This window comes from Mangifera indica, chromosome 10 (assembly GCF_011075055.1).
Source record: "Mangifera indica cultivar Alphonso chromosome 10, CATAS_Mindica_2.1, whole genome shotgun sequence".
NCBI classification, from domain to species: domain Eukaryota; kingdom Viridiplantae; phylum Streptophyta; class Magnoliopsida; order Sapindales; family Anacardiaceae; genus Mangifera; species Mangifera indica.
The window spans coordinates 15,731,347-15,875,525 of NC_058146.1; the positions used below are offsets into that span (position 1 = coordinate 15,731,347).

Below are 144,179 nucleotides of genomic sequence, written 5' to 3' on the forward strand. Positions count from 1 at the left end.
ATGATGTTTCATGTGGTGGGTCCATTATTCTACCTGAGCAGTGTTTTAAAATATGATGCTTGCATGAACGCTTGAAACATGAATAAACACATTCTACCCCACCTTTATGACCTTTGATAGAGTATTAATTTATGGATACTTGAAACATAAATCGAAAAAAATATATGAATCCAATGTTTTCAAATTTAAACCTGATATTCACCCAGTGAAATGGATGGTTCAAGTCAATCAATGATTGGACTGGTTGAATCAATGGTCGGATTTAAATTAATATCAAAATAATATTTAAAATAATTTTATTTAATTAATCGTTAAAAATAAAATTCATACTAAATTTAATTAATATCTAATTTTGTCTGGTGATACACACCCACCATGTACATTGGTAAGGAGTTGGGTTTAAGTTGTGAGAGTTGTAAAATTTTACGATGACATTAGCATGATGTCATACCAATGCCATTGTAATGGTTTGATGCGATGATAAGTGCAACCAATATGGTCCACCCGATTGGACTACAATATTCTAAGAAATTAATTTAGTTTAGATCTTAATTGGGTTGTCATTAGATCCCAATTAAACTGATACTAATAACTTATATGTTATTATCAGATATAATATAAATAATGAAATCGATCAATCATATGATGATACGATAATATTAATATCTATTAAAATTGATTTTTTTAATATTTATAGTATTACTTTATAAAATTTAGAAAAATAATTTAGGGATTTGAGTTTTGGTGGATCCAATGTTTGTACGAAAAGTGTCCCATTTTTTGTGTTCCACAGCCTTGGAAGTATTTAATCGATTGGTTCTTCATGTGGTGCATGAATTTGGGGTTACATATCAAAACTGGTGTAAATGTATGGACAAGATAATAATTAAAATTGGGGAATATGCCAAAGAAGCATGACTAGTATTTCAGGACCCTAAAGCCAAAGCTAAATAACAAGAGAGAAAAGTAAAGTCTATTTGCACTCTTTGTCAGAAATTTAGACGCATAGATGATTACCCTTTTGAAAATACTCTTGTAAGTATTTTGCAAAAGCATTGGATATGAACAAGGGTCTTTTTTTTTTTTTTTGTTAGGAAGAATTCACTTTGCAGAGTTTGACCATCAAGCAAATAAACTTTAAGAAGACAAACTCAACAATTTACTATCCGGGTCTCCCACTTTAATGAGTATATCAAAAAATACTAATATATGTATTTAAATTTATTTATAAGAGTTTGGAGTCGGAATTTAACTCTATCTGTGATGGGTTATGAATGAGGATTTAGAAACACTGAGTTGTATTATATATGATAATTTATTGAGCAAATGGAGAAATTGAATCTTTCACCTTTAGCAATTACTAGTGGAAAATCAATTGTCAATTGTATGGAAATTAAAAATTGAGACTTCCTTTAATACAACTTTTTAAAGTGGGATCATGAAAATTAAGCATTTATATAAAAGTAGGATTTTTAAAGGGAAGAATATATAAATTCCAAGCTATGTAATGGCATCGCAGAGGTATCACATCAGCGATTTTCATGTGCCATAAAACATCAATTTATGTAAGCAATAATATCGCACCGACGTATTGAACTTGATTGGCCTTCAATTTCAGACTTTTCGTTTAAAGAGTTGAATTCTGATTCTACTGTTGAAAAGATTAACCTCCAAACCCATGGACAGAATAAGAATCGTAGTAAGGTTTTTCATATAAATAAGAATCCTGATCAAGTTTCTCTTAAAAGATTAACCCCCAAACCTATGAACAGAATAAGAATCGTGGTAAGGTTTTTCATATAAATAAAAATCTTGATAAGGTTTCTCTTAAAGATAGAATATATTATGCATACTTTCTTTTTATTGTTTTTATTGATTTAAATATATTTGTTTATTTTATTCATTTCACACACTCTTTAGTTCCTTCAATTTTTTTTGGAATGAAGACCGGTAAACTAATCCAAACTTAGATTCTTATGATAAATATATAAATGGGATGTGATAATGTGAAGGTCAACCAAAAACATAAAGAAATAAAAAGGCCTCAACCCTACAATTCAAGCATGGCCTTCCTCTTCTTCATCTTGTTCTTGCCTTGACTTCTAAGCTAACCAGCTGCCCCATCAACAATAATATTTAGCAACTTTTCAATTTACTATTTCTTTCTAATCCTCTTTAGAATATGTACTAATTAATTGTAATTAATAATAGTTGGTTTTTAATTAATTAGCTAACAAAAGCAAATGGTTTGGACCAATTAACCACCATAATCATATCAAGAGACAAAATCAATTCAAGTATGGGTGCCATGAATATCATGACTTCAACTCAAACATGCCCTTTAATTCTTTAATAAGTTATTATATTTATATATAAAAATAACTAATTGATATTATTGATGGGGTTTTGTAAATTAATGGAAGAGCAATGCTATATGTACTCAATTTTGAATACTTAATATAATATTCAAATATGTATTACAATGTGATTGAGTGTTATTTTAATTCTTAATTCAAAATCAATAAATTACATGATGATACATTATTTGAGTACCCAATTAAATACTCAAAATTACATACATATAATTTTATTGTTAATAGAAATAACATTTGAATTCATTGTTTTTCCCAACATCAACTAATGTATTTTCTCAACTCTCAAATTTGTTAGATAATGAGTAAAAGATATATTCGCAAGGCTAACCAGGAGTCACTGGGGGCATAACCCCTACAATTAAGGGTCAAGAGGGTTGAGCCACATTGCGGAGGTCTCGTTGTCCACCCTCTAACTAGGGGTTAAGAGGTCAATGTCATTGCAAGGCTGAGGGGTCGAACCCTATGCCTAAGTTTAATGCAGGATTTATTCGTAATTATATTGTACTAAATTCTTATATAAACATGTAGTTATCTCTCTTTTATCTTGTATCCCTAGAATTAATAAGAAAACTAGTACAATTATAGACATAAACATTATTTATAATATCTCTAATCCAATAACCTAGCGCACCATTTATTGTCCACTCTAGATATAGTCTAGCATGGTTGTGCTTCTGAGGTCACAAACCATTTAATCAGTCAAATATTCTTATCCTAAACGATGTGAAATGCATAGACAAAATACAAATAGACCTAATGTCTCTCTCGTGTTTTACCGTTATGAAGTTTGCCTAAGGATATTGCATTATTAGTCAAACCATGTAAACATACTTTGTTATATGTGCATGATTTTTTATTTTTCTTATTATTATTATTTTATTATTATTGTTTTTTCGCTTGATTCGTTCCCTAACAAATTAAAATCATTATTGTAATCATACCAAAAAGATGGATTTAAAATAAGTCCAACATATGATTAGTTGTAAATCATTTTGTTAGATTTTAATATATCTTTTACATGGTGGGGATTCTTTACAAGTCTTCTTCTACAATCCACATATATATCATTACGAAGACATCTTGATTTTTTTTTCTTTTCAAATCAAGAGTAAGTTAGTTAGGACCGTAATTAAAAGACAAAATTTTACTCAAATTCTCATGAAAAAAACTACCAAATTATATATATATAGAGTCAAGGCATCGTTATTAGGAGTATTATGCCCGACCCAAAGTCTAAGCATCGTTATTAGAAATATTATGATCAAAGATTTTATTTAAAGATTATTAACAGAATGAATAATGTTATTGATTAAATAAATAATATTATTTATTAAAAAATAGTATTATTAATAAAATAAATAATATCATCGAGAGAATAATTTCATCTTTTTGCTAATTCGTTTAAGATTTTAAGTCGGTAGAAAAGTACAAAATTTTGTATATAAACTCGTGATTGAAATTATAATGATCTTTCAATTTTATGAATGTCCTGAAAGCAACAAAAACCTTCCTGTAATTGTCAGAAAGAAAAATTGCATCTAGTTTAAAATAAGAAAAATCCCTTAAAAATATCAAACATATTAGACAAATAATAAAATTATATGCATATGGTTTTGAATATTAAATTAAATATTCAGATAACATGTCAGTATATAATTAGATAATTTTAAATTAAAAATAAGATAATATACAATTATAAAATAATGCATCATCTAAATATTGAATTGGGTAATCGAATTCAGATATACGTAATTTTTTTTTGGAAATAAATCTATTATAGATAGCAACATTAAAAACGATTTGAAAAGGACTGGGCATGGGCATGAGAAAAAAGCAAAATATTTCAGTAATTTAAAATGAAAACTTGTCCACTAATTTAGTAATGTGATTTAAAATTGACAAGAAAGCATGCATGGAGATTTGTGGGGCTGAGAATTAAGACGAAGGTGCAATTGTGAGATCAACAATATGGTCAACATTCTCCACTTGATTATTATTTAAATTCAATTCAGTAGAAACAACAAACAGTCGGCAGATCAAGAAAGCTCAACCCTCCTCCCTCTTAATTGTAAATTCAATAAAATATTTGTCACTCATTTGGGTGGTCCCCAAACAGGGAGAATTTTTATTTGAATCGGATTGTTTTTTCTCCAAATAGGTGAAATTTCGATTTAATAACCGACAATATAACTATTATACCATATAAGTCAATAATTACGACATTTATAAATTTTAAAAAAAAAAAGGACATTTATTTGAAAAGTCAAGTCTAATGTTATAATTATGTCATGAAATCAAAAGGGTTGAAAGCAAAGCTAGTTCTTAGAAAATTGTAAACATGTTATGTCTAGATCATGACCCATATCAAAACCTACTCTAATTTGATCAAGTTTCTTGTGTTTTAGATTCACCTTTCATATTGATGCCTCTTGGGGTGTGGGTTAGGCTCAAATTTAGTTTGAATTTAAATTTATTTAAGTTAAAATACAATGTCATAAGAAAACTGTTGACAGGAAGAATAGTATTATTGATAAAATAAATTGTGTCATTAAAGAGATGAACAATATTTTTCAAAGGCAAACAAGTCGAGCTTGTGCTCCAACTCAACTTTAACTTTTTCAAGCCAAATGGTGGATTTAAAGTAAGCTAGTTTTGCTCAAACCTACCCCTAATTAAGTTTCTCGTGTTTTAAATTACCTAATTACAAAATAACAAAATTAACGTTCAGTTGATTGCAAAAATTTTTTTGCTTGACATGAATACCTAGTTATCTTTTCGGTAAAATTAAAATTATGTATATTTATAATAAGTATCAATTTATATATTAATGATGTTATATCAATATGTAACAAGGTTATTTTGAATTAAAAATATTGTAGCATTTAATCATATAATTATATATTTTTATTGGAATCCAAATAGCACGTAACATCAGAAGAAAATTAAGGATATAAATCTGGTCCCAATGGCAAAACTAATTCACAGTGAGGTTTGTAGAAATCAGGAAATTATATCTTAGAGATAATGGAACCAGTTATTATAAATTCAGTCAATTATGGGGTCTACTTCTCTTCACCCCCCAAACCATACGTAATTTTAAAATAAAAAATAATATAAAAAATTTATGTAAAATAATTTTCTTGTCGTTTCAATCAATAAAATTCATTAATGAAAATATATGACGTGTGAAAATTTGGCTTTTAAAATTTAAAAGGAGAAAATCTGCCATTTCATAAAACCCTAGGTCAAAAAATGTAATTTATTCAACAAAAACCACATAATAGTTTAGTCATGTAGCAAAAGAGCAAAATGGAATCATAGAACTCTTTTTATAATTGTTCTTTAAAATTTCCACATGCAAGAGTATAACTTCATGATTCATCAAGATCACAATAAGTTAAGTGGGTAACTAGAACAACAACATTTCTTGCTGCCTAATAAGAAACCAACAAGAATTTCATAGGCAGGTAAATTAGGTTAATCAATCATTATAAACTTTCAATTAAAGGGAGTAAATCTCCAGTAATCCACAGTTTAAGACCAACTTATTAATTAGATGTTTATAGTAAAACCATGGAACTTTTATAACCATAGATTTCTCACATAGCTTTTCTGTGATGCAAGGAATCCACAACAAGAAGTTTCCCGTCATTTATACTCCGACGAAACTATGTAAACTAATAATAAATATTAATTTGTATATTATTTATTGTTATCAATATCCTAAGATGCATAATATGTATTGTATGATCGATACAATACAAGTGAAAAATAATATGTATTTAAAAATATACCAAAATCAATATAATACAATAAGTGTATTATACAATGAGATATTTATTATTGATACGGATTGATACACCTTTATAAAATAGTGATGACGTAATGGGTATTTATTTTGATACTCAAAACTAGATGCATATAACATTTTTCTATTACATATGACTTTTTTTTTTGGTAGCTGGAGAACAAAGAAAAAGAATCTCTTTCGGTTGGTAGTAAAAGAAAAGAAAAAGAGGGATGCAACAAGAATTCCAAATTACTTGAAGCAATACAAAAGGCATAAAATTTCAAACAAAGGGACCCAACAAGGTGGAATTTGTGCAACCTTTTGTCCCCCAAAACACCTTCCACTAACCCTAATTATGGACAAGAATTTGGTATTATGTTTAGACTCTAGAGAGCCTCCCCAAAATGGTAACATGGCTGAATATTTGAATAAAGAAAGTGCGAATTTCATAATTACAATATCTACTTAGATTCGATTTTAGAAGTGATATTGGAGTACAATTTTCCAATTTTTCGCTGGGGCAGTTGGTCATTGATAATATGAAAAGTCTCATATTGCCATGGAAAAAAACGTTATGACCAAAATTTTGGATTGTCCAAACAACACGAATGTTTATACTTTTGAGAAACCTAAAAGTAATTTTTTTTACAGTTGTTATGATGCCAAATGAGAAATATGGGATTTAGATCTTATATAAAAAAGTATAAGTTTTTAATATAAGATTTATATGACTTTAAACTCTTCGATTTTAATAGGTTAAAAGCCAAAATATTGAACTTCTATATTCAAAATCTTCGAATCTATGATGATTATTATACATACAAGTTGTAACCATGTTATATCTTCGCATGCACAATTTTAATATGTTTTCTCTTTTATTATGCTTTTATCTTTATAAGTCCTTTAGCTTTCAACAGAATTATCTAGTGTTATTATTATTATTTCAACTTGAATACTCAAGGAAATTCCTCGATTGAATCATTAATTTCTAATAAGCAAAACATGTGATATGTATTCTACAATTCAATTGTATTTACACATAGTATATAGAATATTGAATAATTAAATCTAGAATTAAAGTAGGGTTACATAAAAATCTGAATAAGTCATGCTTTTTATGAGCTTTTTATTGTGGCTTTCATATATTATTAATAAACCTATGTGTAGATACTTTGGAGTGAACAGATGATATGTTATCATATGATTGGGTGTTATTTTATCTTTTATTCTAAATCACTTAATTAACATATCATCTATGTACCCAATTATGTACTTAAATATATGTGTACATAACATTACTCATATTATTATGTTTGCTTGTTTTCAACTTCCGTTGTGTAATTTTACTTTCCTAAGAAAACATGGTTAGTGATAATAGAGGTGGATTCAATCAAAGCTGCTAAAGCTCGAATCATTATTCAGCTTGAACAACTTGAACTTGTGCCAAAGTAATTTCAATTTGTTGAGTTCGACTTGCGATCAACACAATGCCAAAGCTTGCCTGATGTAACACTCACAGGTAAGTCCAAGGGCATTTAAGTCTTTTTTCTTGCATTTAATTAAGTCAATGATGAATTTCCAGAGGGATGCATGCTCGTGTGTGTTGGTATACACAGTCATTGTTGTTCATCCTTAACAACTTGAACTCATGCTAAAGTAATTTCAATTTGTTGAGTTTGACTTGCAATCAATGTAGTGCCAAAGTTTGCCTGATGCAACATCCATAGGTAAGTCTAAAGGTATTTAAGTCTTTTTTATTTTTTTGCATTAATTTTGTTAATGATGAATTTCCAAAGGGATGCACACTCGTGTGTATTGGTATACACAATCGTGCATCGTTAGTAAAGTTTAAATTTGAGATAAGATAAGAATAGCGATAAAATCGGATAATACCTTAGTTGGACATTGCGACACATGCCTTTGTGCCATGTCTAAAAGGCAAAATAAAAATAGGTATTAACCTAATTTTCATTACTTTTTACGCACCCAACCACACCCTAAAAGAGAGAGTAGAGAGAAAGGAGATTTTTGGTCACCGAAGAAGAGTTTGGATTGCTAGAAAACCATTAGCCACGTGAAGAGTTTGCTTGATCTCTAGAAAACAAGTAGGGTCCCTTGGCATTTTTAGAATCAGTTAAAGCATGGACTTGTTTCTATAAATGTACTGTGATGTCTTTGAGATTATTAAGAGCATTTTTAATGATTAAATAAAGGTGATGTGTGTATGGTATTGGCAGAAAATGACATATTATTATTGTGATCATGCTAGATAGGCAAAAACCATGTTTGATGAGAATATTGATCATGATTTGATGCCTTGATTATGATTATATGTTTGTTAGTATTATAAACTATCCTAGGATGTTTAGATACATATTTTGGAACCTTTGTATGTGAATGGATTGTCGAAAGCTAGTTGGAATGCATGGAAACCAGTAAGGGATGAAGTATAGAATGCAATACATGGTCATGTAGTGTAACCCACACGCCCGTGTATCACTTTTTTAAAATAGGAATGCTTCATTTTTTGCACGTTTGTCGAAGGAGAGGCACACACAACCATGTGGTATGAGACACACGTTTGTGTGTGATTTGCCAAAGAAGGACACCATATTTAAGTAGAGGAACATGAGGCTACACTTTTGGTACACGCCCATATAGGCAGTGAAAATAAAAAATGATCATTCTACCCCTAAGCTAAGTGTAAGGCGGGGAAAGAAGAAAGAAAGAGAATAAAAGACCTTAGTAAGAAGATAAGGTGGTTAGAGATAAAAGAAGTGTCTGACTATGTGGAAGACAACACAAAATCTTGATTAGATCGAATTTAGGTTGAAAATAAAAAAAGTTAAGGAAAGTGGTACACACATAAATAGCCACCAACTATATGTGTAAATAGCGAGATATGTGAAAGCATTAGGGCTATATGAGAGATAGATATTTATGAGGTGCATCATACACTTTGTGCCAAGATGCATTAGCCAAATAATTCAACTCAATTCAAGTGTGCATGATAAGAGATTATGGTCTTTCAGTTAGTTTCTCACGTATTCAACGAGATGTATCACATATGTACCTGTGGTAAGGGTCATCCTTGGATGGTTTTCAAATAGCAACTTCATAGTTCAGCGTATATGGTAAGAGAGGGACTGCAAAGCTAACCCAATAAGTCGCATAGCATGTGCATAAGGCACGATAGTTAAACATGCAAGGCATCATATGCTTTCACCAAGGCATCAGATATGTCAAGGTCAACTTAGGTCTTAGTGACCTTTGTGGATGGCCTATGTCAAGGCACAAAAATGCCAAGTTATGACCACATTGAGGTTTTCAGTGGAACACCATGTTTACCAGTTTTATGTTTTATACATGGTGCTAAGAAGAGATCGACTTACTAAGTGTTTTTATTCATGCATTTCTTTTTTTATGATTTTGAGGGTAAAGGTGAGTAATGGGGCATACAGGGAAGCTAGCACTCAAACGAGTTGCTACATGAGGGTGAGGGACAAAAATGTCATTTTTCAAATTTTATGTATTTATCTTTCATTCATGCACATAATGGATTTATAATTTAATTTCAAACACTCGAGTTGTAATAATGAAGGATCTTTATGAAACTTCAGTATTTATTAAGTACACATTTTGCACACTTTAAGTAAGTATTAAATATCGTGTATTTAATTCCACTGATTTTAGTTAAGAAAGTAAGTCATGTACGTCTCTTCGGGTCATATCCCTTGTAGGGATATATGTCTCGAGAGGGGTGTTACACCTAATCACCAATTATTGTTTTTCTTATCTTTTACGATTCTTTTTCTTCTTATTTGGCAATTCTTCTCCTTCTTCGCTATCATTGTTCGCTAGCTCGAGCAAACCAAGCTGGTTGTTCTAAATTTGAGCAAAGCTTGAGCTGGCACTTGTTAAGATTCACTTCAACTTAAATTCACCCCTAATTCATAATAATAAATAATGTTACATGTTGATTATGCTTCTCATTGCAAGTTCGTGTCCTTCGTTGCAACATTATTATCTAATTCTATTGTTTTTATAACAATAAATGAAATCAGTATTACACTAACTAACTGAAATAATAAGAACAAATACTACACATGATGTATCATCTTTTGATATGCCTATTAATTTTTTTTAGGTTTGTCGATTCGATGGGCGGGTTGGTTTCGCCAATATATATATATATATATATATATATATATATATATATATATTTATTTATTTATTTATTTATTTATTTATTTATTTATTTATGTATTACACTAATTTGTTTGCAATTTAACCCAACCCAAAAAAGCAAATGAATTATGCAAATAAATTATTATACTCTGTTTTCCTTTTTGCTAGGTTGTTCAACCATATATCAAATGGAAGATTTTGGTAGTTATTTTTGCTCTACGTGTGTGGTTAAATTTTAAACTTTTATTGGTCAAATTTGTTAATTAATTTGTTTTTCTATTGGGTTGTCATGCAATGAAATTGACTTAATTTGTTATTAATCTAATGATTATTTAAATCCAAGCAAAGATCTACCAAAAGTTAATCAAATAAGATTAAAAAAAACATATAAGAGAGACATTAATTGGTCAATTTTATTGGTTGTGTCAATTTGGTGTATCAATACTAATGTCGGATATAGTGACTTGAATTCGAGAACATGCATCCCAAGTGAAAAGCAAAAGTTCTAGTAATACGAATAGACATTCCAAGTTACGGAACAAGGATTCTAGTATCAGAATAAGAATTCTAATATGATGAATAAATGTTCCACCTAAAATGTCAATTTTGGGCATAATAGGTAACAATTAGAAGGACAATCTCATTTTGTATGAAATGGGCATTTCATCGAATGGAATAATCATTTTGTCATGAATATAAATATGTATTTATTGTTCCGCATATTGCATCAAGTTTTGAGAAAGTTTTAAATGAGTGGTTAGGGTTTGCAATTTCTACACTTGATATTCACGAGAGTTATCAACCTTTTATGTTCTCCTTGTAATTAAACTTTAGTACAATGATTTCTCTATTTTTAGTTTGTGGTTCTTCTCGATTTTAAGTTTTCACATAAATTCTTTGTGTTTTTCTTTTGTATGGTTGTGGTTTGTTTTCTTTTATTATTTGTTTACATGTTTCCGCGTAACAACTAGAAAGATAGATTCACAGGCAAATGAAAAAGGATGAAAATGAAAAATAAAATCAAAAAGCAATCCAATGACAATTCCTTTATACTTTTCTTTGTTGACTATAAAAGCAATTGTCACCAAGATTTTCTCTTGATTTCATTTGTAAGATACTGCCTAGACCTTGACAATGACAAGAAAAAAAAATCAAAATTAATATATAAGTTATGGCAATGCATGTGTTGACAATGACTTCAATTATAACTTAATAAAGAGTTATTACCTTTTGCTCCCTTGAAGTTTCACAAAACATCCATAACACCCTTAAGATATAAGGTTTTATCAATAAACTCCCCTCAAATTAAATAAAATCATCGCTTGTCTTCCTTTAACTATGAATTCATGAAATGTAGGGGAGGTAAAAATGGTTTCTTATAGTTCTAGGGTTTTACAATATTTCCTTAAACTTCAAGGGACATAGAGATAATCGATAAAAAAAGATAAACTCATATTGTAAATGGTAATAAAACAAACAAACAAAGTGTTTATTTGATTGTTGGAAGTGCTTTTTTGTTTTTTAAAGGTTCTAAAACATCTATGTTTATGAATAAATTTTAGGCCAACTGACTATTTTCCACCCAAGGTTTGATGAAATAAAATTCTCGCCCTTTAAGTTTTAGAAAGTTAAATTCTCACTTATTAGTTACTTTTGTTAATGAATTTTGTTTAGTATTTCTAAAATTATTTTTTTGTTTTTTTATTGAAATTATAAAATTGTCATCAACACTTAATATAAATATCAAATTATCTATATATCTTTACCAATATAAAAATTTATCACTTACACCCCAAAAAATATCAAAACTCTAATCAATCTTAAATTATTATGTTTTGTTCTGTTTTTTAGTATAATTATCGTTTTTAAAGCTATCAAAGAGTATATTAAAATTTTAAAAATTCTTAAAATGCCCCAAACCTACATTGATTTTTTAAAGCTCCCTAAAAATTTCATTAACACCCCAAAATTTACAAAATTGTTAGTTCTCCTCCAATCATTCATCATTTTAAAAGAAAAAATCGAATAGAAACTTCTTCTCAAAATGACATTCTTTCCCTTTTCACTTTATGGAATTCACTAACAAAAGTAAATTATAGGTGGAAATATGTATTTTTGAAAGTTAAAGGGTAGAAATTGTCATGTCAACAAACCCCGGTAGGCAAAGTCTTTTGACCTAAATTTTATTGGAAGATAACATCACTTCATTGGAAATTAGTGACCAGAAAGTGCCTTGATACTTAAGCAAAATGTTTAGGTCTAATGTCCATTATCTACTAATTAAAAGTGATTTTGGGCAAAGGGCTTCATTATTTTATTATTTTAACCGACAATTTGCTATAAATCTTGATTAAGATACGATAAGATTCTCTTGCATGCTTTTGTAGACCTACCTTTTAACTCCCTGTCGACAAGCACTTGTTTTTGCCATCAAATAACATCAAATTCCTATAAAATAACCCATTTAATTTCTTCCAAAGACATTCTCATTGGGTCAATCTTGTTTTTTAATCTCTATTCACATAGAGTTACAATAAATAAAAAAAGATAATTTATGGGCGACATTAACAAGGGTTGAAGGGTCAATGTCGTGGATCGTATGACGCATTTGTAATGTTTAGAATATATGATGATGAAAGTGTTTTTGTTTCAAGTCTCTATTCTCGAGTTCTGCAAAACAAAAGTAATTCATTGATAATGTTTTCCAAGGTATGTGAAGAGAGAATAAATTTTAAAAAATGACATCTCTAAGTATATGTAACAAGAAAATTCATATGTAATTATGATAGTCGAATTGTATATCATATTGTGTATTTAAAACTTAATTTTTTGTATCGTATATTATATCGTATAATATATCTTTTAAAAAATACAATAATAAAATATTTATAAAATAAAAAAATATAATTGACATGTTATCATTTTAAAAAATATCATAAATATTCTTAAAATTTAAAAATTGTTTATATACAATTCTGCTAAATTATTATTTTATTTAAAAAAGTGTATAGATTTGTGTTAGTAATATATATTGTATCATAGGATATGTATCATATCGTATAATATGTTTATTGTATCATATTAATTTAATGCACTTTATCATATTATCATTTTTTACATATATCATATCATATTATATCATAAGATACTGATAAATATTTTCAAGGATATGAAAAAAGATTATTTTGTAGGTAAAATGGTCATCATCATGGATTGTGTAGTGCACAATATTAAGAATATGTGATGAAGAAAAAATTGTTGTTTCAAACATGGTTATGAAAACCAAATCAATTTCGATCGAGACCCAACAACTGAATAATCTAATGGACTTAATCAATGGATTGTTTTATATAGTGGTTCAATCAGGTTAAACATATTTGCAAAGGGCTCATACTTGAGTTTAACATTTGTTGGGGATAGTGCAATACCCTCGAACCACAATTGAAGTTATAATATAATATATATAATATTGTTTTTCTAGTCTAACGGTCGATCCAACTAATCTAACTAAAGAATCCTAGATCATGTCTGATTATTAAAGCATTGGTTTCAAGTCTCTATTCACAAACAATTTTAAAAAAAAAAATAATATGTGAAATTTACAAGGACAGAATGGTCAATTTAATGCACGTTCAATGCTAAGAATATGTGACGAAGAAAATATTTTAAAAAATTGAGGGTGAGATGAGAGGGGAACAAGGTGGAATATCTTTAATCATTCCTAAGGGGCCCTTAATGACTTTTTAAGGCATGGAGGGGACTAAATTGATTATTGCAAAAAGAGTTTGACTTTGGAGATATTTCTATTGCTTGGTGGACTTTGTCTTCCAAAAGAAATTCCACAAAGATTGATTCTCTCTCTTCCTTTATCTTAACTTTTAACTTCGTTAAGTAAAGTATAATCTTTTTATATAAAAAGATAAAGAAATATTTAATATATTAATATATATTATTATAAAATTAGATAATTTTAAATTAAAGTATTTATACATTTATATACAAAGTATTACTTATAGACAAATGGGGTTAACAAAAAATTATGTATATCAAAACCTAAGGGCTCAAAGTCACACAATCCTCTTAACAAGTATATTATGTTACAGAATAAATAATTAGATCAACCAATCATACGACGATATATTAATCATTAATACTTATTAGTATACATCTGTTTACATATGTAATATTACTCACAGATAAATGGGGTTAGCAACAAATTACGCATATCAAAACCTAAGTTCTCAAAACAATACAAAATCTTAAAAAGTATACGAGTAATGGTACATATATTAACAAAATATGTACTTACAAATACTAATAATGATGTATTATTACGTCATTAAATAATTTAATAAATAACAAAATATGGACAAACAAATGTTCTTAAAAATTAATAAAATGTGTAAAGTAAGGTGTGTTACAAGTTATGCTTCTCTCATCCATGACATGCTTGCAGAACATAAGGGCCCTCATGAAGCTTCATGCCATCAAATCGGTAGGTGAAAACAAACAAGGAAAAATATGGCCTAGGGAAAAAAATTCATGCCCTTGTCAAGTAGAGAAGAATGGTAGAGCGACTCTGAAACATCAAATCAAAGTCATTTATAGATGAAACCAAAATTTTAAATTATTCTATTTACGATACCAAACATTCAGATTTTTTTATTATTGTCACTAAACTTTCATTATTTACTATTAATTAACTTGTTTTTTAATCAAAACAAAATAAATATTTATAATTATATTTGTTTGATACTTTTAATAAAAAAATATTAAAAATTTCATCACTTATATAAAAAAATCTAAAAAATCTGTTGCTTAAATAAAAAAAAAAATTGACATTTCAGTCACTTCAATAAGTGAAAACAAACAAACATCAGTCCCTTTATTGGAAGAAAGTGATGATACGATACCTTCAGGTGTTGTAATCTGGTCATTGGGTTTCGTGACCACCACCTCAAGTTTTGTCCCCTAGAAGAATCCCATGGACCCATTATTGTATTTGTCGGTTCACCACGCCGTGAATGCGCCTCAGTAAAGTGGAGCACGTTTTGATGTCCTTAACATGAGAGAAACATCGAGTCTCTCTATAGTTTTGGACCATTTAAAGCCCATCTTCGGCAGGTTTACAGTGGGCATTTTCCAGTTTGCTCATAGATGGCATACATGGGCTGAAAAGATTGTTTCTCAGTAGTGCCATTCACCGAAAGTTCATCTTCTATCTGATATTTGGGTGCCTCTAATTTTGACTAATTTTTCTTCTATCTAAGAAACAAAATTTCAGGGATACAAAACATAAAATTTTAAACTTTTAAGGGTTTATTAATTTTATATCTAACCGAGCCTTGCAACAATGAGCTCGAGTTTGGCTTAAAAAAAACCGAGCTAAGCCCGACTCAACACAAGCCAGCTCATAAACAATTTAGCTCGTTTGCAAATTGTCATAGACTACCATATTCCCCAAAGATATTTATAAAATCATTGTCATCCAAATGACAAAAAAAAATCATTTTTTATTTGGAGATCTCAAAATTAAGGTTCAAGAAACAGCATCACCCTCTGATACTAGCAAATGCAAAGACATTATCAAAGAAATTGTTATCATACCGTAAAAAATGGCAAAATTACCTCATGAAATGATCAACTTTGCTTCTCTTATTTGACATTAGTTGCCTTGTTACTACAGAATCTATTAACCTCGCCAAAGAATTTATATTCACAAAAATTGCAAATTGTTGTGGAGGAAGTTGGGGGAACCTAAAGCTTTTAGAAGAACAAGCACTTTTGTATCCATCCAATCACAATAGCAAGCATGGTCTGCGCCCACTGAAGACTGTCCCTAGGAAAAAACCAGCAACTGGATATCAAATGACAATCAAGGCACAGACTGGAACTGGAGGCAAACTGTCCGTCCTGGCGAGTTAGAAAATGTCCTTCAATGTTTTACTTGACTTCTCAAGCTTCAATCTTCTGGTTCTAGTTTTCTGTCACCTTGTTTGCAATCTCTTTCAGCATTTCTGTTTCTTCCAGCTGGAAGCAGCAGCCTCTTCATATGATCTTTACAGTTAAACAAACAGACCATAAGGCTAAGGGTAATATTCACGATTCTCAAGCATATGTAAAATCACCAAATTATACAAAAATAAAGTAATATAAAATAAAATAACCATCCCATAACAAGAAATTAATGCTTCTGTGTAGTCAGATGATGCTGACAGGTGTTTTTGACAAGCAAGATACTATACTGTGATCTGGTTGGCCTATACACCATAAAATCAGATACAGTGATGAATACACTAAACTGGATTTACGGTTTCCGAAACTGATGATCAAAGCAAGAGAAACCAGATTCAGACAAGGGAAACATTGACAACATTGTTATTTTCTTATTGCAGCTGCAGAAGCAATCCAGTACACATCAGAAATGTGGGACTCAGCATTTCCAACTCTGGAGTAAACCATGCTTGTATTAAGTCCAATAGGTGAAAATTAAACAGCAGTTCTTTTAAGGATAATCAATTGGCTAAACCAGTGAGCCATATGATGAACAAAAATATTCAAAATTCTAGAATCAATTGAAAATAACAAGGTACCAGGTAGAAGATTTTGAAATCATGAGAGCAATATCTAAAAAACCTATCCAACAATAATTAAATCACAAACCCAAAAGAAAGTACTAATAGAGTGAGCCTTTGTTAAAACTAATGTATATGTTACACGTAGGAGAAGAAATGGCCAGCTTGGCAAGAAACAATTGGCACATGTGGCAATCAACTTAGAGCAGAATGCATCAAAAGAAAAGATGAAATGTGGCATGGATTTGGTAGCAATGGAAGGAGGAGAGCAGGATAGATGGGAGGCGGGAAAAGTATTCAGAGGAAAAGTAACGGAGAGCACAGGCCTCTCGGAAGCCATGAAGGATGGTTTTAGCTCTGTTTTGATGAACCTGTATTCATTGCATGTAATCTGGAATTAAGCACTGTAATGTAATGAAAAGTTTATCTGTAATCGAATCCATCGTATACATTGATTCTAATAAATGAATACAAAGTTCTATTAGTAATAGCTATGATGGTTCCAATCATTTACAATATTGTGTGTCATTATTGGTGTTGGAGTTGACTGGGCACTGCTGACTGTTGGTAGAATCTAGCACTGAAAGGAAACTGCAGACGAGAGGAGGAGCTGACTTCTGGAATCTTTAGTCTGCAGAATATAGGAGTGCAGGGTCAGGTACTCATCAGCCTTGCAGCTTCAACATACCTTTTTGGAGGTCTCCTTCTTGAATCGATGTTGATACATGACACTAACTCTTCTATGCTCAAGATATCCAAGGGATTAAATTTCAATAATTTGCAGCCATTGATTAATGATGAAGGCTCAGCTGAGCCAGGAATATGAGACAAATCCTTAAACTTCTGCTTAGAGTATTCCATTAAAATAAGCCCAACACAAAATAAAAAAGAGAGATTTATGATCAGTTAAATTGCAAACTGACAGTCAAACTCAACCACCCATGAAATAGGAGAAATTTTTGGCAATAGACCAAATTCCAGCTATGTGATTTTCTGAATCATAGACTAGATAGAACTAACTGCTTAGCAGAAATATGAAGTATCAACAAAACAAAATCCTAATTATGTGTTCTGCATTCAGTCAAACGTATAGCTCGGTTTTGTTAGCATATAAAGAGACTAGTGGGAAGAGAGGAAATGTGTTCTGCATTCAGTCAAACGTATAGCTCGGTTTTGTTAGCATATAAAGAGACTAGTGGGAAGAGAGGAAACACCATACTTAGAGCAATGATCCAATAGAGTATGACAGAGAGGCTGTGGAGGATAGTGCAAACGATCCTTTAAATGGAGCTTAGCACCATTTTTCACTTTTGATGCAATATATGGATTAAAATAGCTTAATTTGCAACAAGGTTTAGCTAATAAAGATTCTTATTGTTATAAGGAAAAACTCGTACTTAATTGTGAAACAATGATAGAATCTACTAACTACAAGAATAGCGACTGACAACCATACATATCAATATACAACTCTCGCCCTAAGAAAGCAACCGGCTGGTTTATTTTTCTTCAACATCTCACACACACGATTACTTCCAACCATCAAGAACCATGATCGTTATCTTATCCTCATGTAATATAATAAAAAATAATATGTTTGAATTCAAACTTGAAAGGTAACTAATAAGATTGTAACACTCCCCTCTATAGTATAAAGATAAAGGATCAATCAAAGAAGGGGAGACGAGAAAAAATATTTCTGTAACACAAATAGCTAGCATCCAATAATTAAGAAGGATAAACATACCAAGCGCCCGAAGCATCTTCAAATCAAATTTATCAGCCAACTCTTCATGGCCAACTATTTTCGCCCGTTGCAAAACCAACAGTTTCAAACAAATTAACATTTCTTGTCAAAACACATAAACAAATTTTGAAACTTGAGCAAGTTTGTGGAAGAACTCCAAAATACCCAGATTTAAATTACAATGAGATTGAAGCCTGATGATCTAGATGAAGCTTTCACGTTTCATCGTGTTATATAAATCGTAATGACAATTACCGGCATGAAGAAGACCCTTGTGAACATTAAAGTTATTTAAGAACCGAGAAGCTCGGATTCAGAAAGGGAACAAAGCCAAGAGGCATCTTCGATCCGATTCTTATTCAAAACTTCCTTTATATCGTTCAAGTCCATGCGTCTACTCTTCTCTGTCTCGGCTGCGCGCTCTGGCTTCAGGTCTGACTTTCAAATATAGGTTGCGGTGTTAAGGTTTCGAAAAAGTTTAATGACATAAAACCCCCTCATAGATTCAAAGAATCCCAATATTTTAAAAACTTGTTAATCTCCCTCTCAAGGGTTCTTTTGTTATTTCGTAAAAGAATGTTAAATAAAAGAGTGAATTATTTTCCCCTCCTAGGCTTGGGAAAAGCTTGTCCCACCCCTTGAATTTCCAAAACTACAAAATTTTGCCCAAAACCTAACTCCGTGACAAAGTGTTAGGAAACAAATTATTATATTACCTTTTACTATTTCATCTTCAAAAAATTATTGTATTACCCCTTACTATTTCATGTTCAGAAATTATCATATTAGTCTTGAAAGTGGCAACCGAGCCTTATGGTTGAATATAACAGCCAAATCACATAAAAAAAATGTGATCTTATCAAGAAGTAGGCGTGGATACGAACTACACATAACTTGAACATTGTTTAACTTAAGTTTAGTTTAAATTAAAATAGTTTGGTTCAAGTTCAACTTAAGTTAAAGATAGCTCAAGTTTCGATCAATCTCTAAGTTTGCAATTCAAAACTAGACTCGAATTTATTACTCGAGTTTGTGACTCATTAATAAACGACGTCGTTTAACTCATTATTTGACTATTACTTGACATGATTCGAATTAAGCTAGAAGTCAGACTCAAACCGAATTGACTCGCAGTTCAGCTCGCAAGTTAGACTAAACAAAACTTTCACTAGTTTGATTCTAACTCAATTTTAAAAATAAGCTAACTCTCTCGACTCAAGCTCAGCTCAAGTTCGATTTAAACGATTTTGAGTAAGACCAAATCAAGTCAAGTAAATTTTTTAGACTAAGCCAACTTGGTTCTAGTCCAACCTTACTGAGAAGGGAACTAATGGGTGATAGTTTGTTATTTAAGAATTTAGGTGGTGAGAAGTTGTTGCCCAAACCTAGGGTGGAAAACAGTTATTAAATCTAAATAAATTTTTTTTTACACAAAATTTTTTAAATTCCAGGTACTTTGTTTTTAATTAAAAATAATATTAGATTGAAGTTCACATACCATTATAGTACTCCTAATAAGTTTAGAGTAAACTTGGCAGGCTATATTCTGTTTAGGTCGAGTTCGAATAAAATCCAATTTAAATGATAAAATTTAATATATGTGATTTTATTCTTGAAAGTCAACAAGAAGAAAATATTTTATGATAGTTGATTTATATCTTACCTTTTTTATGGTTGAATTTGATCTAAATTGATTGAGTTCAAGTCAGCGAGCCAAGTTTATCAAGTTAAGTATTGCGCTCATTTTCATAAAATGAGGCAAGTTTGAAATGAACTAAACATTTGGATGAAATTTAAAATTAAATTATGGCCAAAAGACTTGTTCCCACCCAAGGTTTGATGTAATTTTAAACTCAGACTTATCAATTTTTAAAAACTCAAAATTTCATCCATTTGTTGACTTATGTTAAAATTTTTAATTATGAGTAAGGGTAATATCATCATTTTAACAAAAATATTAAAAATATATATAATTCATTATATTTTCCCCATAAATTTTAAAAACTAACAATTTCATATTTGTCTAAAGTTTTTCAACTTTGAAAAGTCACATTTTTTCGCTTAAACCTTGGGATTTTTTCTTTACCTCTTCGACTATCATCTTTATCTTTAGCGACTGTCAAATATACCTTTTTATCTTTAGCGACTGTCAAATATACCTTAAATCATTGTCGTTAAAGTCTTGGTGATGTGTAACTAAGTACCAAGTATTAATTAAATTAAAAGTAACTTTAATAAGTATAGATTTCACACAAATATGTAGTCAAGTTTGACCAACTCAAGATACAAGTGCATAAGTAATAAAGGATAATATAAGAAGATAAATGACCAATAAACAAACCAAGGCTTAAAGGACACACCACCAACCAAAGGATTCCACCACTAGTCTCCGATCAAAAGAGAAAAAAATAAAGGAGTTAAATGACTAAAAACACACCTAACGCTTAAAGAAGAACCACCGGCCAAGGGATTCCATCACCTAACTCTGGTCAAAAGAGAAAGGATAAAGACACTCATGGCTTAAAAGAGAACCACCGGCCAAGGGCAAAAGCAAATCCACCACCAATTTTCAACCAAGGGAGAAAGAATAAAGGAGAACTTGTGCTCAAAAACACAAAGCAAGCAATATCATTAATCAAGCTCTAGATATTACATGAAGAAGCTAGGTCTTTATATAGACCTCAAAATATTATTGAACCATTATATTTTCAAATTCAAAATTCAAGACAAATAATAGTTTAAAAGATCTTCCAAAGAGGTAAAGGACAAGGAGTCATCCTTGTCTTTACCAATTTGGGCAATTCTTGAGCTGCACCCTTGTCTCTTTGGCCTCTACCATTAATTGTTTCATTTGACTTGATTTTGAGCTTCCCCATGTTAAACTAATACAAAAATAATAGGGTTTACATAACAAAACACATGATTAGTCTATTACAAGATTAACTAAAGCATAATCAAATAAACAAGTAACTTCATTGAGCTTGGATTAAATTGGTGAAGCTTGAAGTATTGGAGCTTAATTATTGATCATGGGCCGAATCCACATCACTTGGATAAGATCTTCATCGAATCTTGTCTAAACAACGAAGGTGTTGTCCAGATGAATCTGTACGACGATATGCCTAAACAAAGAATTCTGTCTAGACACTTCTGTGTCCAAATAAGATTCACCCAAGACTAGATGCCAAGATTCGATGGGACATTGCCACTTACAGGATTTGAGAAGGTTCTGACACTCACTAGCTGTGGGAGAAGAAGGAGGGAGGGCCAATCAATAGTCAAGAAGGAATAAGTCACCAGAGAGAAAGAGAAACACCCTAGGCATAAAATGACTGCTTTTCAGATTTTGGGTAAGCAATGAAATTGTTATATTTTCAAACTGCGAAGATAAAATGTGATAAACCTTTATTTTTTAAATTTTTTTGTTAAATGACAGTTTACCGTTAACTTTAATTGAAAATTTTAATAAAATTTAACTCATGAGTGAAATTTTGGATGTTTAAAAGTTAATAAATGTGAGTTTAGAATTTTATCTAACCTTGGGTGGGAATAGGGCTTTTGGCTTTAAATTATTTATTAATCAAGTTTGAGTTTTAATTTGTAAATCTATAACTAACTTGTTTGAATTCACATTAATACCAAGTTAGATTTTTTTTTTAACTTGATTCGAATTGACTCCTATCTTAATTAACTTTAAAAGACTTGAAAACTCTTTTGATTGACATTAAAGTATATAAAAGAAATTAATTGATAAGATTTTACGACGAAAATAGCACTAAAATAATTTTTATGATATATATGAAACGTGGGAAAATGAAGCAGAAAAGAATATTTTTTTTATTATTGTTATATTTTTATTAAATTGAAAACATAAAATACCATGATAATAATGTAGGAGATGTAAATTGTTCAAAAGCCGTCTTAGCTCAGCGGTAGAGCGCGTGGCTTTTAACCACGTGGTCGTGGGTTCGATCCCCACAGACGGCGATTTACTTCAACTGCGATGTTTTTCATTTACCCCCCTACCCTCTAAAATTGGCCCAATGATATCAATTTTACCTGTTTTCCTTTCGTTCTCTAGCAACCTCTTTTGAGAATTTTTTAACCTGATCTTTTACCCCCTTCCATTTTCTACTAATTCAACAAATCTCACCAAAATTTTCATTGAGGATTGAATTTTCCAGCAAAATGATGACACAGATCATGGAGAAACATTGGAAACAGATTGCGTATAGACACCGTTAGGAGAAATCCTTAGAGATCATCGTTCCTTCTTAAATGGTAATTATGATTTTTTAATTTTTGTCATGGTATCAGAGCAAGTTTAATCTATAAAATTTTATCCAACATTTGAATCATTGTCATCTTGCAACAACATGTGGATAAAGAGTTTTAACATGGCAAGCAAGACAATAACGAATTAAAACATTAAATCGGCACATTACCAACTAAATGCTTCAAATCAACTTCAAAATTATCTGAGCTCAAATTTGACTTCAAATAGAATAAATCAAGTTCAAACCAAGTATTAAACTCACTTTAATAAAACAAATCGAGTTTGAATTGAGTTAAACATTCAACTTTGAGTGAACTCGAATCGAATCTAAAGTTATATTATTTTTTAATTGAGTTCAAACCTCAACTCATTGATCGTAAAATCAAACTGACTCTTTATTTATTCAAATCAATCTTGAATTGAGTTTTGTTTGAACTTAAACTTTTAGAGACCTATAAACTATTTTGCATGACATAAAAATCTGTGACAAAATCTCTTTTTCTTAATTTTAAGTTCTATAATAAGTTTTCTCTAATCATACAATTTGTAGATTGTCAAGAATCAACGAACTAGGGAGCATGCAAATCAATAAAATAATCATTCTGAAACCAATATAAACAATGAAAAAACATATGATTTATTCTAGTTACTAGAAATAGTATTACATATACAAAATTCAATATTATTTCAATATTTCTTCGTCTCACTAGTTAAAATGAATATATTTGTTAATAAATTGTTATATAATTCATACAAGAAGACATTATGCTGATATAGTATATTTCTCATCTGTGAGAAAAATCCAACTAAGATTTGTTACCTAAATAAAATTCTAAAGTGATTATTATGTGCAAAGCCCAAACTATTTACGAGCATAAGAACACTCTCTCCTATCCCCAGTCCACTAATCGAGTAATAAGAACTTGTGTGTTTCATGCCTTATAAAAGAAGTGATTATCGATTCGAATATAGAATTAGAATACTCTTGTAATTAAAAGTCTACTATTTTTTTTTTGGCAAGAAAAATCAATGTACTATCATGTTGATTTGATAAATATGGTTTATGAGTAATGAGTTTTTCTTTTTTTCAGTTTTTAATAATGCATTTTAGAGAGAAATGCAAATATGTGAACAGCCCTAATATTCTAGCATTTTCATTGATAAGAATATATGACAAAAATAGCCCTAATATTTATTTTTCTATAATAAATATGAAATATGGAAAAATAAAATATAAATGAAAATTTCATGTTTGGTACATTTTGCAAAATAAAAATTTAAAACATAAATAAATTATTTATTATTTAGCATAAAAACAACGATTAAGCAGCCGTCTTAGCTCAGCGGTAGAGCGCGTGGCTTTTAACCACGTGGTCGTGGGTTCGATCCCCACAGACGGCGGTTTTATATATTTTAATAGTTTCTCTTAACTTTCCCAAGTCTGCTATTTTTAATTTTCCTCATTGCCGTCTAAAACGGGCCGAATAATTTCTGTTTGCCTATTTTCCTTTAATTTTCCAGGAATTTCTATTTACTTTACCAAGTCTAATATTTTCGCTTACTCCCCCAACCCTTTAAAAATGTCCCTAATGATATCTATTTTTTGTTAGTATACATTATAATATAATATATATATATATAAAATAATATGTATTATATCAAAATTAATACAATATGATATACATATCATATAATATGATATATATTATTAATACGAATCGATAAATATTTTCAAATAAATGATAATATGACATAAATATTTTAAGAAATTTTAAAATGTTACCAAATATTTGTGATATTTTTATTTTTAAAATGATGATACAGTAATTAAAATTTTTTATTATTTTTATATTTATTAATTATAAAAAAGATATATTTTATAATATAATATATGATATAAAAATTAGATTTTAGATATACTATTCAATTACGACATCAATTTTAACTTGTTTTTATTTCATTTTCTAGTAAATGCAAAAATTATACAATACTTCGAGATGAACCAATGGCCTTTTAGAAGAAATTTTAATTTAATATAGGTAAAATATTAATATAATTCCTAAATTTTTATTAATTATTTTATCTTTTATTTAATATTTCTTTATATTATTTTTATTCAATCTGAACCTTTGTGAGTTTTATTTTGTCTTTTAAACTATTTTTAATATTTATTTAATTTATTACCGATAATTAGAGTAATCAAAACCCAAATTAACTTTTTAACAAGTTCATTGTCGGGTTTAGATTTGAAAACATTACACCTAACACTGATATTATTTAAACATTTTCATATACATATATATACATAGATGATATATTATCATATAATTAAATATTATTTTATTTTTAATTCAAAATTATCTAATTATATAATTATACATCATCTATATATCAAAATTATGTAAAAAATATATATATAAATATAATTTTATTAATAAAATTTAGCCATTGAGTAAACACATACAAATAATACCGTCTGAAAAAAGGGAAAAAAAAAAAAAAAAGAGCTCTTTATTGATCACGTAGGAGATGGATGATCATTTTGATTGAGTTGTCTTTGTTAACATGTCGACATCTGAATTCTTGAATCTATTTGGTGAAATATTGAGACGTCAAATTCTCAGGAAAGTGGAAATATGATGCATGCATTTCTTCTTTTCTTTCTAACCATTAAAGGCAAATCTAACAGTGACGTATATCTTCTTATAAAGGCAAATTTTACATCTAACACACGGGAGAGATTGTGAGGCCGGTTTGAGTGGAATCAAGCTTAAGGTAATTTGAATTATATTTAAATTTATAATATTTTATTTAAATTTATTTAAATTAATATATAATATTATTATAAGATTATTGATCAGATGAATAATACTGTTGGTTAGAGAACAGTATCTTTAGAGAGGTAAATTATTAGACTTGACAAAACTAACGAATCACCTGAAAGATTTATTTAAAAATAAATATAAGTTTTAGATTTTTAGATCTGTATCTGTTTTAAACCCAAATCTACACATAATAAATTTTTGTTGGTAGGACGAGAATATCTATAGGTACCCATAAATCACTGTTTTTTATTTTCTATTCTTCTTCTCCTTCTTCCTTCTTACAACATATTGAATACAAATTTAATATATTTTTTCTTTTCTTAACATAAAATGAATTTAAATCTACTCTAAAATTAATAAATTTATTGTGTTGAAAATAAATTTAAATAATATAAGCAATAAACATTTTATTATAAAATATTTATTTCGTGTTCAATGTTAAATTTGTCAAATTTATAGAGAATATTTTTATATTTTGAGTTAAATTTTTGTTTCTCCTTTAAATACTTATATATTTAAAAAAAAATATATTGAAAAGTATAAAGTGAATATATAAAAATAATAAAAACAAAAAAGAATTAGTGGGAAATTAATATTAATAAATAATCCGTGGATCGACTTATATCTATATAATCAAATATAGATTATAGAAATCATTATGTATATAACTTAACTCATTTTTAATTCATATTTATTTTCACTTATCCTGCACTTGACCTGATCTATCAGTTCACTAGATCTACAAACAATATTAACGACAAGATAAACCAGAGAGACAAGCGAGTCAAACTTAAACTTTACCTCCTTTTCAGTTTCATTTAGACCCAACAATGGAAATCACCCGACTGTCAGCCTAAAAATATCCAAGTTGAAGGGTAGAAATACGAAGCAAATTAATTAAATTTTGGTTCATGTGAAGGTGCGATGACAGCGTGAGGGGTGGGGGGCAAAGTGACACCAATCTCCATTTCCATCTTTGAGGCCTGAAATTTGTCACAATCATTGCATCATTTTGCTTCTACCAACTCAAAAGACAACCCATTTATTGTTAATTAATGATTAATGATCAGGCAGTCTAAATATTTTCTCAAAATAATAAAAAGGCCAAAGGAATATTTCCACACAAGTATTGGTGAAATAACAAACATATATCTAAAACCAAAAAAATTCAAACATCCAACCAAATTTTAGCTTGTCATAATACACTCATAAATTTTTAGTTAGAATTAGAAATAAAATTATTATTTTATTAGTAATATTAAAATAATTAAAATTATATCTAATTTTTTCTCCTTAGTTTAAAAAACTAATATTTTTCATCTGAATTAAATTTTAAAAAATTCACTTTTCTCTTCTAGGATACCAAACCTGAAATTTGACTACTTTCTTTGACTAACTACAAACCAACGACATAAAATCAAGACAAAGTTGTCCAGAGGATGACCTCTAGAGGATAACTGTTGTCTAAATCTGGACGACGAGTGTCGTCTATTCTAGAGATCGATTGATGCTTCGTCATCCAGGTTGGACAATAAGTATCATCCTCACTGGACGATGCTCTGCCGTCTAGGTCTAGACGATAAATGTCATCCAACAATAAGCCACACTGGTGGTCGGTGGCGGGAGGGAAGGGGGAAGAAAAAACTTAAGGATTTGGGGGTGGGAAAAGTCACTTTTCAAAGTTCAAACATGAGATAAAATATTAATTTTTAAAACCTAAGAGAAAAATGAGATAAAATTATATATTTTTTAATATTATTAAATGATGGTTTTAACGTCTATTTAGAAATGGATTGGTATTTGAATTTTTTATTTGTCATAGGTATATTTTTTAGATTGAGTCAAAACTTGGTGAAAATTAGTCATTTGCCCTAATAAAAATATATAATCCCGATTCTAATTTTTATGTATTTACTCTAAAACAAGTTGCCCTTCTCACTATTATTTTTGTGTGAATTGGAGGAATAGGACGAATAATCATTGAGACATCTCAACTTTAATACTGTTTTAAACTCGAGATTAAGACTAGATTCAAATTGAGTTTATTCGAGCTTATTTTCAAATTTTAGTTTTAACAAACCCAAAATGAGTTTGGTTCAGATGAATTTGAATCTAAGGATTTAATATTATTGGGTTTAAGTTTAAACTTGAGAGGTGTTCAGCTCACTAAAGTCGTGAGGAAATCCACTAAAATAATATTGTTTTAATCAATACATATTAAAATAACATTGTTTTAGTATTTTTTACTCAACTATAGTACCAAGTTGAGGTTAAACTTGGTTTGACTCAATATTGTAGCTGAACTTAAGTTTGGCTCCCCCTAAACGAGTCGAACTTGGACTAGTTTGAGGGGAGCTCGATTCCTTTCAAACTAAGCCGAACTCAAGTTGACCCAAACTTAAACTCGATTAAACTCAAATTCAGTCTTAGGTTCGATTATAAACTAGTGTTAAATATGGTCTAGGTTATGGTTAAAAATCATTTCAGGAATTGGATTAAAATGATCTAAGTAGAATAAGTGAATAATGTCGAACTGCAATTCAATTGTAGAACCAAATTGACTACCATGCTAATATCACATATCGAAAACCCATTTTAAAATTTTAATTATATTATATTGACATTATCGGCTTAACCAATCAATCTAAAAATTGAACCTTTGACCAAGTTAACACTTAGACAATTCTAAAAATATTGTTGTTTAGCAATAAATAAAAGAAAATAAACATCTAACAAAGTTATAACATTTTTATTTGAGAATTTTTGTATATATTATACTTATTTAAGGAGCAATATTATGTGTATATTTTTTATATATAATTTATGTATAAAGATGATATGTTATCATGTAACTAGATATCACTTTATCTTTAATTTAAAACATCTAATTACATAATTACATATTATTTATATATTTAAATTATATATAAAAAATATATTCGTATAGTTTAATTTTTATTCAAGTTAATAGAGCATTGTTGTAATATTTATAGTCAAAATATTGAAGTAAAAAAGTTATAAGATCAAAATATTCCCTCTAACTATTAAAGTTGGATTCAATCTGAGTTATCTGAATTTGAGTTTAGATTAAACGAATTGAATTTAAGCTACAGATTAGACACGATTTCATAAACAAGTTGAGTCGAATTGATTCAAACATTTGAATTTAAACTAACTCAGATCAGATCGAAAGATAATTTGTTTTCGAATTGATTTTGAACCTTAATTTATTAATCTCAAGTTAATCATGATGTGATTATTTTTATTTGAGATCAAACAAGTAGAATTTAAATCAAAGATTAGATTCATTTTCCTAAATAAATCGAATTTAAATCGATTTAAATATTTTAATTTATGTTAGATCGAACAAAATCTAAAGTCAAATAATATTAAAGTTGAGTTCAAACCTTAACTAATTGATTTTAAAATAATTCTTTGAACTTGGGATTACACAAACAAAATTCAAACTAATAATTAAATTTATTTTTATAAATAAATTAATTTCGAATCAACTTAGACATTTAAAATTGGACCATCTGTAAAAAAGTTAAAAGAAGTATGATCAAATCAAATCAACCCTACCAATAATTAAAAAATTACCATTTGGAGCTCGACAAAGTTGCTAGATTAAAATACTTTTCCAGGCCCCCCGTATCCTTTGTATTTTCTGCTCCAGATCGTGTTCTCTAGTCTGAAATGCTTCACTTTTCTTAATCTTCACTCAATTACACCTTCCTTTCATTTTCTTAAGCCGCTCTCTCTTCTTCAATAAACCTCGTTATACCTTCAAAAGGCTGTGGGAGATAGACATTTTTTAACCCAAAAACAAAAACCCAGATCTTAATTTTCTTTTACTTTGCCCTCCCAAAATGAGCCAGAAGTCGCTGATCTACGCCTTCGTCTCGCGGGGCACTGTGCTTCTTGCAGAGTACACCGAGTTCAGCGGCAACTTCAATTCCATTGCGTTTCAGTGCCTGCAGAAACTCCCGGCTTCCAACAATAAGTTTACTTACAACTGCGATGGTCACACGTTCAATTATCTTGTCGATAATGGTTTCAGTTAAGTTTCTGATTCGATTTTGGCTTTGATTTGTTTGATGGGTTTGATTTGCTTTTGTGTGTTTGAGGTTGTGTTTGGTTTTATGAGGCTGAAGATGTTCCAATATCAAATGGTTTGTTTTGAATTTTGTGTTTATATGTTTGTTTTGAGTTTAAATAGGTAGTTTTCAGAAGCTAAACTGGGATTAGATTTTGAGTTAAAGATTATGGTCAGATTATTGTGGCTTGAAATATCAATTATGAGGGCTAAGGGAATGAGCTCGTTAAGTTGATTTTATGATTAATGCTCGTTTAAAGTAATAGTAAAAAATAAACCTTTCATGTAGAAAGTTGGGTGAAAGAAGAGACGATATTGTTGAACTTTTCTGTAGATGGTTGAGAAGGATTTGTGAAAACTTGTTTTGTAGCCTATTCTGTGTGTATAGATATGAGTTATGCAGATGGTTGAGAAGGGTTTGGGAGAGATGTGGTTGTAGCAAAAGAGGAGGACTTGGATGAGATTATCTTCTGCATTAAATGAGCAGAAGTATGAAGTCCAAACAACAGATATCAAATGAGCAGCAAGTTAAAGTCTGAAACCTAGATCAGTGAGAGAGTGAGTTTGCAAACCAATAATTAGTTAGGAATATTTCATTGTCAATAAAGAGGGATGCTAGTGGTAGTGGCTAGCTTCAATTCCTTCAACTGTGCCAATCGCTAGTTACCATCATGTCATGCAAAGACACTAATTTTCTCAAATTTTATTGCATTCTTGCATTAGATTAAAATCCTTCTTTTAATTTTAATTACAGAATTGTCCATTTACTCTATAGGTTCTCTTAGCGAAGCAGCTAGAGCAAGAAATGTTACCCTTAGGCACCCGTATGTGCCTTAAAGCTTTTTATGTCTAATTTCAGAGAGAGAATTTTAAGCGTTTTTTTTAATTACTTTACTACCATAATGAGATTGGTTTACTCAATATTGAAATATATAGAAAGTTTTGAAATTGACACATTATTTTGGCATGTTTTGAGATCTTTTACTTTGATCAACTTCTCCAAAAACTGATAATCAGTTAATGGTTTCTTAGAATGCGGGTTTGGGTTCAGCACTTCTTTATGCCTAAGAAAGAAAATAGATTTTGTTATGTTTGGTAATAGTTAGGGCGAGATTCAAGTCGAATTCAAGCTTAGACCAACTGGAGTTTGGCTTGAGGGAGTCAAGCTCACGCTTGACCAACTCCCCTCAAACCCAGCTTGAGTTCAACTACATTATCAAGCTGAGCTCAAGGTTGGCTTGGCTTGGTACTGTAGACAGTCAAAACAACACCTTATTTATATGTATGAGTCAAAATAACATCGTTTTGACCGTTTCAAATCAAACTCCCCCAGGCTTAAGTTCAACAATACAACACCCCTTAAGCTTGAATTTGAACTCGCCAATGGGGAGCTCATTTTGAGCACAATCGAGCCTATCTAGCAATCAAGCTTTAGTCACCTTGACTCAAATCCAACTCCGGTCACGGTGGATAATGGTGTTCACAATAACAATTTTGCATATACCCATGCACACTTAATCATTGTTCTATCCTATTACATTTTTAGTGTGAAAGAGTCATACTTTGGTGAAGATATTAACTGAAGAGTCATCAATGAATTCAAACGATTCATTTAGTTGCCTTGTTATAATTTTTAGCTTATATATTAGTCTAAGTGTAAGATTTTGGGCCTAAGAAATTCAAGAAACAAGTCCAAAATAATACTACTTCCACAAATGGCTTTGAAGCCCAAACATTTGAAGAAAAAAATGATTAATAAGCTAATGCGCGAGGACCGTATGAAACTGCTCTAAATAAGCATAAACAACCAAAAGTATGTAGGTGGAACCTTTTTTTTGCATTCTCTCTCATGGTTTTCAAAGGCATCTCTTAGGCACGCCTAGGCAAGGTTTTACTCAAGGCAATGTGGCCATCTCCTTGAGTATGGTTAAGGCAACTAGTGGTTAAAAGGCAATTGCCTTTAGCACTTTTTTGATGTCTTTGGGAAGCTTTATACATTGGAAAAACGTCCTTTATTGACACCTAGGCTTTCTCTGACTAGATCTCATGTTTACTAGCAATTCCGAGATAGCGTAAAGCACTCTCTTAGGCTTTATGGCAGATTTTAGGCAATTTTTTTCTAGATACGAGGGTTATTGGACATTTTTGAGGTCTCTGGTGAGGTTTGAGGTCGTCAGAGAGATCACCAATGAGTTTTGAGGTCGCTAGCGAGTTTTAAGGTTGTTGACAAATTCTAAGGTTGCCAAAGAGGTCGCTAGAGAGATTTAGCATCCCCATATCAGTCACCAATCACTAATCACTTATAGATGCTCACCTAAGAGGTTTAGTATGATAACTAGTTGTCAATCTGATATGAGATTGCCAATGAAGTTGCCGGTTAATTTTTTACTACTGATGTAGTAAAAAATTATTTTAAATTTAATGGAATTGGAAAAGATTTAATGGAATTTTTAAATCACCTTAGGTAAAAATGCAATGGCTTCACCTCACTTTTTTGCCTATGCAATAAGAGCCCTCAACACCGTTTAATGCATTTAACCTTTAACAACAATGTTCTCTCTTTATTTGTTAATATATCCTCAGGAAAAATAAATAAATATGGATGATTTTTTACAAAATTTTCAATAATTCGCTGTTTTCTCTTGATGCACAAAAAGGCATCAATACTTTATATTTCTGATCTGGATGGTATTTATACAAAAACATAGGAAAACCGTTTACTTAATCACCACTTTGTTTTACAATTCACTTTTTTTTTTTTCGGGCATATACTGACTCGGAAATTATCATGTGGTACTCTGATGTGATTTTATCAATTATTCATTTATTCTAGTTTTTGGACATAAAATGCATATGTGGAAGACATTATTTTGGGCTAATTCTTTCTCAAATTTCTTGGGCCAAAATCTTGTGCTTACTATAATACTATTGAAAGTTCTTTGTTAGTGCTTCATCTATTGTTACACTTGTTTAACTTTTACTTAATGCTGAAACTTGGATGAAAATTTCTAGGCATTTTACTTTGTGATTTGTTGCCAATATGGTTGACTGTTCATATTCTATATTATGTAGTTTGCCTACTGTGTACTTTTTACTTTGGAAGTTTCATTCTCCTCTCTTGATGTAGAGTCTAAGTATAGGCGGACCTATCTCATTTGAAGAATAGTTAGACTTCTCTAGAGGAGATTTCTGATAAATTTTTAGGAACTTCATGAGTGTCTCTTGCAATTTAAAGGATGTTTTATATAAGGGTGATGGTAATATGTAAGAGTGGGGCTCTTATCAGTTGAACTTTAAGGGTGTTCCATGAAGTTTGCCTTCTTTTTTAATTTTCTTTTATGTTGATAAGTTGGTTGACTTTCAATGTTGCAGCATATTGTGTAGTTGCAGATGAATCAGTCGGAAGACAATTACCTATTGCATTCTTGGAGCGTGTCAAGGATGACTTTGTTTCCAAATATGGAGGTGGAAAAGCTGCCACGGCTCAAGCTAATAGCCTTAACAAGGAATTTGGGTATTCTATTCTGGTTAAATATGGTAAAAAAATATACTGGGAAGATTTATTGGCATAGTAGTTGACATAATATACTATTCATTGCAGTTCAAAATTGAAAGCTCATATGCAGTACTGTGTTGATCATCCGGAAGATATAAGCAAGCTTGCAAAGGTGAAAGCGCAGGTGTCTGAAGTAAAAGGTGTTATGATGGAGAATATTGAAAAGGTAGAGATGCTTTGTTTAGTCACAGTAGAGCTTTGCCTGGTTTTCTTTTGCTGGGAAATGTAGTTTTAACACTGTTTCCAATTACCTTGAGATGCAGTATTTTGCTTTTTACTTTTATAATTATTTTGTCAAAAAAATTTAAAATTTTCTTATTATGATGTATAAATAAGTACAATTTAGGTAGAGGGACGACTAAAAGAGGAAATTGAGAATGTATCAGGACCCTAAACAGGGTGAATTATAATTCAAGAAAAATAAGTGACATAATCAAATAGGAGTTGTAAGTAGTTGACGTGACAGTTACAGGACTCACTTTAGCTCGCCTATTTTTATATTTTTGGATTAATAAAATTATACGTATACACAAATGAGTACACACTTGATGTGTGTCATCATTTAATTAGGTGATTTTGAATTAAGGATAAAATAATAATAAATCACGTGATGACACATATAACTGTGTACTCAAAGTGGGTACATATAGTATTACTCTTTCTGAATTATGATTGGGACATGCATCAAATCATGGACCGAATAATAGCCTGCTTATGTTGTCTCTCAGATGATTGTGTGTGCATGCCACAATTTTTTATAACCCTGCATGTTTTGCAAGTTACATCCAGGGTTATGTATTGTGCACAAGTCATTGGGTCTTTGCACTTAGTTTGGATCCTCGATGCTTTGGTATTTTGTTTCTCCAGAGTTTTAAACAAACAACATCTATACGCATGACTGAATTGGATGGGGTGAGAGACTAATTACCATGTTTTTACCTGTGTGATGAAACATTAGGGCAAGTGTTATGACTTAAGGAATTTCATCTCTTTGACCACTATCTTGTAGTGTCACTGACTATTCATGTATATTCACTATATTGAGTAAAATGCTTTTATAATTGTATCCTGAAAAAAATTGAATTGATTATTTGATCTTCTTATAACTTTTCCAAACTCATTCCTGTAATATTTTTATTAGGCATACTTGTAGGTTTGTCATCTTCTCTTCAGTCATTTTGTCTAGTTTTAATAGGTGACATGGTTTTCAAACTTGCACTCAGTCACTGCAAAAGTCTTAGCTCTCAAGTACCTTATTGTGATTCATAATTACTAAAACGCACAATATCCTTTTGTTGAATTGCAAGAATGTGCTTTACTCTCTGAAGTTATAATAGATCGCTGCTCGTATTCCAATTTTTTCTCGCCATACATGGTTATTCCATGGATAAACCTCACAGAAATTAATTTTGGTTTGATGCAGGTTTTAGATAGAGGGGAAAAGATTGAGGTGCTCGTGGATAAGACCGAGAACCTTCATCATCAGGTTAGTCTCCCCTCCTTTGCACATGAATGTGTTTGTGTACACTTTAGATCCCCAATAACATCAACTGAGGAAATTTCTATCTAGTTTAGTGTTAAGGGAGTTTTTTTTCTCTTCTGCATCTTTTTGGTTTATCGAGATAACGGTTTATACAGTTTTCAAAATATAATTTCCTTTGAAACTGGAAAAATCACTTCTCTTACAGGCACAAGACTTTCGTAATTCTGGGACCCAAATCCGGAGGAACATGTGGCTGCAAAACATGAAGATCAAGCTGATAGTTCTTGGGATACTGATTGCCTTGATCCTCATCATAGTCCTTTCTGTTTGCCATGGTTTCAACTGTGGAAAATGAATGACGTTCTCGAAGATGCTTTGTTTGTTGCCGAAGCTTTTGCGATATGATATTGTGAGTTATAAAAACATTTATATGACAAAATTTATGATCCTGAAATTGTCTTAATGATAAAATTTGCATGTGAATGAGACCTCAATCCATTTTGCAAAGATGAGCTTGTTGTTTACATGAAGCTTTTTATGAAAATGTTATTGTTGTAGCCGGATAGCCTTTGATAAATAGTTTTAAATCTCTGAATTTATGGGACATTAATATTAATTTGTTTTTTGTCTTGCTTCTAACATTGTAAAGGAGCTTAATATTAGAATTGCCCTAATTCCTACTCTTCTGATTCAAACTACAAAGTATGTGCTCCAAAATATCAGATAACCTGGTAGCCTCAAACTTACATTGACCATCATGGCAAGGTTCATTTAGAGAACCAGAAATCATTTACAATTATATTTCTGTTTATGAAAGATCTTTTATACGATCAATCAATCATACAGAAAGGTTAGGCTCACTGCTTGCATTCCACGATTGCTAGCCGTTGAGATCAATGTTCTGAGTGTCAAGACGGCAACCCAGTGAAGAAGGCGGTTCTGTTGATTGCTTTGGTTGGTGAAATGTTTAAATAAATATTAAAAATAATATTTAAAACAAATTTTTCATAGTTTATCACTAAAGTTACCATCTAAATTATTTGAACATATAAATAAACTGAGTTTGATCGAGCAAAAAACACTAAATGAACGGTAGTGCTGAGTTTGAGTCTTTCATGTAAATCCTGCCTTATGCAAAGTAGTAACCCATCATAGGATTCAATTAACCAAAGACCTAGATTGATGATTGGATGGTGAAATATTTAAATAAATGTCCAAAACAAATTTTCATAATTTATCGTTAAAGATACAATTCAAATTACTTAAACATATAAATAAACTTAGTTTGATGGTAAAAAAACACCGGAAGAATGGTAGTGTTGAGTTTAAATCCTCCACGTAAATCCTAGCTTATGCAAAAACTTGAAAATTCAATCTCAGGATTCAGTACCAAGTCTTGAACTTGTGTCCTCTTAATTGAATAGGAGGTCATACCATTGCCACTCAAACAACATGACGGGTCAACGTATCCTTCACCTCTCATCTTCTATATCATTTCCATCACTACTATGACAAATTCCGTTGCTCACAACAATATTCCTTTTCATTCCAATTTTAAAACTCACCTTCTCTCTCTTCCACAGTAAATCACCCCCTAAATTTTGCTTTCTCACCCTCAACACCCCACGTCCTTCGCCTTCACCCTCCACCACCCCTGAATTCTCCCACAGACTTTTCCTCTTCTCACAAACTTCTCCACTCAAATCCGGCAAAGCCGGCAACCATTTAGGAATATGCAAATTCTTCTTCATCATCTTCTCCTTTTCACTATAAGCCACCAACCCTTTACTCAGAAGTTTGGATTTTTCCAATCTTCGGACAGGCTTAGCAAATGGGATTTCATCCCAGTACTTAACAAAACCCTCAAGCTCCTTTAAAACCCTAGAACTCAACAAGCAAGAGTGGCTTTCAATTTTCGAGCCACCCACAAAGCCCTGCATCAAATTGAGGTCATGGAGGGCGTTTACGACGTCAAAGGCGTTGGATTCAGTGCGGCAGCACGCATTGGAATAGGATCCAGCCAACTGGGCAAGCTCTTGCAGGTACTTTGTGATGACCAAAGTTAGGGTTTCGAGTGCTGAGCTCTGGGCGCCCTTGAATCCCACTGATTTGCAGATCTGTGATACTGCGATTCGAATTATGGAGACTGAGAACTCATCCGGTGTGGTTGTAATTTCTTCGTCTGGTTGATTTTGCTTCTGGGTTTCCTTAGTTTTGCGGGTATTTCTTGGTTTCATGGTCGTTCTGGGATGAACATCGTGTGATTGGTGAAAACCCTGAGCCCTAATGGTGGGTTTAACGAGGTTTTGATTAAAATATAGGGAGTTTGGGCTCTTTTAATTTATTGAAATATTATCCCTCATTCGTCCCTGGGGTTTGGGGAAATTGTTTTCTAAGTCCTGTAAAATAGAAGAGTAACTCCATAGTCCCTTAATTGAGGGGTGGATACAAATTGAATCGAGCCTAAATACCTTTTAACTCAAGTTTGACTCAAAGTAAAAATAGTTTGATTCAAGTTCGTCAAATCAAAATTAAGATAGTTCAAGTTCAGTTTAAATAAAAATTATCTAGTTCGAGTTCAATTAGAATTCATAGTTTGAATTCATAGTTTAGATTTATGATTCATTAACAAAACAGAGTTGTTTTATCTAATAACAAGTAATACGATGTCAATTTGACATAACCTAAATTGAACCGTAAGCCAATTTTAAACCAAGTTGAATTATATCATTACTTGTAAGTCAAATCAATCTGAATTTTCTCTAATTTGAGTTCAATTCGATTTGAAAAACAAATTGACCATTCATATTCAAACTCAACTCAAATTTGAGTTACAAAATTCGAGATGAACCAACTCAAGTTGAGTTGTTTTTTAAGTTGAACACTTGAAATGGAAAACATCAATGAGAAATAGTAATGGAGTAAAACTATGTACACTTGTAATTAGTATTAATTTAGGAACCAATAATACGATTATTTACCCTTGGAAGCAAATGTCGGGGTTGTCGATACCAAGTTTACAATAAGTATACTGTAAGACTTTCAAACAAGAAGTGTCTTTTCTAGGTCCTGTTGTTGCATCTCTATTGTATCGTATTAATTCATATTTATTTAAAAAATATATTTTTTTAATTTATATTATACCATATTATAAAATATAATAACTAATATGGCATCTGGTTGATCCTATTTTAGGACTTTATTACTGGTTTGATATGTTTCCCAGCAAAAGAATGTATGTTTTTCAATTTTATTCGGCATAGGCCCATTTAATTTTGTGATATAGACTTGGCATAGGCCCATATCAATCATTAATAAAATGCTTTTAGAAAGATACAAGAAAATTAAGGCTAGATTTGATCAGGCAGCCCAAATACACTCTAATTCGAGATTGATTCAAATCTCCAATAGTCTAAAATTGATAAGTTAAAACTTAAATTCAATTAAAAAACAATATTACTTTGGTTTTGATTTGAACAAATTCAAACTCAACAGTTTGAATCAATTCGAGTTAGATTACTTTATAAAAATGACTCTGAACTTTTGCTCGAACCCAATTTGTTTGGTTGAAAAATATATATATAGCACCAATTTCAGTTGTATGATCAGTCAATCAGATTAGTCAAAAACCAAATTGACCGTTGATTGAATCAAGGCTCATTCTGGATATAAAAAAATTAGTTTGAACAGAACAAAACGATTAAAATACAATAAATAGTATAATATTATATATCATGAGATTACGTTTGGAGAAGTGATTAATTAAGTTAATTAATCCAAGTTGATACGACAAAAAATAAATAAATAAGTTTCAAGAAAATGTAAATACATGTATTTAATAAATACATAAATAAATAAATAATTCAAATAGGAATAATTTCATATTACTAAAGATGGAAATTCAGAATCAATATTTATTTATTTATTTAAAAATTAATTTATGCATGTATCAACATCAAAAAACCTAATGGTTTTATTTTATTCAATATTTTATTTTAAATAATTAGATAAGCTTTTATTTGAAATTTTCAAGATTATTCCATCTTAATTTTGACCTTATAAAATGTTTCCCAATTGTGTCATTGTCATTGAAGAGCCAAATAATATTTCTTAATTTTGGTTTATTATTTTTTATATTCTTTTAAAAAAAGAATCTTGTTTGGCCAAATCTGACAATTTGATTAACATTACAAGACATTTATACCTTTTACATTAAAAAAATAATAATAAAACAAGTATATTTAGTTTTACGTATCTAATTCAGTATTCATATGATATGTCAATATATAAATAAATAATTTTAAATTAAAGATAAAATAATATTTGATGAAATAATGACATATTATTTGGGTATTTTGTTAAATATTCAAAATTGAGTGTATATATTATTATTGTAATCTATTATTATATGGTAGAATGATTTTGAATCAAAAATAAAATAAGAGTCAATCATATATAACATATCATTATTAATACATAAATTAATACTTTTTATTAGTTCATATAATTTTAAAAAAATACATATAATTATATGTTTTGATGTTTACGATTTACTGAAAACTTCATCAGCTTGAATATTGTATGCAACAATTTAAATTAAATTTCATAAATAATTGTAAATATTATAATTTTATATAGTGAAATTGTGAAGTAATAGTTTTACAGAAAAACTATGTATATTTAGTTTTAAGTAATTAATTAAATATTTAGATAATATATTATTATATGATTGAACGTATGATAATACATCATTTAGATACTCAATTGAATATTTAAAACTAGATGCATATATCATTACCCTTTTTCCGTATGATAAAAAATGCGTGATCCCGGCAATCTTATCCTATTTTTCTTGTTGCGAGCTTACCTAGAAGGCCAAATTTACAAGTTTGAACAACCTCTATTAAATTGGTTAAATTCACCTTGGATTGAGACTGTAGAACTCTTGCATATGAAAAGTCTTCGCATTCCAGATTGTAGGAGAGGAGAGTTTAAGAAAAGTCACACCAATAAAATATAAAAAAAAATATTGGGTTTTTATATGTATGTCATGTCACTTGAGAATATTAAGTTTAAACTGTTTAAATAGTCAGTGAATTCTTTAATCTATTAAAACGTATTTTAACTTAAATCAATATATTAATAATGGATCAAATTATGAAATCAGAGATGTTACAATATTAAACTATATAAACTCATTTTTTTTTTTTTAAACTTAGAAACCCATTTAGCGAAACCCAAGTTGGTAAACTTTAAGGAAATTAATTTAATAATCCATCGTTAGAACTTTCTATTTTAATACAGACATATAAAAATATGTTAGTGTATGCACTTAAGTTCACTTTTGGAAGTGCAGAGTCTAAACTTCAATCCTCTAACTTTACACTTGAAAGAAATTTCACACTTTAATCAGTTGTGTAATAAATTTGAACAATCACATACACCATCGATTGTGTAATTAGATAGCATGGAAAAGCTTTACTTTCGAAAGAAGGAAACGTTGTTGTTGGACACTTTAACAATGACAGGATATTAATTATATATTTTAATATCCATTTACTGATTTTGATCATTTAAATGAAGAAAGTGGCTCATGACAACACGATACTGTGTGAAAAGTTAGGCACAAAATTTTAATTTGGCTGTCGTGTATGCCAAGTCAAGTTAGCCTCCAAAAAAAAAATATCCTAAGGACAGTGACATTCCAATCCAATCCATTCCAATCCAAATCAATGAAGCTAAGTTTTGTTCTTATTGATTGTTTGAAGACTACAAGTTTTAAAATAATATTATATCGTATTTATTTTAAATATATATATATTCATATGTATTATCACATTATTGAGATGACGCATTAATCAATTAATGGGACAAATTTTTTTCATGTCTACCATAGAAAAAACTAAAAAAATAGGTAAAAATTTGAGCAAACCTAATTTTATTGATTTTAACCATTCATCCGATTTATTAGTTTCGATTAAGTTTGATCGAGTTTTAACCCAATTTATATACTTATGAGAATCAAATTAGACTGTGAACCAATTCTCAATTAAACTAGGTGAACCAACTTGTTCAATCTGGTTTTGAAAACATTACCAATTACAATAAATATATTTTTCTAATGTATTGATGTATCACTGGTAGAAGATAATATGTGTATATACTAAGATTTTCATTATCAAGAAAAACTCTATTAGAATTTTTATTTTTATAAGAAATCCTAAAACAATTCTTCATGGTTGAACGTAAACCACTTACAAGCTTGAGAGTGTTATTCTAGCCCACTAATAGAGTTCTTATTTTCATATAATTTTATTTCTTTTTTCTCCTAAATTTTAAAAATAAATAATTTCACCTTTATCTAAAATTTTTTATTTTAAAAAAATCACATTTATTATATAAAATATGAAATTAATAACAGTAATACTTTTAGGAGATTTGCACCTAATTTAACTATTCTTTAAAATTAATTTTTAATTTCATATAATAAAATTATAGTTCATACACTATCTTAAAGCCTCTTAAATCAATTTATTATTACTCTCTATTTGCACGAAAAATGATATAATGTCACTAGGGGTAGGTTCAATGTTTTCAAACTAGAGTCGAGTCTAGTGTGGATTTTTTCGATCCAATCGTTTGAATCGAGATGTAAACGTTGTTGAAAAATATGTCCTTATAATATATAACCAAACAAACTTGTAACCCATTACTATAGTGCCTTCGGAAATTTTGGGATTTGAGTTTGTCTTGACAGTTGCCAAAAAAAAACAAAGAATTAAAGGATTTTCATAACGTCGACAGGCCCATTGAACTGACTTTGAATCGTGGTTCAATAATGAAATTTTAAACTAATCATGTTCAGATTGAGTTGAACATCGAAACCTAATCGGATCGGGTTAACTTGACTGGTTCAATCTAGGGTTGATTCCAAAACCATGGGTAGGATTTGTTGGCAAAGCATTGATTAATTATTTTCTCTATTTTATTGAAGATTAGAGGGACAAATATCCCTCTTTGCCGCCGCCACAGATGAATTGATAAAATTATTAAAGTGGTGTCGAATCATTTGATCTTAACGTTCAACCTAATTTTGCACTTATTGGGTAAGTTTTATATTTGATTATTAGGCGGTGCATTAACCAAGATTGGCTTTGAATTGAGTTGTATCTGTCTTGAAAGTCAATTCAATTTCATTTATATTTGTTTATTTTAAATTTGAGTTAAATTTGAACTAAAAAAGTTAATTTATTTTTAAAATCAAATCAAATTTGGGTTAGAGAGAATTTATCTTGATCAAATTTGTAAGTAGATATGACTTCATTTGATTTAAGATTGACTCATAATTTGATTTAAATTATGTCAAACAATTGTCAGGATGAGGTCGTTTTCTCTATTATTAGAAAAAAATGACAACATTTTGTTAGTAAATTATGAATTCGAGTTACAAATTCGAGTCACAAATTTAAACAATGAACTTCAGCTGAGCTTCGAATTTCAGACTTAGGAATTGAACTAAATTCGAGTTACCATTAATTTTGTCTCAACAAATCCCAATCAAACTTAAATTGTTTTGAGTTGGATTCAAATTAAAAGAGTGTTTGACTTCATTCATATCCACCCCAAATGCGTATCACAACTTAATTGAGTGCAAGTCCAATATTTAAGCTATTTGGGGGGACCCTTTTTTGCATGCTTTTTCATTTTTCCTTTTAGTAGGGGGAAAAAAAAAAGCATAAGTACTTTTATGATAAAATGGCTTCCATTGAAGCATCATTTAGCTACCCACTTTAAAAAGCTTCCCCAAAGTTGTACTAAAGTATTTTGTTTCTTCTCATGCTTACAACATTGTATTGATTTCTTATAGGAATTGTTGCAAGAGTTGGAATATTAAAGATCCAAAATGTATTTTAAGTGTTCAAAACAATTTCCCCCTTTAAATTTTCTTGAATAAAATTTTCTCACTCAAGTATCTTAAATATGTCAATGTAACCCTTAAGAAGTTCTAGTATAGTCTTTACTAACCCCTATAATCCCCTGACATACTTTATCGATGGTCCATAAAATGAAACACTCAAATTCTTATATACTATTTAGAAAACTCGTAAAATTAAACACCAAAACTCTAACATTCTCTATACCATTGATCCATCAAATCAAATGAAATAACAACAAACCCTTAGTATGCCTAGATATACCCTTTACCGGTTTATAATAGGCTTTTAGCGAATGTCCGTCACAAAAATGTGTGTTTTATACTAGGCTTTTAGTGAATGTCCTTCACAAAAATGTGTGTTTTAAGTTTAGAGTACCCATAAACTACATTAGGCCTAAATTCGATCTAAATTAAGTCCAAAAAAGGTTAAACTCGAAATTAGTTTGAGTAATAAAGAGCCAGTTTGAGATAAATTTCAAATTCAATTGAAAAACAATTTTACGTTGGATTTAATCAAAGTTAGCTCATTTTATAAAAATAAGCCCAATTTTGACTCAAACTTTGCTCAGTCAATCCGAACTCAAGAAGCTAGCATCAAATTCAACCATAAATTGAATACAAGTTCCATTCATTTAGGGATGTGGGATTTGACATTAACACATTAAGGTAGGAATTTATTAGTCGAAAAAACCTTAGGGGGTAATTGATAATAAGCCCTACAAACAATAAAGAACCCAACCTAAAAGCAAAAGTGGATTTGGAAGCACTTTTTTTTTTCCTTCTCTTTTTTGGGTGCTTTTTTATGTATTTTTTTTCTTCCCTTTTCCTACTTTGAATTATCAAGGAATCTTTAGAGTGGTTGGCATATAAAACCAAGCTTTGAAGATAGAACAGGGAAAGTGAAGAGAAGTGGCTGGCTACCAAGTGGCCATTATTGCTAGAAATTATTTACTTTGAAAGTAAAGCTAGCATCTAGCATTTTCTTTTCAAGTGGAAGCTTCTCAGGAGTATTATTTGTGGAACGTGAAGATGAAGTTGCTATCTTACTAGACAAGTACTTAGATTTGTTGGATTCGGGTATAAAGTATTGAATACTTAAACACAAAATTTTATTAGGGTTATAGAAAAATTTGAATGAACCGTGCTTTTGAATCCGTAATAGCCATGAAATTCGCTTGGATTGTGGTGATTTATTTTCCTTTCCTAAAATCTTCTTGAATAACGACGGATAATTATTATAATAAGAGAGAAACCTAATCAATATATAGGATATCATTAAATTCTCTTATCAAAGGTCTTATAACTAAAAAACTAAAACTGAATTATCCATCAATTTCGTAATGTGAGTAAGGGTGTTTAAAATTATCCAACAACCAAATCAAACTAATATCTGAATCAAATATTCGTTATTTGGAAAATCAATTCAAATATGGATTCAAGAATATAAAAAAACTAATTTTCGGTTGGTTATCAGTTTATCTATTTTTTTAAAAAATTGGTTAATCAAACCGAATCAATTTTTAAAAAATTGAATAAAAACTAATAAGGTATTGAATCGGTTTTAAAAATTGAGCAAAAATAATAAAGTATGTTGACCATTTGAAGTTCGATGCAAAACCGATTAATCAAAAATTCGCTTTAATATTTTCAGTTCAATTCAAAATTGATTCTAGACTTGTTCGGTTTTTTTATTTTAAACACCCTTATTAGTGAGATATATTGGGTTATTCTTATTAATCACAATAAACTCATCTGTAAACTTATATTAAATTATTTGATTATCCAATTTTATTAAATCAAGTTATAATTAATGATAACTTAAATCACAATTTTTTCTACCAAGACATAACCTTAAATTGTTTTTCCTTTTCTATCAGGGTTTTTATAAATTGACTCATAATTTATTGATCTTATCAAGGAGGAAAATGGGGAGGATACAAATAAATAAATTGAGGGTGCTTTGCACTTGGACAGGGTGATAATAAAGTTGGAATTTGCTTTGTGGCTGTCCTGACTCTTGACACAAACAGATTTGTTGAAGTGTCACAGCACATTTGTATCTTTTTTTTTAATTTCTTTTTCTTTTTTATAATTAATTTAATAGTGGAACTCCAATAATTTAATGGTGAAAGCAATTACAAAATATGTAAAATTAGAAGTGTAATTTTTACATAACCAATAGGTGACAAACTGTGATTTTTAGAATGGATTAATTTATCGATTGAAAATCTATGTCTACGGTTAAGTTATTAAGTTTTTTGAAAACAATTTACCCGATGAGTATACAAAATTGTTAATAAAATAAAAGACACGAAACATTGAGCGATTACATAAATAGTTACGTCAATATACTATTACATTGTACCTAAATGTTTATGAAAATTTGTTAATCGTGCTATCTCGAAAAATTAGGTGGTCATATGGTTATATTGTACATTAATCGTGAGTTTCGAAAATTTTTCTTATATCTTAGTCAATCAAGAATTTACCCTAAATCTAACGACATTTTAATATAAATTATCATTGACAAATATTAAATTACGGTATTTTGATTTATTACCTATATATACTAATTCAATATTTGTTTTTATAGAAAAAAATTATGCAAGATTTATCGGTGGATTCGATTCAAATTAAGCCAAATTTAGGTTGAAGTCGTAATGTTTTACCTTAATTCGTTTGAGTTGATATATAATATGATCGAAGGATTATTAATAAAGTAAATAATGTCTTTAGAGAGTTGAATAGTATTTCTAACAGAACAAACAATTTTATTAATTAGACAAATGAGTTAGTCTAAAGCGGAAACCACCTGGCAAAATCATGGAAGCATACTTCTGGCAAAGTGAAAAAAGACAAAAATGTAAAGGGTTGAAAGCGTGAGCACACTTGGAATTGGGATGATGGAAGCAAGCAACAGCAAAAGGAATGGAAAAAATTATGAGGTAAAGGAATTAGAATTTGAGAATCAATCCATTTGTCCACATTAAATTTGCTATTCCTTTTATTTAAATTTTCTCTCCTTTCACATTTGGAAGAATTTTATCTATTACGATCATGTTAGATTGAGGTCGGAGCTTAACCAAACTAATTCTGTTCAACTTGATGTTTTACTTGATTTATGTTGAAGCGTCAGTTTATTAGCTTGACTTGAATTTGATTTAAATCTACTTATTATGATATTATTTATCTCGTTAATAATATTATTTATCTTTTCGATAATACTATTTATTTTGTTAATAACCCTTTTAGACCATTTATAGCCAATCAAACGAACTTAACCTTAAGTGGGATATTATAAATTTAAGTCAAACTTAAACTAATTTATATTTAGATTTGATTTGATTTAAATTCAATCCTGCGTTAGATATATAGTCACGGGGGCGTGGTGATGGTGGGGTGACCCTACATCTTCATTTAAATTTGGTCAATGGAACCAATGATAATGGTTGGAAGATATGCCCATTAATTCAACTTAATATGGGGGACCAAATCAATTTGATCGTTGAACAATTTATGAGTATCTATCTGTATTCATTTATTTCAAAATCAACTATTAATTATGGTACAAGCCCAAGCTCAATTGTTCAAAATTTTCAATATGCATATATTTATTGAATCTTCTCAAAAATTAAACACGTCATCTACACCTACGTTGACCTTGAATGATGATAGAAGATTATCTAATTAGAAACAGTAGAAAAAAATCGGTAGTTTCAGGTTTCAACCGTTCTTCGAACTCTCTTAAACATATTTTTATAATCTCTTAATATCACACATCACTATCCATCTCTATCCCTTATCATAACGAGATTACGTATTTATCTTCTATTTTGGTTAGATACGTGAGTGATTACGGTCATTTAGATATCTAAATTCCATATGTTAGGATTTATGCATGTCCATTTCTTTAGCTAACTCTCTTAATTACTTACAATCACTTTGTCAAACTTCCATCAAGTGCAAACAATAACACCAATTGTGAATATAGACTTTCGAGTTATGGATTAAACCATGTTAAAAAAGTTATTTTCTTTAATATTTCCTAACCTTTATTTAGTTCTAGCCCTCAATCTTGCGTTTTTTCGTTAGTACACAAATTTTCGAAATTAACAATTTTAATATTACACATAACAAAATTGTCTATGTAAATTGAAGTATATGTCATGCATGAATAATAAAAATGATACAAAAAAACAAAACAAAAAAATTTAAGGTATTTTTTATGATATTAAAATTATGTATATCAATATGAGTAAAAATTATTATTACCATATAATTGGGTTAAAAAAATATATCTCAATAAATTGATGATAACAAGTATAGTATATCGTTCATCTTCGTTGATTAACAAGATTTACGTAAAAAATTCAAACCTCCGCAAGAGAGATAAATTATAAAAAAGGGTAAAATGGTAAATTTGAAAAAAACATAGAAAACATCCTTCCCACTCATCCAACCACCATGTTTGATAAATAATTCAAATTTGATTTAAATCAAATTAAATTTAAATAAAAAATAATTCTAATTTAAAATAATAAATTTTATAAATCAATTCAATTTGAATCAACCCGTGCTTATGCCCTACTCTCGAGCCAAAAACAAAGTTGTCAACAAGAGCAACACACAATACGAAAGCTCATTTAAATTTCTTTGATTGAGGGGGACAAGACCGCAGAACCCCCGCATATGGGTCCCACCTAAGCCCCAAATGGACCCAACTCAAGCAAATATTTATTTATTTTATAAAAGAAACAAATTTAAAAAATAATTTAGAGAAAAAATTCTTTACTTTTCTTTCGCACGTGGGACACATGGGCCCCACTCACGCATCAATTTCATGCGGACTATTTTTGTTTTTGTTTTTTATATTTTATTTTTAAATTTTCGTGTCTATCCGCGTGTTGAAATGAAGCTTCTTCTGGCTGACGTGGCAAAATCCGATTGCATTTGACACGTGGGAGATAAACAAGGCGGCAGTTACCTGTTACCAAATCACTGCCCTGTAATATATTTTAATATAAATCTAATTATAATAAAGGTAAATTTATTATTATGCAATTTTGTGAATTTGCATGCTCGGGTAGGTTTGATATGGTCAGACTGGAAAATGTTAAACTAAACTAAAAATTTTTTTATTTTTAATTTAATTTTAAAATTTAAATTAATTTAAACTCGATTTATTTATAAAAATAAATCTAATTATAAATTTTAACTCTATTTATTTAATCAAAAATTAAATTTTCACTTAATCAATTTTGATAAAATTTTATTTTATCGGGTTATAACAAAACATACATTTCACACAATTTTTCGACATAAATCAAATGATTTGAATTTAACTTGTGATTAAATATGAGTTTTATTAATAGTTAAAAGTTTGAGATTTTATTTATTTGATCGAAACTTAAATTCAAAGTAAAAAGCTAAAATCGAATCCAATGGCATTGACACGATGGAAATGAGAGATTCCCTACCAAATTTGTCATTGTGGGCGAGAAAATGGAATCAAATCACTGAGAAAATAGAAACTTTTTTATTGTAAAAAATAATTTAAGACCAAATCCAATGTGCTTCCATGTTTTTTCCCAGAAAATTAGATGGCAATAAATTCAAAAAGAAATAATAAAATAAAAAATCTCTTCCTCTAGAAGTCTTTGACTTTCTTGCTGTTGTTAATTTTTAAAGGCTCCCCAGGCGCCACCTCTCTCTCTTTAAGCTCTCATCTCCTTCTTCTCTGTCACCGAAAATACAAAATCTTCATTTTCATGGCCGTTGAAGCTCGCCATATCGATCTCTTCCCTTCCCAGCTCATCTCCCACAGGTAAATCTTGTTCAAGATTGTTGATGGTTTCTCTTTTTTGTAGGTGGGTTCTCATTTTATGCAAATTTTTTCACTGTTTTCGCAGGGATTTCATCAAGTCTAATGATCATGTAAACAACAATTTTTGCAATACCCAGATGGATTTTTACCTTCCTTTTGCTGAATCAATGCCCTTTCCTGATCGAAACTATCATTTTCCTAGAAAAAGACTGAGAGAGGAATATAGCAATAATTGCAATTCCATCTATGATCTTGAAGGTTGTCGTTCTCAGAAACCAAAGCTTTCTTCTTTCTCATCGTTTCTCGACGAAGATATGGTCTTTCAGTTTCAGCAACAGCAAGAAGAAATCGAGCGCTACATTGCGCATCATGTAAGACAAGTTGTATGCTTAATTCTGTCAATTTCTTCGTTTTGAAGAAAGCGTTTTTTCTGATTTTGGGGGATGATTTTTAGGTGGAGAAAGTGAGATTGGAGCTTGAAGAACGAAGAAAGTGGCAATCGAGAACGATATTATCCGCCATTCAAGAAGCTGTTTTGAAGAAATTGAGAGAAAAAGATGAAGAGATTCAAAGATTGGGGAAGCTCAACTGGGTTCTTCAAGAACAAATGAAATCCCTCTCCGTCGAGAACCAAATATTGAGGGATTTGGCGCAAAGCAATGAGGCGACGGCGAACGCTCTCCGTTCAAATCTCGAGCAAGTACTACACCTGCAGGCAGCTCACATTTCCACAGAGGAACACCACCGCCACGCTGCCGTAGCCACCGAGGATGACGCTGAGTCAAGCCACGGAAGCAGCGATTCCGCAGCGGTGGGGTCCACAAACGGGAGGTGGATGATGACGACAATCATGTGCAGGAGGTGTGGGGAGAAGGAGTCGAGTGTATTGGTTTTACCATGCAGGCATTTGTGCTTGTGTTCGGCTTGCGGGTCAAGCCTTCACGGGTCCTGCCCCGTTTGTCACTCCATTATGGATGCTAGTCTCCATGTTAACATGTCTCCGTAAAAGAAAAAAAAAATTTCTAAATGTATTCATAGAATTTTTTTATTATTTAATTAAGATAACAACACGTAAAGAAACCGAATTATCATATATTTTTTATAGAAACAATCCAATTTTGTCTTTTATTAAAAATTTGAATTTCAAGATATTTTTAATTAAAAAATTGAATTTAATACTTTTTTATTAAAAAATCGAAACTTAAATATGATATTATCAATTCGATGCATAAATTTTGTTTAAATTATCATGAAAATTGATGGGTTTTGATCCCGAAACTCCGAGGCCATCATGGGGTGTGTTTGGTGCAGAGAGGTGGAGGTGTAGGCATTATGAAACATGTTATAAAATCTTTTGAAATGGATGATACCTAAATAGAGTTATATTTGAATCAAGTTAAATTTGATTTAATTTATATAGAATTAAGTTTGAACTTGAGTTCGGACTTATTGAATTCTCTTCAAATAAGTTTAAGTTCGATTCATTTCAAAAAAGTCAAGTTTGAGTTCAAATTGAACTTTTAATTAATTAATTATTAAAATGACATTGTTTTAATATATATTGATCAAAATGACGTTATTTTGTATTAAAATTTTTAACTCACGAACTTAACAAGTTAAACACTCTAAAGTTTAAACTCGAGTTTGAAAATATTGAAATTTTAGGCTTGAGTTTGTTTGAGCTTCATTTATTTCAAACTTATTCTAGTCAAGTTCGAGTTTAATTAGAATCCAGTCTGGGGTGGGAACGGAATGAAGGAAGGGCCCTTTTGGGGGGAACTTGTACACATCTAAAACTTTGTTACTGGAGGAAAATTTTCATTGAAAAAGTAAGATTTAGTTTGTACTTTGATCCTCAATTTTAATTAATTAAATTAATTAAGAAGTAAATAAAATTAGGGTTTTGGGGGAGGAGTGGAGGCGATGGGGGGCATTGATTTGAGGACTGCCACGTGGAAAAAGAGACCTGACACGTCAGTCTCAAGAACGGACAGAAAATTTTCTAGTGGGTCCAGCACTTATAGTTATCAAACCGACAGACTGAGGGCCGTTCTATTCACCACCTGCGCGCCGCCACCCCTGGGCCAATTCAATTAGTGTTCCCACCCAAACTTTTCGGAATTTATAAATTTCTGAAATAAATTAAGTATAAAAACAAATTTTTTGCTAATTAACATTTATTTTTTAATATTTGATAAAATTTAATTACATATATAAATAAATGATATAATATATTCCAATAAAACTATACGAGTACCTACTTTAAATACATAATTAAGTATATATTATATATATTATCATATAATTAGATAATTTTAAATAAAATAATACTCAATCAAATAAATATATTTATGTATCCAAAACTCTATGTGGTGTGTCATAAATAGTTATCAATATCTTATAATATACAATATATATCTTATGATATAGATAAAAAATGATACATATCATAAATTATAAATAGGTTTATCGCTCTATCGACCACAATGTTTTGAATTTGAATTGGATTCAAACTGGGTTAACTTATATTTGACTCTAGTGAGTTACTAAAAATTCATATTTTATGGTATTTTTTTTTATTTTTTTCTTTTTGTGACTCTTTTTTTAATTAATTTTCGATGACATTTTTTTTTCTCCAATGATTTTTTTATGAGTTGATCTCTATCTCAAACTCATTTGAATTAAACTTTTTAGATTGAAATTAAGTTTAAATCTATCCTTATTCAAACTCGATTTAATTCGATTTGAATCTATTCGTATCTAGAATAAAGTAAGCATGTAATAACTAGTTTGCATGCAAAACACATTCAATAACAAGCCACTGACTCTCAAGGAATAGGTCTTCTAGTTCTAAGTTTATTAGGCATGTAAACAATCAGCGCTGTATAGTGTAATCGTCAATTGGGTTAGGCACGCTCAAAGCTCGATTGTTCAATAAAAAAACCTTTAAGCTGAATAAATTTTGGGTCAGGGCAAAACTTTTACCGAAAAATATTTTCAGACTCAGGCTTAAACAGCCCATGTTCAAGGCCGAAGCCCGACAGGCCCAAAACGATTATTAAGGGTAGGCCTCTTCTGTTGCAATATATGAGCATACACCAAGGACAAGATTGACTTGCCCAGGTTCCAACGAAAAGGCAGAGTAACGCAAGAGCTTGAGAAATGTGCTCCGAAGCCTGTACGCTCGAAAAATTTAATTTTGCTACGTGGGTTGTGTTTGTTTGATTGAATGTAAAGGATTTTATTTTTCTTTATTTTATAAAAGTTGAAATCCTAATTAATAAATACAAAACAGAAAAAATATATTATACAAATTATACAAAAATAATATGATGAATAATAAAAAATATGCTTATAAAAAAATCCTTAAAATTTTCATATAGAAAAAATACGAAACGTGTATCTACGGGTTTAATAAAATACATGGCCAGTAATATGTTTCTAAAAATACTGCTATATCATAATAATTTTAGTATTTTTTATGAATCTCCTATTAAAAATCAATATAACAATTTAAATATAAAATATTTAATTAACTATTAAACCTAATATAATATAATATGTAATTAAAATTTTTTATATAATACATAACGTACCAATTAATTGAGAAAAATTAATCAATTTGGATCTCAGACTTTAAATCAAAGTGAATCTTTGTACAGAGTATAAGGGAGAAAAACGTAAAATTAAAGTTGAGAATTAAGAAATAAATATTGTTAGATATTTTTTAAATGACAGTGATATTTTGTAAATAATAAAAAAAATATAAGGGATAATTTTGTATTTAAGTTTAGTAGAAAATTAAAAAATATGACAAACATAAAATATGATGTATAATTCTCGTTTAATACGTAGAGGGCATAAAATACTTATTTAATATGTTTTGAATTTAAAAATTCTTTTAAACGTGTAACACACGGATAATATAGAAACACGAATAATACGTTAATAATACGGATATTTACTAACCTGGGTTGAAAGCGGGAGGAAGACACTTCTACTTCAACGTACAAAGACGAGTAACACCATAAATGCTGTATTAACGGAGCCTCATCTTCTGAAGAAAGGAGGTGCAGTGAGATATAAGCGAAAGAATGAGAACATTAGACCGTTTTAAAGTGGTGGTGAAACTTCTTTGAAGTTCTTTTCACTAAAAACTGATTGCAGTATCTTTATAGTAAGCTCGATATCAAAATTCTATCCAATTCCGCCCAGATGCCTGTCTTTGCTTTCGTGTTCTTCTTTGCTATGTAGTTAATATGATTTTAAGGTTATTGTATGCTGTTTTGAAGCTTTCGGCTGAATATGCCTTTGTGTTAATTTTCTGTGTGAAATGATATTAGGATAAGGTCAGTCTAATTTTTACCAGTGCCTCTGTTTTGAATTAACTAGTTATGAGAGTGGGAAATAAGGAAAGCTGTTTTTAGCATTTGACTATGGTTTATTCTTGTCTTAAGTTGTATGTCATGGTGAAAGCATATTTTCTCCATTTAGAATATTTGAAAAGCCAATGCTTATCATTTCTCAACTTCATTCTGATAGAACTACCTGAATAACTTATGAAAAGATGTTCTTTTGTTTTGTTAATCAGAGGATGAGTCAGATATAAGAATCCACTTAATATTCTTGTAATCCTGCAAACCTTTGTCCTGATTGCTGTTTGCCAATGAGATATATTATATAATTGTTGTTTTACATCATGGTTCAACCTCAAAGAAGCGCCTGGTAATCTTGTTATAGGACGAACTTATGATTAACACATCGATGACCCTGTAGAGGTTGGGGTTGAAAACTTTAAACCGAGGAACTCATTTACATATGATAAGAAACTAGCCCCATGGGCGGGGTCAAAACCCTTCATTTTTTTTAATTGGGGAGGGGATTGAAAGCGTAGAAGAGCTAAAGCGCTTGAAGGAAGTATTGATCGATCTTTTGCTGGGGGGGAGGTTTGTCTCTGCTGTGCTCGACATCTTGATCTTCTATTTTATTGGATGAATAAGAATATTAACAAGAGGATGGATCTCATTTGTGCAGGTCATTGAGAACTTAAATCTTGCTGGGGTGGACCGTGCTTATGTGCGTACAGCAGTATCTTCAATCTGGTACAACTGTCCCAAGAATGGAACTGGTAGAATGAGGCCCCTCCATGGATCTTGTTGTGCGCTGTCATCGCCTTCCTAATGATAGTCTATGTAAAGAGGCCATGAAAACGGCTATAGATCAGCCTAAGAAGAAGTCTATACAGTTCTTTCTTTGTGTAGCATTTTTTTCCTACCGTGTGAGGATGAACAGACATGTCACTGACGGGTAATTCCTTTCCGTTGATTGCAGGTGAAAAATGATAGTCATGTCTAATTCTACCTTGTTGCTTCTCTTAAGTCTTTCGTTTGGCTCCTGACATCTTTTTTTTTTATTAATGTTTCTGCTGCTTTCATATTGGAGATATGGTGTCACAAAACAAATCAAAAGGAGTGAAGAGAGAGCGACGTGAGGCAGAAGTGAAAACCAATGCTAATGAGCATGCATAAAAAAGGCAGAAGGAAGATGCAATGTAATTCTTTTGACACCACTGCAATGTTAACTATTTTGATTGAAGTCAAAGGCTGAAGTAAATCTAAGAAGGCATGAGATCTTTTGTCCCCATAATCTATCTGTCACTTGCGTATGAAGGGGTAATATTTCAACATTAATTATTGGTGAACAACATAAACATCAGTCTCATTTTCGTATAGAACTTTCTCTCAAAATCTTGCTAGGCAAATGATTGATACATATGGAGAGTTGGTGGCTTTTGGTCTTTCTTGGTTGTGGAGGTGTGTTGGTCCGCAAGCTAGAGAGTGTCCTAGAGATGGCCGGACGGCTTATCTTAGTGCTTTTTTTGGCTTGCAGCCTTCTTTGGGTGGTTGAGTTTCTGGGTTATTCCTTTTCCGTTGCCTTTTGTAAGGCAGCGCTTTGCTTTGTCTATAATATTTACTTGCTTAGTTAGAAAAAAAAAAATAAACAGCAGTCTCCGAGTTCCTGATTGGTAAAATTGAGATGAATCACCTCTTGCTGTTGAAGCTGACTCCTATGGATGTGGGACTGCACAGTTCTTTTCTTAAGTCATTTTTCTCACATTTCAGTAACCTATAGGTCGCTCGCATCGACCTGCATTCTGTACTTGTAGAGAGCATTTGGGTGAACTAAGGTAATTGTTTTCTAATCATCAGACTCGTGCTGCTGTAATATTTTGCATTTCATTTCTTGTCACAGCCTAATTATGTACAGGTAGACTTGCTGCTAAAATTTTGAAACTGGGACTGTATCCAGTAAAGGCATATTCTTTGTCTGAGAGGGTTAACATTCTATTATTTGCAGCCAATCTAATTTGCCATGACATGTTGCTCTGTTTCCTGCACACCCAGATGAAGAAATTGAGCATCTTATCCTGTGGAAAATTTGGGGGGAAGAATTTGTCTGATTCGCATCCAGATTTCTATGTTAAATGTTTATGCAAATTTCAACTGATAATTTTGTTTTGGCCAAAAGACTTGTTTCCACCCAAGGTATAATGTAGGCCAAACGACTGTATCCCACCCAAGGTTTGATGTTCTCAAAAGTCCCCCTTTTAACTATGAAAACACCAAATACCCACCCATGGCCGGTTAGATTTAACAAAACTCTAATGGTGGTAAAGGTAAAATCGTCATTTTCGCTATAATATTAAAAATAAACTAAAATAGAATCTAATTTTGCCCCCCTAAACTTTAAAAACTAAAATTTTCCCCCAGCCTAAGTTTTAAAAAATGACAGTTTCACCCTAGAGTTTGATTTTGAAATCTCCGGTGACTATTCTGGCTCCATTGTCGACGGTCTCTCCCTCCCGAAGCAGCCTCTCCTTCCGGCGAATGTTTTCCTCCCATTTGGAGGCTCGATCGGCTTCATCTTCCCCTTAGGAGACGAAGAACTTTGTCAGGGAAGACGAAGTTCTTCGTCTCCCAAGGCATCTCCGACGCCGATCGAGCCTCCAAATGGGAGGAAAGCATTCACCGGAAGGAGAGGCTGCTTTGGAAGGGAGAGATCGTTGGCAATGGAGCTGAAACGATCGTCGGAGATTTTAAAACCAAACCCTAGGGTGAAACTGCCATTTTTTAAAACTTAGGTTGAGGGAAAATTTTTAGTTTTTAAAGTTTAGGGGGGCAAAAAGAGATAAAATTTTCAGACGTTAGGGTTTTGTTAAATCTAACCGGTCATGGGTGGGTATTTAGTGTTTCCATAGTTAAAGGGGGGACTTTTGAGAAAACATCAAACCTTGGGTGGAAAATAGTCGTTTGGCCTATAATGTAATCCAACTGATACCCGCTAACTTTCAAAAACCCACCCGTGAGCAAATTTCTGTTAAAATTTTGAGTTAGGGTTAGGGGAAAATAGTTATTTTAACAATATTATTAAAAAATAGACAATTCATTAATTTTTCATTTAAAAACTAACATTTCACCCATGGTTAAAGTTTTCTAGTTTTGAAAAGTGGCAGTTCCCCCCTCCAAAACCTTTCCTCTCCTCTTTGACAATATCTCCAGCCATTGATGACCTTCACAAAACTCCTTAACCCATCTCTGACCACCACCTTGGTTTGCATTCGTTCGGATTAGATAAATCCAAACGGTTTAGACAATGATGGCTTTGTCCAGACGACACCTTCGTTGTCCAGACAATGCATCAACCAGATAAAGCATGATTGTTTGGTTGACGCTTCATCTGGATAATGAAGGCGTTGCTAGATGACACTTCATCTGGACGACAAAGGTGACCATTTGGATTAATCTAATCTAGAAGAATCCAAACCAAGGTGATGGTCGGAGATGGGTTAGAGAGTTTCGTGGAGGTCGCTAGTGGTTAGAGATATCGCCGGAGAAGAGTGGAAAGAAAACCCTAGGTTTTGGGAGAGGAAAATACAATTTTCAAAACTAGAAAACTTTAATCAGAGATGAAATGTTAGTTTTTAAAACTTAAGAGTGAAGATAGAATAAATTATATTTTTTTAATAATATTATTAAAATAATAATTTTATCTTTATTCTAATTAAAATTTTAACAAAATTTGGTTTATAGATGAGATTTTGGGTTTTTAAAAATTAATAGGTGTCAGTGGGTTTTAGTGTACCTTGGATGGCAAAAAGTCATTTGGCCATTTCTTTTTTTACATTTCTGTACTTTAAGAGATAAATGTCAAAGATTGGAAGGAGGGCTGCTTGCCAAGCTGTCTTAAGATCAAATTGCTTTTTCTCTAAGCAATAGAGTTAGGTAGAATATTCGCCTCTACAAACGACCAATATCTAGAAGGCCAGCAAGTCTCAAAGGAAAAGAAGGCCTATGGATCCATGGCTATCCGATTTGAATTGTTTAGGCTCAAATTTAAGTTTGATTTAAACAAGTTAAATTTGAATAAAGAATTAAACTTATTTTCATAAAAGAAACAAGTTCGAACCAATCTAAACATTTAATTTCAAGTTACCTTAAATAAAACTCATAGTTAAAATATATTCAAATCGAGTTTGAGTCTCAGTTTATTGATTTTAAACTAATTTTTTTTGGTTTTAGACTAATCTTCAGCTGGATTTTATTTGAGATAAACTCAAATCGAATTCAATCCTATTAATGAATAGTAATTAATTCTAGCTTTTTTTTCTAAATAAAGTAATTTATAACTTATGTAATATATCAATGGAATCATTATTCTAAACCCTAGATCGGATTACTCAAATTGATCAAAAATTTGTGTCAAATTTTGTTTAAGTTAACTATTGATTAGATTGATTTAGGGTTGAACCAAGTAAATAATATTAAACTACAATTCAATTATCGTGCCAATATCAGAATAATGTGATACTGATATTCTTTAATTAAAATCTTACTTGATAAGAGTTTAATTATTTCATATTAACATCATCGATACAAACGGATGAGATCTAGCGTTTTCTAAAATAAAAAAAGAATAAAATTACGTATGCAAGCAAATTATACCATTTTTGTGTACAAAATAAAGTGATATTTGTGACTAGATGATATAATTGTTTTTTTTTTCAATTCACTTTAAAATCACTTAATTAAATATTATCACATCATATGACACAAAAATTTGTATAATTTATTTATATATATAAGATTGCTCATCTACAAAAATATTGAACGGAAGTACTAAAAAATGTTATGAACATTTTGTGTATGTTTCCTAATAATAATTATGATGAAAACTAATTTTTAAATAGGCCAAAAGACTTATTTCCACCCAAGCGATAGTGAAATCCTAAAGTTCTACCCTCTAATTCTTGAAAACTTAAACACTTACTAATGAACTAAAATCTATTAAAATTTTTAACTCGTCTAGAGAAGGACTCCTCCTCCAGAGGAGTTGAAAATTTTAATAAATTTTAGTTCATAAGTAAGTGTTTGAGTTTTTTAGAGTTGGAGGGTGGAACTCCTCATTCAGATAAGTTAAAAATTTTAATAAATTTTAACTCACAGGTGGGTGTTTGAGTTTTTTAGAGTTGGAGGGTGGGACTCCTCCTCAGATAAGTTGAAAATTTTAACAGATTTTAACTCATAAGTGGGTATTTGAGTTTTTGAGAGTTTGAAGGATAAAATTTTAGGATTTCACTAAATCTTAGGTGGAAATATATATATATAATTTAGGTATATAAATAATATGTTATCATATAATTAAATGATTTTAAATTAAATATTATCAACTCATATAATAACACATAATTTATATATTTAAATTATATACAAAAAATACAAACATAATATTACTCTATCTATAATATACAAAATCATATAATCTAATGTCAAATCAACCCATTTCACCAAATTTCATTTATTTAAATAATTTTTTTATGTTCTGAATATAAAATTCCAAAGTTAAAACAATTCCAATTCTTTAATTTTCCATTCATTTAATGTGACATGTGGCTCTCCAACTATACAATTTCTCTATCAATTTATTTATTATTGTTAGATTGCTACCACTCCCATTGTTTATGTTCTTCATCTAACTTTTACCTAATTATTTTGATTGGTTGTGCCACCTGCCCACCTATGAAAATGATCTAATTTCCCTATTATTGGAATTTAAATTTATAATAATGAATAAAACAATGTATATAAATAAATTTTATTAACATATTTATTAAAACTAATATGAAAATATATAATTTGATGATATAATTATTTATTTTGTTTTACTTCAAAATCATATAATTACATATTATTATATTAGTTTTATACGAATAATTTGGGAAGATTTGATTTTATATATATATACACACACGATGATGCATGCACTATTTTAGGTGAGGGAAGGTGCATCTCTTTTAACCTTATATATTATGTTCTATCAATTTATATGAAGAGTTGATAAACAATGTTGTTGTTTCAAGTTCTTGTTACCAATTGGCGTATGAAATTTCAAGTTTTACGTAAGATAGGTAAAGAAATTGACAGTTAGAATTAGCTATAAAAAATGTGTTGTCCACTATAGTAGGGTAATGAAAATACATGTGGATCAGACATAAAAGTTTTTAACGTTGTTCAATTCATTGATATGAAATCTATGTTTACAGTTATATTATTGATCTTTAAGCAAAGTAGTTCCCCCCTCCAAAACCTTTCCTCTTCTCTTCGACGACATCTCCAGCCATCGGCGACCTCCACAAAACTCCCTAACCCATCTATGACCACCACTTTGGTTTGGATTCATCTGGATTAGATAAATCCAAACAGTTTAGATAATGAAAGCTTTGTCCAAACGACGCCTTCGTTGTCCAGACAAAGTGTCAACCAGAAAAAACATGATTGTTTGGCTGACACTTCATCTGGATAATGAAGACGTTGCTAGATGACACTTCATCTGGATGACAAAGACGTCATTTGGACTACACCTTTATCATCCAAACCATTTGGGTTCGTCTAATTTAGAAGAATCCAAACCAAGGTGATGGTCGGAGATAGGCTAGAAAGTTTCGTGGAAGTCGCAGGTGGTCAAAGATATCGTCGGAGAGGAGTGGAAAGAAAACCCTAGGTTTTGGGAGGGGGGAATGCAACTTTCAAAACTAGAAAACTTTAATCACGGATGAAATGTTAGTTTTTAAAACTTAGGGACAAAGATATAATAAACTATATTTTTGTAATAATATTATTAAAATAATAATTTTATCTTGACTCTAACTAAAAATTTTAACAGAATTTGACTTATAGATGAAATTTTGGGTTTTTAAAAATTAACAGACTTCAGTTTGGATTTTAGTGTACCTTGGATGGGAAATAGTCAGTTGGCCATTTCTTTTTTTATAATTTCTGTACTTTAAGAGATATATGTCAAAGATTGGAAGGAGGACTACTTGCCAAGCTTTCTTAAGGTCAAATTGCTTTTTCTCTAAGCAATAGAATTAGCTAGAATATTGGCCTCTACAAACGACCAATATCTAGAAGGCCAGCAAGTCTCAAAGGAAAAGAAGGCCTATGGATCCATGCAGTTGGGGCTATCCAATTTGAATTGCTTACGCTCGCTCAGATTTGAGTTTGGTTTAAATGAGTTAAATTTGAATAAAGAATTAAACTCATTTTCATAAACGAAACAAGTTCAAACCAATCTAGATATTTAAGTTTAAGTTACCTTAAATGAAACTCATATTTAAAATATATTCAAATCGAGTTTGAGTCTCAGTTTATTGATTTCAAACTAACTTTTTTGGTTTTAGACTAATCCCCAGTTGGATTTTATTTGAGATAAACTCAAATCGAATTCAATCCTATTAATGAATAGTAATTAATTCTAGCATTTTTTTCTAAATAAAGTAATTTATAATTTATGTAATATATCAATGGAATCATTATTCTAAACCCTAGATTGGATTACTCAGATTAATCAAAAATTTGTGTCAAATTTTGTTTAAGTTAGCTATTAATTAGATTGATTTAGGGTTGAACCAAGTAAATAATATTAAACTACAATTCAATTATCATGCTAATATCAGAATAATATAATACTGATATTCTCTAATTAAAATCTTATTTAATAAGAGTTTAATTATTTTATATTAATGTCATCGGTACAAACGGATGAGATCTAGCGCTCTTCTAAAATAAAAAAGAATAAAATTACGCATGCAAGCAAATTATACTATTTTTGTGTACAAAATAAAGTGATATTTGTGATTGGATGATATAATTATTTTTTTTTTCAATTTACTTTAAAATCACTTAATTAAATATTATCATATTATATGATATACAAAAATTTGTATAATTTATTTATACATATAAGATTGCTCATCTACAAAAATATTGAATGGAAGTACTAAAAAATGTTATGAACATTTTGTGTATGTTTCCTATTAATAATTATGATGAAAACTAAATTTTAAATAGGCCAAAAGACTTATTCCCACCCAAGGTATAGTGAAATTTCAAAGTCTCACCCTCTAATTTTCTAAAACTCAAACATCTACTAATGGGCTAAAATCTATTAAAATTTTTAACTCGTCTAGAAGAGGACTTTTCCTCCAGAGGAGTTGAAAATTTTAATAGATTTTAGTTCATGGGTGAGTGTTTGAGTTTTTTAGAGTTGGAGAGTAGAACTCCTTCTCTAGGTAGATATTTGAGTTTTTAAGAGTTTGGAGGATAAGATTTTAGGATTTCACTATACCTTGGGTGGGAATGAGTCTTTTGGCTATATATATATATTTGAATATAAAAATAATATGTTATCATGTGATTAAATAATTTTGAATTAAAGATCACAACTCATATAATAACACATCATTTATATATTTAAATTATGTACCAAAAATACAAACATTATATTACTCTATCTATAATATATGAAATCATATAATCTAATGCCAAATCAACCCATTTGACCAAATTTCATTCATTTAAATAATTTTTTTATGTTCTGAATATAAAATTCCAAAGTTAAAACAATTCCAATTCTTTAATTTTCCATTCATTTAATGTGACATGTGGCTCTCCAACTATAGAATTTCTCTATCAATTTATTTATTATTATTAGATTGCTACCACTCCCATTGTTTATGTTCTTCATCTAACTTTTACCTAATTATTTTGATTGGTTGTGCCACCTGCCTACCTATGAAAATGATCTAATTTCCCTATTATTGGAATTTAAATTTATAATAATGAATAAAACAATGTATATAAATAAATTTTATTAACATAATTATTAAAACTAATATGATAATATATAATTTGATGATATAATTATTTATTTTGTTTTATTTCAAAATCATACAATTATATATTATTATATCAGTTTTATACGAATAATTTAGTAAAATTTGATTTTATATATACACACGCGGCGACACATGCACTATTTTAGGTGAGGGAAGGTGCATCTCTTTTAACCTTATATATTATGTTCTATCAATTTATATGAAGAGTTGATAAACAATGTTGTTGTTTCAAGTTCTTGTTACCAATTGGCGTACGAAATTTCAAGTTTTACGTAAGATAGGTAAAGAAATTGACATTTAGAATTAGCTATAAAAAATGTATTGTCCACTATAGTAGGGTCAAGAAAATACATGTGGATTAGACATAAAAGTTTTTAACGTTGTTCGATTCATTGATATGAAATATATGTTTACAGTTATATTATTGATCTTTAAGCAAAGTATTCCACAATTATGTTTGAATTTTTGTGGTCCGAATTCATGACTTGAGTTTATGACTCAATAACAAAATGATATCATTTTCGTTTTCTTCACCCATGTATAGGTAAAACAACATTATTTTAATAATTGTTTGAAATAACTTGAATTGAGTCATGGTCAAGTTCAAAGTAAATCGAATAATCTTTCAACTCGTGAGTTAGACTGAGTTGAACTCTTTGTAGTTTGAGTTTGATTTAACTTTAAAAAATGAGTCAACCCTCATAGCTTAAACTCAATTCAAATTGTGCTAAATGAATTCAGAGTGAAAAGAACCAGTTTTCAAGATTGAGTTAACTCAATTCAGATTCAGCCATTTATAGGTAATGGTTGTGCCAGCTGCCTACCTATGAAAATGACAAAATTTCTCAACTAATGGAATTAAAAAGGCCAAATGACTTATTTCCACCCAAAGATTGTTGCTTATCAAAGTTTTCACTCTTTAACTTTGAAAATTTTTTTTATCCACCTATGGATTGTTAAGTCTTTTAGTTTTAAAGACAAAATCATCATTTTACTTGTAATATTAAAAATAAACTAAAATTTTATATTATTTCCCCTCAAACCTTAAAAAATAACAAATTTTCCCCTAGGCCAAGTTAAAAAAAACCACATTTCTCCCTTGGGATTTATACTTCAATATTTGGCCACTCCTTTCGGCGCGTCATCACTAGCGATCTCTTTCTCCTAATGGTTTCTCTTTCTCCAATGGTCTCTCTTAGCATCTATTTTCCCCCTAGCGCCATGCAACACTCGTCTAGGAAGCTGAATTTTTTCTCTCAAACGAGCGTCGCACGCCATTGAAAGGAGAAAAGACATTGAGGGAGACCATTGGAGAAAGAGGAATTGTTAAGAGGGAGAGATCACTGAGGATGGTGTTGGAGGAAGTGGTCGGATATTGAAGTATAAATCTTATGAGAGAAATGTGAGTTTTTAAAACTTGGCCTAAGGGAAAAATTATTATTTTTTAAGATTTTGGGGGAGAGAATGATATGAAATTTTAAAACTGACAAATTTAGTTAATTTAACTATACATAGATAAGTAAAAAGGTTTTTAAAGTTTAAAAATAGAAACTTAGAAAAGCAACCATCTTTAGATGGAAATAAGTGGCTTGGATACAAATACATTATTTTAGGTCATGGAAGGTGCATCTCTTTTGACTTTTTGTGACTACTGTTTATATATTATGTGTCATCAATTTATACGGATTAATTTATATGAAGAGTCAGATATATTAAGGTGCTACTATTATAGGATTGGTTAATAGTTTTTTCATAGAGAAGAAAGATATTTGTGTTTATAAAAATATATCTAATGTGAATTTGGAGAAGTATATCAAATATCAAAATTGACAAACCGTGAAATAAAATTCGGCTTTGTTAGGGTTGTGTTGGAGTTAAAATAAAACTTAAGAGGTGAAGGTTTGAATAACGATAAATATAGGAGGATCAAGAAGAAATAAATAATGACATTTATGAGATTTATTGAAAATTTTGGGGGTTAATTGTGATTTTACATATTTTAGGGTAAAAGAATACTCCAAGTTAAGGGGGGTCAGTTGACCCCATTGCCAGCCCTGTTTTAGCCGCTAGCGGAATGTAACCTTATTTTTTATTAATTATGAAAAATCAAGCATGTTATCTTTTTAATATTTAAATTATTTTGTGTGCTCCATATGCTCTCCAGCATGTTTAATAGATACTAATTTAATCAAGACGACAAAAACTTTGTAATCAATCATTGTTTTGATTTTGAAAACGGATTGATAGAGAATTCTGGGTTGGCTCCAACGCTAGCTTTAGCCTTTGGACCAAGATGAATAGTGGTCGAATCGTTCGAACCATCCTGGTTTGTGATTAATATAAGGCCATAAGACTTATCCCCATCATGTTATTTTTCCAAATTCTTATCTTTAAACTTTGAATATCTCAAACATCCTTTAACTTCATCTTCCTAAACAAGATCTTTATTGGTTGGAGTTTTAAAAGAAAAGAGAGAGATTGTTAGAGTATAATGATGTGTTGAAAACTCTTTGTCTCCAGCAATGATGTCAGAAAGAAATATTATTTTTTAAAACTTGACCTAAAAAGAAAACTTTTAGCTTTTAAGGTTTAGGGGAGAAAACAGATATTAAATTTTAAAGGGTTAAAGTTTCATTAACTATAATTTAGGGTGTTTAAAACCGGTTAACCAAATCATTTTGCCAATTTTTTAAATTGAACCAAATTTTTGGTTTGAAAAAAATCATGAACTGAAACTGAATCAATTTAAAGATTAATCGATTTTGAACCGAACCGAAAATATCAATTAATCGAACCAAAATTTCAGTTAACCAATTTTTGAATCGAATTTAAAAAAATTACAATATTTTATTTTTTTTCTAATTTTTTGAAAATATATTCAATATTCTATTAATATTTTATTCAATTTTTTAAAAATCGGTTCAATTCTTTTAACCGGTTTTGAAAATTAGGCAAACCAGTAACCAAATTGATAATTTAGTTTATATATATTTTTGAATCGATATCTAAACCGATTTTTTGAATAACCTATTTTTTGATTCGACTTTTGGTTTAAAAATCAATTTGATTCGATTATTGGATAATTTTAAACACCCTGAACTATAATTGTCTTTGGATAAATATTTGAGATTTTTAAAATTAAAAGATGAAAACTTAGAAAAACAAGATACTTTGATAGGGAATAAATCCTTCGACTTTGATATAATTTATATTTTATATTTAATAATTAATTATATAAAATTATTTTAAATATTTATTTAAATAACTCACCAATTTGACCACTAATTAAGCTAAACCAACCTTTCATTGAGTCAATATTCGATCTCTATACGAAAACATTCATCTCAAAAACATAACCATTATAAGAACAAAGTCAGTCTGTCATATTAATAAATTGGAGTCGTTTGAGTGAAGGGAAAAAAAAAGTCTAAATTAGGTTTCAAAGTGATTTGAGACATTGAAATTATTGATTGGAATAAAACCAAATAAAGAAGTCTGAATTCTAATAAAGTAATTAGTGATTAAGACATTAACAAATCTTGTTATTAAAATTCCTATCAACTCTCAATATTATTAAAATAATAATGTTACGTGAACTTAGGGTTAATTAGGCTTGAATTAAATCAAACTTAGGTTTAGTTCATCCGTTACGAGATATTTGTTTTTTATTTAGGGTTAATTAGACTTGAATTAAATTACACTTACGTTTAGGTCATCCGTTACGAGATTTTTTTTTTTTACTTAGGTTTAGGTCATCCGTTACGAAATATCTTTTTAAAATTTTTTCTTTGATGATTAATTTTTTTGGTTTTAATTATCTTTCCGACTTTTTGATAACTTTTTTAAAAAACTCTTTAGCAATTCAAATTTAAATTAACTATTTTAAATTCGAATATATTTAACTAATTGTTGATCTGGTTTGGCTAAGTTGGAATCGTGTTAGAGTTTGTATATTAAATAAATGATTATTAAAATAATTTTATTTAATACACCAAAAATTAAGATATTAATTAAAATAAAGTTTTTTTTTTCTTGTATATATATAAAACACTTATTTTCTATTATACATATATAATCTAAAATATAAAATATCTAAAATACTCTTAGAGTTTGTATTCATCTAGTAAAGACTTACTCAGTCAAACATAAACTCACTCCGTTAAAACATACAACTCACTTACTCATTTAGCCAAGGCTAAGAAATGAGATATAAACATGAAATTTTTTGACTACTTTGACCGTAGAAAAGTTAGTCGACTAAACCCTCAGCTAATAAATTTATTTTTAAAAAATTAGTTGACAGGGTGATTGATTAGCTCGCTAAACACCCAATCAATCAATTTATTTTTAGAAATTAATTGACCAAGTGCTTGGTCAGCCAACAAATTTATCTGATCAATTTTAAATCTTATAATTTTTTTAAAATAAAATCAAATTAAAAATGATTATATTTATATAATAAAAAATTAGTTATATATATATATATATATATATATATATATATGTGTGAGAGAGAGAGAGAGAGAGAAAAAAAAGTGTGATTATTTTAATAATATTAAAAAAATTACGAATTTTATTTTATGCTCATTTTAATTATTTAATTTATTTTAATTAATACCAAAAAGTCAAGCCTGAACAAGTTCAACCAAACAAGCAACAAGCCGGAATAATGACGCCACACTCAAATCCAAACCCCCAAAAGTTGTTTCCTTTAATCTCAAGCGATGTTCTCAATTCCATTAAAGAGCAAATAGTAACTGATCTTCCTGCCCTCTCTCTCTCCACATTGCCTTCTCCCTCTACTCCTGGTAATTTTTTTATGCTTTTTCCACTGTAAGACCAACCTTCCTCTCTCTCGTTAGGGTTTTTTTTTTTTTTTTTTAAGCCGAACTTTCAGGCCAAATAACAGCTTCCTTCCTATGGAACCTTCATTTCTGTCCTCCCTGTCCATACCCTTTTCTCCTCTTTTGCTCTCCCTTGGAGTTTTCTGAAAAAGATTCTACTTTGGTTTGGTTTGGAAGGTTTAAGATCATATATTTTTTTGTGGTGTCTTGAATTTTATGTATTTTTGGAAGTTTTTGAATTGATCTTTTGGTGGGTATTTGTTAAATTTTGGTTTTCAATTAGTAGCTGAAAGATCAGTTTTTGTGACGTTGTGTGTGTGTGTGGAAAAATGGAGGATCAAGAGATAGTTGGTGAGGAATCTTGTGTGAATACAGTGAGGGAAGTGAGATTAGAAGACGATGAAGAGGAATTCAGAAGCTGTTGCGAGGATGATGAGGTGTGGAAGGAGAATGAAGAAGAAGCAAAGGATGATCTTGATAAATTTTCGGTGAAGATGTTCTTCAAAGGCATGTCAATAGCTGAGGCTGGAGAGTCTGGTTCTGGCTTATCTGGAATCGGTGTTGTGATGGAGAGATCGATTAATCTTCCTGTTATTCAGGTGCAGAAAAGGCTTGATTTCTATGTGGAAGAATCTGTGGCTGATTATTTAGCTCTAATGGATGGTCTGGCCGAGGCTCTGCAGAATGAAATCCGCAGTGTGCTTGCTTTTACCGATTCTGAGTTATTGTACCAGCAGGTTTATGTCTCTACCAAGCTTTGTTATTCAAAGTTTTGCTCAATTTTTTGGAATGTTAATATTAAGAACTCTGAAATGGACCTTTGTTGCAAGAGTTTTACTTATAGTTTCTGCAATTGTAGCTTATATAAACTTGGAAGTGTACTGAAATTGGACATGGAGATTTTTACAAAATTTAATTTTGTTTCAAATCAATATTGGACATGGTTTAGCGGGTTTGAGTGTTTAGTTTCCATGGAAAAGAATAAAAGCTTCCTTTAAGTTACGAATCTTTGAATTGTTTGTAATAACAAAGACTAGATCTATTTCGATTATCTGATGAGCATTTCAATTTTTTTTTGAAATGGAAAGGATTGCGTCTAATGAAGAATTCTTGAAAAGTAGGTGTTGCTCATCAAATAATGTATAATATATTGAATGCTATCTTTAACAAGTGAAATTTTTGGCAGATTACAAATGAGGAGAGACTTGATATCCCGCTTCTTACGGCACTGAGGCAAAGGACCATAGAACATGCAAGCAATCTGGAAACTTTTGTTTTAAAACTTGTTCCGAGTGTTGATCTTGAGAGGCCGTTCCGACTAGCCCAAATAGCAATTGGGGTTGTCTCTTCTCCTGCCAAAGGAGATAAATCAGTTGAAAACTGTCCTATATGCTGTGAGGAAAAGCCATCTCCAATGATGATTACGATGAAATGTTCCCACAAGTTCTGTTCACATTGTATGAGGACCTATGTTGATGGGAAAGTGCAGTTGTCTCAGGTCCCAATAAGATGCCCGCAGTTGAAATGCAAATATTGCATCTCTACTGCAGAGTGCAAATCATTTCTTCCACTTATTTCATATGAGTCACTGGAGACAGCTCTTGCAGAAGCAAATGTTCTCCACTCAGATAGAATCTACTGCCCGTTTCCAAATTGTTCAGTCCTGCTTGATCCTCAGGAATGTTTGTCAGCTAGGGCAAGTTCATCAAGTCAGTCTGATAATAGCTGTGTTGAGTGCCCAGTTTGTCAAAGATTCATTTGTGTGGATTGCGGGGTTCCCTGGCATTCTTCAATGAACTGTGAAGAGTACCAGAGTCTTCCCTTGGAGGAGAGAGATGCATCAGACATTACCTTGCATCGTTTAGCACAAAATAACAGATGGAGGCGTTGTCAGCAGTGTCGTAGGATGATTGAGCTCACACAAGGTTGCTATCACATGACCTGCTGGTAAGATATAACTTTCTACTCCATAAATAGTTGTGTTGCTTTTCATAAATTAAGTTGATTGGATATAGTATAAAGTGGCCATATTGTACCCCTCTTTCCTTGTAAATTCTAATTTCTATTCTACATAACCATGTGGAAGCAATGATCTTCCAGTTCAGAGTGGCATTTGTGAAAAGTAAGGTGCCATAGTTTCTTGCATTTTGTTTCAAATGGCTTTAGGATTTCTTAGGTCAAAAATTAAAAAACCAAGAATTTACAGTCCAGGAAATTTAAAATTCCTCAAGCTCTTTGTTCTTCAAATGCAATTACTTTCTTTCTAATTTTGGAATGAATTGTAGTTCGTTAGATTCAAACAAAATGGAAGGTACAACTGTTAGCATGGCCATTGTTATGACAAAATTTGTTGTGGTGGGGAAACTCTGGGTGGCATTGTTTGTAATGGTGGGGTGATGCTAGTGAAAATGACTCTAGTGGTGCTGGCTCTGATGGCTTCATTGATTGTGATGGGGAGGACATTTACGGTCATGATGAAATTAGTCATGATGAGGACTTTGTTGGTATGTTAGTAGAGTTGCCAGCGCTTAAGCTTGGCGTGGTGGCGGCAGTGATGATAATGGTAATGATTGATGGTTTGAATGGTAGTGGCCACCCTGTGGCAGTCCTGGTGGTTTTACTGGAAAGTGAATAGATCTTTGTACTGTAAAAAGAGAGGAGAAAGAAAAGAATGGTATAGATCTTTTCCATGGTGGAGTGGGTGGTGTTCCTATTGAGTTGGGTTTCTTTGTCTACGCAAATATGTTCATAAGAATTCTTGAGTCGAAGATTAAAGAAAAAGGATGCCTTTTCTGGTTCCTCATGAAATTAGCTCTTTGATACTATCCAAACTAAACATGCTTTTATGGCCCGAACAGAGAATTAGGACTTCTGCGAAGGTGGTGAGACCCTGTCTAAGATATGAAAAGACATCTCTTATTAGGATTGAATTTAGTATGGATCTAGCTGGAGTTGAATAACGAAGAAAAGTCCCTTGTTTAGAACCAAGGACTGTTGAATTAGTTCATGATTTTGAGTGCAGTTAACACTCGGCAAAATGCAATAGAAAGATCTGACATTGTTCTATTGAAGCATAATCTAACTATTATTATGGCGAGGCTATCGCATGGAAACAATTTCGATGTCATTATTTGATACACTTGTTTTGTGCTCTTGTAGTCCATGTGTGAACCAGTCTTTTCTTGTGTATGAGTAGCAAGTCATGTTCAACTTTCTTCTTCTGCCATGCTTCAAACTTTCTCAAACCAAATCTGCTTTTGTGTCTGATTTCCAGGTGCGGACATGAATTTTGTTATTCTTGTGGTGCCGAATATAGCGACGGCCAGCAGACCTGCCAATGCGCTTTCTGGGACGAAGACAATTCGTATGACTTAGTCTCCCAATCTGCCCAGGAATCAGATCAATGGGCTTGGGAAACTTTCAATTCTCTCCCCATGATCATGGATGCGTACTCTGACCAAGAGAGATCTCAGCTGGCCCTCATCCAAAGGTTCCTTGCTGGGGGCTTCAGCCTGAGTGATCATCACCCATACCAATCACCGCCACGCTGTACAGATTCTTATGTAGATGCCATAAAGGATCTTCATCAACTGCCTTGGCTTGAAAGGTTCGTATCTGTCATAAGCGACAATTACTATGAAGATTACATGCAGTGATGCAGATATAAAAGTAATCCGCTACTAGGAATAAATTGATTTGATAAGCAATATGCAACAATTGCTTTTGAGGAAGTGTTGAGTTTCTCGCTCTATTCACTTCATAATCTGTTTTTTCTTTACACGAGCGTGTAAAAATGGATGCTCTTCGTTACAATGTGTAATTTTCGTGATCATTATATGCTAGAGAATTTTATGGCTCAGGTGATCCTTCCATAAGATGATAGTTGCTTCCTCCTTAAAGAAGAAAAAAACACATAGAGAAACGCTCGTGTTTATTGGAGTTGAAACACAAAATCAATGGAATCTTTTTAGATTTTCTTTTCTCTTCGTGATTGATATGAGCTATGTTTTGATTCATTCTATGTACTTGTTATGTTACAACCCTTGTTCAAACCGATGTTTTCAGACTCGGACTAAGTATTAACCTAGTCAAGAGGGTGGTTTGAGTTTTGATTTATTCGACCAATAATAGATTAAATAAATATTAAAACAATATTGAACTAAATAAAATTGTGACTTCATAGCATTTGATGTATGCTCTTTATCAAATAAATTCAGTTCGAGTTTCATTAGATGTATTTGGTGTATAGTATTTATTAGATAAAGTAAAAATGAGTCTTCGTAATTGTAAAATTTTACACTCTCAAACTTGGTCTATTTCATGAAAATGCGGTTGCAAAACTATACAAAACAACATATGTTTTGAACAAATGGTTGAACTGTGACATAACGTTTGCTCAGTACAATTATGGGTTGGCAAAGCATCAACAAAATTTTATAAAGATTGTGTCCATAAAATGAATTGTTCTTAGAAAATTGTTTGAGGATTGTTGAATTTCTCTAAAGGGACGTTTGATTCAAATAATGTTTTATTATCAAAATTGAAAGATTATCTTAAATATATATTACTTAAATGAAAATTTGATAAATATAAATAATTATTGTATTTGGTTAAAAGTAATAAAATAACACTGGTAAATTATTTTACTTAAATGTCATTGGGTATAATTATTTTAAATTTTTTTATATTACTTATTAAATTAATTGAAAATGAGATTTTTTTTAAATTAATAAATAAAATTATAATTATAATAAAATCAAGATTACTTTAATAATATTTTAATACATAAGGTAAATGTAATAATTAGATTACTATCTATATTACTTGTCATATCACTATTGATAATAAAATATTACTATAATTTTTTATTACTAACAAACCAAACAAAATAATATAAGTAATAAAAGATAGATTACCAAAATAATCTTTATTGACTGGAAACCAAACGACTCTTAAGAGTCATTTTGTCTATCTTAGAATAATCCTTATCTAAGGGTGTGAAGCCCTATGTCTAATAAGCAATATTATGTATACCTATTTTAAGTACACGCTTATGTATATCTTTATGTGATTTATGTTAATTAATATTAATTTAAAATCATTTAATCATATGATAATATATATAAAATATATATCTATTTGTATGCTTAAATAAATATATATAATTTTATTGATTTCAAATTTACTATTTGTGTATGTTCTATCTGTCCTCTGTTAAGAGTGGCATTTTTCATCATCCCCTTCCATTGGAATCAGATACAAACCAAGCAAACCCATAGGCCATTATTGACATATCATAGGCCCATTAATGACTATTGCATGCCTCTCTCCATAATTGCCATCTAAAATGCATGAGTTTGGATTTGTTGGAGCTGACTAGAGATATCTGTAAAAGATTATCGATGAGATAAATAATATATTTGATCAGAATAACAATATTATTAGAAAGGAATGTAAATCGAACTAAATCTGTAGTTTGAATTGAGCAAAACTGGTTCTATTTAGAACCATTACAAAGAATAGTAACTAACAATATTTTATATTTGGGTCAAGCCATCTAAATTAAGCTCAAACACAACTGAACTTAAGATTGAATCGAATCTAAAAAGTTTGGATTGAGATCAATGAGTTAAGACTTGAAGACGATTAATATTTGTATTCAATCTAAGTTAACTTGAACTCAAATGTTTGAATCAATTGGAACTTGATTATTTATAAAAGCAAGTCTAATTCTTGGCTTGAAATTCATTTGATCTGAGGTGTGATTCAAGTTTGATTTACTCAGATTGAATCTAACCCTAACTCTAACTAAATAAATATTATTCTTTTTTGTTCATGCTACCTCGGATTTGCTTGTAGGTTTTCCATAAATATAAAAACGTAAACATTTGACTCGTGTTTAGTTCAAACTTGTCCTTTAACACTCATTCAGTATGTACTTTATCAACTCTAATACAAAAATATTTTTCTAAACACTTGGGATAATTTGAATTACTTTTATATTAACTCAAATATGATCTGATTTAGTTTCGAATCATATTGGATCGATCCCACCTGAATTTCTCGTAAAAAAAAGTCAACCCTAACTTTTTTTTTGTATGTGACGTCATATTAATTAGTTGTTTGGAAAATCGACAGTTTTATAATGCTATGATCAAACAAACTTTGGGTACTTTTGATGGACCCAAGGCCCAAATGTATATTGTGCCCCAATCCACTCGGCCTTTGGTAAAAGTCCTGCTAGTATTTATTTCTTCAGCTTTCTATTATAAGCCCAATAAGCCCACCCAAATAATTGACACGACTGGATGAGATTGATCATACAGGGTTGGATTTCATTTGAACTGATAAATTTCAAGTTCAAATTAGGAGTAAGCAAGAAGAATAGGGATAATAAGGTCTTTTAACATTCAAATAAAAAAATAAATTTTGGTAATTATAATTTATGGGTTTTATAAGATTTTTTAATAATTATTTAAAACTAATTAATTTATGCAATAGTCTTACAAGTTTATTTATTATATATTTATACGAATTTAGAACTTTAATGGCCAGAGGAATCCTTTCTAGACTTCAATCATAAAAAATAAAAATAAAAACCATTTTCAAAGCATTAATTAATTAGTTAATAAATTTTTTAAAAATATTTAATATAATTAATTAAGTCTTAATTAAACTTTAGTTTTTTCTTAATTTATATTTCCAATGATGTCAATGCATTAATGAAAGGTTGTTTCGGTATATTCTATTTTATTATGGCAATTTTTTAAATATAAAAAAATATCTTAAATATAAAATATTTATAGCTTAATAATTAATTTTATACATGATTTATTAAACCTTTTAAAATTATTAGTTTATTAAAAAGGAATAAAATTGAATTCTTTAATATCTCATTTTGTGGGCTGATCAGAATAGAGTTAAAATAAAACATAATTTAGGGTCGATTTAAAATTAAATAAACTAATTCAAAATTGATTAAAATTAAAATTTAATTTAAAAATAATTTAATTTTAAAATTAATGATTATGAGATGTCTTTTTATAATTAGTCGATTTTTTGTTGACTTAAATTTAAATATATAAATAAAATTAGGAAAAGGAAATTTGTGAAATTACAAATATATCCCATATAACTCTCCGCCAGTTTCCTTGTGAAGACGTAAAAGGAGCATAGTTCTCATCGAAGCTTGTGAAAATTTCCAAAAACTTTATCACCTTATGATTTCCCTTCTTTCCTTTTGTGCCATCTAAGGGCAATTTCGTAATTGCGCATATTGACGATTCAGTCTATATATACTCCCCAATTGACCCGACTTCATAAAGAAAGCTGCTATTCTATAACTGCTGAGTTTTTTTTTGAAAATTCAAAGTTATTCTTAGTCGATTCGGTTGAGCTGAGTGAACTTGCGGAGACCGAGTTTAGAGCAAGTAAGTTAGTGAGAACACTCCCGAGAGAAGTCCAATGGAGAGAGGAGGTTACGGAGGCAGAGGTGGTGGTCGTGGTGGTGGTGGTGTTGGTGGAAGAGGAGGAGGAGGAGGTGGAGGGGGAGGTCGCGGAGGTGGAGGAGGAGGAAGAAACGGGGGATATGGATATGGAGGAGGAAGAAGCGGTGGTTATAGAGGCGGAGGAAGAGACGGCAGCGGTGGAGGTCGCAATGCTCGTGGTCGACGCGGCCCGAACCAGCAGACTCAACCGAGTGGGCCGCCGCAGCCGCCGCGGCGGTCGTGGCACCAACCTCGGCCCGGACCTTCTGTCTTTCCTGCTATAGAGCCTGTTGTCAATGGTACGAATGTGAACTCAGTTGAATCAACAAGCTCTTTGACTTCAATTTTGTGTATATTATTTCATGATGCATATTAGGTCAAGATGTTTTCAAAGTTCTCATCTAAAAATTCTAAAAAGCATAAATATTGCATGCCAAATGACCTGGAAAATCTCTTTTATATACGGTTTTGTATTCTAAGTAATGTTGCATCGTTTGAGCTATATATCTTAAGTTACATACCAAATATCAAATTAAAAGTGGTGACATTGTTCTAGAAGAATTTATTGAGGATCAGATAATTACATGATTCATGTGACAAATTCATATGACACACGGACATGGATGCCACATCACTTGGGCCACGTAGTTTGGGTATAATTTTGAATTGTTGACATATTGTATGATGTTTGTACCTCATTAATTGTTAATGAAGTACATGTTTTGTCGGGATATCATGATTTTAATGAGCAATTAGTTGCTTTAGATTGAGTTATAATGGAAAATTGTGTTAAGTTCTTTCTCATTAATTGTTAACTAAGTGAACCTTTGGTTGGCGAATTTTTGTATTTTTTTGATAAATTAGTTTATCCAAATTAAGTACATAGCATTGTTCATTGCAAGTTTGGGTGTAATTTTGAATTGCTGACATATTGTATTCTGTTTTTTCCTCATTGATTGTTAATGAAGTAAATGTTTTGTCGGGATACTGTCATTTTAGTGAGCAATTAGTTGCTCTAGATTGAGTTTAAATGGAAAATTGTAATAAGTTGTTTCTCATTAATTGTTAACTAAGTAAATGTTTAGTTGGTGAATCGACATTTTTTTATCAGTTAGTTTCTCCAAATTTAGTACATAGCACGTTCATTGCAAATTTGGGTGTAATTTTGAATTGTTGACATATTGTATGATGTTTATTCCTCATTAATTGTTAATAAAGTAAATGTTTTGTTTGGGATATTGTCATTTCTAATGAGCAATTAGTTGCTTTAGATTGAGTTTATATGGAAAATTGTATTAAATTGTTTCTCATTAATTGTTAGCTAAGTAAATGTCTTATTGGCGAATTGTCATTTTTTTGATCAATTAGCTTGTCCAAATTGAGTTCATAGCATTGTTCATTGCAAGTTTGGGTGTAATTTTGAATTGTTGACATATTGTATTATGTTTGTTCCTCGTTAATTGTTAATGAAGTAAATGTTTTGTCAGGATAATTGTCATTTTAATGAGCAGTTAGTTGCTTTAGATTGAGTTTAAATGGAAAATTGTATTAAGTTGCTTCTTATTAACAGTTAGCTGAGTAAATGTTTTGTTGGCAAATTGTCAGTTTTTTGATCAGTTAGTTTCTTCAAATTGAGTACGTAGCATTGTTCATTGCAAGTTTGGGTGTAATTTTGAGTTGTTGGCATATTGCATTATATTTGTTCCTCATTAATTTTAGCAAAGTAAATGTTTTGTTGGGATATTGTCATTTTTAATGAACAATCAGTTGCTCTAGATTGAGTTTAAATGAAAAATTATATTAAGTTTTTTTCTCATTAATTGCTAACTAAGTAAATGTTTTGTTGGCAAATTGTCATTTTTTTCTTTTATCAATTAGTTTCTCTTAATTAAGTGCAAATGCAAGTAATGCTTTTGGTTTGTGGCCCGTTGAGAAAGTTTTTGCTTCATTGATGATACCTGTTGTATTGTTCTAGCTATGCAAAACGTTTCGGGATCGAGGCCTGCATTGTTGCCTAGTGTTCCTATGAAACGCCCTGACAATGGTGGTACACTTGCCATTCAGACTGTGAGGCTATCTGTCAATCATTTTGCAATGAGGTTTAATCCTGAGAGTATCATAAGGCACTATGATGTTGATGTCAAACCAGAGGAGCCCCCCAAGCATGGTCGCCCTGTGAAAATACCAAAGTCTAATATGGCTATGATCAGGGACAAGTTGTTTGAAGATGATCCTGCTCGATTCCCTTTGGCATTGACTGCCTATGATGGTGAGAAGAATATTTTCAGTGCAGTGCAACTTCCAACTGGAAGATTTACTGTGAGATTCTCTGAAGTGGAAGATATGAAGTTTCGTTCATATGCAGTCACCATAAAGCTTGTAAATGAGCTAAAGCTTCACAAGTTGAAGGATTACTTGACAGGGACATTCTTGTCTAACCCCCGTGATATTTTGCAAGGGATAGATGTAGTAATGAAAGAGAATCCGACTCGGCATATGATTTCTGTTGGCCGAAGTTTTCACCCTTTTGAACCTTATCCAGGAGATGACCTTGGAGGTGGAATCACAGCATCTCAAGGATTTCAACATGGCCTGAGGGCTACCTCCCAGGGTCTTGCATTGTGTTTGGACTACTCTGTTTTAGCATTTCGTAAGAAATTGTCAGTTATAGACTTCTTGAGGGAGCATGTTGAGCATTTTGATCCAAATGGTTACAGAGACTGGAGAAAAGTTGAAAACAAACTCAGAGACGTAAAAGTTTATGTGATTCACCGTCGTACCAAGCAAAAGTACACCATTGCTGGGTTAACTAGGGAGACTACACGACAACTATCATTTTATGCTGAAGATCCGGAGGGCAGGGCCCCACCAAGACTAGTCAAACTTCTTGATTATTTTAGGGAAAAATATGGCAAGGATATTATGTACCCAGATATTCCTTGCTTAGATTTGGGAAAAAATAATCGAAAAAACTATTTACCAATGGAGTTTTGTGTCTTAGTTGAAGGGCAGATATATCCAAAAGAGAATCTGCGTAAATATGCTGCTCAACGGTTGAAGGATAAATCACTGCCTCGACCATGGGAGAGACGGGACGTGATATCTGAAATGATAAGATCAAGGGATGGGCCTTGCGGGTACATACAATACACTTGTTTATACTAGAGAACTCTAGTAACCTTTCATTTTTTGCACAATTTACTTTTATGTGGTTTCAAGTAGTTGAATTAGTTGAGGTGGACTAATGCCATAATTTACCAAAATTGCTGCGTCAAGCCGTGCCAGAGACTGTTCCTTGATATGTTAGATTCAGTGTGCTTAGGTTGAAATGAAGCTATTTTTGCAAAGGACTTCCCTATTTAAGCAATGTTGCTCTTTAATTATTTTCTTTTGTTTCTATCCTTTTGAGCTTACAAGGGTCTCATTTTAAAACTGACATATGTGGATGGCTGCTTGAACATTTCAGTTAATGTTTTTTGTATTTTCAGCTGCATGCCTGACTATACAAATGCTACAAATGTCAAATTTAGCTTAAGTTTTTCTGCACTATCTGTTAGGATCTCAAGTGCAAGGTATGAGACTTGGATCCCACATTGGAAAGTATGGGCAACTAGTGAGGGGTTTATATGGCTTTGGGCTCTTCCATCTCAATAGCTAGCTTTTGAGATGTGGTTCTTCCAAGGTTCATATCACTATCTCCGTCATTAATGGTTATTGACGTTGTCTGGCAATTCATCTGTTATGCTAACTGATTGGTCAAACTGTTGATGGCATGTCTTATCTTCTTGAACTAACAGCTCAGTGCTCATGTTTTTACAATTTTATTGGCAGTGGGCAGATTGCTCAGAATTTTGGGCTTGAAGTGAATACAAACATGACAAGTGTTGATGGACGTGTGATTGGGCCACCTGAGTTGAAGGTAGGTGCTGCTGGGGGAAAAGTGATTAAGATACAAGTTGAGAAGGAGAAATGCCAATGGAACCTGGTTGGCAGAGCTGTATTAGAAGGAAAAAGAATAGAGAGGTGGGCTGTAATTGACTTTAGCTCTTCTGATCGATATAATAAACTGGATCACGGTGTATTTATTAGTGACATTATCGATCGGTTTGTGAGTTTAGGGATTCTCATGAACGAACCTGCCATATATCACCCCACTTCAATGAATCAATTCTCCAATGTCGATGGGCTCCGCCACCTTCTTCAAGGTGTTATTTCCCGGGCTTCTAAGATTTGTAAGGGCCCTTTACAGATTCTTATTTGTGTGATGCCTGGGAAGGATCCTGGTTACAAATATCTCAAGTGGATCTCGGAGACTGGACTTGGTGTGGTGACACAGTGTTGTTTGTCAAGTAATGCTAAAAGGACTAACCGAGGCTATGACCAGTGTCTTGCCAATCTTGCTCTTAAGATCAATGCCAAGCTCGGAGGCAGCAATGTAGAACTCATGGACCGGCTCCCCTATTTCGAGGGCGATGATCATGTAATGTTTGTGGGGGCTGACGTTAATCATCCTGCTGCTCGAAACACAACAAGTCCATCAATAGCAGCTGTTGTGGCCACTGTGAATTGGCCTGCAGCTAATCGATATGTGGCAAGGATTCGGCCTCAATACCATAGGACAGAAAAGATTCTGAATTTTGGGGACATGTGCGTGGAACTTGTTCAATCTTATACTCACCTGAATGAAGTCAAGCCACAGAAGATTGTGGTGTTTCGTGATGGGGTCAGTGATGGCCAGTTCGATATGGTTCTCAATGAAGAGTTAACACAGTTCAAGGAGGCATGCCAAAGAATCAATTACTTCCCGACCATCACACTGATTGTAGCCCAGAAGCGACACCAGACTCGACTCTTTCCGGAGAGTAAGCGGGATGGAGGTATCACTGGCAATGTACCACCAGGAACTGTTGTGGACTCAAAAATTGTGCACCCATTCGAGTTTGATTTCTATCTGTGTAGCCACTATGGAAGCCTTGGAACAAGCAAGCCCACACACTACCATGTCTTAAAGGATGAGCATGGATTTACTTCTGATCAATTGCAGAAGCTTATATATAACCTGTGCTTCACCTTTGCTCGGTGCACTAAGCCCGTGTCATTGGTCCCACCAGTGTATTATGCTGACTTAGTTGCCTATAGAGGACGGTTGTACCATGACGCAATGGTAGCGGGGCAATCTCCAGCTTCAGTTTCATCGCCATCTTCATCACTAACTTCATCTTCATTATCATCTGTGGCCTCGGTTGATGAGAGGTTCTACAGGTTACACACTGACCTTGAAAACATTATGTATTTTGTTTGAACAGTTGAATCATGGACTATCGCTTCTATCTTCTCAAACTGTGATGGAGATAGTACCGATAGTACCATAATTATTAGATGGTACCATTTTGATGAAATCTCATAACACAGTTTTACTCTCCTAACGGCCTAGTAAGGGAGTTTGTGCGTGAATCTAATGGGGTTCGTTCAAGTCTTTTCTTTTGGTATATCTAGTTTTTGTCTCTTCAAATTCTCATGGTTCGTTTAGCAGCCATGTTAGTTTGAGGAATCATCGAGTTTGTAGTTGGACTCCTCTCCCTGTTTCCAGGCGAATTTTCTGGTTTTGCATGTCTTCTTCCTTTTCTGATGGTGCGTTTGGGTTTGTTGTCCATTTCGGTGATTTGGTTCTAACATATCGTGTGAAATTGCTGTTATGAGAACTTCTAACCTAGGCAAAATTCAAATACTAAGGAAATAATACTTCAATTATATTTATTTTGGGTTTATTGATATTTGAGTTCATAAAATTGACAATCCTCGAGTTTAAGTTCAGTTTGAAATTATTCTTTGCCTTATGTGAACCAGAGGGAGATGATAGCTTATAAATGAATTCCCCCTTTTATGAATATAGTAATATAAAATATATAAATTTATATATTCCTTATATTAACTATTAATTTGATCCAAGTCATTCAAATTCAAATTTGTGGTTGGATTGAATAAGTTGAGTTAGAGTGTTTTGGATTAAATCTATATTAAATTGATTTTTAATTAAATTTAAAGCTCAATTTATTAATCTTGAGTCGATTTTGAACCAAATTTTTTAAAATCAAACTGATCTTGAATTGGGTTTTATTTTGGATTGGTTTGGATTGCATCCTTTGAAACCCTATGAGAATTTTCATGATTTTGTGGTGCAAGTTCTTGTAGAATTAATTTTATATTTTGGCTTTTTAAAATTTGTCTTGATTTTGTTCTTTAAAGTGGAAAATGAAGGTGGGATTTTTTTTTTTTTAATTTTTGTACTTTGTTAATGGATATATATAATCTTCACTAAATAACAATGCATATTCTTGAATTTATTTGGTCTCTGTTTTCATACATTTAGGGTTTTGTCTATATAAAAAACATCGAGCAAGAGATATACACAAAATTGAAAAACATATTAAATTTAAATTTAAATGACTATTATTAATTCTGTTTTTTGTATGATCGATGAATTTTAAACTCGTTTTGTTATCTTCGATTATTACAAATTTATTCTTTTGGATAAATTAGAATAAATTTAACACCTGGTTAAACTATAATAATAGCCTTGGTATAACTTTATTAAAAATTAGATTTTATATTTAATGATTAATTATATAAATTTATTTTAGTTTGTATTTTACTTTTTATTTAAATATTTTATTAATCTAACCATCGAATTTAGACACAAAAATGGTTTATATCGGGCCAAATCTAACATGACCCGTTATGTTGTGTCAAGCCCTATCAATTTATAGGTCTTGTAGGTTAGACTTATGACACAACTAAACCCTCTTAGTCATGCGTTGGTGGATCTTTGGGGCTCGAGTTCGGCTAGAGCTCGATTCGGTTTGGTTCGAGTTCGGTTCGTTTTCTGTTCGGCTCGTTTTTCATTATCAAAATGACATCGTTTTTAATATATATGGATCAAAACGACGTCATTTTGTATAAAAAATTTTAAAAAAAAATTTACCGAGTCAGTTCAAGCTCAATCGAGCCGAACAGAGCTCAGCTCGTTTCGGGCTCCAACCGAGCCGAGCCGAGCTCGAGCTCGAGCTGGCTTGGCTCGAGTCCAGCCCTAAATACAACTCTTATAGCCTGAAAAAAAAAAAGGGCATGTGTCATGTTATGAACTGACTTGATCTCTTTGACATGTCTATATCAATTGAATCGGATTGGTTTCTTCACTAGGTTAACATCTGATCCGGCTCAAAATATTGTTGTCAGCATGAATTCAGCAAACAGTGAAGAAAACAGAAATGAAATTACTAGAAGATCAAGCTCTGACAAAATCGCTGCAACCAATGGAGTTTCTTCTGGTGGAGCTCTCTGCAGATGGACCTACAAAATGTGCATAGTGTTGAAGCCATCTGAAAATTTAATCACCTCGGTTCTTCTGCAAATGTAATTTTCTTTTGAATTTACTCTTTTTTTAGCTTTAAAATGAGCCTATGTATATATATATATATATATATTATAACAATATTAATGCTATGTCGTTTTACATCTGATTAGTGAAATTGGACCTGTCTTGTGAATATCAAGATTTTAGGTTTTTCTTTTCTTTTTTTTATAAATTTCATTGATTTAACTATAAATTTCGCCGTTTATACCGGTCTCCTTTTACCTGGAGAAAGAATTATAGGTCTAGAGCCACCATCCGGAGGCCATGAGTCACGTCTATTATACTCCGGGGAAGGAAAAAGGTTTCGGCTGCTGTTATATATTTTGAGAGTTTTCCATATGAAGTGAATCCACAAACTGGTTTGATTGATTATCATAAACTGGAGGAGAAGGCCATGGATTATTATAGGCCCCAGATTTTCATTTTTGGCGGAGGCTTCATATCCAAGTAAGTAGGACCATGGGAGGTTTAGGCATATGGCTCATATAAGTGGGCTCATGTCAGCTAGGGCGTGGATTTATTTCTATCGTTGAATTCTTGTACTTCTTGTGTGAGGAACTTCGGAATTGTGTGGTTTATCTGATGCGCTCACACAAAAATATGTTACATACAATATATTTTCAATCTATGGTCACTGTAGAAATAAAGTTGTTTAGAATTATTCCATTATTTGCTAGCATTGTTGTTCCCCCGGGAAGTAAAAATATGAATCATTTGTATTTAATTTGTGTTTTAAACATGTTGTTTTAAATTTTTTAACCCAAAATATATTAAACATACATTTTATATCTTTCCGGTATTAAACGTATATTTTTGCCATTTTTTTATGAATTCTTTAAAGCACTAAAATATTCCTTGCTTTTTTTATTAATTATCATAATATTATAAATATATAAAACAAAAAACCCAATTTTTTGTCATCCAAATCTCTAACTTCTCTTAATAATTTTTTATGATAATTGAATATTGATTATATATTATATTATATTAGGTTTAATAATCAATTACATACTTTACATTTGAATTATTAATTAAAATATTTATGAAAATGTATTAAAATTATTATTGATATTATTGTATTTTTATAAACATATTATTGAGAATGTGTCGCATATACATGTTCCATATCCAAATTTTATGATCATTATTTTATTTATGTATTTTTTATTATTTATCATATTATACTCATATAATTTTCATACTGTATTTTTCTCATTCTTATATTTACTAACTACTATGTTATGGTCACTTGAGATGGTGAAATGCTAGAGTTTTGTTGTCAGGTAGTTGTACATGCATAAAATTAATGACATTTAAGAGGCTCCAAGGTATAATGAAAACCCAAAGTGACTCTCGTTAACTTTTGAAAATCTAAATATTCATTCATTTATTAGTTTTGGTTGTTATAATTATGGGTAAAATCATCATTTAGAGATTTTTATTTAGATACTGTAGGAGCCAAATCGTATAGATAACTAATATTTAGATTTTCAAAAGTTAGTAAAGGTCACTTTGGATTTTCACTATTTTGCCATATTTAAGAAGGTTGGAAAAGTTTCTTTCATGGATTGATTGCTGCCGACATCTATGAAACATATATACCTCTGACATGCTTCTTGTGAATAAAGTGCTAATAATTTAAACATTTGTCTACTGATATTATCTTTGTTTAACCACATCAAGTCATGCTTAAATCTGGAATGAATATTTTCATTAGTTTTTCCCAAATGCCATGTTTCTCAAGATTTGTTTTAAGTAGATATTACAGATAACAGGTGAAGAAGTTCTATCATAATTTCCAATTTGACATTTTTTGTTCGGAATGCTTTGATTTAATTTAGTACTTAAGTTTTGGATATGAGATTGTTGCATTCCTTGGAGAATTGGTTATATCCTTATCTGTCTTTTTGGAACTTATGATGGCTGCACTTTAATATACTATAACCATACATATTGAACACATACTCTGGCCATAATTAGTTTGTTTTATGTGATCCATCCCTTTAATTAGAAAAAATATATATCATCTTAATATGTACCCAATGATAGCATAAGTTAACCTAGATATGAATGTGGATGCACTTGGCTCATTGATTGTAGGTGATGTGAACTCAAGCTTAAAGTAAGCAATAAATCTTTACTAGGTCCAAACTAAGGTAAAAGATAGCAAAACAAGCACTTATTCATCCCTTATCTTTCAATGCATACGAGAGAAACCCAACTCATTTCAGTTGGGCCCTATCTATTCAATCCAAGTCTTGGGTAGTTCAAATACTCCAACTCTAGCTTTTGGTTATAACATGCTCAAATAGGACAAAATTATGCTGTCTGGTTGGAAAAAACATATGAGAGATAAAACATTAAATGGGAGTTCCATATCGGTTAAAGACAAAGTTATTTGTTCACTCTTTTTAAGACAAAGTATTTGGATTTGGTTTGACCTCTATTTTCAGTAAAGACAATGATAACTTTCTTAGCCAACTATTTGTGGTAAAAAAATCAGAATTTGAATTAAAATCCATCATTTATACTAGTTTTAAGGTTTCCTACTTATGATCATGGGTTTATCCTAATGGTCAAACATTGTATTGTGGTTTTTAAGGTGCTTTTACTTGTTTATTGCACCACTTTGTATTTGACCTCTATATATGATCTAGTCTTCACTTGTAATATTTAGACTTGAATGATATTTGAATGAAACAACTAAATTACTTTTGAGAGAGTTTTATTTTTTTAATCCAAATCTTTGCCTAGGTTTGGTGGTGGACATCCAAGTTGGTGGCCTTGCCTTTAGACTTGGATTTTTTGATATTTTCATTTGTAAATTTGTTGTATTTTCATTCCTTCTTGCTTAACCAAATTGGTTCTAAAAGGGATTGTTTGTTGAAAACTCTCCCTAATTTGATTGAAATCACATTAGTGTGAGTTAGTTCAGTTCAAGGTGCTTCAAGTGCATAAAACAACAAAAGTAATTATGTTAATTTTTTTATCTTATAGAATAATTATGATAAGGTTCTCTGACAATTATTTAGGCACTTATTATAAATTTTTTTACTTGTAATTTAACTTGTATTTACTAATGAAAAGTCGTAATATAATTGTTTTTCCCTCAATTTTATTGGTTGTCACAGTAAAATTTATCATAGTGGATTATATATACGAGTTGTTAGTTTAGAAATAAGGTGGGTTATAGTTTTTGTGACATGTGAGCACATATTAGTCTGTTAATTTATATTTTAATATTTGGTTAAATGATAATTTAATTGATTTTTTTCTTTTTTGTTTAAGGATGGTGATAAGTGCTGGTAGAAAAAAAATAGGCAATTTATGATTATTGAGCAGGCTCTTGGGCATCTTTTAAGGATGTCTTTCATCGAGGGTGTAAATTCTTTTTTTGAATTATGATGTGATGTGTTAAAATTGTTTATGTTAACTACTTATTATACAAATTTCGATTACTTGACTTTGAATTGAAAATTGTTTTGTTGTAATACATGACTTTATTTTTTGTTCTTTTGTTTCTTATTTGCTTTCTTATTTTAATATTTTTCGGCCATTTATTATCTATTTAAAATAGGGCAAAAGAAAAAAAACAACATTGTTTCATCATGTACATAAATTGTTGTGTTAAATACATACAACTGATATAATAACAAATATATAATTATTGCTTTAACTATTAAAATAGTTGTCTTTACAACATTATAAATCATTGTATTAGTTAAGTAGTTATTACTTAAAAATGAAACAATTTGTTGTTTAAAATATTTAAAATTATTGTTTAATGTTTTTTATCATCGTTGTCTAAGTTAAATAGTCGTTTAAAAACAACACAGTTCATTACTTAACATAGCTTATAATCATCCCCTAATGTCCTTGATAATTATTGTTTTAGCTAAATAATTATTGCTTGAAAATAACACAATTCGTTACTTAAAATAACTTATAACCATCGCCTAATGTTTTTAATATTTGTTGCCATTAGTAATTGAAACTGTTGCATTAAAGACTAAAATGTAAAAATGTATCATTAAACTAATCATTCGTTTAGATCACACTAAAACCACTGCATTTGGATTACTAATATGATGACTATTTTTATTGTGGACTAATCAAATATAAATCATTGCCTATTAACTAATATAGCGAAAACATTTGTGATAGTTGTGATTTTGTTGTCTAAAGTATAAAACCACGGTTTTATGGGCTTTTGACAACAAAAATAAACAACTACATTAAACGTTTTATGGTATAGTGTTGATATTGACTCTTATAGCTTGAGCTAAGCAAATTCTTTAAACTATGGCTTTAGCTCAAGCCATGGTTATGTATTTTAGACTCAATAAAGCTTGAGTTAATTCGATTCGAATATAATCCTAATTTTATCCTAGGTCAAATTATGCAAGACATTTTCGTTGAGTTAAAATGAAAGAGCCTCCAAACAAGAGTAAGTGAATCTGTACATGAGATATTTCTGTAATGGGAAGCTAAGTACTTATCAACCACTTGATCAAATTGCCTTGCCAAAACCTCACTTTTTTTTCGTCCCGATGCTAAGTTTTGTAATCAAAATATCCCAAAATTTGGTTAATTTTCATTAAACAAAGAGAGAGAAGAAATTCAATCATAGCTTTTGAAAGACGCAACGCGTTGATCCCAATTTGGCTAAATGAGTTGACGAGTGACAACCGTAGATTCCATCTAAGCGGACGGAAATTTTCAAATAAACCCCTTAGCCTTATTTCAACCCCTCCTGGCGTGAGTGATTCGTCATTACCCCCACCTTACATGTCCAGTTTTAAACTCGAGTTTTTAGATGATCTACATGCAGTACCTCAAGTGGCTGTTATTTCGGTAAAATTACTATCCCTTTTTTTTTTTTTTAACTTAATATATTTGAGTTAGAGTGGACAATTTTTAATACGATATGTTAATCCAATATGATATGATACAAAAAATATTATATTAGGTTAAATTTTTTGACATAAAATTTATTTCAGGTCAATCTAATACAATTTGAAATTAATTTGAATAGTGTTAAGATTTATATGGAAATAACCTAACACGATCTGAATCAATACGAATGTTTTGAAAAAATATTACTTTAATAATTACAATAGTTATATTTTTATATAATTATAATTACTCATATTATTGTTTATTTTTATTTAAATATTTTATTTTATTATTAAATAGTAAGAATTTGATTTGGTTAGTCTAATTGTATATGCGTTTTTTTAAAGTCTTACTCATATTATAATTATATATTGTATCTTTATAATAAAAATTTTGAAATATTTACAAATTGCATATAATTATACATTTGTTTAATTATAATTACTCATATTATTTTTTATTTTTATTTAAATATTTTATTTTATTATTAAGTAGTAAATTATTGATATGTTTTAAAAATCTCAGTATGTAATCTTTTAGAGCATTTATCAATAAGACAAAATATTATATTGTGTGTTTTATTAATAATAGGTTAAGGTAATTGATTAAAAAATTAAAACCATAAAAAAACTTTAGAGAGTGAAAACAATATATCATTTCCGGTCAAACTGAGTTAGACTAGATCAATTCAAATATTATAGAATTGAGTTAGAGTTAAAAAATTTTGATACGATTTAATTCGGATCGGGTTATAGTTGAAAGTCTTTGACATAAAACTTGAACTGATATAATACGAACATAATCCGATGACATGAATTATCAGCTCTAGTTTGACTGTTTGTTCCACCCTCTCTTTAGCATGAAATATGTAAAATTACCGCTCATTACGCCAAATCAATTCTAACCTGAGAGTTTAAGTAGTTGGCGTGTCAATGCACAAAGTAGAAAAACTCTAATATATTTAAATTACCCCACTTACACCCCCCAAAATAAGCAAAACCTAACTATAGTGTAACACCTTCAAATCATCAAATATTTCAGTAACACAACCATTTTATATATATATATATATATAAAAGAAAAGCATGTTATTCGAAAATATTTAATGAACCAATGGTAGATGATATGCAAGAAAAGGATGTTACTATTTAATTACCTACAGTTGGGGTAGTGCTCAAAATAATCTGAAGGCTTTTCAATCTCTTGGGTCGTGGTTGGTCTTCCTCAGGATTGTGCATGTCTCGACGCAACAAACGAAATCTACACTCCTTCACCTTACAAACATCCATATCTATACATTTTCCGTTTGAATCCTTAACATAAAACTGGATGCTCATCTCATCACCGTTAGAGCTTCTTGCATCATACTCGAGGAAATCATAACCCAGGAAAACATGATCTTTGTTTACATTTCGAGGGCCAGCTTCACTTTCCCAACTCTTCAGGCTGCCATTATGAAATATGGTTGTGCCATCTCCACATTCATAAAAAATTTCCAATCCCTTGCCCTTATTTTCATAGTCACGAAACTCTACAAGAGCGCTCACAGCAAAACTGAGAAAAATCCAATTCCGTTGGAGCTTGAAAGTTACAGAAGATCCCTTATTTTGATGACTAAATTTGAAACACTCTGGGATTTCAGTTCCAGGGAAACAGATACAAGCTCTCGATCGTGTTAGACAACAAGATTTCTGTGCCAAGAAGTCATCAATAATTGACAAGAGAAATTCCATTTTAATTTGAACAAGAAATTAATAAAATGAGTGAGAAAGACTATACCTCAATTTCGTCTAAAACACGTTTAATGCTGCCTTGAAGTGCATTTTGATCTAGATTGAAGCAGTTGCTCAAGTTGACTCTCACGGATTTCTTGCTTGGGCATAGAATTGACAAATCTGGTGTTGCTTCCATTAATTCGCAGCTGTGAGCATCTACAGATTGTAAACTAGTTGGAAGCTCAGGCAAGGAGTGAAGGCTGTTGCAGTTGGCTAATTCAACGTGCAATAACTTAGATAGGTCTTTGAAGCACAATGGATCGTTGTAAACCTCCTCTCCTGAGTCGTCAGACAATAATCCATCAAGTTTGGAGCAGCCTGAAAGAAGAAGATATTGTAGATATCCCAGTTTACGAATGTTTCTCGGGAGACTCTTAAGGCTTTTGCAGTGCCTCAGATTCAAGACAACAAGCTTCTCCAGGTGCTCGATAGTTGAGGAAATCTTACGCAAATGCTCGCATCCTTCTAGAATCAATCTCTCCAAATTGGGAGGGAAGCAAGCGAAATCTGGGCTGTCGACGTGCTTGGAGTGACTGAGATTAATATATTTTAGGCTACCAAAACACTGTAACCGAAAACATAAGGAATACATCACATTACTAATAACCACGAGATTCGGATATTTATTAGTAGCTCCATAATTGTATTTTCTTAAATTTGTAGATTTTATATCAGATTAATGACACATCATTTATGTACTCAATTATGTATTTAAAAGTATAAGATACAAATTAAAATATATCAAGAAATAAAATTCAACATATACCTTAGCATTAGGCCACTGTGTTTCCACTTGGGTATGAGACATGTCGAGTGCCACAAGGTGTTCGGTGTTTAATTTCAATTGCAATAAATCCAAGTTACATCCGTGCCAACACAGGTACCTTACTTCACCCAAATCAAACTCAAGGCCTTCGCGAACACGCACCTTATTCATATTATTCTCTTCATAGTGTGGGTGATGTAGTTTGAACAATCTCAAGTTATGCATCTTTCCAAAGCCTTCAATTGTTAAAGTTCTCTCCCCTTGTTCAGCCCTGTTCAAACATATGCCTTTAACTGCTTTTGTTCCCTTAATAAACCAGAAAGAAGGATAAGTTAACATCCAATATTATATATATACTACTTTACTAGTCAAGACTAGTATGAAATAATTATATCAAGACCATACATATTAACTACTGGAACCTAAAATACAATATATTATTTTAGTCCAATAAATAGATCCAATGATATTTAAGCATGATCATAATATAATTATGTTATGATGGTCCTGGTTAGAGAATTTGTGTGTGTACATTCATACAATTGGAAAACCGAAAATGATAATCTCTAACATAATTTTCCACAACATCTTTCTAACTCTTACCGTATTGCGTCTCAGGACAGAAGAGATATCTTTATAATTCCACAAACGACTACGTTCCTCAACGTATTTAGCCTCTTGATGAACAATACTTCGAGCCATTGCTTGGAACAAATCATTCACTATTATCTTTTCATCAGATGTAGTACTTATAAGACACTTATCAATGAGATATTCTAAGTCTGACTTGCTCCTGTCCTCATAAGTGGCAACCAAGTAATCCGATACAAAATCTTTACCATACCATTTGAAGAAACAAGCAACATCCAGAAATATATCCTTCTGAGGACCATGTCCATCTAGCTCATTGTAACTTACTTGTAGCTCTTTTTGGATTCCTTCAAGGGGACTTACTTGTAGTTTGTCTATTGCACTTTCCCAAACTTTAAAGTCACCTTTCCAATTGGATAAATATTTACCACAGATTATCAAAGCTAACGGAACACCATTAGAATATTTTACTACCTTATTCGACAGAAAATGATAATCTGAAATGGGTTCTTTTCTTTTAAAGGCATGCCAACTGAAAAGTTCAAGAGCTTCAGGATCTGATAATCCCTCGACCTTGTATAGATTATTGGTAGGCACATCACAATTTTGAAGCACTCGTTTATCCCTTGTTGTTATAATGATTCGACTTCCTAAACCCAAGTCATTCAAAAAATTACCAATTAGAGAATTTATTTGGTCTACTGAAGTGACATCATCTAAAACAATAAGTATTTTTTTTTTATCTAGCTTTCGATTTGTCAAAATAAATTTTTTATTGGGATTTAATCTTGATTCTTTCCCAATATCTTTAAGGAAGAAAGAATTCTGAAACTGATTGTTGATATTGTTAAATATAGCCTCAACAACAGTGGTTTTTCCTATGCCACTCATTCCCCAAATACCTAAAATCCGAAGATGGTCTTCTGATCCATTCTCAAGTAAAGATCCAATTTTTGTGATGCTTGATTCTAGTCCAATTTTCAAATCCATAGTATCACTTGGGTGTACATATTTCAATTTCTTCAAAACATTCTTGACTATTTCATCCACAAGATCAGCTTCACACCTACCATACATGGGAAACCAAACAATAACAAAATATGAATCAATAAAAAAAATTTAAAATATGATTTTTTAAATTCCAATAGCTGATTTAACTAATGAAGATGAAAACAATATAGGAGTTTACCTATTGAGTATGCATTTTGTTATTTACAATATATCACTCTATATCTGTATCACATGAAAAACATAGTAATGAAACAAGAATGGAATTTGAAGGATTGCAAAATACTCAGTGGGTTGGGGTATCACAAAACCACCTTTATCGGGGCAAGGATTAAAAAGTTCATTTGAGAAATGCCAAAAGACTTATACCCACCCAAGTTTGGTATATACTCAAACTCTCACCCACTAATTTTTGAAAACCCAAATATTTACCTGTTATTTAACTTCTATTAAAATTTACTATTAGTTACAAGGGCAAAATCATGATTTAACAAAAATATTTAAAAACTAAATTTTATCACATTTTTCTCCTTAGTTTAAAAAACTAGTAATTTTCCTCTACCTAAAGTTTGAAAAGTTATTTTTTCCCCTTAGGGTTTTTTTTCTTCTTCTTCGGCTAGCTTCTTTGTCTCCGATCGTCGTTGCTCTCTCTCCTAACTCTTTCCCTCCTGGCACCAAAGTGAGATGAGGGAGATGCCTTTCAATAGTCCATTTTTTGGAAGGAGATGTAGCCGAAATACCCACCTAGATGAAATATTGACCTAGATGAAATTGACATTTTGGCATCATTTGTTTGTAAGTTGATTTCGTCTGGGTTGATATAATTAAAACAAAATTTCAGTTCTCCATTTTTGGTAGTCCTTCAATCCTTCTCTTTTGTTTCATCTTATAAACAAGGTGTTACTAATGTTATTGTTGATGCATTGTCAAGGAGACAATTCTTTGCTTTCCATTCTTGATGCTAGGGTTCTCAGCTTCTAACTCATGAAGCAACATTATGTTGGTGAAGATGAAATGTCTAAGATCATCAAGAAGTATTCTAGAGGAGCATGTAGTGAGTATACTGTGCAAGGAGGTTTTTGGTTTAAGGGCAACTGGCTATGTATTCCAAGAGGAGCTTTTAGGGAATTGCTAATAAGGGAGACACATAGGAGAGGCCTAGCAAGTCACTTTGGGGTTCACAAGACATTAGTGACACTCAAGGAACACTTCTATTGGCCAAAAATGTTAGAGATGTTCAAACTATCGTTGCAAGGTGTGGAACTTGTCAAAGGGCCAAAGTTCACTTCAAACCTAATCCTTATACACCTTTGCCCATTTCAAAGCAACCTTGGGAAGACTTATACATGGATTTTATTATGGCACTACGGAGGACACAAAGGGGTAAAGACTATCATGGTGGTTGTGGATTGTTTCTCCAAAATGGCTCATTTCATCCCTTGCAACAAGACGGATGATGCAAACAAAGTGGTAGATTTATTCTTTAAAGAGATTGTGAGGCTGCATAAAGTTCCAAGAACTATAGTATCTGATAAAGACACCAAGTTTTTTATTTACTTTTGGAAGACATTATGGAGCAAACTTGATACAAAGCTCTTATTTAGCACTTCATATTACCCCTAAACCGATGGCCAAACAGAGGTCACAAATACGGCTTTAGGAACACTCTTGAGAACCATAGTGAGTAGACATCTCAAGGATTGGGACTTAAAGCTAGCTCACACTGAATTTGCCTACAATTAGTCTTCCGGTGCTATAACTGGCCATTCTCCTTTTGAGGTAGTTTATAGGATCAATCCACTTGCTCTTATTGAACTAATCTCTTTACTTCTTGATTTGCAAATTCATAAGGATGCACATGAGAAGGTGAAGTCAATGAAGAAATTCTATGAGAGCATCAAGGGTCAAACTTAGAAGGCAAATAAGACTTACAAGAAGAAGGCCAACAAGCATAAGAAGTCTTTCATTTTTTAGCCCAAAGATTTAGTTTGGTTGCATTTGAGGAAGGAACGATTTCCATCCAAGAGAAAGAGCAAGTTAGCCTTTAGAGCCAACAATCCATTTGAAGTGATTACAAGAATTAGAGATAATGCTTATAAGGTGGCATTACTAGATAAATTGGGAGGGGTCTCAACAACTTGCATTGTAGGGGACTTGTCACCATATTTAGAGGATAAAAACCTCCCAGACTTGAGGTCAAATCCTCTTCAACCCGCGAAGGATAATGTGAAACTGGCCCATGATCCATTAAGTTCCAACACTTCAAGCTTTACCAACATTACCCAAGCCCATGTTCCATCTTCATTCCAACCAACCCTACACTTGTCATTGGGTACAAACCACTCCATCGGGTGCAATGTGATCACTTGGAACCAAGCTTAGCAACTAAGCCTAATGATGTTACTATGTGTTTACTTACGCATTAGTTTAAGCTTATTTTAGTCTAACTATATATTTTGTTATGTTACGCCTTGTTAGCCTTGTATTAGCTCACCCTGGGAAAGTGCATGACAAAGTCAAATCAAGCTTCGATAGAGGAGACAAGAGAGACCAATGGGCAGCTCAATGTTACCCCATTTGGCAAAGACAAGGTTGACATCCATGGGTGGCTTCTTGTCCCTTACCTTTTTGGGAATTTCTTATAAACTAATGTTTAGCTTTATTTTGAATTCAAAAGTTGTATTAGATTAATATTTAGTTGGAATCCCAAGTTGTATTATTCTAATGTATTTTGAGGCCTATATAAAGGCCTAGAATCTCCATGTAAGTTTTTTAGACTTGTTGAATGAAAATCACTTTCTTTGTGCTTGAGCAAACTAATCCTATATCCTTTCTCTCTTTTGGCCAGAGATTAGTGGTTGAATCCTTTGGCCAATGGTGTGTCCTTTAAGCCTTGGGTTATTTTCTGGTCATATATCAATATTTAATACTTGCATCCTTGTTCTCTTGCTTGGTCGAATCTGTCCAAGCACTTATATGAATTTTAAGCTTGAACTCATCTTAAACTCAAACCATACTTGCATAAGAAACACATCACCAACCCACTGAGTAAACATTGGATCCAACCTAAATATTATTTGTGTAGACCCAAATCAATTAAACAATGTTAGTTTGAGCGTCAATTATAGTGTTGGTAAGGGGTTGTTTTTTTCTTAAGGTTAAATAACTATTTCCCGCCCTAGGTTTGATGAAAGAACAATGTTTTGTACACATAATTTTGATTATTAAATTGAATATTAAAATAATATGTTATCATGTAATTGAGAGTTATTTCATCTTTAACTCAAAACCATACAATCATATGATAACACATATTTTGGTACCTAGTTTTGAGTTTTAGAACTAGGTGCACATAGTTTTTATTGTTGATGAAATAATAAATTTCCTTCACTTAAGTTTGAAAAAATAAATTTCTTAAATGTCTTTCCAAGACAACATTTAGTTTTAACAATTAAAAGGTATTCATGTCATTTTGTCTAAATATTATAAAAACGATATAATTAAATATCATTTTGCCTCCAAAGGTTTAAAATATCAAAAAACTATGTATACACACTTTGGATACATAATTTGGGTACACAGATTATGTGTCATTATGTGATTGGATATTTTGAATTAAAAATAAAGTAATACTTAATCACATGATGACACATCATCTGTATACACAGATTATATACCAAAAGTATGTATACATAATATTATTTTTAAAATATTACAGTAACAATCCTACCAGATTAAATTGTGATCATTATTGTAAGGTGTAAATATCATTTTTTTTAAAACTCGCTAGGACAAATGGATATTTTCCTTATCTTGTTTTAAAAATTATCATATTTACCCTTATATATCTTGAATATATATTATAGTTTTAATAGTTTGCAATATTACATTTACACTCTTAATAGGTTACGTTCTATTTAGTTCCTTAAGGATATAATGATCATTGTTGAAACCACTAAGGGGCATGTTAAAATTTTAGAACTTTCCAAACAACTCAAACTTTTTTTTAATTTTCGAAACCCCCACAAATCTTCGCCATCACCCCTAATATTTTTATTGACACACCTATCTATCTTATACTGGTAAATTTTATTATTTTTAATTAAACTAATATAAATTTGGGTACACAATTTATTTAATAAAAATTTGGGAATAAACTGTTATATAAGTGTTATTTAGCTTAAGAGATTTTTATCTTTTCAATAATTTTATAAAAATTTAATTGATTTTTTTAACATAATTAACAGATAAGTAGAAAATTAAATTTTTCAAGGTGAAAATCCATCAATTCTTCAAACCTCGAGTGAAAAGTAGTTATTTGGTTTTTTTTTTGCCAAAAGACTTATTCCCACCTAAGATTTAGTTTATTTGCAAATACCTAAGTGCGGGATTTCAAAAACCCAAATACCCATCCAAAGTTCAGTTCATTTTTAAACATCTAAGAATTTTTTATTTGGGTTAAGGTTAAAACCTTCATTTTATTAGTAACATTAAAAAATACATTTTATCTCGAGCTTGAGCTTAATCGAACTCGAGTTTGGCTTGACTGATGAACAGACGAGCTCGAGCCTTAGCTCAAGCTTGGTGAGCTAAGAAAATAGTTGCTTGAGCTCGAGCTCGTGAGTTGGTGAGCTTCTCACAAGTTGTTCGCAGTTCCTTCAAGTAGAGAAAAAGAAAAACACCTAAAAAATGCTTTAATAGATCTTAATCAATTCAACCAACTTTCCTCTAATATAAGAATACTGCTAATGAGGAAAATAAAAGCCTATGAAGTACGAGTGATTTGGAACAAATCAAGTTAACAAAATAGCACACCACCATGCGCATGGCCGTAGCATTGCTTAAATTCATGGACAGAACATATAAACAAAATAACCTTAAGGTTCAAGGTTCTCAAAAGCAAAACCTGATATGCCCTTGTCTCAAAACTGAACACAACAACACATAAAAGCAATAATGGACAAAACACCCCTAAATTAAAAACCCTGATTCCAAAATTAGGGTAAAGGAAGAAGATTGAAGAAGAGAAGGCCAAAAGCAAGACGATTGAAGAAGAGAAGGCCAAAATTAGGGTGAGATTAGGGTGAAGCAATGATGGAGTCAATTGGAACAGACGTTGTCGACGGAGACAAAGACTGATGAGATTGCGATTTGCGAAAGCTGAAAGAAGAAGGAGAAAGGCAGAAGACTGAAGTGAAGATGCATGTGTGAAGGCCTGAAGGGTGAAGCAAGGGGGAAAAAAAAACTTTTTAACTTTCACTCTAATTTTTCACTGAATCGACACTGTCCACTAAATGAGTCTGGTGACATTTGGGTGACTCAACCAGCTCGCGAGCCACTTAGCTACACTGCTCAAGCTCGAGCTCGAGTTCGGGCTAGAGATTGTTTACACTTATATACAAAGCTAGAGTTTGTTTCTGTTTGTTTTATTTTGAGCTCGATATCGAACAAGTTTGATTCAAATTTACTCCTAATTAAGGTTGTTAAAAAAAAAAAGGTTGTTTAACCTAATCCTTAAAATTAACTAATAAAATAAAATACTAAAAACAGGGTATCCAAATTGATACAGATTTTTCTGCAAATTGTTACTTATGTTTTGAGTTCAAAGTTCTCATACCATCGGTCAAATCATATGTTTTGTTTAATTGCAGGGTTAAAAAAGAAAAAGAAAAAAATAATAATTGAAACGGTAAAAAAAATGTAACAGTTACCGTGTGATTTTTGTATCGTAGCCAGATATTTTTCCGGCTTCCCTCAAAGCAGCTCGCCATTTCTCGCTATTTTTTTTCCATATTTGTCTTTTCTCCGTATTTTTTCCACATTTTTTCCTAAGCTTTGCAAATGCCTCCTCACAAGTCCCACTTCCATTCCTTATATCTGATGGATCTACGTGATAGAAAATCGGCAACACGATCTGCTCATTTATAGCTCTATTTTTGCATTCAATGATCTTCACAAGTTCATCAAGACACCATCGGGAAGATGCATAATTTTGGGAGAAGACGACAACCGAAATCGTTGACTTTTCAATTGTATGGAGGAGTGCTTTTTTAATTTCATCTCCTCGCTCAAGATTTCTATCCATGAAAGTATCAACCTTTGCCCTAAGCAGCGCACTATAAAGATGGCTGGTAAATCCGTACCTGGTTTCGCCTCGAAAACTGATGAAAACATCATACTTCACTGGAGGACTAGTTACTGTAGAAGATGAAGCCATCGACTTCTACCACAATAGGCATGGCAATTACAGAAACATCCTGAAGAAAAATAGAGCTAAAAGATCATAATTTTCTTTTTATATACTTTACAGACTAAAAAGTAGTTGAAATTATATACTTACCACTTGCGTTGTAGTTCCGCGTCAACGTTCAACTTTTGCGATGAAGTTTCGCGTCTATGTTCAATTATTTTTTGAAAACATCTTCAAAACGTCCCTAGTGTTTAATAGAAATACTATGCGTCTCTATCATTTAACAAAACTCTCACAAAGTTCCCCACTATTTTATTTTATTTAAAAAACAATAGAATATATATATATATATATATATATATATATATATATATATATATATATATATATATATATATATAAAATTTTAAATATATAAATATTGTGTTTTCATATTATTAGATTATTTTAAATTAATAATAAAATAATAATTTATTATATAATGATAAATCATTTATATTAATTTGTGTATTAAAAAATTGGTCAAAAGACTTATTTTTATCCAAGGTATAGTAAAAATTTAGTGACGTCTGCTAACTTTCAAAAATTCAAATACTCACTCATCTATTAGTTTTGACTATTACAGTTAAGGATAAAATCATTATTTAAAGATTTTTATTTAAATAAAGAAAATTAATTTCCTTTTAACCCTATAATTTTAAAAACTAATCATTTTTCTCTAGATTATTTAAACAAACAAAAATTAATTTGTTTCCCCTCAATTTTATAAATAAACCATTTTCCCCTAACTTAATTTTAAAAAATTAATTTTCACCCCACTATATACAATTTTTAGGTTTTTATAATTTAGAATGAACAACCACCCTTCAAACTTTGAAATATTATACTTTCACCTCAAAATTATTGCATAAAACATATCTATGCATAAAAATCTGACTATTTCAATCAGATTTTTTATGATTGAGGGGAGATGTCGTCGGTAAAAAACGTTGGAAAGAACATTAGCCAAAAAGATTGAATGAAGTTTTTGGAATATAAATGTAATGTTTCAAATTGAGGGGGCAACTATCATTATAAAATAAAAATCTTAAAAACCATAGGGGTAAAAGATTAATTTTTTAAAATTAAGAAAAAATAATTAGTTTTTAAAATTTAAAAAAAATAATATTTTTTATTTAAATAAAAGTTTTAAATAACAATTTTATCGTCGATTATAACAATCAAAACTAATAGGTAAAAGGGTATTTAAGTTTTAAAAAATTAGTAAAGACCACTTGGGTTTTTACCATAAGTTGGGTGAGAATAACTCATTTGGCCTAAAAAATGTATACGTACCAAACCTTTACCCCTGCCTAGATTTTATATTCTCTATATCACCCAAAAATTGACAAACCCAAATACGTTTTTTTTGGTAAGTAAATCCAAATATGTTGCTGAGAGAGCAAGTCGTTCCAAGGTTTTCAAAACCGGACCGGGATAAAAACCGTTTTAAGTACTGGTTTCGGTTGGACCGGTTAGACCGTTTGAACCGGTCGATTGAACCGTTTGGATCGGTTTTATGTAAAAACCTAAAAAAATTATGTTTAATTAGTAATTACATATATTTTACATAATAAATTTTATATTGTGCATACTTTTCAATTTTCACAATTAACAAAATATATGCATTATTGAACATAAATATAATAAGTAACAATAATTAACTTTGCATTGGTGGCAATAAGTCTTTTGACCATGTTTAAAACTTGTCAAGAAATCTTCGAGCTTTGCTTTAAACACCATCAATCAATTACTTCTTGCTCAAATATGTGAGCATCTGGTATTTGATATTTAAGCTAGTGGGTAAAATCATGCATCACAAAACAAAAAACCATACGTGTATAAAAATAAACAGTAGATTCCCTCAGAGCAGTTCCCTAATATCCAAATAAAGACATCATGAACATCCATACAAGCTGGATGTCCATATACATTACAATAAAATCGACAAATGAAAAAAGAATACAAGAGCTTACACTACCAAACAAAAGAAAAGCCAGCTATCATTGATGGAATCCTCTCCCAGCATCCTACATTGCAGATCGGTCAGTTCACCATGTGAAACCAAAGAAAACCAGCAAGGACCTCCCAAGTATTTACTTGTCTTAAAACATGAAAGAAAAATCAGAATTCTGAAGTACCGGACTAGCATGTTATTTCCACCTCGGAAACCAAACAAGAAATTTTTTAGTTTATTTTTTTAAGAAGGTAGACCAAGAAAATGAAAAGTATTTAACACATTTCAATAACTACATTCCTACAAGGTTTTTCATATGGCAGCCTTCCTTCGAATCAATTGAACCCCATTACACACCTCTCATGTTAACTTAATAGTAAACAGTAATTAGTAGATATGCCTTTTATTCTCCCCTACTCCAACACAACAGCAATTTCCCTGATAACGTGGCATCAAAACATAGAACACAGCAGCTCAAACCAATACACCATTCAGCCATGATTAGCACCACCAAGGTTTAGTTTCAATACTGTTTCAAAGCACTGGATACACACCAGCTTCCCGTCGTTGCCTGAGAATTCGCCGGTCACAACAGCAACGGAACCTCGTCGTCGTCGGCCGCCGTCTGAGTCTGAGAAGTCGCCGTCAAATGTTGCAATATAGCCGTGAAACTGCTGTCTTGTGAGCCTGCAAACCAACACCCCTCGGCAGCTTTGTCGTCGTCGGCAGGCGTCCTTAAACGGTCGTCGGCAACTGATGAATCAACGACCGTTTCAACTTGTGACGTCGGAGCAATTCGTCGGCTGCAGCAAATCCCTTTGCGTCTGGTGCACTGCGATGAACAGGAAAGTTTTATTATAAAACTGTTGCATTTTCATACGCAGCTTCTGAACCGGGGAGCGACTTGACCGGGTTGGACCGCGGTTCAGATACGACCCGGTGGTTCAACCGCGGTCCAATCCGATTTTAATCCTAAAACGGTTCTGTGCTTAATAGTAGCCGGCTACAGTACCGGTTCACGGTCCGACCGATCCGACCGGCCGGTCCGGTCCGGTTTTTAAATCCTTGAGTCGTTCTACACAACACAAATGGGAGATAAATATGTTGGTGAAATATAACATAATAAAAAGCTATTTTTATCCAAATATTTTATCACATTGGCAAATTTTAATACTTTAAAACTATTTAATAAATTTAATATTTTGAGCATTTGACAAATGTCAAATATTAGTTTTTTATATAAAAGAAATAATGCAATGAGGGTATATATTATCAGCATACTAGGATCATGTATACAAATTAACTTTTCACAAAACTCTATCCACTGTAAAATAGGTTTTGATTTAAGTAGATGGAGTTAAACTCGAATTTAGTTAAATTTAAATTCAACTCAATTTAAAAAAGTTGAACTCGAGTTTAAGCTCGAGTTTGATGAGTTTTCTTTAAACTAGTTTACGTTTAATTCAATTCAAGAAAAATTGAACTTGAATTTAAGTTTATCTGTCCCACAACCCTTCATCTACTGGTAGGGCAACCCAATTTAAATCATTTTGTCTCATCTCTTTTCTTAGAACTTATATATTTTTCCTAATTTATTTTAATGCATCAATAATTTACTTTACATATATTTTTTTTTCCACAAACGTAACAGAAACTTTAATCCAAATCTTTTCTTTAAATGTTCAATACTTCATCAATTTTAATAACCCTTAGTGATTAAAAAAAGAGTTCAATAGAAATTGTTGATGGGGATTCTCCTGATATTAAAATTTATCAAATTTCATTAGTAAGAAAAACACCACAACAACACCGCTACCAAACATAAGAAGCTCAGTCTTGAGGATAAAAATTAACAAGTTTTAGTAATCTAACAAGTGATAGGAGAAAGGTTCGAAGAGTATACTTACGAAAAAACCCTTGCCAACCATAAGATCATAACTTTTCTTTTACTCTTTTCATAGAAAAATTGTATTATTTTCTTATACATAAAGAGTTACTTATGTTATTACACTCTTTAGTTATAAGCTTCTTAATATTTATTACCTCCTTTATTTAATGTTTGATTTAAGTTTTTACTAGTTGATTAACAAACAATAATGGAGTCATACAAATTTTACTATGATATAGTACAGTAATTTGACCACCATGATTTATTATTCTAAAATTTATGGGTCTCTCTGTTCTTTTACAAAACCTCAAGTACCATGCAAGACTTCCGTCTTTTGGGGGGTCTACAAAGTATAGATTTTTTGACCCGTTGGACAACTGCGTGTTTAACGTGTGTAGACGTGACGCATGACGATACACGAGAGGAAGTGGACAATTAAAAATTAGATTGAAAGTTGCTTCCTCGCTTTGTTTTACTTTACTATCTCAACTTCACAAACTCCTCGCCTTCTCAGAAGCAACTTGGATCAGGTTTGTGAATTTCAGACAACCCAGAATTTCTTTTCTCTGATTTGTTGTTTTTTTTTTTCACTCTTCAAAATTCTTAATATTTTAAAAGTGTTAAATTGGTGCTGATCTTCGGTTTCCTGTAGATGGACTGTGGGATCTGGGGTTGATTTATCTGTCTGAATTCTTTTTTAATGGTCAACAAATTTTTACCGTGAAACTTGATGGAAAATATTTTGTTCTTAGCTTTCTGACTTCGATATTTTGCCTCCTAGCTTTTCTGCAGAGTCCTTTCTTGGTGGAAATTGATGGCTTCTTCTTCTAATACTCATTCGGCAAATTACGACGTTTACCTTTCTTTTAGGGGCAAGGACACAAGAGACAATTTTGTCAGCCATCTCTACGCAGCCTTATGTAGGAGTGAGATTAACGTTTTCATTGATGACGAACATGACAGAGGAGATGAAATTTCGGCATCTCTTTTGAACGCAATTGAAGGGTCAAAGATTTCGATTCTTGTTTTCTCAAAAGGCTATGCATCTTCTAGATGGTTGCTCGAAGAACTTGTAAAGATTCTTGAATGCAAGGAATACCATAGGCAAAGGGTGATTCCAGTTTTCTATCACGTACCTCCATCAGATGTCTGGAACCAAATGGGGACTTTTGGGGAAGGATTTGCTAAGCTTGAAGAGCGTTTTAAGGAACGTCCAGACATGCTGCAGAGATGGAGGATTGCTTTAACAGAAGCAGCAAATCTTTCTGGCTATAATACAGATGTGACCAGGTAATGAATTATTTGCTGCTTATTTTCTCCTTTTCCTCACGGTCTCAACTAATCTAGACGCATCAATTCAAATGATTTTCGGTAACACATGAATTATATTCTTTTATAGCACTTCTAATTTCTTTTGACTTTTCCCCCAATCTTCTTGTGATTATGACTGATACGTTCATTGAATTAGTTGAGATATAACAAGGCTCAATTAAAATTAGCACAAATTTACAGTTCTGAATGCCACATCATTTGATGGTTAATCTTTTTTTTTTCCCCTATTTCCTTGATGAAGTTATTTTTATACTTTTATCAAAATTGAGTAGCTAAATTCTTCAGGTCTCATTGTTTCGGCATTAGCTCTTTTTGTTTTTTTTTTTTTTTAACTGTTTTGAGCATTGAGCTATGGAAAACTTCAAACTAGTTGTTATATATAAAGGAAATGTCATCTCAGCAGTTGGGTTCCTCTGATCAAGTTTAAATTTTGATGCAGTGATTTTTTTAGTTAGAGGGAGTATCGAGTTTTCTATTTATATTTAATCAATTATGTTGAAGAGAGAGATTTAGTAGGGGGAAAATTTCTCATTTTCAAGGATGGAGAAGTAGCCTATGGTACTAACAATTTTTAATATCGTTTTAATTAAAAAAGTTAGGAATTAAAATTTCGTTTTATTTTTTTTATCTTTATAATATCTAAGTTAATTTATATTATCTTACTTATTTATTAGGTGGGAACCAGATCTTGTAGAGGTAATAGTGGAAAATATCGTGGAGATACTGGACCATGTGTATCCAAGCGATAACAAGGACTTGGTTGGAGTGCAATCAAGCATAAAGAAAATTGAATCACTACTATGCATTGGGTCAAAAGATGTTTGCATAGTTGGAATTTGGGGAATGGGTGGTATAGGCAAGACAACTATCGCACAAGCTCTATATGATGAAATTTGCAATCAGTTTGAAGGTTCTTACTTTGCTTTAAATGTTAGTGAAGAATCAGAGAGTCCTAACAGTCTAACTCTCTTGCGACAAGAGCTTTTTGCTTCCATATTAAAGGATGGACCTTCCGATTCAGGATTCATCTTCACAAAGCTAAGGCTTTTTCATAAAAGGGTTCTTCTCGTTTTTGATGATGTGACTTCTTTAGAACAAATAAAATTTTTAATTGGAGACCTCAACTGTTTGGGTTTTGGGAGTCGAATCATTGTAACAACAAGGGATAGACAAGTGCTAAAAAATTATGGAGTAGATGATGATAATATTTACAAGGTTGATCCTTTATTTCATCATGACGCTCTCCAGCTTTTTAGTTGGTATGCCTTTCAACAAAATCGTCCTGCCTTTGGTTATAATGAGTTGTCGAGTAGAGTAATAAAATATGCTGAAGGAGTTCCATTAGCTCTTAAAGTGTTGGGTTCCTTTTTCCGTGGGAAGACTAAAAGTGAATGGGAAAGTGCAATATATAATCTAGAACAAATGCCTTGTAAGAATATCCAGATGGTGCTTAAAGTAAGTTATGATGGACTAGACCTTTATGAGAAGAATATATTTCTAGATATTGCATGTTTCCTCAAATGGGAGAGTAGAGATATTATCATAAAATTTTTAAACTCCAGTGGTTTCTTCGCAGAGATTGGAATAAGTGTTCTCATTGACAGGTGTCTTATCACTGTTTCAAACAATAGGATAACAATGCATGCTTTGCTTCAAGAAATGGGTTGGGAAATTGTCCAAGAAGAATGCTATAGAGATCCTAGCAATCGTAGTCGTTTGTGGAATCATGCAGATATCCATCATGTGTTGAAAAATAATATGGTAAGAATCAAAGGCTTTTAACTTTAGATCTAGCGAAACATAAACTTGTATTAGTTCCATTTTTCCTCGGGCATTAACTTTGATGATAAGTGTTTGGGTGAAGTTTAAAGATGTACTATTTTAAATTATTATGAAAAGAAGATAAACAAAGGAAGAAAGCATATTGAGAATTTCAACATTGATTTGTTTATGCAGGCTTTCAAAAATTTGACGCTAACTGATTATCTTTTTGTGGTATGTAGGGGAGTAATACAATTGAAGGCATATGCTTGGACATGTCCAACATAACACATATAAATTTAAATCCATGTGCTTTCTCAGAGATGCCTAACTTGAGATTCTTGAAAGCATATAACTCACATTGTGAAGAGAATAGTATTAATAAGTTGTGTCTTACCAAAGACCTTGAATTTGTTTTCGCTGAGCTAAGTTACCTCTGTTGGCATGGGTGCCCATTGAAATCATTGCAATCAGGTTTTTATTTAGAGAATCTTGTTGCTCTTGATATGTCTTACAGTGATATTCAACAACTTTGGATGGGTGACCAGGTATATGATAATTATTTATATGGCAGTCATATGTTTTAGATTATCAAATATTAGACATGCTAATTTGTTTGCTTATTTCTCATGTTACAGATTCTTCTTAATTTGAAAACTATCAACCTCAGTCATTCCAAGCATCTACAAGGAAGTCCAGATTTCTCGGTCACCCCAAATCTAGAGAGCTTGATTCTAGAAGACTGTTCGAGTTTGCTTGAAATTTCTTCGTCTATTAATCGTCTTGATAAACTTGTTGTCTTGAACCTACGACAGTGCAAAAGTCTACATAGTCTTCCAATGAGCATCAACTCAAAATTTCTTAGAAAAGTTTTTCTTTCTTCCTGCTCAAATCTCGAGAAGTTTCCAAGGATATCAAGTGATATAGAAGAGTTATATTTAGATGAAAGTGCTATAAAAGAATTGGCTCTATCGATCGAAAATCCATCCAGATTAGTGACACTCAATTTTAAAGGCTGTTCAAGTCTTGAGAATTTACCAAGCAATATATGTCATATGAAATCTCTTGAACATCTTGATGTCTCTGGGTGTTCAAAACTTGATGGATTGCTGGACAATTTGGGAAACTTAGAAGCTTTGAAGGTGCTTAAATTAGAGAAACTTGCTCAAAGAGAAGTATCGTCATCCATTGTATGTTTGCACTTTCTAAAGGAACTAAATCTGACTGACTGTGGTATTGTGAAGTTACCTGGCAGTTTGGGTCAGTTATCAACACTAGAGAGTTTATTTCTCGGCAGAAACAATTTTGAAAGCATTCCAACAGGCATCTCAGACCTTCATAAGTTATCTTATCTGGACTTAAGCTATTGTCAGAGGCTTCAGTCCTTGCCAGAGCTTCCAAGTGAATTACTATATTTAGATGCAAGCAGTTGTACATCACTAGAAGCAACATCTAATTTATTATTTACCTTGTCGACATACATTGGAGTTAGCTTCTTCAATTGTTTCAAACTAAAACAAAATGAACATATTGACCATATGATGTGTAGCCTATTTAAAAGCAAGTGCAGAAGAATTGTAAGATCTGTCAATCACTCACTAATTCCATTTAATGTTTATTTTCTTTTTATAAATAATTCTGATTTTAAAGTTTGCCAACGCAATGAATGATTTTTTTCTTGATACAGAAATTCGACTCAAGACCTTTTGGTTATTACTGTTTCCCTGGAAACCAAATCCCAGAATGGTTTACCTTTAAAAGTAGTGGAGCTTCTTTAAATCAAACAGTCAGTGATTGCTATCCTACATTATGTAGTTTTGGTGTGTGTGCTGTTGTACAGTTCCAAAACTATCAAGATGATGGTCACGGATTGGTAGTCCGTTGTGTGTGCAAGCTTGGGAATAGATATGGTAAAGTGTTCTTTTACTATGATGTTGGACACCATTGTATTGACTCAGAGCACATCTTCCTGGGATATGATCTTCACACGTGTTTCTTCAATTGTGCTGTTGATTCATACATTGAAGATAATGAAGTGAGCATTCAATTTTATGTTGAGGATTCGACTGGCAAACAGATAGACTGTTGTGAGGTGAAAAATTGTGGTCTTGAGTTTTTTCATTTTGAAGTGAATCAGGATCAAATGCAGACTGCTAGAGGAAGATTACATGTGAGGAGGAAACGAAGTGCGGGAATTGCACTGAGAAGGGGGCGCCAAATGCTAGAGCTAAGAGTTGTCCAAAACTGGTCAGCAGCAGACAACAAAGAGGATGCAGTGCTCAGGCTTTCAGAAAATAGGACCACTGAGAGTGTGTTACTGAGGCGGCAGCCCCCAAGAGAGTAAGCAAGAGAAAGGAAGGAACAAGAGTTAGAACAGGTGGCAGCAGGGTATTGAAGCAAACAGAACAGTCAGCATTTACTTTGTGGCAAAGTCAATCTGAAGAAGAAAAGCAACGTGGCACAATATTGGAAGGGAGGCAGTTGACAAATGAAACAGAACAGTCAACAATTACTTTGTGGCAAAGTCAATCTGAAGAAGAAAAGCAACGTGGCACAATATTGGAAGGGAGGCAGTTGGCAAATGAAACAGAACAGTCAACAATTACTTTGTGGCAAAGTCAATCTGAAGAAGAAAAGCAACGTGGCACAATATTGGAAGGGAGGCAGTTGGCAAATGAAAGAGAGAAGGTAGAAAAGGGAGTGGAGGAAAAGGAGGAAAAAGTTGGTAGAGAAGGTTGATAGGGAGAGCACAGGCCTCTCGAAAGCCTGTTGGGAGCTGAGTGCTTTGATCTTTTGCAGTGTAATTGCAGTTTGTTCTGGTTTTGCTGCTGTAATCTCTGGGCTGTGAATTTGTACTTTTAATCATGTAATGAACTCTTTTGTAAACCTTATTGAATACATATATGCCACTGGAATTTCATTTCTATTGTATGTGTTTACTATTCTGTGACTTGTTTGAAATGTATTGTGCTTGCTGTGTATAATAGCTGGAAAGAGAGTTGAGTTACTGTGAAGTGGAGAAGAAGGCTCGAGCATTGTAGATCTCTGACCAGGTCTTCATCAGAATATAAGCAGGAGGCAGAGGGAAGAGAAAAAGGGGTGGAAAAAGAAAATTGAAAAAGTAGAGCATTGAAGGAGAGACCCAGCCTCTCAAAAGCTGGTGGAATTGCTCCTGAGTTTTGTTATTTTTCTGTAATATTTCTTAAGTAGTGATAGTGCTAGCATGGAGCTTGTATGAACCATATTGGATACACTTTTGAAGTATTTGTTAATACAAGAAAAGCTAATTTCATTGCTGTTACATTGAGTTACATTTGATTTACACCCAGCAGTGTTAATCCACATTACATTCTCACACTGTCCGCATCTGTTTCTCACGCTAGTTTCTTCATTTGCTAAAGTTGGAGCAGACAGCTTGTTGTGGCAGCATCGGGTTCCTATCATGGATCAAGCAGTACCAGAAGAAACGGACGACAAGAAGCCACTTTTTTAGTAAGTTAGGGACCTAAGCTGTAGGTCTTGTTTGTTTTTTGGTTATGGAGCATCACAACCTTGAATGGTTTCATCAGAGCTATGTATGTACATATGGTAAATCACTCATTTCATCTAGGCCATTTAGTTATCTAATAATCTACATTTAAAAAAAAATAATAATACATATTCTCTTTAAATTAACTTTTTCTGTACAAAAATAGAGGAGTTTTATTGAAGTAAAAGTCAGGCTTCTTTTCACAAAATATTTTTTAGTAAAAAACAATATTGGTTATTTTTTATGTATAAAAAATGATAGTCTGTTATACACATTGATAAAATGAAAACTTAGAAAACTCTATTACCAGTATTTCCATTTTGGTCAAATATTTGCAAGGTGGAATAGTTTGGGGTTCATTTATGGTTATTATCAGGGAATCCTAGAGATTGAGACTTCAAATTGTTGCTAAAGCAAATCCAAGTCCCGGTAAATATCAAGGTGCTTTCTGTTTTTTTTTTTGGGCACATTATGTTAATTTGGTTAGCTTAATGAGATCTCATTTTGCCTGGACGTGTATATATCGTGAACACTCATGTTATTGCTTTAATGCTTAAAATAGTTTTTCTGTGATGGATGTGATAAACTATTATAAAAGAACTTACGATCTGATCATATGTGTGTGAGTTTGTGTGCATTGATTATAAAATATTCTGAAAGGAAATTATGATTGGTGTGTAATTATCTTCTTTTGTAAGATTAATTGGGCTTAACTTTCTCATATCTTGACGACCTTATTGATTCCAGATAACAGGCATTTAGGTCTCAAACTAATTTAGTCCTTTGTCTGTGTAATATGTTTGGCCTTTTAGTTCTGAATCATTTCGAGTGGTCAAATTTAGTTCAACCCTTTTAAACTGTTGTTAGAATGATGGTAAAAATAAAATATTTGGAGAAGTTTTATTTTCAAGTTTTACTATTATGTTAGGCTATGTTTGAAAGAAGGGATTAAAGGGTCCCTCTAATTCCCTTTTTTCTTTTTTTCTTTTTTTGAGAATGGGATTGGATAATCTCATTCCCAAGGTTGGCTAATTGATTTTAGGGAAATTATATTAAATGCCCTTTTAACCCCTCCATTAAGCAAAAATGCCCCATTTTCCTATTCCTAAGCAAAAATGCCTTAAACTTTTTTCAAAATACCAAAATTACCCTTCACCACATCTATATAAACTTTCTCACTCACTCTTATTATACACACTTCTTATATCACTCAAACACTCACTCTTACTCTCATTTTTACTCAATATCAATTAGTATGAGTTTGTTTGGACGAGAAAAATTCGTATTTTCAAATTCGAATAAAAAAAAGTCAGTTCTTGAAAAAAATGTATTTATACGAATCTTAACTCAAAACTTAATTTTGTTTGTTAAATCTAGTTTGTATATCATGTAAAAGGGGTATTTGAATATTAGATAATAATATAGGGGTTAAATGAAATGTTAGAAAAATATGGTGGTATTTTGATAGTATATAATATATAAAGGATTTAAATAATATGTTAAGAATAGATAGGTATATTTTGATACAAGACAACATAAAAGGATGTTAAATAAAATGTTAGATAATTATAAAGAGTTAAATAAAATGTTATAAAAATATGAGGGGTATTTTGATATTAAACATTGTAAGAGCATTATAAATGAAATTTTAGGAATAGATAAATGTATTTTGATATGAGACAACATACAAGGGTGTTAAATGAAATGTTAGGTAATTATAGAAGGTAAAATTAATATAAAAAAATATAGGAGGTATTTTGATATTACATAATACATGAAGGATTTAAATAATAAGTTAAGAATAGATAGATATATTTTGATATAAGACAACATAAAAGGGTGTTAAATAAAAGGTTAGATAATTATAGGAGGTTAAATGAAATATTAGAAAAAATATGGGGGGTATTTTGATATTACATAATATATGAAGGATTTAAATAATATGTTAAAAATAAATAGATATATTTTGATAATAGAGAACATATGAGGTATTAAATTAAATATTAGATAAGTATGAGAGCTAAATGAAATATTATAAAAATATGAGAGATATTTTAATATTATAAATCGTAAGATCGTTTTAAATGAAATGTTTTTAGTGTTTCATTGTTGATAAAATCTCACATGTTTATGCTCAAATAATTATGCATTCGAATTGCCAAGTTAAAAAGAGCAAGCACATGTGAGTCAATGCCATAAATTGAAGATGGTTTGTCAAAGAGGTTGGGGTGTATTTCGAATTGCTTTATCGTCTCCCATAATAGCGCTATAATCCAACAAGTGGTTGGCCAACCAATTTGAAAACTGGTTATAATAAAAAACAGACTATTAAACAATGAGCAAAATAAATATCTTACTATGGAGAAATTTGAGTTGAATTCTTGGTCCAATGTATCCAGGAGGATATGTTGGATGTTAGAATACCACCTCTAGGCTTAAAAAAACTCTAGAACAAAGGTTGGTTCTTGGATGTTAGAATACCACTTCCAGGCTTAAAAAAACACTAGAACAAAGGTTGTTTCAACAATGAGATAGGCCAAAAATAACCAAAACCCACTACATTAAATGACCAACCATAAACAAGTTTTAGAGCCAATGCTAATGTTGGGTATATCTAGACGGACAATTGATGTTTTCTCCATGCATGCAACAGTGAAATCAAGGTGAGTTAGAGTTCTTAAATTTTTATAAGAAATGGTAAGTGTTGTCGTCGACACCCAAATTAAAATCTTAAATTCTTACAACAAAAATGTAGTAAAGGAAAGTAGGGATCGTTCCCTTAAATAGTTTTAATTATTACGTCGTCACAAATCAATCAAAACAAAGAAATAAAATGGGTTTTAAATTGAATGCAAATTATAATTAAAAACAATAAATAAAAATTTAGCAAAATAATCTAAAACAAATAATCAATTAAACAAACCTTAGTTTACAGCCACATCCATCATTGAACTACGATTGATCATCAATACCTAAAGATATCAAATTAATTATTCAAATATTCGTTACGATATTAATTATCTATCCTTCCTTATGATTAGTTAACTAAAAATATATATTCCAATTAACCTTTACTGATTAACACTCAGATACGATCTCGAATTTAATTAAACAATAACATTACGAATTAGAAAGACCAATGAAACAAGACAACACAAGCGTAAGACATTGCATTTAATCCAGTTAATTATTTTCCTAGGATTTATAGTTCTTGACGCAGCAAACGATAAATCTCAATTGCCACTTCGATTAGATGAATTGAACAATTACAGATTCAACACCTAAACTAGCAGTAGATTATATTAATTGATAAACTAATTGCGCGCCTTAATCAACCAACACAATCATGAAAAATAATTCAGAAAGATAATCAATACTTGAATAATTAAAAAATGCATTAAAGATCAAAACTTAATCTCACAATCATTGTAGTTTTATGGTTTCAGATCCCTTCAATCAAGAGAAAATATTTAGCCACTGTAAACCATATTTAGTTCTCTAATCCTCTAATTACAATGATGAATCATCCTCTAGCAAAATAAAAATAAAACTATATATATTTTCTCCCTACTCAGATCTGGAAATAAAGATCAATCATAATCTTCTAATCTAGTCAAGCAAAGGTGATACATGTCTTCCCAGAAAGAAAGGAAAAGATATATATTTTAATGTATATCCTTCCTCTAAAGATATTCTTCCTTATTTATCTTAATTAATCCCCTTTCCTAGCTAATAATTATCCATTCTCTAGAAAATAAATCTTGACATTTTGTGAACTTTTTCAGCTGATCTGGACGTCCAGATTTAATTTTCAAATTCTGCTTTCATCATTTCACGTGCGCATGCCTAGTCAACATCAAGGATAAATATTCTAAAAATATTCGTAAATCTGCTTTCAAATTTTGTTGATTCGTAAATCTGCTTCAGTTTTAGACTTCTTGGCCCAACTTACTCTAAAAATATTCAAAGCTTCCTAAGTGCAAAAGATAAATAATTTCATTAGATTGAATTAAATTTTCACACAACATAAGGGAATTAAAAATCAAAATAATAACAATTAACGACATTATCAAATTCCCCCACACTTATCTTTTGCTCGTCCTCGAATAAAACAAAAACAAAAAAGTTTCATCAATTCTTTTTCTCATGATATCAAAAAGTGAGCATACTTTAGGATTCAAACCAACCAAGACTCAAGCAACAACACACATCATCGTCAAACTTTACAAGGAAATGTGCACAAAGACAAATCAAAACAATCGCATTCTGAAGCATGTATGAAGTTTTGGTGAATCTCCTCACAATTATCACTCATACTACTCATGTGTTTAATGGTTTGGTGTTTTGCTCAAATTTTTCCAATGCAAACATTCTACCATAGGCTTGTTTATGCACCAAATCTCCACCACTTAGATTATATACATGCATAAATCAAAAAGACTTTATTTTACGTTGTAATGTGGTTTTGGGTAAAGGTGAGGATTAATGGATACGAAAGGTTAAAACCATAAATATTAACAAAACATTTAAACACATAGAGGGAACAAAAATGTAAAGCTAAAACCACCACATTCACCACATTTCTTTGCTACTTGCTATTGTCTTTCTCTTCTTTTTTTTTTTTCTCTTTTTTTTTTTCATTTCATTTCTTTCATTTTTGCTTTTTTTTTGAATAACTAAGAGAATTTGATAGTAAAGATAACAACATAAGGCAGTAGCAATAACAATTTTTCATACCAACTCCTTTTCATAATCTTCATCCTATGCATTTAAGTCCCATTTTTTTTTTCCACATTTAAAAATTTTCAAGATAGCAAATTCACCAAGCAATAAAATTTAGTTTAAATGCCCTACCAATTTTCATGGTTGGGTGAGGATTTTTGCTTGAAGGTTTGGGTTTGTAATATGGTTTTATCTCAAAGAATCAAGGTTTTGTCAAGCTCAAAGGGCTAACTATGGAAATTAAAACAGGTTGGCTTTTTAAGCTAAAAGTTTTAAACAAAAATGTCTTTATCATTTTCATGCAAGTATATATCAATGCAGTCTCAAAACAGTTCAAAACAAGTTCTAGAGATATATTCACATGAGAGAACATCACTCATCAAAGAAAACATAGATTGATATGTATATTTCAATCTTTTTTGGCTCAAAACTCACGGATTCTATGATTCTATTTTATAGTATTCTTTCTCTTCATTTTTTTTAATTATTTTTTTTATATTATATAAATTTATGTATTTTTGTTATAAAAAATTTAGTATTTATAAAAAAAACTCTTATATTTTTTATATTTATAAGTTTTTTCACGTTTCGATTTCCTATATTATTAAAAAAATGCATTTCTATGTTTCCATTTTTGCTTTTTCACGTTTTCCCGTTTCCGTTTCTATACCATATAGTAGAAGGGAAACAATTTCTTCGGTCTCTAACTTTGGATTGAGGGAGAAATGATGATGAAGAGGTGCAAGGAATAGATGAAGTAGTGGTGTTAGAAGGTTTAAAGCCACACCCAAATCTTAAGAAAATCAATGTGAGATCATTCATGGGTGTTAAACTCTATGATTGGCTTTTGTCTCTTACAAATTTAACTTCAATTAGTATTAAAAATGTAGAAGATGCCAACATATCCCACCATTGGATAGATTGCATGTTTGAAGACTCTGTTTCTTTACCATCTAGATGATTTGGAGTACATTTAAGACAAAGCAAATGAGAGTTCATCCACATTGCCAGCAACATTCTTCCCATCCCTTGAGGAATTAACCCTTTACGATTGTCCTGAATTAAAGGGATGGTGGAGGAAGCATGATTATAATGATACAGAGTTGCCTTCATTTCCTTGTCTTTCCAAATTAGATAACCAGAACTGCCCCAATTTGATGTTCATGCCGCTATAAACATCTTTGGAAGAATTAAAATTGCTCAAGACCAGCCTGAGAAACCATTGCAGCGGACAACGATGATGACGTCGAAGAATAAAGGGGAACCAACAACTTCCTCTTGCTTTTCTACCCCTCTCTCCAATTTAAAGTCGATGCTTATGTTTAAAATTCCTGAAATAAAATCTTCCCAGTGGGTGCAATGCGAAATCTGACTTCTCTTGTGGATTTGAAAATTTTGTCATGTCCAAACATTTCTCAGGTGGATAAGGCATTAAAGTTTCTCCCATCTCTACAAAATTGGAACATTGCATCCCATGAAGAATGTGAGCAAAAATGGGAAGCTATTCATGGTATCAATCTTCGTTATATACCTGATTTCTTTTGAATTCAAAGGAGAGTTCTTCCTAGACAGGTTAATATATACTTCTCTCCAAATTCATCAATCAATCATTCTTAGTGTATTTAACTTTTTTTTCTTATATCTTTTTTAGTAAATACTTGCCCTTGCCCTTTTAATGTCTTCTGTTTCAGTTCCCTTTTATTCTATTTGCAATTGTTTTGCTGCTTCAACAAATCTGCAGATGCAAGAATTATCAACTATCTGGTAATATTTCTTATTCCTGTGCTTACTAGGATGAATAAAAACTTCAAAGATCTGTGTATATATGTTAACTATAATATTTTCTTGGCTATATTTTAGAACGTTTTCTAAGTTCCTTATTATTTAGATAATGTAATGAGTCGTTTACCTTGCAATAGCAAAGCATTGGATAAAGGGTGGATATTAGGGCTAATTAGTAGGGGTGTGCATGGGTTAGAGCTAGATTTGAAGCGAGTTTATTTGAACTCGAAACGAGCCTGAAATGAGTACGAGTACGAACACGAGCTTGGGTTTAGAACAAAAAACTCAGCTTGCTTAAAAAAAAATTATAGTATTTTGAGATGCGACACCATTTTGAGCAAAGTGTTGTTTAACATACATTTTTAGGAAAATTTTCTAAACCTAAACGCAAAACTCTTGCTTGTAGCTGCAGAATCCAGAGTTCAGACTCCGCCTCCTCAATCGTTCACACTTCTCGACGCTGCCTCGTCCAGTTCTCCCATTCAACCGCCGTGATTTTGATGCTGTTGGTTGCTTTTCGTGTTACTTCAGTTTTTCGTTGCATTCCAGTTCCATGTTTCACGTCTTTGGCAACTTTTGGCGTTTGTTCTATGTAAAAAATAAAGATAATAAAAGCAATTTCATAACACACATAAAATTTACATGGTTCGATAATATGTTTACCTTCACAAGTCATTGTTAATTCTGTTTGAACTGATATATTATGAAAACTAGGGTTTCCATTATATATTGTAAACTTGACAAAAAAAAGTTTAGTCCATTTGATGAAACAGGTGTTCTATCTATGAAATACTCATTCTACTCTTCAAGCTTGCTCGTTCTCTAAGGAATAACCTTGCTTCCTTTCCCATTCTACTTCTCACAATATGGATTCTACATACATGCTTGGAATGGCCACTCGGAAGGCTTGATCTCTCTTAGAACAACTAGAATCGTATTGAAAACACTCAACTCAAGACATGCCTCGTTTAATTTGTTTTAAAAATGGGTTTTGTCGTCTCATAACAAAACCCGTTCAATCAATTTAACTAATTTGATATGAAGCATTATATTTTACATGTTGTTCACTTATACATGACATGAATTGATATGTTTTAGGTATTATATTAGGGCAACAAATCATATCACAATTTGCCAACTCTAAGGGTAATAAGGTTAAAATAATAATAAATTATGGAGGATTCAAGGTAGAATCAAAACCCCTAACTCTCAATTCCTTATTTATCTGGTTCGGTTTTTATAATCATATTAGAATTTGCATTGAAGGTATAGTTGACAATTTTCAAGATGATTTATTAACTCGACACAATTTGAAATTAAATTGAATAATGTTAGGGTTGATGCAAGAGTAACCTGAATTAACTTGAATATTTAGAAAAATGTTACTAGTAGAATTTGTTAAAGATAAATTATGGAAATATGGAAAGATAAAATCAAGAGTAATTAAAATCTTTATAAATTGTATATAATTATATCTTTATATAATTGTAATTACTTATATTATTATTGATTTTTTTATAAATATTTTACTTTATTATTTGATAGTGAGAATGTGATTTTGTTATTAAGATTATTGATGTGTTTTGGAGGTCTTTATATGTATTTTTGCAAAATATTATACTGTGTATTTTTTTATTAATAATAAGTTAAAATAATTTAGTGAATAAATTAAAATGCTAAAAATACTTATGAAAGTGAAAACAATAAATAATTTTAAATCAATTTGCATTAGTCGAGCAATCAGAACATTAAAAGGTTGGGTTAGATTTGAAAATGTTTGATATGATTCTAATTTGGATCGAATTCGAATAAAAGATCATTAACTCGAAACATGAATTAATATAATTTAAATATGATTCGATGACACGAACTATCAATAATGTAAATAATAATTATAGTAAAAAAAACAATTAAATACTAAACTATTATACTTATAATGTAAGTCATTATTATACGTATAAAAAAACAATTAATTATGCTCATAATGTAAGTCATTTTTATATTCGTAAAAAAATAATTATCATGCCCATAAATCTTAAACTTCATATTTTTCACATTGACTGAAGATAGAAAAATATACCTTGATTTCATCGTATTTTGTGACATCCTAATCATAAAGAGAATTCGTGAAAAATTTGAAAGATGTTGATTTCTCTCATTTAACCCTTTGACTTAATAATGGATAAAATAACATAAGTTCTTTCTATCTATAAGTTGTTGCTATTAGTCTGTTGTGTATAGTAAAATCTGTAAGTGTTATATGTATTGGTATAAGTATATATAAGGTAGAGAGAGGATCGACTTCTATTTATAAAATTAATAGTAATTTCTCATCAAATATTACACTTTTATAGAGTGACACATTATTTTATTATAAAGAATCATATCTTACTATTAACAAAGAGTGACATCTTTACATTAGTCGATAGAATTTAGATATTAAACTCTTATTAAATATAAATTATTTTATCAAATAAATACTATTATACTTGATAAAATAAACTTTTAATATATCATGTGAGCCATAATTCTTACATTAAGTTTGATTTAAATAAAAAATAGTTTAACTCAAATTTAGTTTAAATTCATTATTCGAATTATTGTTCGAATTCCTAGGTTGAGTTCATGATTTATTGGCAAAATAATGTCTTTTTACCATATAATGAGAAAAATAATATCATTATGTCAATAAAGCCATGGACTCGACCCATAAATATGTGTCACAAATTTGGCCATAAATTTAAATCGTAAATTTAATTGAAACTTTAGTCAAATCAATCCAATTTTCTTCTAACCTAAGTTTAATTCGATTTAAATTTAAACTAAATAAATATATACCAAGCTATATTGGAGCGAGCAAACTTTCAATATTAAACAGATTCGAATTGAATTTAACCCTCATTATTTTCTCCATGTTTTCCAGGGAAAAGCACCAATCAGTTGAGGGCGTGAAGCCAAAAGAATGTCACTGTACAAAAACAAGACGGAGACTAAGACTTTACATTTTTCACTAACATTACGGTTTTTTTTTTTTTTTTGTTTTTAATAAAAGGAAACTCTCTGATTCATCATTGGCACAGTGACGCCATTGTTGACATCACAAGAACCCATCTACGTTTGCTGACACCATCTTTAGCGTCATTTAAACGACTTCATCATCTGCTAACGACTCTCTCTCTCTCTGTCTATCTTTCTTTACTGTTCACTTTGATAGCGTCTAATGAAATTTCCTCTTCACTATTTCTTCACTTCTCTTCTACACGTTTTATTTCTGTTACTTCAACCGACGTCATCCATCTCTTTTACCTTTCCTTTGGTTTGCCATTTTTGTTCCTGGAAATTACCCATTTGCTCTTACCCTCTTGTTTTCTCATCCACGTCATCAAATCAACTTATCCAATTCGATTTCTGTGAGTTTTTGGGTTAAGTTGTTAGGTCGATCTGATTTTTGATTTGGGGTTTCATTTGGCCGTAAAGTTTGTTTAAAAAAAAAAAAACAAATTTGATGGTTTATTTTTTCTGGGTTTTTTCTTATATTTGATTGGTTTGGTAAGTAGTTGAAGGCTTGTTATTCTTTCGTAAAAATGACGCTGCTAATGAATTGTTGATTTTTTTTTTTTTGGTATTTGATACTAATTTTACAAATATAGAGTTTGTGTATAGTGTTAGTATCAATTATGTATAGGTATTTTGCGTTAGTTTCAAATGGTAGATTTTTCATTTCTTGATAAATTTGATCAACCCCAGTTCATATATTTCTAGTATTTAGATTCTGCGGTATAAATAATTAGTGTTATATTTATACATAGGTTTTTGCTATATTTTTTTTGGTAGTGGTGGTTTAGGTATCTTTTCGCTGTAGGAAACCATGAATCATATTTTCCTCAGGCTTGATAATTCTTAATATAGTATTCTTTTATATCCAGTTAATGGCTAATTCAGCTGAACCATCATCTTGTTTGAGCTTAACTTCATCTTCTCATCAATCAAATGGCTCAATTAGTCACAGCATAGCCTCCTCCTCTGCCTCTGAGGCGGCAGGTCTTAGTCTTGAAGTGTTAAGTCTAAGCAAGCTTAGTTCTAGTTTGGAGCAACTGTTGGTTGATTCCACTTGTGATTATAGTGATGCTGAGATAGTTGTTGAGGGTACTGCTGTTGGTGTTCATCGATGCATTTTGGCTGCTAGGAGTAAGTTTTTTCATGAACTATTTAGAAGTGAAAAGGGGACTTCTGATAAAGAAGGAAAACCAAAATATGTCATGACTGAGTTGTTGCCTGTTGGCAAAGTTGGATATGAAGCCTTCTTAATCTTTTTGAGCTATGTATATACCGCGAAGTTGAAACCTTTTCCCATGGAGGTGTCAACCTGTGTTGACGACGGATGTGCTCATGATGCATGTAGACCTGCTATTAATTTTGCTGTGGAGTTGATGTATGCCTCATTTATGTTTCAAATACCGGAGCTGACTTCACTTTTCCAGGTGACTATGCTGCCCTTTCTGGTTGACGTTCACTTATTTTTTCGAATTTTGAAATACATCAAATGTATGCCTTTCATATGGTTTAGTAGTTGTAATGGTGAGATATATTATGTATTTAATTGATTTGTCTGGTTGCTTGTTTACAGTCTATTATTGCTCATTGTGGAAAATAGCAGAATTGTGATAGTAGAATTTTTTTATCCTTTTCCAGATCTGTCAAAACTTATATTTTGCGGACACTGTGAGAAAACATAATAAATTCATAATTTGCTCTTTTTGCAGCGACATCTTCTAAACTTCGTTGGGAAAGCTCTTGTGGAAGATGTTATTCCAATCCTTGTTGTTGCCTTCCATTGTCAATCAAGTCAGCTTATTTCTCAGTGTGTCGAGAGAGTAGCACATTCAGATCTTGAAAATATCTGCATTGAGAAAGAGCTTCCACATGAAGTTGCAGACAACATTACGATGCTCCGTCTTAAGTCTTCTACTGATGACGAAACTAATGTGGAAGCTGTGGACCCATCGCACGAAAAGAGAATCAGGAGAATCCATAAGGCACTAGACTCAGATGATGTTGAACTCGTTAAACTTCTGTTGTCTGAGTCTGATATAACCTTAGATGAAGCCAATGCACTCCATTATGCTGCAGCATACTGTGATGCTAAGGTTTTATCTGAGATTCTTAGCCTTGGTCTGGCTGATGTCAACCTCCGAAATTCTCGTGGATACACAGTTCTTCACATTGGTGCAATGCGAAAGGAGCCTTCAGTGATAGTGTCACTCCTGACAAAAGGAGCATGTGCATCAGATTTGACATTGGATGGGCGGAGTGCTGATACCATCTGTCGGAGGTTGACTAGACCAAAAGATTATCATGCAAAAACGGAGCAGGGTCAGGAAGCAAATAAGGATCGGATATGTGTTGATATTCTAGAGAGAGAAATGAGAAGGAATCCAATGGCTGTGGATGCATCTATCACTTCCAACGCATCTGCTGATGATCTGCACATGAAACTGCTGTACCTAGAAAATAGAGGTACCATTTTCAGTATGATAGTGTTTTATTCTGTTCTCTTGAATGTTATAACATAGTAACTTGTTTTGTTGACCAACATATGCAGTTTTTTTTCTTTTTGGGTATATCTAGGCTGAGGTTTGCTTTGAAATTCAATTATTATCATATGTTTTCTACTCGGTTATATGTTTCAGTCTCAATATCCTTATTCCACTTAGGAGTAATAATTTTTATAGTACATACAGAGGTTGAATGTGCAAAATTGATGTTAATCTCATCCTACTTTGATATCCTTTTGGGCATGCTTGTGAAAAATTGATGTTAATCCTTTTCTTTTATTTTTGGGTTGCATATTTACTTGGTCAGATATGGTGAAAGTTATTCAGTGAATATGATGCAAAGCTTTTGTACTAATGTGATAGACGACAGCCTGGTTATTGTTAAACCTCCAATACAACATGGTCGTGATTGAATCCTACTTGTATGTGTAAAGACATTTTATGCGTAGAAGGTAATTTATAAATATTATTGCACACTGCAGTTGCATTTGCACGATTATTATTCCCTACCGAAGCCAAGCTAGCAATGGACATTGCACATACTGAGTCAACATCTGAGTTTGCTGGTCTCTCTGCATCAAAAGGTTCAAGTGGAAACTTTGGGGAGGTTGACTTAAATGAGACGCCTATAATGCAGAACAAACGATTTCGTTCTAGGATGGAAGCCCTTATAAAAACAGGTAATTCGAAGCTTTAACTTCTGCATGTAAATGCTTATTTTTGCCATGAAGGCAAACTGTTGGGTCATTCTCTTTTATTCCATAAGTATTGCTTCTATCTGAACTGGCCTTCTTGCATACTTTATTTCTGAAGTGGAATGTACAGAATGGGCTTATCAGCCACCATATCTAGGGCAGATAGGGCTAAGAATCTAAGTTTGACTTGAATCAACTGATGAAAGTTATTAATTTCCCAATTACTAGATCCTATTGGTAAGTGGAATTACAGAGTATAAGAGTAGGCAATAATTGAGTTGAATTTAGTTTCAAATTAATTCGACTTGATGAGGTCCGAATCTTGAATAAATAATTTATTGTTCAAGAAAATTTGTGTCAGTATGTAGATTTGTAAATATGCATATGCATGTTTGTATGTGTGAATCATTTAAATATAACAGTTAGCATAGGATAAATCTGAACATATTCTCGTGTTCATTTATGGAACACCTTGGTAAAACTGAGATTGCCTGGGTTTGGGTTTATGCTCAGTAGATTCTTTTTCGGATATTCTACCTTGTTACTAAATGGATGACAAACTGAAATCACTACTGCTTTGCCGGGTACAAAATTTCAATTTTTAACTTCCATGGTTATAGTTTCCCGTGTTTAAACTGTAATGTCCCAATGACAGTGGCAACGGGACGGCGATATTTCCCTCATTGCTCAGAAGTCTTGGATAAATTCATGGATGATGACCTTCCTGATTTATTTTATCTTGAGAGGGGCACCCAACATGAGCAGAAAATCAAGAGAAGGCGCTTCATGGAACTTAAAGAGGATGTTCAGAAGGCATTTAACAAGGACAAGGCCGAGCGATCCGGGTTGTCTTCCTCATCATCAAAGAAAGACAGTATAAATTACCAGCTCAGAAAATTATGATGCCCTGTAAAATTTATCGTTAATAATGGGGGAAAACTCTTTTCTGTATACAACACCCCAGTTGAGATTTAAGCCAGCGAAATGATCTTATACTTATGACAGCTTATCAGAAAATCATCTTCAGTTTATTGTGAGGAGACATTCATATAGGAAAACTGCTACTGGGTTTATTTACATGAATTTTTGCAGAAGTTTGTTCTTGGTAGAAGTTAGATTAGGGAAGATAATCCTAGAACATGGACAAGGTGTTTTGTTAATGTTGTTGAAAATTTGACAGCATGTTGGAAGATTAATCATATATTTGTAAATTGCACTTGTTGATTGAAATCGAATTCTATATCGTATCGCGGTTTGATTGGTTTGTATAAGTTTGTCTATTTATATAAAAAAGTTTGTATACGAAGTATTATTTATTGAATAAATTTTTGTTTGTTTTTGTTTCGTTTTGACTTTTTTTTTTTTTTTGGTGTTTTGGAGAGCCAAATGGGCAGAATTTACCCTTTGCGTCTTTTTCTTTTTCTTTTTCCTTTTCCTCTTCTTATTTTCAAATAAACTTTTTGGAACTTAAAGAGTAAACAATGATTCATGATGCTCTTATGGTATGCAAATAAAGGTTTTAGTTTTTAGTTGCACAATTATTATATCCCTCTTATAATTATTAAAAGCCTTTGAAAATTATTTAAAAATCTCTCGATAAAAATATAAAATTTCTTTTAATAGGAGTTGGGTTAAATTCGATTTATATTAAACTCAAATAAGATTTTATTCAAAATTTTCTTTTTTTTTCTTGGGATTCACTCTATATTAGTCAAACTCAAATACTTTATTAAGTTTGAACTCAATTTGTTTAATTTAATTTAAGATATTTGTCCTACAATCTTAAATAAATCTATTAAAAAATAACAAATATTATAACACCAATGAAGTTTGGATCATTTGACTAGTTTCTAAATTTGACTTATATTTTGAGCTAAATGACTTTTAGCCCTTGAATTTTGTAGCTCCAAAATGGGATATGGGAACATAGATTTGCAGTAATGGCAGTAATTAATTATATCTAGAATTTCGACATTTTCTTGGAATCTAGCATCTGGAAAAAGTAAAACAATATCTAAAATTCCTTATTTCAATCCCATTAGAGGCTAAAATATTGTCAGAATTGATTCCCTCTGTTGTTAGAGTAGAAACGATGGATCACCCTTATCAGTATTTTCAATTAACTAGGAGGAAAAATCTCTTTTTTTTTTTTTTTTTTCTTTTTAAATAATACCAGCTACATTTTATCGCACTCTAAAAGGAGGGGAAAAAAAACAGCCATGCTATATTCCTCCTATATATTTTTCATCAGCATTTGAGTTTTGTTTCCTTTTCTTAAAATAACTACTTTGTATAGATACCGTAAACTAAAACCAAATTGATCTCAAGCAAGGATTAGCTAAAACTCAGCACATATTCAAAACAACCAACTTAAGTTTAAGCTAAACTTAATTAGCTGGTGAACAATGACACTGAAAAAGAAGACGATCAATCAACAGAGATAAAAAAATCGTTAGAAAAGACGTTAGAGAAAAAGAGCTCTGATACAACAAATCTAATGAGTTCTTGAACTCAAGTCAAGCTGTTGAGCTAAATCTTTAGCCGGAATTCGACTAGCTCAAGCCAAATATAGATTCAAGCCCAAGTTAGTTAGGCATTGTGAGCCCATGCCCACAACAGACAATAAATACCGAACTTGAATTTGATGAAGTTGAACCCTTCTCTCTTCTATCTATTGAAATGAGAAGCAAAAAGAAAAGAGGTGTTAAAACTCAAAAATGAACCAAATCAACCATTAAAGTGAATAAGAGGAAATTTAGGGCTGAAGCCAAAGATATTCTATTTGAATATTACTAATACAAGATAACTTTGAAATTCTGGATGTGGCTCAACTCAAGTATCCATATCCTCTAAAGAGCTGAATGATACAAGAATTGACTTATTGTTTTAGATCTAAATTACATCAAAATTTGTTATTGTTTATAGGACCAAATAATTGGTCAGTGAGATTCCGAATAAATTTACTGCCTGTTGTAGCAACCCTGAAAAAAACAATAAATCTATTCATTTCCTTCAATCACATAGTAGAAATCTCGAAACATTTTAAGAACTAGCTTTCTATTCTGTTAAATGTAAATAAACCAACCTCTAAATCTTCACTTTTCACTAAGAAATTTCTAAAATTCTGTTGCATGCTGCTATTACCACCATCCTGATACAAGAACTTGTTACGAATGTATTCAGTTTTCCTCCATTTTTTCAAGGACATATTAAGCCTGAAAATGACAACAAGAAATTACTGCAAATGCCTCTGGAAACAAACTTGATTCAAAAACTTCAATACCTAGGATGATAAATTAATGGTACCAATTCAGTTTTTATGCTGTTACTAAACACAACTGATATATTTAAATTGTCCAAATTGCATGCTAAACTACAAAACTATGGGAGATGTTATAGCAAGTATTTGAGAAGATGAGGTTCAACGATCACATTGGAGTTTAAATAATGGTCAGCAATTCAGACTTACATAGCCCTAACAGACTTAATTTGAGTTTCTCAAAGAAGTACAGAAAAATAAAGTATAGACTTCACCTCAGCTTGAATTTGATGATTTCTTTATATTTTCCCAGATGGCTGGACCTTCAGGATGGACATCTACAAAATATTTTTCAAATCTTGCATCAGAACATGCAAGGATAGTGCTTAAAGATAATGTGGGCTTAGCTGCACCCCTCTCCCTCAGCCACATATACATTGTAAATCTATGATTAATCCTCTCCAAATCATAACATAAATATGATGGAAATGCCACTACAGACTCAATTGGATACCCTAAATAGTTCTTTAAGAAATCCATCTTCTTTTCAATCACTTCCTTGCTCTGGTTAAGCACCATTGGCGCATGTTTAATTATCCTTCTGAGAATATTGATGTCCAATCCGGCTTCCAACAGGCAGTCAAATCTCTCCTGTAGTTGGTCCCCTCTTCCTCGAAACTGTTTCAAAGCTTTTGTCATCTCTTCTGAGTTTTCCACATACCCCAATCCCACCAAGAATGCTGTTTTCTTCCGATGTTTAGTAGGGTTTTGGAGTTCTTCCTGCTCATAAATTTTAATTTTCGTTTTAGAGGCCAAATGGAATAATTTCGTTGGCTCATCTTTTATAATTTGACATAAATCATCTTTCTCAACTTTTAAACTTCTGCAAACACTTCTAGGTGCTTTAAGAGAACATGAACCCATAAGTTCTGCATGCTTGGACACTATATTTGCAATGTCTTCAATTCTCATTCCAATCTCAACCATGAATCCCACAGCCTGCAAGAGATTCTTTGTACATTTACCAGACAATAGTTGTGGGTTTTGCATAAACATATGATAGATTTGATTCATCTTCAAACCCAATTTGAGTAACCGGCCAAACAACACATAAACCTTCCGCCCAGAACCTTCAAAGACTATCCCTGGATTTGTTTTGAATAGGTTATAAAGCCGCACCTCGCTATAACCCACTTTCTCAAGAAATTCCATTGTGTCAACCGTTCGATTCCAGTTGTATGTGCCCTTACCATATAAGTATCCTCCAATCCAATCATTCTTGAATCCTAGACCTTTTAATTTTTCAAGAACCTTAACGAATTCACCATCAACATCACCAATCAACAGTGTTGGGCAACAACTGACAAGCTTAACAACTGTGCTTCTACTTAGACCCAAATTTTCATAAGCCTGAAGTTTCAAAGTTAAGATTCCACAATCATAACTGAATATCCCTCTTGCTTCCTTATACATCTTTCCCATCTTATTACGAGGAATTCCATAGCCCCACAACACATGATAGTTCTCAAGCATTAAATCATCATCACTCAAATACATTAACTGCTGTGGAAGAATCGAGGAGATCTCTAATGGACTCAAACCCAAGCTCTCTAAAAAGGGTTCAAACTCATTAATTGGATTGTATCTGAGGAACCTGGCTAAAGACCGAGTCACATCCTTCTCGGCATCAATCTTGGATAACAAAGTCTGAATAAAATATGGTGAATTCTTGCTGATATGCTCAGCGTCCATAGGGCTTAAGCTCCTAGTATTCTGCAAGTAATCAAACAACACATCTTGAGCCTCAGTTCTAGCCAGCCGAGAACTTCGGTTGGAAATAGGAGAAACGGGCAACTGAGTTGACTCATTGAGACTGACTTTTGTAAAGTGTGTCACTCCGGAACTACAAAAGGTTCGAAATTTAACTGAACTGAAATATGGGAGTTGCATCACAACAATTTTTTCATTGAAAGCAGAAGAAATGGGAACAATCTGACTGAATTGGCGAATCATCTTAAATAATTCGAATACCCTATTGCGGATTCCGGGTAATATCATGGCAAGCAATGAAATTCAATGAACTAAACGATAAACACGAGCAAATTCTATGTGAGTAATTTTTTTCCAAATGCTAATAAAAACTGTAATTTAAATAGCTGAACTAAGAACATATAGAACAAGAGTGAGAAAAATTCAAGTTTCTTACCCACAGACAAAAACTGATGATTCTGCTCAGAACAAGAAGCAGCTTCAAGTTATTGTCTAATTGAGTTTTTTCTTTTTTAATTTCTCTCCGTTTTGGTAGGGCTCATCTTCTCACGGCTTGATTAACAAAACCCTAGGAGATGGGTTAAACCCTAATTTGCAAATTGGGTTTTCATTTATAAGATTCCCCAGCGGGATTTGGGAAGAGTCTACAAGTTTGGTACTTTTAAGTTGTAGCCAAAGTTAAACCTATTAGACAAAAATACCCCTAACAAAATTTAGAATCCTACATCGCACGACAGAGAAGTTTGTTTGGTTCATTCTCGGGCACGTTTCAGCTGGTTCATCCTAGCTAGGTACGAGCCTTATCTCAAAGAAACCCAAGAAATAATATTTCATAAAACTATTTATATATACTTAACATGTAATGATATATTATTTATATATTTAAGTATATACATAAAAATAATTTTGAAAATCGAATTAGATTGATTGGTCTAATTAGTTGAATTGTTACTCATTAAACAAAACAAAAACGATTTGTGAAAAAATCGTTTTAACAATTGGATCATGATTCAACCGCTCAAACCATCGTGGTTTGCAACTTGATAGGTAAGGTTAGATTCGAACCGAATTAGCTCAAACTCAGTTTGACTCGAATCCAACCCTGATAGGATAAAAACCGAGTCAAAATCAATTATTAATGTTAGCTAAAAAAAAGTCAATATTTTTTAAATTAAGACTTGAACATCTAATCAATCAATTTAAAGTAATATGTTATTGGGTAAATTTATTTTTTCATTAAAATAATTCAAACTATATATATTTAATGATTATTATATAAAATTATTTTAAATATTATTTTTAAATTTAATTTAAACAGTTCAGTAATTTTGGCTAATAATTAATCAATCTGATTTCCAGTTTGACTAAATTGTCCTCTCATTAATCTATGTCTAAATCGATTCATTATGGTACATTGTTTAATAAACGGTAATCAAACTTGTTTGATTCGATTCTATAAAATAAATAGATATGAATATCTTTAAAAGACTTGTGAACCTAAATGAGATATTTGTTACATCTACGTGGTTTAATATATTTCTCATATATCTTATTAGAATCTTAATTCAAAGCAGATAATTTCTACTTAATTAAATTAAAGATTTGACCATGGTTGATATTCGATAAGTCGAAGACTACGAATATCTAATGCATTCTTATGGTAATGCAAATTTTTTTTTGAAATATCATTTATTTATTATAATTTATTTCTTTTTGAATATTAAAATCACACTTGAATTATAATGACCTAATATGAACCCAATCCTTTTCTGGCTCGATTATGATTCTTATTCCAATTAAGAGTTGAGGCACTTGGGAACCAAGAGCAGGGCTGGATTCGAGTCGAGCTGAGCTTGACTCGTAGTCAGCTCAAGCTCGACTCGGTTTATTTATACTCGATTCGAGCTCAACTCGGTTCGGCTCGAGTTCGACTCATTTTTGGTTCGGTTTGACTCATTTTTTGTATCAAAACGACATCATTTTTAATATATATGGATCAAAATGACGTCGTTTTGTATAAAAAATTTTAAAAAAAAAATCTACCTAGCCAATCCGAGCCAGCTCAAGCTCGGTTCGAGCTCGATCGAGCCGAGCAGAGCCCTGCCCGTTTTGGGCTCGAACCGAGCCTAGCCGAGCTCGAGCTTGAGCTAGCTCGGCTCGAGTCCAGCCCTAACCAAGAGAGGTCATTTAGCAACCCAATTTAAAGTTTTGTTGGCCCCAAAACTTATATTATATTGCAATTATGACACAATAATACTTCATGAATTAATAAAACAAATACTATGAGGTACTAACAATTAAAGTTGAATTCGAATCAAATCCAAATATGAATTAGTTTGTATTTAATTTACACATTAAATAATTAATGAAGATATCATATCATTAAAGGTTGTCGATAAGATATATAATATCACTGATGAGATAAATAAAATTATCGATAGAATAATTAGTATTACTAACAAAATGAATAATATTTTTGTAGATGTATTCAATCGAAAATCAAGTTAAACTATTAAACTAAAACTTAAATTAAAATTTAGCTAAATCAAATTGAAAATTAATTTGATCCGAACTAACTTAATTTAAATCCAACCGTATAACTTATTATTATTTGATTATATATTTTTAATTAAAAATAAAAAATTATTTAATCATTAAATTATATAATAATATATATATCTATTAATATTTAATTTATTAATATATATGATATCACTCTCGACTATTTTGTCGGAGAAGTTGTAGGATTAGACCACCAACAAACATGAATAAATGATAAATCTAGAAGAAGATGGGGGTAGACCCAACTAGAATTCGATTATGGTGAAAGCATTTAAAGCTTTCCTTAATTCTTTGTCTTATGGCTCACAAAGTCAACATTTGCCAATAATTTTTATATTTTGGATGGAGGCAGTATTGCTTTCCCTCATAAATTTGCGAATTGCCTATTCTAGTACGGTAGGTAGGTATACGGGAATAATTAAATGATTTAATTATTTATTTTATTTTAAATTTTAAATTATTTAATTATATAATAATATGATAATTTATTTATATTTATTAGATTTTATTGTTTTTATATAAAATATTATTATTTTATTATAAATTTATTCTTTTATATAATCATAAAGTTTATTAATGAAATATAACAATGTTGGGTGAATTTAATTTTAAGTATTTAATTAAATATTTAAATAATATAATTAAATAATTTTAAATTAAAAATAAAATATTATATAATAGAGATGGTAATTTTGGTCTGACTTTGGGGGCCTCGACCCTAACGGAGAGGGGATTCCCTGATAAAAACAGGGAAAAGGACAGGGACGAGGATGAAAAAAATTTCTGTAATCGGGGATAGGGCGGGGATGGGGATACATGTATCCCCTCTCTGCCCGCATCCCCATTCCTTTATATTAATATATTTATTTAAAATACTAATATATTTTTTATAATTTTAAATTATTTATGTTTTTTAAATTTATTTAGGTTTTTATTGTATATATTAAAGTAGTTAATATATTATATTTGTGATATTTAAAATAGTGGATTAATTTTAATTTTATTTAATTATATTATTTAATATATTTATATTGTGTTTAAAAGGTTAAAAAAATAGATTTTTTTTTACGGATACGGGGAGGAGATTTTTTCTCATAGAGATAGGGAGGGGACGAGGAATCATTTTCATCTCTATAGTGGAGACGAGGATAAAAATTGAGATCCCTTCCCCGCCCCTCCCCATTGTCATCTCTATTATATAATAATATTTAAAATTTTTTAAATAATTATAAAAGGAATGAGAGATTTAGACATAATCTTAAATGATTACATTGGTGTGCCATCAACCTCCATGCACCTAATTCGGCTCTGAGGGGTCAGTTCAATTGAGAACATTTATCAAATTTAGTAGGAGTTAAGGTTACATAATTTTAGGTTTAATAATAAAATAATAATTTTATTTTTATATTTAAATAAGTGTTTGATTTAAGAAATATTTTATTATCAAAATTAAAAAATTATTTTAAAAATAGATTATTTTGAAGATTATTAGATTAAATGATTAGTATATTTGATAAAATTTGATAAGTATAAATAACTATTATATTTGGTTAAAAATAATAAAAAAAGACTAGTAAATTATTTTATTTAAATACCCTTTGATATAATTATCTTAAAATATTTTTTATATTACTTGTTATATTAATTAAAAATATGATTATTTTTGTCTAAAAAAATTAATAAATAAAATTATAATTATAATAAAATTAAGATTATCTTGGTAATCTTTTAATACATATAGTGAAAGTGATATTCAGATTACCACTTATATTATCTGTCACATTACCATTGATAATAGAAGATTACCGTAATTTTTTATTACTGACACAAGATAATATAAATAATAAAAGATAGATTCGCAAGGTAATATTTATTACACATGAACCAAACAACCCCTAACAGAAAATTATAATAGAAATTAGTCTATGAGTGAGTGTTTAAGTTTTTCATCTATTGTAAGTATATTTTTGAAATTAAGATAAAATTTAGATGAAAAATAGTTTTTCGGCCTTGATAATATTATATTTAATAGGTCAAATTCTAAATCCAGTTATCGATTTTATAATTGTTAAATTAAGTAAATTTAAAGTTTAACAATCAGATCATATCAATTTGACTACAATACTAGGGATGGAAACGGGAGGTGCAGGGAGGGGATATCAATCCCAGTCCCCGTTACGGGGATAACAAATAATCCCTGTCCCCTCCCAGCGAAGGAAAATCCCCTCCCCATCCTGTCCCTATCCCCGCGAGAAAAAATCTCCTCCCCATACCCGTAAATATAAATTTTAATTCATTCCTGTATTTTAATAAATAAAATAAATCATATTTTCCTAAAATATCACTTGCTACAATAGCTACAAAATATTCATTGTTATTTTAGTTTAAATACAAATTCTTAAAGTTATAATTTTTAGTAAATATGTATGTGATTTAGGGTAATTTTGTAGTAACATTAAATTTAACACTTTTCATTTACTTCAATTGAGTTTATCAAGTTTATAATTTGTTTATTTTTTGTATCCCCATCCCTAGCATGTCCCCGATTATGGAGATTTTTTTTGTCCCCATCCCCACCTCTTTCCCCGTTTTTATCGAAAAATCTTCTCCTCGTTAGAGTCGGGGTCCCTAAAATCGGGTCTAAATTGTCATCCATATACAATACATATATTCTATCTCAATATGTAGACTAACTTTTTGATTGAGGCAATACTCGGTATAAAAACATTATTTTATGTATATTATAATACAATTTTTGTGATAAAATTTAAATTCAAATTGAACCAAATTTGAATATAAATTAATTTGAGTTTCAAATTTGAGTTTACACTCATTCAAACTAATGAGTGATAACATTAGAAGTTATTAATCAAATATATAATATTATTAATTAAATAAATAATATTGTTAATAACATAAATTATGTTAATTTAAATAAAATTCAAATGGAAATTTAAGTTAAAACTTGTCTCGAATTGGGTGGAACTCTAATGTCAGCCTAGCTGACTCGAATCCAGCACTCCCAGCCAGTGATATGAAGTAATAAAATATCAATAATAACAAGTAGATTGTAGCATTTTCTGTATGAAAGGCAAGAGATTGTGTGCGGCATCACATCTTCACATCATCCTTGTTTCTTGTCACTGTCTCTCGAAGATAACAATTTTGTGAATTCAATCCACACACGCATCACAGCACAAAATCAAGAGCATCATGTAGGAGAAAGAAAACAACACAAAACGAAGCTTCCAGGCTATCTCCATTTTCTTTTTTGATCGTATTTCATTACTAAATTGAAAGCTATTCCATTTCATCAATCAAGTTTTTGTTTTGTTCGAGTTTAAAGGGACAATCGAACGACCTCACGGTTGGTGTAGCTTTCTTTTCATCATACCCATCTCTATTTACTCCTTGTTTTCTTCTTATTTTCGTGTTCTGCTTCGTGGGTTGTTGGCTTTTGTATTGATTCTCTCTGCATTTGCCTTTTTCTCGAGATGGGGTTTCGGTTTTTTTTATTGATTTGGTGATTTTCCTGATTTTGGTAACCTCTGTTGTTTGATTTAAATGGCTTTTGTTTTGTGTTTTGATTCATGTTGGTGTTTGTTTGATCCTTTTTGTTAATAAGCTTTCTGGGAATTTTCGGTTTGGTTTGTTTTTAGTTTGCTTGTTGGGTTTTTTGATCTGTGGATTATAATTTATAAACTCATAAAAAAACCTTGCTTTAGTTTGTTGGTTCTGTTTTCTTCACCTATTTGTTTATTCTTTTATGTTTGTGTGGTGATATGAATCGTTCTAAGTTTTGTACAAATCAAGCCTGGAAGTTCAAAATGATAACTAAAGAGCTGTAGTTGATATGTATTGTGTTAATTGTTGATTTATAAATAATTTACTTTTTGATCTCTTTAGTGAAAGAAATGTGGTTTTGAGAGTAAGTAAAGGGTTTAATGAATTAGAAAAACAAGTTTTTGAGTTTGTTGTTGAAGCTTTGGGTTGAAAATATAAAGCGAAGCAATTTAAAAAGATTAATATTTCTACAAGTTGTTATTGAGCTACTGCAAATGGAAACCTTTTTGTTGAATTTTTTTTCTCTAAATGCTTTCTGGAGAATACATTTTCTCTACTGTTTTGATGTTTTGCCGCCATTGTAGTTCTAAGTGATGGATTTGTTTCAAGTTCATAGCTAATTCCCTGTGTATTTGTTAAGGAGCAGATGAAAGGGCAAGATGAGGAGAGGAAGAAAGTTCAGTAGAAAAGATATAAGATCTGCTATAATAAACTAGAAGGATTTAAAGATGGGAACAGTGTCAGATCGAACGGCAATGGCTTTTAAGTCGTATCAAAATAAGGCTAATGTTCTGGTTAAGGACTACATAATCTCAGAGCCTTTTATTCCATATTCTTCAGTCCTTGGTGGTTTATTTGCTTGCAAAGTGGTATATACTGAATCTTTTGGTCTGCGCATATCTACTGAATCTGTTTTGTTTTTTTTTTTTTCATAAATTGAATGTACTTATTGTTCTCTCTGACTGGTCTATGATCTTACTCAGTTATTAGCAAATTTTACTTGAAGAGTTATAATGGTCTTACAAAGCATATATAACTAATCTGTTTTGCTTTTTGTTTCATAAATTGAATTATTGTTCTCTCTGACAGGTCTATGATCTCACTCAGTTAATTAGCACCTTTTACTTGAAGAGTTATAATGGTCTTACAAAACTTCAACGAATAGAGTGGAACAATCGGTGAGTGTATGTTCCAGCTTTTCCCTTTCCTTCTTCCTTCTTTGGTAATTGTTGCATATATCCTTATTGACTATTATTCTTATTGTGGCAGCGGTATCTCTACAATTCATGCCACTTTTATCTCAGCTATGTCAGTGTACTTTGTGTTCTGGTCAGATCTCTTTTCCGACCAACAATTAGATGGTCTTGTTATTTTCAGAAACTCTCCTCTCTCTACTTTTGCATTAGGGGTAAGTTATTTCTTCTCCTGAAAGTTAAATATTTAGCCGTGTTTTGTGAGAAGTTTCTCGGTTGTTTGTCTTTTTTCTTTTTTCTTTTTTTTTTCTGAAGAAACAAATATGATGTTTGATGGCTTTAATTTTTGTAAGTGGTCCGAGCATTGGCAAAAACTCTTTAAAAGAATAATTATGCTTAGGACATTTGAGCAGTTAGCCCTTATGTTTGGCATGGTAGCTTTTAATGGTATTTATACAGACAAAGGTTGAATGTCTTATGATACATAATTACATAATGGAACGATGTTTGTGAATGTTCCTTACACTAATATTTTGTTATGATTCCTTCTGAGACTTTTTGGTCAACATATTCTATTCCTGGTAAGTGGAGTTAAGACCTGCCTATTGTGTCTAGAAGCTAGAGAACCCACACAATGTGTATGTTTTATGCTGAATTTCTCATCTTTATAAGAGAACAAATATTTCTGTATCATACACGATTTATGGATGGAAGCGTTAGGCATACATCCTTGTCCCTACCGGCAGAAAGATGAGAATCAGACACATGTATTCCTCTACTTCACCTGAAGGATGTTGGGATGTCTCTCTTTGAAATTAATTTTCATGACTTATATTGATTGTGCCCTTGTATTAATAAAAATATCTGCTTTAATTTCTATTATAAATTCATTGATAAAAAATTTTGGATATGATCTTCTACAGGTTTCTGTTGGGTATTTCCTTGCGGATCTTGGAATGATTTTATGGCTATATCCTTTGTTAGGGGGAATGGAGTATGTAAGTGTTTGCACTAGGACACCAGGCAGCCAAGCTTTAATTGTGCATGTTTACTATAATTTTTTTCTGTAAATGAATTGTGGAGGGATTACCATTAATTTCCTGTGTATTTTTTGCCTGCATTCTGTATTTTCAGAAAAAAAACATTTAAGCATCCTTTACTCTTGTGCATTTTTTTCCTTTTTAAAAAATTTATGCTTTTTATCATATCTGTTTTCCAGCCATTTTAAATTGATTTATTTGTGAATGATTTAGCTTACTGCATCGTGAACTTAAAAGGTTGACATCCTTTCTAGACTCCATATTGCACCTAAGGAGTTTTCAATGTGCTTTTTTGAATCCTATTGGCATCAATGTTGGAATCCCTACCAGTCGGTTGTATGAAGAGAGTCAATTTTGAAGTTGCATATGCACAAAGTCTGTGTTAAACCAGTATAGGCCATTCCAAACGCATGCTGGTATAACTATTAACTGATAAGTTCATATTATCTGATTTCAGGTTATTCATCACTCTCTTTCCGGTATTGCAGTAGCCTATTCTATGTTTTCTGGAGAAGGGCAGCTTTATACGTACATGATCCTCATCTCTGAGGTGACAACTCCCGAGATTAATATGAGATGGTAGGTTTTGCGCATGTTAAGTTTGGATTTGGATCTGAAGCTAAACTCTAATTATGTCTTTGGGCCTAATGAAGGTATCTTGATACGGCTGGTATGAAGAGGTCCAATGCATATCTCATTAACGGCGTAGTTATCTTTTTCACTTGGCTGGTGAGTGAAATCTTCTTGAAATTTCATTCTAGATAAAAATTCTTCATTATTTGGTACCCACTGAAATATATGTTCATGAAATAAAAATCTATGATTAAAAAAGCAAGAAAGAGAAGAAGAGAAATTTGGTTAGTAGATAGTTTTGGGACACCAAACATACTATGGTACTTCAGACTACCTAGAAATGAAGATAAAAATTTTTTAAGTCACTTGATAATTGTAATGATATGATGACTTGAAAGTTCTACGGTTTTTTTCCTGATTCCTTGGCTGAAATGAGTTATAAAATGCAGATTGCAAGAATTCTGCTGTTCTTTTACATATTCAACCATGTATACTTGCACTATGATGAGGTAGTTTCTTCTTCTACTTTTTAAAATTTTTAAACTAATTTATGTATAAATATTTTTTATTGTTATGGTTGAAATTTCGTTGTCTTAAGCTATTATGCATGCCAAGTAGTATTCTCTCATTGTGTTAGGGATAGTTGCCTTTTCTTCTTTCTTTTTTCTAGTTTCAAAATTTTCATTATGGTCTGCATTAAACATGGACTTTCTGCTAAAACAAGGGAAGAAATTAGATCATTCAGAGATCATTGCCGACTTCAATCTCGAATATTTAACAGAACCCATATTATATTGTATGCTTGGAATGCTATTATGGCCTAAATAAGCTGAACACTTTATTGCTTTTTTGGTAATAGTTATTGACTTCTAAATGATGCATAGACAATGAGGATCTGTAGTCATCTTGGTATTTGTTTTCTCCCTTCTAGTTTTTCCTAAGGGAAAACCCCACATTGAAAGTTGTGTCCAGGTTCATTTTGGTCTTTCATGGTTAGTGATTTAATATAGTCCTTGAGATTTTTTTCCCGGTTGAATTTGGTCTAACCAATCATTTGGCACCCAGATCAACAAAATGTGTCAATTCATGCCTGACTGGTTAGTTTGCATGACCAACACATGACTGGTGTGATAAATAGTTCCAACAGTTAATATTATGACTGATTTTAGAATTAAAGGGTCTTAATTTTCGATGTAGCCAAGAAATTTTGAGACATGGCAATTATAAGCACTCTCTCCTTTTTGTTGCCCTGGTTCTATCCTTGATGCAGACTTTCTCTGTTCAATCCACTATCCTTTCTGTCATTTACCTGTTTCTGGCTGCACTCTCTTCTCTCAATTTATCCGTGATCAGATTAGGTTTGTGACTGGAAGTGAGACAGGGTGATAAGGAGAGAAAGTAGGCCATGAGGAGAATAGAGAGGAAAGCATGGATGTAAGGAATTATGATGCAAAAGAACATGATATTTAGTTATTTATTTTGATATATCTCTCCTAGCATTAAAAGTATTGATTACATTATATATTAACCATATCAAATAGCTATATATATTGATCACATCAACTAAGTTAGGTCTTGCATGGTGGTTAGATCAAATGAAACCAATCACAAAACTTTAAGGACCATAGATGTAATATTTTGGTCTAATAGCTCAGTTCACTGTCAAGACATTGTCCTTTTAAGACACAGTTCGTTATGGTTCTACTTTGAGGCTTTGTAACTCCAAACACATCTTGACAATTTAGAAGCTCAAAGGTTATTTAATTAGTATTCTCTTATAATTCTCAAGCGATGTAAGATGTTAATACATACCCAAACATCTCTCGTGCTTTGTAGATATGAAATTTGCTAAAGGGTGTTACAATAAACCACTTGAAACTTTAAGTAGCAAACAAAACTGGTTAAGCAAACTTGGAGAACCAAACAGTGTTTTTAATTTTCAAATTTGATATAAATTAGAGTATGTATTCTTCTTTAAATCATCATGAATGCCACTAAGCTTATCCATGGTATCCATATTGATTGATTTTTTAATTCCTTGCCATGTATGTGGCTTAGAGTTTCATTACCTGTTTTTGACTACTTCAAATTAAGGTCGAGACGATTGTAACTATAATTTAAACGAGATTAAATTACTTTATGAGGTTACTTGATTGGCATGGCAGGTCATGCAGATGCATGCGATGGGCTGTCTCTTGGTTTTGGTGGTGCCATCTGCACTAGGCATTATGAACTTGATGTGGTTCACAAAAATTGTTAAAGGATTGAAGAAAACTTTAGCAAAACTTCAGTGATGGGTAATGTTTCATATACCCACATGGCCAAATGTCATTTTTTCTGTTTTCTTTGCTGTATAGATAGAGAGAAGGGAAAGAAAATGTAGCTTCTTATGTTGTCGAAACTCCTACTGATGTAAATGATCAATGTGAGGCATGTTGAATTTGCTGTTTCAGTTCATATTTCTAATCTTACAACCAAATCTGTCTTTACTTTCGCTCATGTTTTTTCTCTCAGTAATTTTTCAAGTTTAAATTTAAGGTTGAGATGCTCAAATTCTCAGTTTCTGTGAATGAGAAGGCTAGATAGAATTTGATGCTTGTTACTGAAATGTGTTGATATTGGTTCTTTTTGCTTATGTTTTATATAATATTTGGTTGAGCATGTAACAATCTGGGTTGAATCAAAGTTTATATTTGTTTGTTTAGGTTTAGTTCGGATGACTCTTGAAAGTCTTTTTTCCAAAATGCATCTCTACTTTAATGAGGGTAACCTAGACCTTTCATGCTGCTGATGTGTGATTTTACAAATAGGGGTGGATTCTAATTGAGACGAGCTAAATGAGAATAAGTATCTATTTGAGTTTAGTTTAAATCTAAAATAATTAATGTAAAATTGAACTCGATTAACTTGATTAGTGATAAATGCATCAAAGAAATTGTTAGAAAAATGGCATTTTTGTCTTTTTATTAACTTAATAATAAAAGTTCACAGATTTATCAACAGAAAAGAAAATTAATTTTTCAAATTTAAAGAATGCAAAACTGATGTTTTGTCAAAGTTTGCGTGGAAAATAGTCATAGAGCCTTATTCACCATTTAATTCTATTAACCATCTAATAATTTCATGAATGCTGTATGGTAGAAGTTACTCTTGGACTCTCTTTGGGGCAGGGGTCTTGAGCTTATAGTCAAAATTCTACTAAATGACCAAAACGAAATGAATGGTAGGCTCTTGATAAGTTTCAACATGAAGAACCGAATCAAGAGGTTCCACTTCCAAATCTAGCTAACTGCAATTATTCTCTGGGGTCATATATTTCACTAGATTTGATATGATGGCAATGCCATGAACATACCATCAACCCAAAAGATTGACTTCTAAAAGACTATACAAGTATACAATAAAAATACCTGTATATGATTATGTACCAAAATGATATATTACTATGTGATTAATTGATTTTGAATTAAAAATAAATAACATCTAATCATATGATGATATATCATCTGTGCATCTAATTGTATACTCAAAACCGTACTTGTAAGTATATATTTCTATAATCTAGAATAGCCTACTGAAAAAACAACAATATATGATTGAGTAATTTTTTAATACATTCACATTGCATACTATCGTGTTATCTTGTAAAATGAGATCACAACATAGATAACATCAGTCTCTATTTCTATTGCTGTGAGATTGCAACATGAGTTACAAATAAACCTGTCAAATCCGTGCTATGTGTTGAGTTGTGTATGAGTTGTATCTCTAAATTAGGAAAGATATAATTAGAGATAATTAAGAATATAGTTAGTGATAATTAAGGAGATTGAATCTTAGTAGAACTAGGATTTAGAAATGCATATAAGTATTGATGTAAATTCTCTTTTCAATAGAGAATATTTTTCTCAAGGTTATTTCATATGGTATCAGAGCCTAGAATAAAAATTTGAAATTTTTCCGGCATCCTTTCCGGTGAATAAAACCCCCCTTTCCGGCTGTTTCTCCGATCACCGTGGTTTCATCATCTTCCGGTGATTGTGCTCACACTGGAGGGATCGGAATAGTCTCGCCGTCAAACTCGTCGAAGTCCCGTTGCCGTTCGCAGCCGCACGCGCCTACACGCGCGGCTTGTCTCCTCGGTATCTCTGTCGCCGATCTCCTGTTCCGGCGACCGTGAATCGACACCGCCCTCTCAATCGGACTTAGACGACACCGGCGATTCCATCCGTGGAAACTCCGTCGCCATCTGACACCGTAATAGCGCGCACACGCTGACCGTTGTTCACGCTCAGGCTGTGATCTCTGATCTGTTTCTCCGATGAGCGTGCATCGACACCGCGTCTTCCAGTCCTCTCAGAAGACGCCGGCGAGTCAGTCTGTGGTGACTTCATCGTCATCGGTTATCAGAATCGCTGTCACGCTACGGTTGTTTCTGTCGCGAATTGTCATCTCCGATCTGCTTTCCCGGCGCGCGTTAACTACACTACCGACACTGTTGAACTCGAAAGATTCCGACGAGTAATCACCTCCTAGTCTCTTCACTGTCCGTCGCCGTCGTCATTTGCCGGAACAGTAACAGTGTTGAATTTGCTATTTTTCTTTTATTAATGGCCAGTGAAGGATCTTCAAAATCAGAGATTTCAGCAAAACAGTCTCAATCAGTTCCTCAGTCAGTTACTCTCACTGGAGCTGATTATGAAGAATACCTTCAGTACCAGGCGACGAAACAGTCATCTCAATCCTCTGTTGCTTCCTTTGCCCAGTCTGGTAATTCGATCTCTTGCCTATCACAATCCTCCACTCTAGGACCTTGGGTCCTAGATTCAGGTGCCTCAGATCATATTTCTGGTAACTCTAGTTTATTTTCACATTTTAATCATTCCAAATCTTTGTCTTCTGTCACACTAGCGGATGGCACAAAATCTATAGTTAAAGCCGTAGGACATGCTAATCCATTACCAAATCTCTCTTTAGATTCTGTTCTTTATCTTCCTAATTGCCCATTTAATCTCGTTTCAGTTAGTAAATTAACACGAGCCTTGAATTGTTCCATTACATTTACTAATGATGCCTTTGTTATACAGGATCGAAGTTCGGGCAAGACGATTGGCACAGGATGTGAGTCACAAGGTCTTTATCACTTGTCCCTTCCTTCTTCCGCTGTTTGTACTGCTATTGAGTCTCCAACTCTTCTTCATAATCGTTTGGGGCATCCTAGTTTCTCCAAGCTTCAAAAGATGGTCCCTCATTTATCTAGTTTATCATCTCTTGAGTGTGAGTCTTGTCAACTTGGGAAGCAGTCTCGTAGTTCTTTTCCAAGGCGTGTCAATAATCGAGCTTCGTCTCCTTTTGAGTTAGTTCACTCCGATGTGTGGGGTCCTTGTCGAGTAAAGTCTACTTTAAATTTTCAATATTTTGTGACATTCATTGATGATTATTCGCGTTGCACGTGGATATTTTTAATGAAAAGTCGATCTGAGTTATTTTCTCATTTTCAAACATTTTGTGCCGAAGTTAAAACACAATTTAATTCTTCTATACGCACTTTACGTAGTGATAATGCGAGTGAATATTTTTCCACTTCTTTCACAAATTTCATGTCTTCTCAAGGGATTCTTCACCAGTCTTCTTGTGCTTACACCCCACAACAAAATGGGGTTGCTGAGCGCAAAAATAGACACCTTATTGAAACAGCTCGTACATTATTATTACATTCACATGCTCCTTTACATTTTTGGGCTGATGCAGTTCTCACTGCTTGCTATCTCATTAATCGGATGCCCTCCTCAGTATTGCAAAATCAGATTCCATATTCAATTCTCTTCCCTACTGGCCCTTTATACACTATCCCTCCACGTGTCTTTGGTTGCACATGTTTTGTTCATAACCTTTCCCCAGGTCTTGATAAACTATCTGCTCGGTCTCTCAAATGTATATTTCTTGGTTACTCTCATCTCCAGAAAGGTTATAAATGTTACTCTCCTACGACACGTCGTTACTTTATATCTAGTAGTGTTACTTTCTTTGAGTCCTCTCCTTACTTCTCTTCATCTAAAACCCAATCTCCTGTCACTGAGAGTCTTCCATTACCTAATTTTATTCCTACTTTCGATGTTCATCCTACAGTCGTCCCACAGTCTACCCTCACACAAGATTTAGCACCTGTTTCCCAAATTATTGACTCTCCTACAGGTACTGATATCACTTCTATTGCTCCAACGGCTCCTGTTGACTCACTTCCTGCTGTCGCATCTAGCCCGGCTGAGGTCCTACATCCTGATGACCAATTTCCTATTGCTATCCGTAAAGCTGTAAGATCCTCTCGTAACCCTCATCCTATTTATACTTTTCTTAGTTATCACCGTTTATCCTCACCATATTATGCCTTTGTGTCCTCTTTATCCTCCATTTCAGTTCCTAAATCTATTCGTGAGACTCTTTCTAATCCAGGTTGGAGGCAAGCAATGGTGGATGAAATGACTGCGTTATATCATAATGGTACTTGGGAATTGGTGAAATTACCTCCGGGTCATTCCACTATCGGCTGCCGTTGGGTTTACACAGTCAAGACTGGTCCTAATGGTACTATTGATCGTCTCAAGGCCCAGTTGGTTGCTAAAGGTTATACTCAGGTCTATGGTTTGGATTATGGTGACACATTTTCTCCAGTGGCTAAGATGTCCTCCGTTCGGTTATTCTTATCTATGGCTGCCATTCGTCATTGGCCCTTGTTTCAGTTAGACATCAAAAATGTCTTTCTTCATGGTGAGCTTCAGGAGGAGATATATATGGAGCAACCGCCTGGTTTTGTTGCTCAGGGGGAGTCTGATTTGGTTTGTAAACTTCGACGCTCACTATATGGCCTAAAACAATCTCCACGTGCCTGGTTTGGACGCTTTAGTACAGTTATTCAAGAATTTGGTATGACTCGATGTGAGTCGGATCATTCTGTATTTTACAGACACACGTCGCGAGGAAAGTGCATTTATCTGGTTGTTTATGTCGACGATATTGTTATCACTGGTGATGATCAGGAGGGTATCGATCAATTAAAACAGTATCTATTTAATCATTTCCAGACCAAAGACTTGGGAACACTTAAATACTTTCTTGGGATAGAAGTTGCTCAGTCTAAGACAGGTATTATTATCTCTCAAAGGAAGTATGCTTTGGATATTTTGGAGGAGACTGGAATGTTGGATTGTAAACCTATTGATTCTCCTATGAACCCTAATATTAGACTTGTACCAGGACAGGGGGAGCCACTTGTAGACCCTGGGAAATATCGGAGGTTAGTAGGTAAACTCAACTATTTGACTATCACAAGACCAGATATCTCTTTTTCAGTTAGTGTTGTCAGTCAATTTCTTCAGTCTCCATGCGATTCTCATTGGGATGCAGCTATTCGGATCCTGAGATACATTAAGAAAGCACCAGGAAAAGGATTACTCTATGAAGATAAAGGTCATACTCAGATTGTTGGATATTCTGATGCTGATTGGGCAGGATCTCCGTCTGATAGGCGCTCGACTTCTGGATATTGTATTCTTGTTGGTGGTAACTTGGTTTCATGGAAAAGTAAAAAGCAAGATGTTGTGGCTAGATCAAGTGCAGAGGCAGAATATCGCGCTATGGCATTGGCTACTTGTGAGCTTGTATGGTTGAAACAATTGGTTCAAGAGTTAAAATTTGCAGATATATCACAAATGAAGCTATTGTGTGATAACCAGGCAGCACTTCATATTGCTTCTAATCCAGTATTCCATGAGAGAACGAAACATATAGAAATAGATTGCCATTTCATTCGAGAAAAGATTTTATCAGGGTGTATAACTACCAACCATGTCAGCTCTAATGATCAGCTTGCAGATATCCTTACTAAGTCTCTTAGGAGTCCTCGTATTGAATTCATTTGTAACAAGCTTAGTGCATATGATTTGTATGCTCCAGCTTGAGGGGGAGTGTTGAGTTGTGTATGAGTTGTATCTCTAAATTAGGAAGGATATAATTAGAGATAATTAAGGATATAGTTAGTGATAATTAAGGAGATTGAATCTTAGTAAAACTAGGATTTAGAAATGCATATAAATATTGATGTAAATTCTCTTTTCAATAGAGAATATTTTTCTCAAGGTTATTTCATACTATGCATATTGCGTTCAATATGATTGGACTAACTAGGGCTAGATTCAATCCATGTTGCCTAAGTTCGAATCGAACAAATCGAATTTGAATTAATCTAAACATTCTAGTTTGAGATTACTCAAATCAAATTCAGAATTAAGTTGTTTCCAAACCTCATTTCGTCAATCTCAAACTAATATCGAACAAACTCTTTTGAATTCAAATCGATCTCAAGCTAGAACTTAGTTGGGTTTAGCCCAGATGAAATTAGCCCTAGGGCTATCACCGGCGGGCATAAGTGATAAGAACACAATTATCTACATTCAAACCAATATGGTTTTAAAACAAAAAAGCAGAAGCAATCCCTACGGTGCAGTTACTGGAAAGCACAAGCAATGAGTGTGCATGCACAGTGATTTTCAAATTAATAATACATGAAGGAAACTTGGAAAGATGATAGACTTTGAATTCTAGCAAGCATTACAGGAGCTATCAGAAGATACAAGTAGCCGGGCAGTAGCAATGACCACCGTCACCCAAGTACCTAAGAGCAACCACCACCACCCAAGTACCTAAGAGCAACAGGATGCACTTGCTGTCCTTTCTGCGGGTCTATCCATGAGAACCATTCCTGACGGATTTGGTGCTGGCTGCACCCGAGGTAATCTCTTTGCTGTATCCAAAATATAAAGGAAAACAAAATAGTTCATTACCAAGTTTTGAAGGTGTACCAGAAATCTTATGGCAAGATAATTTTTATTTGTTAAAAAAGCATTCAGAACCATCAAAATCTACATTAAGAACCAAGCATATAACAAGCAAAAAGATTTTAAGAAGAAAAGATTAACTGTAGAAATAGGTGAGAATAGACAGTGAATCTGCATTAATTCAACCAACTTTATGATGGATGAGAGTGACTATTCCTTTACACAAAACAGTGACAAAAAGGAGAATGAACAAGCAATAATTTCCCTCCCTGGTCTGGCTTTAAAGAGGCCAACTCTATCCCTCAATCAGTCAAAACTGCCCAAATAAAACCCAATTTGCTTCCCTCTCTCCTTCCCCAATCCCTCTTTTATTCCTCCCCCTTTAATAACTGACTCTGCTCATTGCATAACTGCCCAATTTCCCATTTCTTAACTATCCACTTCCCAACTATATATGAGTCCTAACAAAATGAAATATATAGGTAACTGCCACTATGAAACTATGGTATATTTGATTGTTCCGGTAGGTTGCTATGGTTACTATTATCATTAACAAACTAGCACATATTATGTTTAACCATTGAAGCAGTGGCTACCGACATCTGAAACTTGTTTCTGAAATGGAACTCCTTTTTACTTTTTAAATGTGATTTAAGGGATGAACAACTTAATAACATAAGAGCAATGATATATGTACACACTTTTGAGTACACAATTGAATATATAGTTGATGTGTTATCATGTAATTGAATTTTTTTTTTTTAAATTCAAAATCCCCAATCCAATGATGACACATGAGCTGTATACTCAATTGTGTACTAAAAAATGTATATATATAGTTTTATTGATAATATAATTTCAGATTTTGAATTTGATGTCTTCTTTCCAGTAGAAATACTCTTTGAAGTTACATGAATTAAAGATATACCTATTTCATAGAAAATGTCATTGACATTAGATGCTGTTTTTGCAGAGGTTTCCAAAAAGAATAGTCCATTCTCTTGAGCATAAGCTTGTGCTTCCTGCAGCAATATGAATTTAATTTTTAAATAAACACATAGGAAAGCCAGATAAATATCCCCCAAACAGCAATCACTAGAATGCCTTGAGTAAAAAAAGTTACATAACATTTACATTATAAGAAAGAGAAAGACAGGTATCTTGCAAATATTGTTCCCAATAGAAAGTTTCTTCTTCTTCTAACAGATTTCTTAGTAAACTTCCATATACTTATGTGCAGTCGATTAG

General features: G+C 31.6%; 12 protein-coding genes, 3 long non-coding RNA genes and 2 other non-coding genes across 31 annotated transcripts in view; 11 read left to right on the forward strand and 6 right to left on the reverse strand.

Moving 5' to 3' along the window:
• Window positions 1–17,238: 17,238 nt before the first annotated feature.
• On the reverse strand, window positions 17,239–19,162 carry LOC123228218. Its single transcript, XM_044653531.1, has 2 exons — window positions 18,975–19,162; window positions 17,239–18,777 (listed from the first exon to the last, which is right to left on the reverse strand). Exons 1-2 carry the CDS (start codon window positions 19,063–19,065, stop codon window positions 18,458–18,460), a joined length of 411 nt encoding a protein of 136 aa, XP_044509466.1. The 5' UTR covers window positions 19,066–19,162; the 3' UTR covers window positions 17,239–18,457.
• A 3,428-nt stretch (window positions 19,163–22,590) lies between these two features.
• On the forward strand, window positions 22,591–22,662 carry TRNAK-UUU. The gene has a single exon. It is a non-coding gene; the product is annotated as a tRNA-Lys (tRNA).
• Window positions 22,663–24,280: 1,618 nt separating this feature from the next.
• Window positions 24,281–24,352, forward strand: TRNAK-UUU. Its single transcript has one exon. It is a non-coding gene; the product is annotated as a tRNA-Lys (tRNA).
• Window positions 24,353–29,368: 5,016 nt separating this feature from the next.
• LOC123228074 (vesicle-associated membrane protein 721-like) lies at window positions 29,369–35,405 on the forward strand. The gene is made up of 5 exons (XM_044653275.1): window positions 29,369–29,835; window positions 33,245–33,386; window positions 33,474–33,594; window positions 34,852–34,914; window positions 35,117–35,405. The coding sequence occupies exons 1-5, from the start codon at window positions 29,646–29,648 to the stop codon at window positions 35,264–35,266; spliced, it is 666 nt and encodes a 221-aa protein (XP_044509210.1). The 5' UTR covers window positions 29,369–29,645; the 3' UTR covers window positions 35,267–35,405.
• Window positions 35,406–36,112: 707 nt separating this feature from the next.
• LOC123227212 (transcription initiation factor TFIID subunit 8-like) lies at window positions 36,113–37,265 on the reverse strand. The gene has a single exon (XM_044651915.1). The coding sequence runs from the start codon at window positions 37,146–37,148 to the stop codon at window positions 36,384–36,386; it is 765 nt and encodes a 254-aa protein (XP_044507850.1). The 5' UTR covers window positions 37,149–37,265; the 3' UTR covers window positions 36,113–36,383.
• Window positions 37,266–48,521: 11,256 nt separating this feature from the next.
• On the forward strand, window positions 48,522–49,679 carry LOC123228154 (BOI-related E3 ubiquitin-protein ligase 1-like). Its single transcript, XM_044653433.1, has 3 exons — window positions 48,522–48,671; window positions 48,757–49,042; window positions 49,126–49,679. Exons 1-3 carry the CDS (start codon window positions 48,616–48,618, stop codon window positions 49,675–49,677), a joined length of 894 nt encoding a protein of 297 aa, XP_044509368.1. The 5' UTR covers window positions 48,522–48,615; the 3' UTR covers window positions 49,678–49,679.
• A 2,992-nt stretch (window positions 49,680–52,671) lies between these two features.
• On the forward strand, window positions 52,672–55,016 carry LOC123228257. Its single transcript, XR_006504655.1, has 4 exons — window positions 52,672–52,848; window positions 53,412–53,617; window positions 53,706–54,002; window positions 54,114–55,016. It is a non-coding gene; the product is annotated as an uncharacterized LOC123228257 (long non-coding RNA).
• Window positions 55,017–66,569: 11,553 nt separating this feature from the next.
• LOC123227941 (probable E3 ubiquitin-protein ligase ARI10) lies at window positions 66,570–70,731 on the forward strand. Its single transcript, XM_044653099.1, has 3 exons — window positions 66,570–67,486; window positions 67,936–68,696; window positions 70,024–70,731. The coding sequence occupies exons 1-3, from the start codon at window positions 67,079–67,081 to the stop codon at window positions 70,403–70,405; spliced, it is 1,551 nt and encodes a 516-aa protein (XP_044509034.1). The 5' UTR covers window positions 66,570–67,078; the 3' UTR covers window positions 70,406–70,731.
• A 3,586-nt stretch (window positions 70,732–74,317) lies between these two features.
• Window positions 74,318–80,008, forward strand: LOC123226922 (protein argonaute 2-like). Its single transcript, XM_044651496.1, has 3 exons — window positions 74,318–74,535; window positions 76,212–77,373; window positions 78,068–80,008. The coding sequence occupies exons 2-3, from the start codon at window positions 76,214–76,216 to the stop codon at window positions 79,536–79,538; spliced, it is 2,631 nt and encodes an 876-aa protein (XP_044507431.1). The 5' UTR covers window positions 74,318–74,535; window positions 76,212–76,213; the 3' UTR covers window positions 79,539–80,008.
• Window positions 80,009–87,479: 7,471 nt separating this feature from the next.
• LOC123228104 (disease resistance-like protein DSC1) lies at window positions 87,480–97,105 on the reverse strand. The gene is made up of 6 exons (XM_044653329.1): window positions 97,027–97,105; window positions 96,398–96,943; window positions 89,691–90,744; window positions 89,088–89,393; window positions 88,326–88,886; window positions 87,480–88,237 (listed from the first exon to the last, which is right to left on the reverse strand). The coding sequence occupies exons 2-6, from the start codon at window positions 96,901–96,903 to the stop codon at window positions 87,695–87,697; spliced, it is 2,970 nt and encodes a 989-aa protein (XP_044509264.1). The 5' UTR covers window positions 96,904–96,943; window positions 97,027–97,105; the 3' UTR covers window positions 87,480–87,694.
• A 1,648-nt stretch (window positions 97,106–98,753) lies between these two features.
• On the reverse strand, window positions 98,754–99,940 carry LOC123227120. The gene is made up of 2 exons (XR_006504443.1): window positions 99,885–99,940; window positions 98,754–99,704 (listed from the first exon to the last, which is right to left on the reverse strand). It is a non-coding gene; the product is annotated as an uncharacterized LOC123227120 (long non-coding RNA).
• Window positions 99,941–101,184: 1,244 nt separating this feature from the next.
• Window positions 101,185–106,779, forward strand: LOC123228155 (disease resistance-like protein DSC1). The gene is made up of 6 exons (XM_044653434.1): window positions 101,185–101,290; window positions 101,553–102,050; window positions 102,767–103,853; window positions 104,096–104,401; window positions 104,492–105,430; window positions 105,541–106,779. Exons 2-6 carry the CDS (start codon window positions 101,575–101,577, stop codon window positions 106,195–106,197), a joined length of 3,465 nt encoding a protein of 1,154 aa, XP_044509369.1. The 5' UTR covers window positions 101,185–101,290; window positions 101,553–101,574; the 3' UTR covers window positions 106,198–106,779.
• Window positions 106,780–112,773: 5,994 nt separating this feature from the next.
• Window positions 112,774–114,527, forward strand: LOC123228373. Its single transcript, XR_006504672.1, has 2 exons — window positions 112,774–113,868; window positions 114,293–114,527. It is a non-coding gene; the product is annotated as an uncharacterized LOC123228373 (long non-coding RNA).
• A 2,408-nt stretch (window positions 114,528–116,935) lies between these two features.
• Window positions 116,936–121,407, forward strand: LOC123228109 (BTB/POZ domain and ankyrin repeat-containing protein NPR1-like). Of its 2 annotated transcripts, XM_044653336.1 has the most exons (5): window positions 116,936–117,296; window positions 117,813–118,367; window positions 118,650–119,403; window positions 119,924–120,121; window positions 120,792–121,407. In XM_044653336.1, exons 2-5 carry the CDS (start codon window positions 117,816–117,818, stop codon window positions 121,037–121,039), a joined length of 1,752 nt encoding a protein of 583 aa, XP_044509271.1. In that variant the 5' UTR covers window positions 116,936–117,296; window positions 117,813–117,815; the 3' UTR covers window positions 121,040–121,407. The 2 variants fall into 2 exon arrangements, with proteins under 2 accessions (XP_044509271.1, XP_044509270.1); XM_044653335.1 differs by having other exon boundaries at window positions 116,936–118,367.
• A 1,046-nt stretch (window positions 121,408–122,453) lies between these two features.
• On the reverse strand, window positions 122,454–125,807 carry LOC123226689 (transcription termination factor MTEF18, mitochondrial). 9 transcript variants are annotated; one of them, XR_006504394.1, is made up of 4 exons: window positions 125,602–125,807; window positions 123,671–123,733; window positions 123,222–123,351; window positions 122,899–123,117 (listed from the first exon to the last, which is right to left on the reverse strand). XR_006504394.1 is itself a non-coding variant. In XM_044651213.1 (2 exons), the coding sequence occupies exon 1, from the start codon at window positions 125,451–125,453 to the stop codon at window positions 123,672–123,674; it is 1,782 nt and encodes a 593-aa protein (XP_044507148.1). In that variant the 5' UTR covers window positions 125,454–125,801; the 3' UTR covers window positions 122,454–122,807; window position 123,671. The 9 variants fall into 9 exon arrangements, 1 of the variants encoding a protein (XP_044507148.1); XR_006504391.1 differs by having other exon boundaries at window positions 123,671–125,168; window positions 125,602–125,800; XR_006504392.1 differs by having other exon boundaries at window positions 123,671–125,298; window positions 125,602–125,800.
• Window positions 125,808–130,792: 4,985 nt separating this feature from the next.
• Window positions 130,793–136,554, forward strand: LOC123228091 (TLC domain-containing protein 4-B-like). Of its 6 annotated transcripts, none has more exons than XM_044653302.1 (9): window positions 130,793–131,094; window positions 131,938–132,160; window positions 132,381–132,469; window positions 132,561–132,699; window positions 133,408–133,482; window positions 133,982–134,103; window positions 134,178–134,253; window positions 134,547–134,606; window positions 135,368–136,237. In XM_044653302.1, exons 2-9 carry the CDS (start codon window positions 132,020–132,022, stop codon window positions 135,461–135,463), a joined length of 798 nt encoding a protein of 265 aa, XP_044509237.1. In that variant the 5' UTR covers window positions 130,793–131,094; window positions 131,938–132,019; the 3' UTR covers window positions 135,464–136,237. The 6 variants fall into 6 exon arrangements, with proteins under 6 accessions (XP_044509237.1, XP_044509234.1, XP_044509232.1 ...); XM_044653299.1 differs by lacking the exon at window positions 135,368–136,237 and adding an exon at window positions 136,263–136,554 and having other exon boundaries at window positions 130,797–131,094; window positions 131,932–132,160; XM_044653297.1 differs by lacking the exon at window positions 135,368–136,237 and adding an exon at window positions 136,263–136,554 and having other exon boundaries at window positions 130,798–131,094.
• Window positions 136,555–142,523: 5,969 nt separating this feature from the next.
• LOC123228075 (ras-related protein RABF2b) overlaps window positions 142,524–144,179 on the reverse strand; it is a 4,570-nt gene continuing 2,914 nt past the window's right edge. Inside the window, exons 6-7 of the mRNA XM_044653277.1 lie at window positions 143,860–143,953; window positions 142,524–142,897 (exon numbers count right to left, since the gene is read on the reverse strand). Coding sequence (XP_044509212.1) covers window positions 142,797–142,897; window positions 143,860–143,953 — 195 coding nt within the window. The 3' untranslated portion in view covers window positions 142,524–142,796. The remainder of the gene's footprint in view (window positions 142,898–143,859; window positions 143,954–144,179) is intronic.

Bases quoted from the DNA above. Each gene is read 5' to 3' on its own strand.
- LOC123228104 (XM_044653329.1), bottom strand. From the start codon at position 96,903: ATGGCTTCATCTTCTACAGTAACTAGTCCTCCAGTGAAGTATGATGTT. The intron at 90,745-96,397 runs GTAACTGTTACA...CATGTATGGTAG, and splicing joins TACGATACAAAAATCACACG to GTGTGAAGCTGATCTTGTGG. The intron at 88,887-89,087 runs GTATATGTTGAA...TTTCGGTTACAG, and splicing joins CACAGTGGCCTAATGCTAAG to TGTTTTGGTAGCCTAAAATA.
- LOC123227941 (XM_044653099.1), top strand. From the start codon at position 67,079: ATGGAGGATCAAGAGATAGTTGGTGAGGAATCTTGTGTGAATACAGTG. The intron at 67,487-67,935 runs GTTTATGTCTCT...AATTTTTGGCAG, and splicing joins CTGAGTTATTGTACCAGCAG to ATTACAAATGAGGAGAGACT. The intron at 68,697-70,023 runs GTAAGATATAAC...TCTGATTTCCAG, and splicing joins TGCTATCACATGACCTGCTG to GTGCGGACATGAATTTTGTT.
- LOC123228218 (XM_044653531.1), bottom strand. From the start codon at position 19,065: ATGGACTTGAACGATATAAAGGAAGTTTTGAATAAGAATCGGATCGAA. The intron at 18,778-18,974 runs GTTCTTAAATAA...TGTTTTGACAAG, and splicing joins TTCTGAATCCGAGCTTCTCG to AAATGTTAATTTGTTTGAAA.
- LOC123226689 (XM_044651213.1), bottom strand. From the start codon at position 125,453: ATGATATTACCCGGAATCCGCAATAGGGTATTCGAATTATTTAAGATG.
- LOC123228154 (XM_044653433.1), top strand. From the start codon at position 48,616: ATGGCCGTTGAAGCTCGCCATATCGATCTCTTCCCTTCCCAGCTCATC. The intron at 48,672-48,756 runs GTAAATCTTGTT...CTGTTTTCGCAG, and splicing joins TCCCAGCTCATCTCCCACAG to GGATTTCATCAAGTCTAATG. The intron at 49,043-49,125 runs GTAAGACAAGTT...GATGATTTTTAG, and splicing joins AGCGCTACATTGCGCATCAT to GTGGAGAAAGTGAGATTGGA.
- LOC123228074 (XM_044653275.1), top strand. From the start codon at position 29,646: ATGAGCCAGAAGTCGCTGATCTACGCCTTCGTCTCGCGGGGCACTGTG. The intron at 33,595-34,851 runs GTAGAGATGCTT...GGTTTGATGCAG, and splicing joins TGATGGAGAATATTGAAAAG to GTTTTAGATAGAGGGGAAAA. The intron at 34,915-35,116 runs GTTAGTCTCCCC...CTTCTCTTACAG, and splicing joins CCGAGAACCTTCATCATCAG to GCACAAGACTTTCGTAATTC.
- LOC123228109 (XM_044653335.1), top strand. From the start codon at position 117,816: ATGGCTAATTCAGCTGAACCATCATCTTGTTTGAGCTTAACTTCATCT. The intron at 118,368-118,649 runs GTGACTATGCTG...CTCTTTTTGCAG, and splicing joins AGCTGACTTCACTTTTCCAG to CGACATCTTCTAAACTTCGT. The intron at 120,122-120,791 runs GTAATTCGAAGC...TCCCAATGACAG, and splicing joins GGAAGCCCTTATAAAAACAG to TGGCAACGGGACGGCGATAT.
- LOC123226922 (XM_044651496.1), top strand. From the start codon at position 76,214: ATGCAAAACGTTTCGGGATCGAGGCCTGCATTGTTGCCTAGTGTTCCT. The intron at 77,374-78,067 runs GTACATACAATA...TTTTATTGGCAG, and splicing joins TCAAGGGATGGGCCTTGCGG to TGGGCAGATTGCTCAGAATT.
- LOC123228155 (XM_044653434.1), top strand. From the start codon at position 101,575: ATGGCTTCTTCTTCTAATACTCATTCGGCAAATTACGACGTTTACCTT. The intron at 103,854-104,095 runs GTAAGAATCAAA...TGTGGTATGTAG, and splicing joins ATGTGTTGAAAAATAATATG to GGGAGTAATACAATTGAAGG. The intron at 105,431-105,540 runs GTAAGATCTGTC...TTCTTGATACAG, and splicing joins AAAGCAAGTGCAGAAGAATT to AAATTCGACTCAAGACCTTT.
- LOC123227212 (XM_044651915.1), bottom strand. From the start codon at position 37,148: ATGAAACCAAGAAATACCCGCAAAACTAAGGAAACCCAGAAGCAAAAT.
- LOC123228091 (XM_044653299.1), top strand. From the start codon at position 132,020: ATGGGAACAGTGTCAGATCGAACGGCAATGGCTTTTAAGTCGTATCAA. The intron at 132,161-132,380 runs GTATATACTGAA...TCTCTCTGACAG, and splicing joins GTTTATTTGCTTGCAAAGTG to GTCTATGATCTCACTCAGTT. The intron at 134,254-134,546 runs GTGAGTGAAATC...TATAAAATGCAG, and splicing joins TTATCTTTTTCACTTGGCTG to ATTGCAAGAATTCTGCTGTT.